At 46.5% G+C, this 144,179-nt stretch overlaps 1 long non-coding RNA gene across 1 annotated transcript; it reads right to left on the reverse strand.

The window, feature by feature from the left end:
- Positions 1 to 45,740: 45,740 nt before the first annotated feature.
- Positions 45,741 to 96,822, reverse strand: LOC146865605 (uncharacterized). The gene is made up of 3 exons (XR_014976658.1): positions 96,328 to 96,822; positions 47,378 to 47,522; positions 45,741 to 45,900 (listed from the first exon to the last, which is right to left on the reverse strand). It is a non-coding gene; the product is annotated as an uncharacterized LOC146865605 (long non-coding RNA).
- Between the last annotated feature and the right edge of the window lie 47,357 nt (positions 96,823 to 144,179).

The raw sequence follows: 144,179 nt of genomic DNA on the forward strand, positions 1-144,179 counted from the left end.
CTACGCTCACTATCACTATGGGTCTGCACGCGTATGCGTACCCGTAGTGGTACGGACCGTACAAACGCATCTACGCTCACTATCACTATGGGTCTGCACGCGTATGCGTACCCGTAGTGGTACGGACCGTACACACGCATCTACGCTCACTATCACTATGGGTCTGCACGCGTATGCGTACCCGTAGTGGTACGGACCGTACAAATGCCTGTACGCTCGCCATCACGATGGGTACACATACGGCAGCACTCCCACAGTGATTTGGGAACATACACAGGCCCTCTTAGCAGCAGTACGGTGGTTTTTACACATCACAGTGGTGATAGGCGACACACAGGTAGGAATAGGGCGGACATACTTGTCCATGGATGGACATACTTGTCCATGGATGGACATACTTGTCCATGGATGGACATACTTGTCCAGGAATGGACATCAAGGCATCGTCTGTGCATTACTACATGTGTGGGGCACAGGTGTGACAGGCTGTGATGTGGAACATGCCTCCTGAGTGGAGAAGGCACCAGATGTATGATGAGATGTGTATAGGTGTACTGTGTGACGGTGCAATGTGTGCCAGGCATGCCCTTGACTCCTTTGACATGTGTGCATGTCGTACTGCGCACTTGGGGTGAGCGTCACTGGCATGGCACGGAGACCAACACACGGAAGTGTCCCATGATGCCCGGTACAGGGGTCATGACACATGACTTGTCACTACCCACAGTGCACAATGTGACTATGTCATTTATGTGTCCGGGATTTTCATCAGGTTGATGTTGTAGCACCCTCAAAAGCTGCAGCCGTTGCAGCAACCAACATGTGTCTGTGTGTAGATTGTCATTGCACACTGTTCCGCACACCATGCCACATGTGTTATCGGATGTGAGGTGCACATGTATGCATGGGACACGGAGTAGCGTGACAAGGCCATGTCAGCATCCTCACAAGGAATGTGTGGTGAGTCATGACATGTGCACCTTCATGGCAAGGTGTGTGGGCAGGCCTAGTGTAATGTCATGTGACCTGTGGCTCCGGTGTTCCGCTACCAGTCTCTGAAATCGGCATCCCACTTCTGCTGATGTGTGGGTGTATGTCACTCCTGTCTTGCGTCGGGCTGTTCACTTGCACTGGGACACAGCTATTCCCATGGCGTGGCATGGGGAGGTTCTCAATCTCCGTGTGTAGCTGGGTCTTGGAAGGAGTGTCACCTTGCATCCATACGTGTCCTGGGCATGTAGCACATACCTGACTCCCTATGTAGCATGTGTGTATTGCCAGATTTACATGTGCTCAGTAGACATGAGTTGTTGTCGTAGTGCACTCACTCTTCCGTGTCACTTCCAAATTACTGCAGAGCGCCGCCTCTTGCCCGAAGAATTCCAGACTTGGCTGCCATGCAGGAGAATGACAGGATCCGGCTCTACCGCTTCACCCAACCATTGATCCTGGAGCTGACGGCGAGACTGGCACCACACCTGCAACCGCAGCACAGGTATCCTACGGCACTGACACCCCAGCTGAAGGTAATGGCTGCCCTACATTTTCTTGCCACGGGTACCTTTCAAAATACCATAGCTCATGTTGGTGGCATGTCCCAGAGCATGTTCAGCGGTGTGCTGCATGATTTCTTGGAGGCCATGTTGATTCACCTGGATGACTTCATCAAGTTCCCAACCCCTGAACAGATGACTGAGGTCAAGCGTGGATTCTATGCCCTGGGAGGGATGCCCCATGTCATTGGGTCCATAGATGGGACACATGTAGCTTTGGTACCACCACACGCACGGGAGGTGGCGTACCGCAATCGGAAGCACTACCACTCCATCAATGCCCTTGTGGTGTGTCTGTCCAATATGGTGATTTCACATGTCTGTGCTCGTTTCCCAGGATCAGCACACGATGCCTACATCATGAGGCGTAGCGGGATGCCTGATATGATGATGCAGCTGCGCAACGAACGGGCATGTGTTGTTGGTGGGTACAGTCTGTCTGTCCTGTATTCTGTATAGCCGACCAGCACGACCGCTTCACCAGTTCTAACGATGTCCATGTGCTTCCCATGTAGGGGACGCTGGCTATCCCAACATGCCTTGGCTGCTGACACCTCTCCGCAACCCCATCACGCCGGCCCAGCTCCGCTATAACACCGCCCATGGCCGGACAAGGCGAGTGATAGAGAGGACGTTTGGCATGCTGAAGAGCCGATTCCGGTGCCTCCACAAGACCGGCGGTGCACTCCCTTATGCCCCGGCGAAGGTCTGCAAGATCTTCATGGTCTGCTGCATGCTGCACAACATGGCAGTTGAAAGAGCTGTGCCACTCATCCTGAATCAACATGACGAGGACCATCCACCCGTGGAGGACGAAGGGCTTGGCAATGGGGCTAGTGATGTGGAGGATGTGGAGCCGCAAGAGGACATCCGGACTCGGCTCATACGCGACTTCTTTGCTTAGTGGTGAGTACCAGTGTCTGAGTGTGCACGCATTGGTCCCCGTATGGCATGCGTTGTGATGTGTGTCTCCACCTGCATGTATGGCACGTGGGTCAGAGGTGTGTGTGGGTGTGTCACTGGAGTGATGGTGGCAGTGATGGTAGTATTTCCCCAGTCATAATTGTGACCTAGCATGTTGTCATCCATACATGTGTCGAGTAAATGCACATGCAAGTGGCTGTGCTTTTTGTGGCTGACTTCTTGTGTGTCTCTCTTCCCCAGGTACCTGCGCATGCCGTTTGCTGGTTGCATTGTTGTGGCACTGCTATTCCTCATGGACATGACATCGTGGGCTGACTCAGCGTTACAGACACGGACACGTTTGGAAGTCTCCATGGGGTAAGGGATGCATCTGGGGTGTATTGGGTGTGGCAGTTGTTCACGATGTGTGCACACTGCCCCTGTCGGGGTTTGGTTCCTCTGCAGCCATGTCGCATCCCCATGGGACACGACATGCAGCTGTGTACACCTGAATAGATGGTCTGCCTGGTTGACAGTCATCAGTGATGGGATAGTGGATTGTGATGATGGCATCAATGTGTGTGACACTGCCCTCGGACACATACGGTTAGCATTGGCTTGACATGGTGTGGGACTTCCACATCAGCGGATCTATGGTGTATGGCAGGCTCTCCGTGTGCAGCTGTGGGTATTTAGCTGTTAGCCGACGCTTGTGTGCCAGTACCATGGCTATCACGCATTTGTGCTGCAGAAGGGGGGTGCCAGTGTTGGACCCACATGTCACTCCACATGATGTGTTCATCTGTACTTCGAGTTGCCTCTGCAAACCCGAATACATGACTAATAAAGGTGTCCCTATGCCTCCAAGGTGCCTCTTCTCAGTCAATGCTGGTGTGTTGGCACGGTGCATCCTGCATGTCTGGCATGGTATTCCCTGATTGTGGCTATGTGTCAATGTGTCGAGTCGCAAGATGCAAGCTGTGTGTGTGGGCTGAGACTGTGTATTGGGCATGATGTCCATGACTGCGTGGGTATTGTGACATGTGCCATCCCCATGCATCCAACGTTGGCCAGGCCCCCATTCTCTGCATCCACCGGACTCAAGCTTGCAGGACATGGTTCTGCCACCTGTCTACACATACCTGGGTGCCACCCAGGACACTGGACTGGATCCCTGACCTCTGCGCATGACTGTTGGTGTACTCAATGTGTGTGTCAGCACGGTTGTTCGGCCACCCCCTCAGCTGGTTGTGCCCATCACGGGTGTGTATGGTGCTCCATGTCTGTCTTGCCTAATAAACTGTGACCCATGTGTCCTGTGCCAGACTCAGGTCCCAGGGTGTGGATGGTTGAAGAGAAAAGATGACTCAGGCATGTTTAGACTTTACAAGACACATGTTAGGTAATAATGCTACCAGCAGGCATCTACTCTTCATAGTGTGATTTATTATTGGGGGGGGGGGGGACAAAGTGAGGGGCTTTCCGGGATTAGGGAATCCAAAGTTCAGTAGGGGAGTTGGTGTCCTTGCCATTGGAAATCCTCAGAGTCCATGCCACAGTCTTTGTCAACATTGGTCAGCCAGTGACCAGCAGGGCCATGTGGCAGAGAATGTCTCTTGATGCTGTGATGCTGTTGCTCCAGTGGGCCAGGTGCCAGGCCAGGTGTCCTGGGAGATGGTGATGTAGCAGCCACCCTCACGGTCCTTTCCGTGGACGACCCAGCCTCCTGCGGGGAACCTCACCAGCAGGCCGTGACGACGTCTGGGATGCTCCGTCGGATGTTTCCTCCTCCTCCTCCTGATCCCTCCCTGTGGGTGGTGATGTTCTCCGCCTTCTGACACAGGGAGGGTCGGCCATGGTGTCGGCCATCCGACGGAGTGTAGCGTGAATCCCCTGGAATGCCGTCACTTGCTCAGCCTGTCTGTCCTCCATCCTCCGTTGGTGTACCAGTAGACAGGCAATTAGCTCCGCATGTTGCTGGGCCTGCTGGGCCTTGATCCCCTTGAGGACGGACACAACCTGGGCCATGCCCGTGGTGTCCTGCCGGTATGAGTCCAGGATGTTACGGACATGGGAAAATACCGGATCCCCAGCCAACTGGTCAGGCTCGCGCCTCCGCCGTCCTCCACTCCTACCACCCCTGCCCACTTGCGCCTGGCCTGCACTTGTGGGTACATGGGGTCTCCGGGACCCCTGAGGGGTGGCATTGGCGTTGTCGCCTGCCTCCTCCTGGGTGCCCGGGACACCGTGTCCCTCCTGGCGAGCCTGGCTGCATTGTGGTGTTGGGGCAGGGATCCTGGGTGTCTCCTGGGATGTGGCAGGAGTGGGGGTGGTGGTTGGCACAGTTGTACCTGACGCAGGTGCTGCAGGTGGTTGGACACCAGAGGGGCCAGGTCGGTCGGGGTCGTCCGCAGAGTGGTGAGAGTGGTCGCTGCCGGTGGGATCGGGCTCCTGCAGATCTGGGTCCTGTGAGTGTTCCCCCCCAGTGTTGGGGGGTGCACCACGACGTTGACCTGTGTGTGAGAGAGACAATGTTAATTTTGGTCCATGCAACATCCATGTTTCATCGGTTTCAAAGTTGGCACATTTCCTCTTGGAATTAGGATCTGTCTTGCATTCCACTCACAGTGCACTTGTGCATGGGTGTGTCCCTTGGCCACCACTTTGGCCCCTTTAACTATGTGTGGCACAGTCTTACTTGCTGCGTCAAGTGTGACTGCAGTCAGCAGTGGAGTGGGCAGGTGTGGCGAGCCATGCATTGGCGCCTTCCGTGTAGCACTGTACATGCGCACATGGAGTGGATCCACACACTTATATGATCCAGGTAGCTGTCCTTGTGCTCGTGTACAGGTTGTGACATGGCCCTGTGTTTTGCCATGGTGAAGAGGGGGGGTTCTGGCACTGGCCACCCTTGTCTACATGCACGCAGTCTACCTGCTGACGAGCAGACATTCACACACGCAACATGGCTGATTAGCTCTCCCTGTGTCTCGCTCCCTCTGTGTCCCCCTCTCCCTCCCTCCGTGTGTCAGCCTCCTCCCTCTGTCCGTCGCCCTCCCTCTCTGTCCCCCTCTCCCTCCATCTCTGTCCCCCTCTCCCTCCCTCTCTGTCGCCTTCTCCCTCCCTCTGTGTCCCCCTCTCCCTCCCTCCGTGTGTCAGCCTCCTCCCTCTGTCCGTCGCCCTCCCTCTCTGTCCCCCTCTCCCTCCATCTCTGTCCCCCTCTCCCTCCCTCTCTGTCGCCTTCTCCCTCCCTCTGTGTCCCCCTCTCCCTCCCTCCGTGTGTCAGCCTCCTCCCTCTGTCCGTCGCCCTCCCTCTCTGTCCCCCTCTCCCTCCATCTCTGTCCCCCTCTCCTCCCTCTCTGTCGCCTTCTCCCTCCCTCTGTGTCCCCCTCTCCCTCCCTCCGTGTGTCAGCCTCCTCCCTCTGTCCGTCTCCCTCCCTCTCTGTCCCCCTCTCCCTCCCTCTCTGTCCCCCTCTCCCTCCCTCTCTGTCCCCCTCTCCCTCCATCTCTGTCCCCCTCTACCTCCCTCTCTGTCCCCCTCTCCCTCCCTCTGTGTCCCCCTCTCCCTCCCTCCGTGTGTCAGCCTCCACCCTCTGTCCGTCTCCCTCCCTCTCTGTCCCCCTCTGCCTCCCTCTCTGTCCCCCTCTCCCTCCATCTCTGTCCCCCTCTACCTCCCTCTCTGTCCCCCTCTCCCTCCCTCTGTGTCCCCCTCTCCCTCCCTCCGTGTGTCAGCCTCCTCCCTCTGTCCGTCTCCCTCCCTCTCTGTCCCCCTCTCCCTCCCTCTGTCCCCCTCTCCCTCCCTCTCTGTCCCCCTCTCCCTCCCTCTCTGTCCCCCTCTCCCTCCCTCCGTGTGTCACCCTCTGTCACCTCGGCCCAGCTTCCTGGGCACACACTGTTAGCAGATCTTTGAGTGGCCCTTGGCTTGTTGATGTGAGTCTGTTTCTGATCTCCAGGCACCCATTGGGTGTGATGTGTGTCTGTGCGCTGCTGCTGTGGTGGTGTGTGCTGCCACTCTTTCACAATGTTGGCTGTTCATTAGCTGCTGTCATGTGCAAAACAGTGCCTTCACCCCCATGTGTTGATGCAAGGCGTCCGCCATTTGCTGGCAAGTCATTCCTGTGTTGGGACACACTGTTTGTCTGGCTGTGACCTAGGCCATATGGGTAGAGTGAATTGTTGTCTGCTTCTGAGTTGCACTATGTGCTTTTTTGGGCCCAGCCTCCCGCCATCCGGGTTACCGTGTCATGTGTTGTTGTCTTCTGTGGCCTGTGACTTGACATTGTCCAGCTGGGTGCATGGGGCATGGTGGCAGCAGTGGCATGTGCGTGCTCATGGAGTGTGGTTGAGTCATGCGATGGCTTGTGGTGGTTGCGTGCCTGTTAGTGATGTTGGTTGTGGATGCCGTTCCCCCCATGTGAGGTGCGTTGTTTGTGTACTCACCCGGGTCTCGGAGTCCTTCTAATCCTTCGACTGCCTCCACCGGCAGTATGGCCATCACCCTCTCCTCCCAGGGATGGTAGTGTACGGGTCTGCGGGAGGGCCCTCCTCCGGTGGCGTTGGCCTGGTCGTGTTCATCCTGCCTCTTGGCTCGGACCCTCCTCTGCAGATCGTACCACCTGTTCTGGCATTCCTGCCTGGTCCGTCTGGTGTCCGCAACAGCATTCACAGCATCGACGATGGTCTGCCACATGGCTGTTTTTGCTGCCTGGCTGGTGTTTCTGACCAATGTTCCAAAGATCTGTGGCTCGACTCTGAGGATTTGATCAACAAGAACCTCCAACTCTCGGTTACTGAACTTTGGATTCTTGGTAGTGGGCATGATGAGGGGTGTGGATGTTGGGGGGGGTGTGGATGGTGGGGGTGGTGTGTGGATGGTTGTGGGTGTGTGGGTGTGGTTGTGCAGGTGCGTGTGTGTGTGAATGTGATGAGGGTGTGTTTGTGAAGGTGGTTGTGTGAAGGTGTGCAAGTGTAAGGTGTAGTAAAGGTTGAGGTCTGGTGCTGTGGGTTGTCTGTGGGGTCTGGCAGCAGTGGGTCTGTTGCAAAGGCTCATGGTTTGTGTGTGTGGGCCCTTTTTATTGGTCCATTGGTGGGTGTGGCTGTGTTTGAATTGTGGGTGGGTTGGTTATAAGGAGTGGTGGTGTATTGGGCCTCTGTTTGTTTTTGGCAGTTGCAGGTCAGTGAAGGTGTTGTTTTGGTGTTTTTTGGCCATGTTTAGTGGCTTTGTGCCATTCGAATGGTGTATTGTTGTGTTGTTTTGTTTTGTCCTGGTTGTGTCCGTGCGTTTTGAGCGTGTGTACGGTGTGTACATGGGCCATTTGGTTGTACGGTGCTGTCCTTGTGTGTGGCTTGGTACGACTCGTACATGCGGTTGTGATGTTGGGGCCTGGGGTGCGCTCCGTAGTTAGGAGGTTGTGTAATGTTGGGGGTAGGACTAGAACGTACTGGGATGTACATACACGGTGGTTCGACACGTACAGGGGTGGGGGTAGGACTCGAACGTACTGTGTACACGTGGTATGACACGTACAGGGGTGGGGGTAGGACTCGAACGTACTGGGGTGGGGGTACACGGTGGTAGGACACGTACAGGGGTGGGGGTACGACTGGAACGTACTGGGGTGGGGGTACACGGTGGGACGACACGTACAGGGGTGGGGGTAGGACTCGAACGTACTGGGGTGGGGGTACACGGTGGGACGACACGTACAGGGGTGGGGGTACGACTGGAACGTACTGGGGTGGGGGTACACGGGGGTAGGACACGTACAGGGGTGGGGGTACGACTGGAACGTACTGGGGTGGGGGTACACGGGGGTAGGACACGTACAGGGGTGGGGGTAGGACTCGAACGTACTGGGGTGTACATGGACGGTGGTATGACACGTACAGGGGTGGGGGTAGGACTCAAACGTACTGGGGTGGGGGTACACGGTGGGACGACACGTACAGGGGTGGGGGTACGACTCGAACGTACTGGGGTGGGGGTACACGGTGGTACGACACGTACTGGGGTGGGGGTACGACTGGAACGTACTGGGGTGTAGGTACACGGGGGGTATGACACGTACTGGGGTGGGGGTGGGGCTCGAACATACTGGGGTGTAGGTACACGGTGGTACGACACGTACTGGGGTGGGGGTACGACTGGAACGTACTGGGGTGTAGGTACACGGGGGGTATGACACGTACTGGGGTGGGGGTGGGGCTCGAACGTACTGGGGTGTACATAGAGGGTGGTACGACACGTACTGGGGTGGGGGTACGACTGGAATGTACTGGGATGTAGGTACACGGGGGTATGACACGTACTGGGGTGGGGGTGGGGCTCGAACATACTGGGGTGTAGGTACACGGTGGTACGACACGTACTGGGGTGGGGGTACGACTGGAACGTACTGGGGTGTAGGTACACGGGGGGTATGACACGTACTGGGGTGGGGGTGGGGCTCGAACGTACTGGGGTGTAGGTACACGGGGGGTATGACACGTACTGGGGTGGGGGTGGGGCTTGAACGTACTGGGGTGTACATAGAGGGTGGTACGACACGTACTGGGGTGGGGGTACGACTGGAACGTACTGGGATGTAGGTACACGGGGGTATGACACGTACTGGGGTGGGGGTGGGGCTCGAACGTACTGGGGTGTAGGTACACGGTGGTACGACACGTACTGGGGTGGGGGTATGACTGGAAAGTACTGGGGTGTAGGTACACGGGGGGTATGACACGTACTGGGGTGGGGGTGGGGCTCGAACGTACTGGGGTGTAGGTACACGGTGGTACGACACGTACTGGGGTGGGGGTACGACTGGAACGTACTGGGGTGTAGGTACACGGGGGGTATGACACGTACTGGGGTGGGGGTGGGGCTCGAACGTACTGGGGTGTAGGTACACGGGGGTATGACACGTACTGGGGTGGGGGTGGGGCTCAAACGTACTGGGGTGTACATAGAGGGTGGTACGACACGTACTGGGGTGGGGGTACGACTGGAACGTACTGGGATGTAGGTACACGGGGGGTATGACACGTACTGGGGTGGGGGTGGGGCTCGAACGTACTGGGGTGTTGGTACACGGTGGTACGACACGTACTGGGGTGGGGGTATGACTGGAACGTACTGGGGTGTAGGTACACGGGGGGTATGACATGTACTGGGGTGGGGGTGGGGCTCGAACGTACTGGGGTGTAGGTACACGGTGGTACGACACGTACTGGGGTGGGGGTACGACTGGAACGTACTGGGGTGTAGGTACACGGGGGTATGACACGTACTGGGGTGGGGGTGGGGCTCGAACGTACTGGGGTGTACATAGACGGTGGTACGACACGTACTGGGGTGGGGGTACGACTTGAACGTACTGGGGTGTACCTAGACGGGTGGGGGTATACATACACGGGGGGTACGTGTCGGACGTACGGGGGCTGGGGGGAATGTTGGGCGCGTATGCAGGCACATGTCTCCATGGTTGCTATAGGAGTTCGGTGCGGACGGTGTTTTTTCCATACGGTTGTACGCTCGGACGCACGGGATGGATCGTGATTCCTCGGTCGGACTTGGCTTTTCACGTTTGTAAGGTAAATCGTCCGAGGACGTGTCGGACACATTTTCCGACCCGAGGACGTGTGGGGAATGATTCCCAGTGCGGTTCGTATGGACTTTTTACCATGCGAATCGTGATTACCAGTTCGTACGGCACTTGTACGATTCGTGCGGTAAAAAGACCCGATACGAGTCGTACGGGGACATTTTTTACCGGATCGTGATCGGCACCTCAGTCTTAGCCTGGTACTGGAACACCCTGCGCCTAGCTCTCATTTCTCGAGCCAGGGGGTTCCGGGAGCCGGGACATCGTCCGCAGGGCTCGGGGGATTGCTGCGGTGAGGTCGAGCTGCGATGAGGTCAGCAGGGCTCCGATGGTTTACTTCTGCGAGGTTGAGCCGCGACGAGGTCAGCAGGGCTCCGATGGTATACTTCTGCGAGGTCGAGCCGCGACGAGGTCAGCAGGGCTCCGATGTTCCGTGAGGGTCTTCTTCTCAGCAAGGGGGGGAGCCGCGACGTAGTCAGCAGGGCTCAGTGTTCCCAGTTCCAAGTAAGGAGTCTTTTCTCCGTAGGGTCAGCCGCGATCCGATCAGCAGGGCTCTTGACTCCAGGATACAACTGCTGTCCTGGTTTCCGGCTGCCCCAGATATAGGTCTGGACCCCTTTGATGTCCGGACCCTTGCGCCTGGGGGCGGAGGGGCCGGGATGGGAGAGGCCAGACACTCAGCGGGAGAGGCACCAGCGCCCAGGAAGGCCGGAGGGCGATCGAAACCAGGCGTTGGGGGCCGGTTGGGGGTCCCATCGAAACTCCCCTCCTCTGGGATCGGTTGAGTGGCCACTTGGCGCCCCCTGGCCGGATCTTGGTGCCTCGATGTCGGGGCTTCGCTGGGGACGAGGCCGGGGCGAGCCGTGTCGCGTAGGCTGGTGCGGGTAGCCAGGTACAATCCGGAGGGACCCCGAAGGGTGGGGGCTGCCCCTGTCGGGTCGGGTAAGAGGGTTCGGGACCACGCCATGAGGCCGGGTCCAACAATTATCTATGGCAATATCGCTTCCGGTGTGTCCAACGACGTGCTGGTGCGAGTTCCAACTCTGGGGTGCCTCACTCAGGGTGGCACAGCAGGTCTCCGGTCGGGGACAGTGTCTTGATACCACGATGGAAGGCGTCAGAATGCCCAGGGCCTCATCATGGGCTGAGCATCCGCCACTAACCCAGTGTCTTAAAAGGGAGAAATAATATAATGCTGGAAATGTCTTGAGGTAAATGAAGGTTTATTTTAAGGTTAATAGAGAACACCAGTTCCTTCTTGAAGTATGATCTACCAACTGTTAGTGGTAATCGTGGTTCAAAGAGGAGTTGGAGTGCACGAGAATACATAAGGTTAAATAATAATATGTTATGCCAACGTTCACATACAAAGGAACAGAGCACATGCTAGAAGCATAACGTGTGCGTGCAATGCAGTAGCTCAAGCCTGTGTGCATGTACACTTAGTAATCAGCTCACTACAGTGCCTCAAAAGCCAACGCCACGTGTCTGTAGGACAGCGCGGCCTGCTGGCTCAGGCCTACAGTACGGTCCAGCAGGTCCTTAAAATGAGACGGAGATGTGACTGAATGAGGTCAGAGATCACATCATTACGCACGGCAACATCGCTTGTTCGCACCTGCACACCCAGGCTGATACACCCCACCCCTCCTGCCGCACCACACTCAATTGCAGCCCCTGTGCACCAAGGCCCCACTGCTCACTTGCTGTCATTGGTGTGTGTCCAAACATGACGGCCAGCATGGCTCACAATTCAGATCTCGTTTTGATTGCCAGGGTGGTGTACACCTCATGGACCCCTTTTTTTTAATTGCGCATTGTGATATTTGAGGTGGATGCGGACATATCACCTGAGGCAGTGTGGAAGAACTGGGACATGTGGCGTCAACGTTATCCTATTTATACGTACGCAAAGTGGGCTGGGCTTGCATACGCCAGGCCAGCCTAGGGGTGTGAATAATTATTCTGGGGACCTGGGCATTGTTCAGTTTCTGGTTGGGCAGGAAGTGTACTTATGTGTGTGTCGCTGTTGCAGTTTTGACGTCACATAATCCGCATGTACCAGGAGGGCGGCAACTATCGCTAATGAGATGCTGTCCGAAAAGATTGAATGGACAACATCACATGTCATTGTGAAGCTTGTGGATATGTGCAGACACGCATCAATGGTTTGCGGTATTATTGAAAGTGTTGCTATCCCGAAGTGCACACATGTTAATGTGCTCGAATGTAGGGAGGTTCAGCAGTGAGGCTACATCATATACAGTGATAACGCTCATTACAGTCAAGCAATGCATGTGAAACATGAATCTGAAAGTCTCACATATGACACACTACTATTCTGGTAAAGCCTGACAACAGAGCATACTGCAACACAAATCTACACATTACTCTTTACTGTTTGTCACATGTGATCTAGGATGTGCACTCTGCCCGTGGCTGATGATACCCCTTCGAGCCACCAATACTTAGGCCGAAAGGCAGCACAATAATGTGCACACACACACACACCAGGGGCATCGTGTAACACACATTTGTTTTTTGATGTAATGTTTCAGATGCATGGCCATCACACGTGGAAGGCTGCTGTACAGAGCATGAATATTGATCAAGATGATCGTTGCATGCTGTGTGTAGTATAAGATATGTGTACACAGCAAAAAACTTTTCAAAAAAGCTCTCTAAGCAGAAGAGGTGCGTGTCATCAAACGTTGTAAAGAGAATGACTAAAATGGGTGGGGTCCTCCAACTGTTACAATGGGAACTGTTATGAACCAATCAAATTATTTTTTTAAGGTCACATAGCAATTGTGCACCGAGTGCGCAAGGTTGACGCACCTGACGCGATTTTGAAGTTTATTACAGTTAGAAATATATAAATGTTTAAAATATTTTAGATTATCGCTTGCTCTCATATACACTTGAAACTTATTTAGATATCGTTTTGAGACATTAAAAAAAATGAGGCAATGGCGTACCCGGCGCGACACCATACATCTATGACGTAACACAGGGCCTGGCAGAGTGAACTCGTTGCATACGGAATGCGCAGCCGGCGCAACCCCATACGTATATGACATGAGGCATGGTTTGGTACTGCGCACCCGTCAAATACCAAACTAGCAGCTGGCGCGACCTTATACGTATATGATGTTAGGGGGACGCGGTGCCACGAAGCCGTCGGATACGAAATGCGTGGTGATGGAGCTTGGTACACTACCAGTACGGGAGTCCAGTTTTCTAAAACAAAAAAAGATATACATACTTTTTTGAAGATATACAAAATTACATAATTTTTAAAATTAAAAAAAGGATAATAGAGTTCCAAAATATTACAAAAAAACCAGAAAAAATATAGGTTTTATAAATATTAAAATATGAAATTAACATTTAAAAAACCTTCAAAATTCACTGAAAAAACCATAGATTTTGCAGACATTATAGTTAGGAATTACCATTTAAAAAACCTTAGACATTCACTGAAAAAACCAAAGGTTTCAGGGACGTAATAGTTAGTTGGACATTTGACTCATAAAAGCAGGGAAATTCACCTGTTATAGTTAGTTGAGCTAACTATAACTCGCGCGTCCGCAATGCACTGGTGATGACGTCATATATTACATCATGATTAACCCTGGGCGTAGTTCGCGAAGTAGCACTTCGCGAAGCTCTGCAAAGTGCAGTTTGCACTACGCGAGCTACGCGTAGCACTTCTCGAACTGCGTAGTACCTTGTTCGCACTGTGCCAGATGTCGTTTTCAATGATTGCACAGTGCGGACAAGCAACCGGCACTGTGCAATCATTGAAAATGGCATCTTACACAGTGCGAGCTGTAGTTTTCTGCTGCTCGAGTAGATTTTTACTCGAGCAGCAGCTTTCTCAACGCGAACTGGTAGTTTCTCATCGCGAGCGGTCGCGAGCATACGCGACTACTCGCAATGAGAAACCTGACCTCCTCGCGTTGGGAATCTCGCCGGGAGGTTTATTTTCCATGCTCGCGATCGCCAACTTGATGTTGCTGATCACGAACAAGGAAAAAGTCTCGCCGGGATGTCATTTTGCTTGCTCACGGTTGCCAACTTGATGTTGAGGACAGCGAGCAAGCAAAAAATGACCGCAGCACTACGAAACACTACGCTACACGTGTTCGCACTGTGCTACGTGCAATTCGCGTAGTGCGAAGTAGCGCGAACTTCGCAAACTACGCGAGCGTAGCGTAGTGCTTTGCCCAGGCTTAATCATGATGACATCTCAAATGACATCACTGATTACATCTCAAATGACATCACTGATGACATCACCCACGTGATAATCTGATGCACATACTGATGCCCTAATAAAAACTTTGATACACACACTCTAAAATACAGACTACTATTTTTGAAACCACACAACAATGCCAGATACTACATACCACCCACTATTTCCTATGTCTACACACACATCAAGTCACTTATACATGCAGTTGCTCATCAATACAGTACTATAATATGCACTCATACACCTATACATATAGTCACTAAGCCTGGGCAAAGCACTACGCTACGCTCGCATAGTTTGCGAAGTTTGCGCTACTTTGAACTACGCGAATTGCACATAGCACAGTGCAAACACACGTAGCGTAGCGTTGCGTAGTGCAGCAGTAATTTTTTGCTTGCTCGCGGCCCTCAACGTCGAGTTGGCGACCGCGAGCAAGCAAAATGACATCCCGGGCGAGACTATTTCCTCGTTCGCGATCAGCAACATCAAGTTGGCGATCGCGAGCGTGGAAAATATTCCTCCCGGCGAAATTCTCAACGCGGGGAGGTCAGGTTTCTCATTTCGAGTGGTCACGTATGCTCGCGACTGATAGCGATGAGAAACTACCAGTCCGCGTTGAGAAAGCTGCCGCTCGAGTAAAAATCTACTCGAGCGGTAGAAAACTACAGCTCGCACTGTACAAGATGCCGTTTTCAATGATTGCACAGTGCCGGATGAATGTCCGCACTGTGCAATCATTGACAACGGCATCTTGCACAGTGTGAACAGGGTACTACGCAGTTAGAGAAGTGCTACGCGTAGCTCGCGTAGTGCGAAGTGCACTTTGCGTAGCTACGTGTAGCGCTACTTCGCGAACTATGCCCAGGATTAACACTCCGCCACTCATCCAAAGAGTTACTCACACACCTAGTCAGTCATGTAAAGAATCAATCACATACCCATTTACTCATGTATACAGTTATACACACCAACTCTGTTATTTATACACACGTCACATCACTTATTTATACAGATACTAACACATTCTTAGTCTTATACAATCACTGATACCCGCAGACACCCATTTATACACCCCCTTCAAATAACTTACTCTCACGTATAGTCATTTATATACTCCAAAACTCACATATCCTGCCTTAAAACATATGTAGTTACTCACCCATATACTACTGAGACATTCATTCACTCACCAACACACCCATACACACTCTAACTCAACCATACAGCCCTTCCCAGATGCACTTTTGAATCCATACAACCAGTGAATCACCCACTCAGACCTCTATGCACAGAGTCACACCCCCCCTCCCACCCACCCAAACAGACACTCAGGCACACATACAGACACTCAGATAACAAATCAATAACCCATATAGACACTCATGTAGCTACTCACCAACCCATGCAGCCGCTTATACACCAACTGAGACACTAATACAGACTTTCACACAGTTTAGTCACTAACCCATGCATTCAGAAACACATGTTCAATCACTCACTTATACAGTCAGTCACGCACCTAATAAATAATCCATTCAGGCACTTGTAAATCCACTTATTCTTCAATATACCTTGGCATAGATATATATGAAAAATATTTAAACTTTACAGAAACACACATTCACTGGATGATGTCATCAGTGATGCCATCAGTGATGTCATTTGAGATGTCAACAGTGATGTCATCAGTGATATCACTGACCATGTCATGAGTGATGTGATATGTGACGTCATCACCAGTGCATTGTGGGAGCGTGAGTTATAGTTAGCTCAACTAACTATAACGGGCGAATTTCTCTGGTTTTATATGAGTCAAATGTCCAACTAACTATAACGTCCCTGAAACCTACATTTTTTTCAGTGAATATATATATATACATATTTAGTATTTATATATATTTAGTATACTATGTATACATGTAAAAATGTCTGCGTCCGCCTGTTTGCCTCGGTGGCATGGAAAAAATGGGTGGAACTGACATCAGCACACCAACGAGGTCCTCTTATGGCTCCGATGACGTCATACGATGTCGCGAGCGGAACCATGCTATTATGACGTCCTCGTCGACATGGGAGAGCTAGGAAAGAATTTCTGTGGAATGCTGGCACAGGGGATATTCACCTAAGTGTTCAGGCTAGTCCGTTGGGAGCAACTGTTTATGTTGCCACTCCAGAAACTGAAACCAGTGATCCAAGGGCATAGGCTCTGCATATGGCACATGAGGTGGGGTGCCCAGTTGTGTGCACCGGTGGGGCAGCGAAGTGACAAGCACCACAACCCACAAAAAAGGTAACGAGGGCACTGAATAACACAGGATCTTCTCTTTGTATCTGGCCGGAACAACAAGGTTAAAATGCCCTAGTTCCAAAATGTAGAATTAGTCCTACAATGATCTTCAAGAGGACCTGCAATGCCGCTTCTGCCTCCAGTAACCTGGAGGCGCGACATGGGTAATGCAGTACGTTCATACTGCGGTGGGACGCACACTCATTGACCTCTCATGGCACTGCTCCACACTTCAGGGAGGACGCTTTCCCTTAGCTGTGTTTTCTGATAACATGTCACGCCGGCCCCGTCCAACAACAGAACTCCTTTAGATCCAAACAGACTCTTCCACTCTCTCACCGGAAGTGAAACCAGGCCACGCAGACACTTTCACAATACAACAGCCGGGAATGCACTTTTTGGTACAAAAACGACATTCATTCCTCCTAATTTATCAAATAAATGACTCACTGAAGAAAAGGGGCCTGCTTCAATCGGTAAACAGCTGTTACAATGACTTTTTTGCTCCGTGACACCATTACAACGCATGCTTTACCACACATGTGTTGTACATCGCGAAGTCATTACTACGCATTTTTTTAGAACGCATGCCTTTAACATGAATTGCGTTGTAAAGGTATGTATGGTAAATGACCATGCGTTCTTAAAAACATGTAAATGATCCACATCATTGTAAGGAAACAGAGGCTCTTTCGTTTCCTCACAAAAACGTGCACCGCCCCTCAGAGACCACGTGGAGAGAGGAACCACGAGGAGTGAGAGGTAAAGGGTATTGGGCATGGGGTGGGGGTTTCTTTTCTAGGGTTTAGGGTAGTGCAGTGGTGTTTGGGTAGTGTAGGGGTCATGCTGGAGGTAGTGTTTTAGGGTTTAGGGTAGTGCAGTGGTGTTTGGGTAGTATAGGGGGTCGTGCTGGGGTAGTGTTTTAGGGTTTAAGGTAGTGCAGTGGTGTATGGGTAGTGTAGGGGATCGTGCTGGGGTAGTGATTTAGGGTTTAGGGTAGTGCAGTGGTGTTTGGGTAGTGTAGGGGGTCATGCTGGGGGTAGTATTTTAGGGTTTAGGGTAGTACAGTGGTGTTTGTGTAGTGTAGGGGGTCGTGCTAGGGGTAGTGTTTTAGGGTTTAGGGTAGTGCAGTGGAGTTTGTGTAGTGTAGGGGGTCATGATGGGGTAGTGCTTTAGGGTATAGGTAGTGCAGTGGTGTTTGGGTAGTGTAGGGGGTCGTGCTGGGGTAGTGTTTTAGGGTTTAGTGTAGTGCAGTGGTGTTTGTGTACTGTAGGGGGTCTTGCCGGGGGTCGTGTTTTAGGGTTTAGGGGAGTGCAGTGGTGTTTGAGTAGTGTATGGGGTCATGCTGGGGGTAGTGTTTTAGGGTTTAGGGCAGAGCAGTGGTGTTTGTGTAGTGTAGGGGGTCGTGCTAGGGGTAGTGTTTTAGGGTTTAGGGTAGTGCAGTGGTGTTTGTGTAGTGTATGGGTCATGCTGGGGTAGTGTTTTAGGGTGTAGGGTAGTGCAGTGGTGTTTGGGTAGTGTAATGTGTCATGCTGGGGGAAGTGTATTAGGGTTTAGGGGAGCGCAGTAGTGTTCGGGTAGTGTAAGGGGTCGTGCTGTGGGTAGTGTTTTAGGGTTGAGGGTTGCGCAGTGGTTTTCGGGTAGTGTAAGTGGTCATGCTGAGGGTAGTGTTGTAGGGCTTAGGGTAGCGCGGTGGTGTTTGTGTAGTGTAGGGGTCATGTTGGGGGTAGATGTAGGGTTTAGGGTAGTGCAGTGGTGTTTGGGTAGTGTAGGGGGTTGTGCTGGTTGTAGACTTAGGGGTTAGGGTAGCACAGTGGTGTTTGTGTAGTGTAGGGGGTCGTGCTGAGGGTAGTGTTTAAGGGTTTCAGGTAGTGCAGTGGTGTGTGGGTAGTGCAGGCGATCGTGCTGGGGTAGTGTTTTAGGGTTTAGGATAGTGCAGTGGTGTTTGGGTAGTATAGGTGGTCATGCTGGGGGTAGTGTTTTAGGGTTTAGGGTAGCGCAGTGGTGCTTGGGTAGTATTGGGGTTAGTTCTAGGGGTAGTGTTTTAGGGTTTAGGGTAGTGCAGTGGTGTTTGGGTAGTGTAGGGGTAGTGCTGGGGGTAGTGTTTTAGGGTTTAGGGTAGTGCAGTGGTATTTGGGAAATGTAGGGGCCGTGCTGGGGGTAGTGTTTTAGGGTTTAGGGTAGTGCAGTGGTGTTTGTGAAGTGTAGGGGTCATGCTGGGGGTATTGTTGTTTTAAGGTTTAGGGTAGTGCAGTTGTGTTTGTGTGGTGTAGGGGGTCGTGCTGGGGTAAGTGTTTTAGGGTTTAGGGTAGTGGGGTGGTTTTTGTGTATTGTATGGGGTTGTGCTGGGGGTAGTGTTTTTGGGTTTAGGGCAGTGCAGTGGTGTTTGGGTAGTGTAGGAGGTCATGCTGGGGGTAGTGTTTTAGGGTTTGGGATAGTGCAGTGTTACTTGTGTAGTGTAGGGAGTTGTGCTGGGGTAGTGTTTTAGGGTTTAGGGTAGTACAGTGCTGTTTGTGTAGTGTAAGGGGTCGTGTTTTAGGGTTTAGGGTAGTGCAGTGGTGTTTGGGTAGTGCAGGGGGTTATGCTGGGGGTTGTCTTTTAGTGTTTAGGGTAGTGCAGTGTTGTTTGTGTAGTGTAGGGGGTCATGCTGGGGGTAGTGTATTAAGGTTTAGGGTAGGTAAGTGGTGTTGTAGTGTAGGGGGTCATGCTGGGGTAGATTTAGGGTTTAGGGTAGTGCAGTGGTGTTTTGGAAAGTATAGGGGTCGTGCTGGGCATAGCGTTTTTGGGTTTAGGGCAGTGAAGTGCAGTGGTGTTTGCGTAGTGTAGGGGGAGCGTGCTGGGGTAGTGTTTTAGGGTTTAGGGCAGTGCAGTGGTATTTGGGCAGTGTAGGGGGTCATGCTGGGGGTAGTGTTTTAGGGTTTACGGCAGTGCAGTGGTGTTTGTGTAGTGTAGGAGGTCATGCTGGTGGTAGTGTTTTAGTGTTTAGGGTAGTGCAGTGGTGTTTGTGCAGTGTAAGGGGTCATGTTTAGGGTAGTGCAGTGATGTTTGGGTAGTGTAGGGGGTCATGCTGGGTGTAGCGTTTTAGGGTTTAGGGTAGTGCAGTGGTGTTTGTGTAGTGTAGGGTGTCATGCTGGGGGCTGTGTTTTAGGGTTTAGGGTAGTGCAGTGGTGTTTGTGTAGTGTAGGGGTCATGGTTTAGGGTAGTGCAGTGGTGTTTGTGTAGTGTAGGGTGTCATGCTGGGGGTAGTGTTTTAGCGTTTAGGATAGTGCAATGGTGTTTATGTAGTGTAGGGGTCTTGGTTTAGGGTAGTGCAGTGGGGTTTGTGTAGTGTAGGGTGTCATGCTGCGGGTAGTGTTTTGGGTAGAGCAGTGGTGTTTGGGTAGTGTAGGGGGTCATGCTGGGGATAGTATTTTAGGGTGTAGGGTAGTGCAGTGGTGTTTGTGTAGTGTAGGGGGTCGTGCTGGGGTAGTGTTTTAGGGTTTAGTGTTATGTTATGTTATGTTATGTTATTAAAAAATGTCTAAAGCGCACTATCACCGATTGGTTGCTTGGCGCTAAGATCAGCAGTAACATGAACATAGAGGGGAGAGTGTTTATGAGAATGCTTGTCTGAAGAGCCAGGTCTTCAAGGCTTTCCGGAAGGATAGGAGGTCTTGAAAAATTCCGGGTCTCCACAGGGAGAGAATTCCACAAGCAGGAAGCGAGGGTGGCAAACCTCCGACCTCCTGCGCGCTTTAGTTTGAAGGAAGGCGTCTTCAGGAGGCTCTGGTGGAGTGAGCGTAGGTTGCGGGAGGCGGTGTATTTAGAAATCAGGTTGTTGATGAATGATGGACTTTTGCAGTATAGGGACTTGAAGATTATGCAGCCAGTCTTTAAGGCGCAGCGCTGGGCTACTGGAAGCCAGTGTAGTTTCCTTAAGAGGGGGGTGGCTGCCTGACGCCTTGGTTGGTTCAGGATTAGCCTTGCGGCATGGTTCTGTACCATCTGGAGTCGCTTAACCAGGTAGTTGGGAAGACCTAGGTAGATGGCATTTGCGTAGTCCAGATGGGATAGTACCGTAGAGATCACAACCTGGGTGATAGCCTCGGGTGTGAGCAGGCGACGTACCTTCCGGATTTTTTTTCAGTTGGAAGAAGCACTTGTGTAGTGCAGTGGTGTTTGTGTACTGTGGGGTGTCTTGCCGGGGGTCGTGTTTTAGGGTTTAGGGCAGAGCAGTGGTGTTTGTGTGGTGTAGGGGGTCGTGCTAGGGGTAGTGTTTTAGGGTTTAGGGTAGTGCAGTGGTGTTTGTGTAGTGTATGGGTCATGCTGGGGTAGTGTTTTAGGGTGTAGGGTAGTGCAGTGGTGTTTGGGTAGTGTAATGTGTCATGCTGGGGGAAGTGTATTAGGGTTTAGGGGAGCGCAGTGGTGTTCGGGTAGTGTAAGGGGTCGTGCTGTGGGTAGTGTTTTAGGGTTGAGGGTTGCGCAGTGGTGTTCGGGTAGTGTAAGTGGTCATGCTGAGGGTAGTGTTGTAGGGTTTAGGGTAGAGCGGTGGTGTTTGTGTAGTGTAGGGGTCATGTTGGGGGTAGATGTAGGGTTTAGGGTAGTGCAGTGGTGTGTGGGTAGTGTAGGGGGTTGTGCTGGTTGTAGACTTAGGGGTTAGGATAGCACAGTGGTGTTTGTGTAGTGTAGGGGGTCGTGCTGAGGGTAGTGTTTAAGGGTTTCAGGTAGTGCAGTGGTGTGTGGGTAGTGCAGGGGATCGTGCTGGGGTAGTGTTTTAGGGTTTAGGGTAGTGCAGTGGTGTTTGGGTAGTATAAGGGGTCATTCTGGGGGTAGTGTTTTAGGATTTAGGATAGTGCTGTGGTGTTTGTGTAGTGTAGGTGGTCATGCTGGGGGTAGTGTTTTAGGGTTTAGGGTAGCGCAGTGGTGCTTGGGTAGTATTGGGGTTAGTTCTGGGGGTAGTGTTTTAGGGATTAGGGTAGTGCAGTGGTGTTTGGGTAGTGTAGGGGTAGTGCTGGGGGTAGTGTTTTAGGGTTTAGGGTAGTGCAGTGGTATTTGGGAAATGTAGGGGGCCATGCTGGGGGTAGTGTTTTAGGGTTTAGGGTAGTGCAGTGGTGTTTGTGAAGTGTAGGGGTCATGCTGGGGGTATTGTTGTTTTAAGGTTTAGGGTAGTGCAGTCGTGTTTGTGTGGTGTAGGGGGTCGTACTGGGGTAAGTGTTTTAGGGTTTAGGGTAGTGGAGTGGTTTTTGTGTATTGTATGGGGTTGTGCTGGGGGTAGTGTTTTTGGGTTTAGGGCAGTGCAGTGGTGTTTGGGTAGTGTAGGCGGTCATGCTGGGGGTAGTGCTTTAGGGTTTGGGGTAGTGCAGTGTTATTTGTGTAGTGTAGGGAGTCATGCTGGGGTAGTGTTTTAGGGTTTAGGGTAGTGCAGTGCTGTTTGTGTAGTGTAGGGGGTCGTGTTTTACGGTTTAGGGTAGTGCAGTGGTGTTTGGGTAGTGTAGGGGTCATGCTGGGGGTAGATTTATGGTCTAGGTTGGTACAGTGGTGTTTGTGTAGTGTAGGGGGCCGTGTTTTATGGTTTAGGGTAGTGCTTTGGTGTTTGGGTAGTGCAGGGGGTTATGCTGGGGGTTGTCTTTTAGTGTTTAGGGTAGTGCAGTGTTGTTTGTGTAGTGTAGGGGGTCATGCTGGGGGTAGTGTATTAAGGTTTAGGGTAGGTAAGTGGTGTTGTAGTATAGGGGGTCATGCTGGGGTAGATTTAGGGTTTAGGGTACTGCAGTGGTGTGTGTGTAGTGTAGGGGGTCGTGCTGGGGGTAGATTTAGGGTTTAGGGTAGTGCAGTGGTGTTTTGGAAAGTATAGGGGTCGTGCTGGGCATAGTGTTTTTGGGTTTAGGGCAGTGAAGTGCAGTGGTGTTTGCGTAGTATAGGGGGAGCATGCTGGGGGTAGTGTTTTAGGGTTTAGGGCAGTGCAGTGGTATTTGGGCAGTGTAGGGGGTCATGCTGGGGGTAGTGTTTTAGGGTTTACGGCAGTGCAGTGGTGTTTGTGTAGTGTAGGAGGTCATGCTGGTGGTAGTGTTTTAGGGTTTAGGGTAGTGCAGTGGTGTTTGTGCAGTGTAAGGGGTCGTGTTTTAGGGTAGTGCAGTGATGTTTGGGTAGTGTAGGGGGTCATGCTGGGTGTAGTGTTTTAGGGTTTAGGGTAGTGCAGTGGTGTTTGTGTAGTGTAGGGTGTCATGCTGGGGGCTGTGTTTTAGGGTTTAGGGTAGTGCAGTGGTGTTTGTGTAGTGTAGGGGTCATGGTTTAGGGTAGTGCAGTGGTGTTTGTGTAGTGTAGGGTGTCGTGCTGGGGGTAGTGTTTTAGGGTTTAGGATAGTGCAATGGTGTTTATGTAGTGTAGGGGTCTTGGTTTAGGGTAGTACATTGGGGTTTGTGTAGTGTAGGGTGTCATGCTGCGGGTAGTGTTTTGGGTAGAGCAGTGGTGTTTGGGTAGTGTAGGGGGTCATGCTGGGGATAGTATTTTAGGGTGTAGGGTAGTTCAGTGGTGTTTGTGTAGTGTAGGGGGTCGTGCTGGGGTAGTGTTTTATGGTTTAGGTTTGTGCAGTGGTGTTTCGGTAGATCAACAACAATAGATCTCGCCAAGCGAGCAGCGCATGCGCTGCGTCACAGGCGAGACCTAAAATGATTGCACCCAGATGGCTGCCAACACTTCCTGGATTGAAGTGATGTCAGCCAATTAGAGCCAAGCTCGTGCTTGTGTAGTTAGGTCCTGCCCAGATATATAAACACATTTTTCCTTTAATATCTCAAAAACTATTGAACGGATTACACCAAAAAAAGGTCTCTTTCTGATCTAAGGGCTACCTTTTTGCCAAATGTGGTGTAATTCCATTCAGCAGTTTCAGCTGTAACTGTGTCTTAAGTTTCTTATGGGAAATTGATTTTCCGATGTCTATTTTTTGAATTTCTCAGGAACTACTGAATTGATTTACTCCATTAAAAAAAAGGTCTCTTTCTGAAACAAGTGCTACCTTTTTGCCAAATTTGGTGTAATTCCAGTTAGCAGTTCGAGCTGTAACCGTGTCTAAAGCTTCCTATGGGAATTAACATGGAGAAAACACTTTTTAGGCCCCCGTTTTTTCTTGACCCCCGCTTGGTGAATCACCCCAAACCTTTCAGGATAGGAGCTGACCGGAGCGCCCCACAAGTTTTGAAAATTTCGCGAAGATTCGTCATCTGGTGCCAAAGTTATTGGGAAAACAAAAAACTCTTTTCCTATGGAAACTAGGTCCTATAACTATAACTATCTACTGGCGACCGCCAGTAGATAATCTATATATATATATGTGTGTGTGTGTGTATATATTACCAACTGGCGGTTGCCAGTAGGTAGTTATAGTTAGGACCTATTATCCATAGGTAAATCGTAACATTCTATTCCCAATAACTTTGGCTCCGGTTGACGAATCTTCGCAAATTATCAAAACTAATGGCCTGTTCCAGTCAGCTCCTATCCTGAAAGTTTCGGGGTGAGTCATCAAGCAGGGGCCGAGAAAAACGGGGGGTCCCAAAATGTGTTTTCCCCATGTTATTTCCCACTGAACCATACAGACACTAAGACACTCATATTGATAATCAAAAAAACAACTAACAACCCATATAGACACCCATGTAGCTATTCAGCAACCCATGCAGCCACTTATACATAAAGTGAGAGACTGATACAGATATTTACATATTAACATTACTCACTAACCCATGTATTCACTAAGATACCCTTAATCAGTCCATTTAGACATTTATATACCCATTTATTCTTCCATCGACCTTGAGATGTACATATATAAAACATATTTATCTTTTAGAAAAACACATGAACAAGATAGGGACCAACAGATGCTGAATGTTAAAGTTCAAAAAGTGCTTTAATAGCTTCACGGCACATGGTCTAGTTCAGGCTAGTGCCTGCCACGACGCGTTTTGACCGTCAGAGCGCGGTCTTGATCACATGACACGCTGCCATATTACCCTCATTTAAATAGTGCAGAAAACAACCACCAAAGTGCAGACAAATGAGCAATGCTCGTAGACATAGAAATCAGACTATGGAGTTCATAATCAAAAAGAGAAAATAGAGATGCTAGAAAATTGCCGAGGTGTACATAATCAAGAACACAATACATGGCACTCAATTGTCTGGATTATACAATGAGTTATTCCGGTTATACATTTAAAGTAAAAGAATATATGAATCATCAGAGATCATAAATATTCCAATATAGCTAGCAGCGTGACATCCAACCAGATGATAAATGATACAGTACATTGATAAATTCTTAAAGTACAAGTGCTGAAATATCAAAGTGCTAGTGCTGAATTGTCCACTCATACTTGAATCAGTGTAAAAAATAGTACCTAAATGAGGGGAACACGTTGTCAAAATTGATAAAATACATAAAAACTCCGATATAGATGAAATGACAATAGTTATAGCTGAAAAACTTCATTTCAAAAGTATTCAAACAACAGTAAAAAAACCCTATCTTGAATAATCATAGAGCAAAGCTATAAAGTAGAAGTGCTAAACAGTAAAACGACCACAAAGTGCTATATATCATGGTGCTAAGGTGTTGTTCATAAAAATTTAACAACTACTAAAAACTTGAAGCTGCTCAGAAGCTAAAACAGGAAACTCAATATATGTAATAATTACTGGCGGTCGCCAGTAGGTAGTTATAGTTAGGACCAAGTTTCTATAGGAAGAGCATTTTCTCTTTTGCTTATAACTTTGGCATTGTTTGATGAATCTTCATGAAATTTTTCAAACTAGTTCTTGGTTCATATCAGCTCCTATATTGAAAGTTTAGAGGTGATTTGTAAAGGGGGGCCTGAGAAAAAAGGGGGTCCCAAAACGTGCTTTCTCCATGTTCATTTCCATAGGAATCTTTAGACTAGGCTACAGGTTGAACGGGTGAACGGAATTACCCCAAATTTGGCAGGGAGAAGGGTCTTGGTCTAGAAACTACGCTTTTGTTTATTTGGTATAACTCCGTTTAGTAATTTTTTAGAAATATCGAAATTTACAGATATTGATATTTGGAAATTCTGCCATCTGATTGGCTAAGGCATTTCGAGCACAAGCTTGCTGCTTATTGGCTGCAAGCTGTGCGAGCGGTTGCAACTAGGAAGTGTTGGCAGCCATTTTGTGATTCTGTCGAAGCGAGTAAGGGGAAAAAGGGTGAAAAAAGTAGTAAAGAGGGGGTTAGGAGCACTGTAACCTCTGTGGGGTGTTTAGGGTGTGCTATAGAGGGGGTGCGAAGCGAACTACTGATACCTACCTGTCTGAAAGTGCTGAGTACGGAAATTAAGTGAGGTATTTCGTAGTCTGAAGCTGCTAAGGTGAGCTGCTGCGGGAGTCGGGGATAGAAGCGTGAGCCTAAACTGTGTGTCTTATGGTATGAAGTCATGTGCCCTGGCCGCTGCAGCACACCTGTGGAAGTAGTGTCAGCATGTGTTTATACCTACTAGGACAAATTACTGACTCCTACTGGTTTGAAAGTCCTGGGGTACGGAAAATATGTGAGGTATTGTCTAGAGTCTCATGGTGCTAAGCTGAGTGATGCTGGAGTCGGGGATGAAAGCGTTAGTCGAAACTGTGTGTCATATGCTGTGAAGTCATGTGCTCTGGCCACTGTGCCACATCTGTCAAATAGTGTCAGCATGGAGTTATACCTACTCGGAGGAACTTTTGTTTCGAACATTGTAACTTGTGTATGGTGCTTAGGGGGTGTTATACAGGGAGTTTGAAGGTATATTTGTGCGTATCAAATTAATATGGTATTTGTAAAGCGCAAACTACTCACCCCTATGGGTCTAAAGGCCCTCGAGGCCGGTGTGGAAATTATGTGAGCTATTAAGTGAGCTATTGCCCAGAGTCACATGGTGCTGAGCTGAGGTGTCCAAAGGTGTCCTTCATAAGCATAACCAAACCTACCCCAGTCAATGTGCCTAGGTCATTTCCACCACAATGCACAATCATGAGGTCAGGGTGTGGAAGATGCAACGAGGTTTTAACCAAAGGTAGCAATTGGTGCCACTTCAATCTTCTCTGTGTAAACCATTTAATGTCTACATTTTGTAAACCTAGGTCTAAGTCAATACACCTGTGTTCTGCATACCTCTTGTTCCTCAAACATTTAGCTATGTCCCACTATCCACACTAGCATTTTGAAGGTATGGTTGGAAGGTATGGAAAGATGTCTGTGGCTCATGCAGTTCCTTGGTAGAATAAGAGATATGTTTAAAGATGGGGAAGTACTTTTTTTTGCCATACAAAATGATACGTGATTGGGAGATGAAAAGCATTTTTTTTTTAAAGTAGGGTGCACATTCGTTTTCTGGAAAAGCATCTTTGTGATTGGTTAAGAAAAAGCAGTTTCAACGTGGATTACATATCATAGGATAACATTTGCTCAACTGAACCACAGCTGCTACTTGTATTTGGAAGGCACTGTTCGAACTTAAAACAATCGTGAACTTTTAACCTGCACGTGCCGTTAAATGTTCGAGAAAATGTTGCAAAAAAAATCGTTACGTTTCAAAAAAATTGAAGAACTTTTAACCTGCAAGTGTTGTAGAATGTTCTAGAAAGTGTGTTGATAGAATACGTTGCACTTCTGACTTCTATGTGTTGTTGAATATTAAAAAAATGGTTTATATGGAAAATTAAAAAGAAACCTATAGAGAGAAGTTTTGAAACCTAAAAGAATCAAGGAACTATTCTAATTTGTTCTTTACATGTGTTTATGTGTGGAGCAACAGCACCAGGAAGAGGAAGAAGCAGGGAGTGGAGGGACGGGGGGAGATGGGCAGAATGGCACACATGCACAATTAAGTACAGCACAAGTATAGACAAACAATGGCCTAAATGAAGCACACCGACAATGAGCACAAGTCACACAACCCGCCAACATCACACCACTGAACGAGCATAGAAATAAAAACCACGCTGCATTCATACAGGATGTGTACAAAGGCCGGTCGTTGGTGTTGTGGGATGTCTGCGACTGTGGTTATCATGGATGAGATGCCCAGCACGTGGCACATGGGCGAGTTCACTGTGTGTTACGTTGCCAAACAGCTGCTTCTCCCTCCCATGAGCCCCCACACTTTTCTACGGGACGCTGTTGTATCTTGTGCACTCGTACAGCACACCATTGTAATGCCTATTTGTGCATTTCCTGCTACATTCAAACTGCACCATCACAGTGCCGTTTGGAGGTGGTGCATGACACTTTACAACATCGAGTGCTGCGGCCTTTATGGCAGGCCACACCAGAACACAGAGACACACTTACCGCACTTCCTGTCCACGGACATGTCCGAGACACCCGTTCCCATTTCTGGATAGGCACACCCCTGCGCTGACCTGTGTACTCTGGACCAGTACATGCCGTTTTTGCATGCAGGAGGATGCGTGCGTAGCTACATGTCCAGGCTCACTGCCAACGCTGAGGTGACAGCACACTGTGATGTTGCAGGGCTCGTGCCTATCATGCTAAGAAAATGACCACAGGAACACACTTGCCCAGATGCAGGTTTAGGGGGCGTCGGCGGTCCTGGAGTTGTTGCGATGAGTCTTGTGGCCCTCATGGGTATCCCTGTATCATGCTCATTGACTCTATGGCACCTGTGGGTGTTCTGGTGTGGCTCTTGGCTGTGTTCCCTTTCATGGTGCAGGTAGTCGTCCTGCTGAACACCAGCAGAAAGCAGGTGTAAAATCTCTGGTGCTAACGTGGCTTATCGCCTGAATTTGTTTCGCATTGCAGTTGGTGTGAAAGCTGTGTTCAGATCTTTTTTCGTGTGCAGAACAATATACGAACTGAGCAGTGTTCTATTCCCACTATTACCAAACAATATAAATATAATGAGATTTCTTAATTGATTTTGTGTGTACATTGTAAGTTCAGCCGCTACCTCAGTGCAATTCAATACAGGATTTTAGTATTCAGAATAAATCGTAAAGGTGCACCTCGTGTCTTTTTGTACGGGAACGACTAGTCTGCATTTCATTATCAGTCTTTTAATGGAAGTAAAGTTGAGATAAATCTAACACACTATTCAGAAGTTGGTGCTAACTGCAGACATCACCAGTATTCCCACGATGAGTGCCTCAAAATTTAAAACCATGGTGGACTCCATCAAATAACAGTAATAAGAACAAGAAAGAGTCACACAGCAATGAAGAGAACAACCAAAAACGTTATTAATTTATTTTTTATAAATATATATGTAAACGATAAATGAAAAACTATTTGCAAACTTTATTTTTTTATTAACATATATATAAATGATAAACTAATAAACAAAATTTAACAAAAATAATAGAAAACATGAAGGCGGAACACTCCTGTGGGGACCATGGATGTCGATGACAGAACCTGGAAAATAAAGCACTAAATAAGGACGTATGTAATGGGCATATCAAAGGAGAGAGGCACAGAGAAACGGAGAAGGAAAAAAAAGCCAGAGAGGGAAGGAAAGAAAGGGAGTGAGAAAGGGAGAAGGAAGAGAGAGAGTTAGAGAGATAGAAGGAAAAGAAGGAAGAGAGAGAGAGAGAGACAGACAGAGAGACGGAGAGAGAGAGAGAGAGAGAGAGAGAGAGAGAGAGAGAGACTGCCACCTCTGCGCATCCATGAGCAAAAAATTACCAGATGCCACCGGAGTGTGCAGCGGTGGGCACTCCACGTGCCCGTCAAAACTCCGCGCATCCCAGATATGTCGCTGAGTCCTGAGTCATGAATGGTGGAGACCAAATCATCTTCTCCACGTCCTGGCAGATCTCACACATGTCGCTGAGTCCGGAGTCATCAATGGCGGAGACCACATCAGCTTTTGGGGCCGCTAAGCCTGTGGAACTCAAGTGCGTGCATGTGGTGGTAGGCCCCTGATGGCCATATGAGTTTCGGGTGGTAGTAACCCTGTACATCTGAAGTCCGCGCCAAGGGGGTGGTAGGCCCCTGACGGCTATACAGATCAGGGTGCGACTAACCTTCTGCGCAACTTTTCAAAGACTCTTTATGGTTGAGACGCGTGGAGCGTCCGCCATCTAGTCAGCACCGGCAATAAAGGATGTGATGTTGTCGATCTATTATATTTGCGTGGTCACATGGCCTGTGACATATGTGCCGGATGGGTGTGGTATGTGTGCAAACCTGCCCTGAGGGAGTGGCCATGAGATGTTGAGAACTAGACTACTGACCTGCACACCAACAGCGAGTACGCCTGCGACAGGTAGCTATGTGGGGCCAACGTCGGAACGTAATCACAGTGGTGTGGCGTGACATGCGGTCGACGGAACAGGGCAGGGATAGCTACAATGACGCAGACGGCTCGTAGTACTGCATCTGTGAGTCGAGCGGACAGGCCGCAGCTGGCCCTCTGCGAGCCTGGGTGCGAACTGTTTAGAACTCACACTACATAAGCAATGAAAAACCCTCTTGCCACATTACCATCATACCCCCAACAACCTTCTTGGACCTGGAAGTGTCGCTGTGCGGTTGGACAAAGAAGAATCTTAGTCCTGCCATTCAGGACTCAGGACACAGTTACACATGTGGGATCGGCTTGTGTTAAAGAGGGTTACTGGGACTACGTGTCGCAGGCCTTGCATATCGAAATATGAATCACTCATCGAAGGGAGTGTGGTGCTGTGGTTAGTGGTGGAGGGTTACTGGCACCAGAAGTATTGAGACTGTATGAGCCTTTGGTGATGCTTGGTGTGGACGGGCAGCACTGGGAGCAATGTGACTTGGCTACTGGACTGCGTCATGTTAAATTAGGAATCTATCTGAATTGTGAGGCATGCTGACCATAGTGTAGGCCAGAGGTAGTGGTGAGCAAGGGTCCACAGCCACGTGTATACGTTGGTGGACCCACCGGCCTGCATAGTGGAGGTTCAGTGGCACCACGTGTCGTTGGCCTTCCATATGCAAATACCCCTCACTAATTGAAGGGAGTGTGGTGCTGTGGTCGCTGTTACGATGTTCGGGTCACTGACGTTCAGGACTCAGGACACAGTTACACATGTGGGATCGGTTTGTGTTGAACAGGGTTAGTGGCCCCACGTGCTGTTGTCCTTGCATATGGAAGTAAGACACACTGATGAGAGGGAGTCTGGTGCTGTGGTCACTGCCACAGACTTAGGGTGACTGCTATTCAGGACTCAGGACACAGTTACACATGTGGGATCGGCTTGTGTTAAAGGGGGTTAGTGGGACTACGTGTCGCCTGCCTTGCATATGAAAATATGTCTAACTGATCAAAGAGAGTATGGTACTCTGGTCGCTGCCACAGACTTGGGGTCACTGGCATTTAGGACTCCGGACACAGTTACACATGTGGGATCGGCTTGTGTTGGACAGTGTTAGTTGGCACCACGTGTCCAAAATTCAAATTGCAAGGTCTGCTGCCCGCAGCGTAGACTGCTGAGTGTTCGTTTGTACTTGAAAATGAATTTGGTCATTGTACTAAAGCTATAACTGATACACAAAAAAAATCTTGAAGCAAGGATACTAAAATGATAATATGTAGGGTGTAGGACTGTGATAGTTAGTTGCCTACTGGAGTCTGTAGTTAATGAATAAATAAATAATTTTCATTGTGAGCCCTACTGAGTGTAGTGTAGGCATATGATGAAAAGATGAAATAAGTATATAATTCATTGACGAAGTGTTGCATTTTCTGAGTATAATCTTGTTAGAAATTAGCATTTAAAATTGGAATTGCGAGCTGTACTGCCTGTAGGGTAGACTGCTATTCCATGTTAGTTTGCATTTGAAGATTAATTTGGTCATTGTAGTAAAGCTATAACCGATATAAAGAAAAAAAATCTTGAAGCGAGGATACTAAAAGGATAATATGTAGGGTGTAGAACTGTGAAAGGTAGTTGCCTACTGGAGTCTGTAGTTGCATATGGAAATTAGGCCTGGGCGGTAAATTTCGTTCCGCTCGCGGAATTTGCGATATTTTGACATTTTCGTGTTCCGCGGCGAGCGCAGAAATGTCAAAACTTTCGCAACATGCCGTGAAACGGAAGTATTTTTCCTGTTCGTGCTTTAAAAATGCATACTCGCGCGCGGTCACAACTTTCCGGGTCCCTCCATTCGCCGACGAGTTTTCCTATCCGTTCGCGTGCACCACAATATATTGGATTGTTGGTAGCCGATCACGCTATCCCGCGAGAGTTTGCGATCGCGAACACGTCATTGCGATTGCGAACAGGAAATAAGCATCGCGAGCAAGAAGGCCACGCCCATTAGCGACCGCATGGGCAAGTTGGAGATATATTTCCCCACGAGCACGCAAAAATACATAGCGAACGGGCGGGAAAAATAATCTCCACATCTTCGTGAAAGTTTCGCATGCTCGCGGAGATTTTGAGCAATTTGGCGATAATTTGCAAAAGTCAATTTCGCAAATTCCGCCCACCATTAATGGAAATACCCCTCACTGATCAAAGGGAGTGTGGTGCTGTGGATGCTGCCACGGACTTGGGGTGACTGCTATTCAGGACTCAGGACACAGTTACACATATGGGATCGGCTTGTGTTAAAGAGGGTTAGTGGGACTACGTGTTGCAGGCCTTGCATATCGAAATATGCCTCACTGATCGATGGGAGTCTGGTGCTGTGGTTGTCTCACGGAGTTGGGGTCAGTACCATTCAGGACTTAGGACACAGTTCCACATGTGGGATCGGCTTGTGTTGAACAGAATTTTAGCACCATGTGTCGCCACCATTGCATATGGAAATATGCCTCACTGATCGATGGGAGTCTGGTGCTGTGGTTGTGTCATGGAGTTGGGTCACTGCCATTCAGGACTCAGGACACAGTTCCACATGTGTGATTGTTCGTCTTGTGTTGAACAGGGTTAGTGGCACCACGTATCGCCGCCGTTGCATATGGGAATATGACTCACTGATCGAAGGGAGTCTGGTGCTGTGGTTGTCTCACGGAGTTGGGGTCAGTACCATTCAGGACTTAGGACACAGTTCCACATGTGTGATTGGCTTGTGTTGAAGACGGTTAGTTGCACCATTTGTCGCCGGTTTTCCACAGTGTAGGCCAGAGGTAGTGGTGAGCAAGGGCCCACAGCCACGTGCATACGTTGGTGGGCCCACCAGCCTGCGTAGTGCAGGTTCAGTGGCACCATGTGTTGCCGGCCTTCCATATGGAAATAACCCTCACTAATCGAAGGGAGTCTGGTGCTGTTGTCGCTGCCATTCAGGACTCAGGACAGAGTTACACATGTGGGATCGGCTTTTGTTGAACAGGGTTAGTTGGCACCACGTGTCACCGATCTTCCACAGTGAAGGCCGGAGGCAGCGGTCAGCAAAGGCCCACAGGCAGGTGATGTTGACTTGAGCTGCACAGATTGGGAGCATTTGGTCTTCTTAACCAATTATAGTGTCTTACACAATTTGCGTCGCTACTAATCTTGAATTGTGAACCGTGTAACCTCAGTGTAGGGCGGAGGCAGCGGTCAGGATGGGCACTCAGCTACATGGCGATGATTTATGGTGCAGTGAGTTAGTAGCACCTGAAGCACACAGCGTGTACGCACCATGTGATGATGCGTGGTCTGGGCGGGCCGCACTGGGAGCAACGTGTCTTGCGAACTGGACTGCGACTTCTGCAATCGCCACTGCATCTGAATTGTGAGCGCTGCTGTCCACAGTGTAGATCGAAGGCAGTAGTTGGTACAGACATAAGTCTGCGGTGCTGTGCCGCTGGGTTCACAGGGGACCTGTGTTGAGGAGGCCCGCGGTTATGGCAGCAGCCACGTGCCAGGGTGAGGGCTGCCGCTGTGACAGACTCATTGGTCTTCCCTCAAGTGAACCACGCCTAGGGCCTAGACTATTTATTCATAGTCCTACTCTGGAGTGGCGTACGTTGGAGCAGCCCACTCCGCTTCCGCTTCCAGGGGGGGACAACACAGCTACATGACCGAGATCTTCCCCACTGCCTGAGGTAACATGGTTGCGTCCACTGTGCACTACACTGCAAGTATCAACAGTATATCTCCACATGGAGAGGTTTGTGCTTTGTATAGTGAGGTCTGTGCAGCACATTGTGTGCTTTATTGTTGATGGGTGAAATGCCTCCTTCATATATAGTTGGTTGCCACATCTCCCAACATTCAGCTACTGTGTGGCTGAGGGGCATGGCGTTTTGGGAAGGTCCGTTATCCTGTTTTGCGCTGCCTCAGTGGTAGTAGGGGAGTGGTGCGGGGGGAGGTTCTGGTGGTGGTGGCGCTGGGTGTTGTGGTGTTGTTGCTTGTCGACCCTGCATGATCAGTAGCTTGATCAAGTGTTGGTCTTTAGATGTGGCTGCGAGTTGGGTCCAATTCCCAGAGAAGATAGTCGACCTCCTTCCACCAGTTAAAGGTTGATGTTAATTTGTTACTGCTAACTCGGCTTATCGCCCGCTTTTTGGATCGCATTGCAGATTTGGCTGGTCGTTGAAAATGTGGGGAAGTGGTGTTTTTGTGGTTTTGTTTGCACGGGAACGCCTACTTTGCATTTCATTAGCATAAGTTGTGGCTCTCGTTTGTGGCGATTTTTTTGGCTTAAGATATCGATGGAAGAGGGGTGAGATTTGCGGTTTTCACCAAGTTGAGAATGGGCTGATAATTAAAAAACACAGAAAAAAAGATAGGTTTAATGAACATTATAATTAGACATTAGCATTTAAAAAACCTTTGAAATTCACTGAAAAACCATAGGTTTCAGGCACGTTATAGTTGGAAATTAGCATTTAAAAAACCTTAGAAATTCACAGAAAAAAACATAGGTTTCAGGCACGTTATATTTAGAATTTAGCATTTAAAAAACCTTAGAAATTCACAGCCAAAACCATAGGTTTCAGGGATGTTATAGTTAGTTGGACATTTCACTCATAGAAAACCATAGAAATTCCCCTGTTATAGTTAGTTGAGCTAACTATAACTCGCGCCCCCGCAATGCACTGCTGATGACGTCACATATTACATCATTCATGACATGGTCAGTGACATCACTGATGACATCACTGATGACATCTCAAATGACATCACTGATGACATCACTGTTGACATGATCCAGGTCAACATCTAATGCACCTTATCAGACCCTAATATAACACTTGATACACCCACTCTAAAATACAGACTATAATTTTTGAAACCGTGAACACACCAATACCAGTTAGTACATATCCACTCACTAATTCCTAGGTCTACACACACATCCATTCATTCACCCATACAGTCACTCATACATACAGTCAGCCATCAATACAGCATTATCATATCCAGTCACATATCTATACAGACACTCACACACTGCCTCTCATTCACAGAGTTATTCACACACCTAGTCAGTAATGGAAATAATCAATCACACTTTCATTTACTCACCTGTACAGTTATACACATACCACGTCACTTATTTAAACATATACTAACACATACTTACACCCTAATACAATAACTAATACAAGCACACACTGATCCATACAGGCACTCTCACAATCACGCACTCTCACATTTAGTCATTTATACAGTCCAACACTCCCTTTCACATATGGAGTTATTCACACATGCACAACTGAGGCATCTATTCACTCACTAAGACACTCATACACACACTCCCCAAGCCATACAGCCCTTCACAGATACAGACTTGAACACATATACCCAGTGAATTATCCACTCACACACTCGCACAGAGTCACACCCCCACCCACCTACACAGACACTAAGGCAACCATACAGGTACTCAGACAAGCAATCAATAGCTCATATAGATCCTCATTTAGTTGCTAACCAAACCATGGAACTGCTTACACACCAACTGACAACCTAAACTGTGTGAATGTCTGTATGAGTCGCTAACATAAAGCAAGACACAATTAATCACTCACTTATACAGTCAGTCACACACCTACTTAATCATCCATCCTGACTCTTATACACCCATTCATTCTTCAATACACCTTGGCATATATATAGAAAACATATTTATATTTTATAGAAATACACATTCACTCGATGATGTCATCAGTGATGTCATCAGTGATGTATTTTGAGATGTCATCAGTGATGTCACTGACCATGTCATGCATGATGCAATATGTGACATCATCAGCAATGCATTGCGGGCGCGCGAGTCATAGTTAGCAGAACTAACTATAATGGAGGAATTTCTATGGTTTTGTACGAGTGGAATGGCAAGCTAACTATAACGTCGTTGAAACCTATTTTTTTTTCTGTGAATATATATATATATATATATATATATATATATATATATATATATAGATATATTCACTGAAAAAACCATAGGTTTCAGGGACGTTATTGTTAGTTGGGGGCCGATTCACAAAATTAACTTAAGACAAAATCCTAAACTTACTACTTTTGGTATTCACAGAATGCACTTACTACTTTTGGTATTCACAGAATGCACTTACTGCTTTTGGTATTCACAGAATGGATTTACGACTACGAACTTTACGTCCGCACTCGGGCTGGAAATTCCGGCCCGGAGGTGGAGCTTCCGGCCCGGGGGTGGAGCTTCCTGTCCGGAGGCAGAGCTTCTGGACCGGAGGGGGAGCTTCCGGACTGGAGGTGGGGGTTCCGGCCGTCGGTGGAGATTTAACCATTGCAGAAATCTCCACCTCTGGGCTGGAAGCTCCGCCTCTGGGACGGAAGCTCCGCCTCCAGGCCAGAAGCTCCGCCCCCGTGCCGGAATTTCCGGCCCGAGTGCAGACGTAAAGTTAGTAGTCGTAAATCCATTCTGTGAATACCAAAAGTAGTGAGTGCATTCTGTGAATACTAGAAGTAGTAAGTTTAGGATTTTATCTTAAGTTAATTTTGTGAATCAGGCCCTTGGACATTTGACTCATAGAAAACCAGAGAAATGTGCCCGTTATAGTTAGTTGAGTTAACTATAACTCGTGCGCCTGCAATGCACTGGTGATGACGTCATATATTACATCACTCATGACATGGTCAGCGACATCACTGATGACATCACTGATGACATCTCAAATGACATCACTGATGGCATCACTGATGACATAATCCAGTGAATGTGTGTTTCTGTAAAGTTTAAATATTTTTCATATATATCTATGCCAAGGTGTATTGAAGAAAGAGTGAATTTACAAGTCCCTGAATGGATTATTTAGGAGGTACGTGACTGACTGTATAAGTGAGTGATTGAACATGTGTTACTGAATGTATGGGTTAATAACTAAACTGCGTGAAAATCTGTATTAGTGACTCAGTTGGTGTATAAGCAGCTGCATGGGTTGGTGAGTAGCTACATAAGTGTCTATATGGGTTATTGATTTATTGTTTGAGTATCGGTATGAGTGCCTGAGTGTCTGTGTGGGTAGGTGGGGGGTGTGACTCTGTGCATACATGTCTAAGTAGGTGATTCACTGGTTGTATGGATTCAAAACTGCATCTGGGAAGGGTTGTATGGGTGAGTTAGTGTGTATATGGGTGTGTTGGTGAATGAATGAATGTCTCACTGGTATATGTGTGAGTAACTACCTATGTTTTAAGGCAGTATATGTGACTGTTAGAGAATATAAATGACTATACGTGAGGGTAAGTTTTTTGAAGGAGTGGGTGTTTAAAAGAGTGTCTGCTTGAATCAGTGATTGTATAAGACAGTAAGTATGTGTTAGTATCTGCATAAATAAGTGATGTGTTGTGTGTATAAATAACGCAGTTGGTGTGTATAACTGTATCCAACTGTATCCATGAGTAAATGGGTATGTGATTGATTCTTTGCATGACAGACTAGGTGTGTGAGTAACTCTATGGATGAGTGGCGGACTGTGACTGTATGTATAGGTATATGAGTGCATATTATAGTACTGTATTGATGAGTAACTGCATGTATAAGTGAGTGGATGTGAGTGTAGAGCTAGGAAATAGTGGGTGGTATGTAGTATATGGCATTTTTTTGTGTATGGTTTCAAAAATAGTAGTCTGTATTTTAGAGTGCGTGTATCAAAGTTTATATTAGGCCATCAGTATGTGCATCATATTATCAGGTGGATGATGTTATCAGTGATGTCATGAGTGATGTCACTGACCATGCCATGAGCAATGTAATATGTGACATCATCACCAGTGCATTGTGGGCGAGCGCGCTATAGTTAGCTGAACTACCTATAACGGGCAAATTTCTCAGGTTTTATTTGAGTCAAATGTCCAACTAACTATAACATCCCTGAAACCTATGTTTTTTTCAGTGAATTTTTAAGGTTTTTTGAATGCTAATTCCTAACTATAACATCTGTAAAACCTATGGTATTTTCATAGACTTTCAAAGATTTTTAAAATGTTAATTTCATATTTTAATATTTATAAAACCTATATTTTTTCTATTTTTATGTAATATTTTGGAACTATATTATCCTTTTTTTTTATTTAAAAAATATGTAATGTTTTATATCTTCAAAAAAAAGTATGTATATAGTTTTTTTTTTTTTTTAGAAAACTGAAGTCCCGTACCGGTAGTGTACCAAGCTCCATCAGCACGCAAATCCTATCCGCCATATTGCTAAACTCGTAAAGGATGCGCATTTAGTATCCGACGGGTTTGTGGCACTGCGTCCTACGTAACATCATATACATACATGGTCACGCCAGCTGCTACTTTGGTATGCGACGGGTGCGCAGTACCAAGCCGCGTCTTACCTCATGTACCTGATCATTAGAAGACCTGTGAATTTAGAGTATCTAGCTGGATGTACAGATTAGTTGGGATCAACAAACTAACGGGGGGTGAATTGTTCGCAACCTCATGCTCATACCTGCACTTTAAAAAACGCTTATTTGCACATTCGAAAGGGCTTTCCTTTCCATCTTTTTTTAAAATTGAACTTTTTACTTTTGTGTTGTTTTTATAATTGTGTTGTTGCTCGCTGTAATAGTATTTAGGGTGTGCTGTAATCCTCACCTGTCTACTCTCACGTTACCATATCGCGCTGACTTGCCTGTTTCCAGCGCCATTTTTGAAAGTTAGCGCTCTAGCCTTTTCGCGCCTCTGTCTATTTCTTGGATGGAGACGCAAGTGCGCAGCGCGCTGGCGCAGCGGGCGTGCCGATGGCGCGCCAGTGGCAAGCCCGTCTGCGCCCGTCCATGACCAGCTCGCGACTAGCGCTAGCCATGCTGTTCAATCTGTATCGAGTGGGGGAATCGCCTGGACGAGAGAGGAACTGCCCCATGCGCCACAATTTGAATGTTGGGACTGGAAAAAAGAGGAAAGGTAAAGTCGGGGAAGAGATATGCAAGGTTTGCAATTTCGCTATTATGCCTTTGTTGAAGCCGTCTGAGTCAGCCGTACCCTTTCAACAGCTGGAACAGAGAGGCGGGGACAGTATTAAGGCGGGCTATATCAATTGTAGGTCCCTTCCCAAGCATGCTGACGACATATGGTTAAGTTTAAAATGTGAAGCCTGGGATATAGTCTTTCTGACGGAAACTTGGCTGAGAGAAAGTTCTCAGCCGGATATTGCGTTGGCTGTCCCCTTTGGATACAGACTAGTGGCTGCAAATCGAGCTATGGACCGAGTGGGAGGCGGGGTAGCGATCATTGTACGGGATAAGTGGGACGTCTCCTTCAAGAAGTTGGAGGAGTTTGGTCCCATTGAGGCCTTATCCTTTAATGTCTCCTGCCCTTCCTACCCCATAATGGCTGGCCTACTGATATATAGGCCACCCTCATCTCCTGTTAGGTATCTAACTGGTTTGTACGAGTGGATTAGTAGCTCAGTTTTAAATTTCCCCTCATTCACGGTCTTAGGGGACTTTAATCTCCATGTGGATGATAGTGAAAGTGTGGATGCCAGTAAACTTATTGGTACGCGTCAGGGGTTTAATCTTGTACAGAAGGTGCAGAGTGCTACTCACAGAGGAGGTCATATGTTGGACCTGGTGTTTACAAATGACCTGACCCTGGTAATGAGTTCTCCTCAAGAAGTTACCTGGTCTGACCATTATTTTGTTCCTTTTTCTTTTAAAAGAAACTATAAACCCAAGACAGGCCCTCACGCTATGATTGAGACTAGAGATTGGCGGAAGGTTTTGCCAACTACCTTTACTTAAAACTGGGGAATGTCTCCTTCCCACCTTACGGGGGACGTCAATCAGGATGTTATAGCCTTTAAGAAGCAAGTAATCCAAAATCTAGATAACATTGCTCCGAGGGTGTTGAGGAATACTGTTCGTAATCGTCCTTCCGCCCCATGGTTTACGGATGATCTTAAAGCTAGAAAGAGTGCCTGTAAGAAGCTGGAAAGAGTCTGGCCTTAGAAAGCACGCCAACTCCCACAATCAGATTAACATTCACACAGCTTTCTAACGGCAGTTATCTGGTTCTTAATAACATGGACTGCTACGCAATGTGAACTGGCATACCGTATGTCCTTACTGTTTCAAACCGGATAACTTCCTCTGGCAATCTCTATTCCCACCCACACAAAGTAACTCCCAAAGTTCAACTTGGCCTTCAATACCTACTTTGAAAACAGATTTTATTAAACGGAGCAAACTGAAAGTGCTTTTGTTTCAAACAGAAGTGTCCCTGACTTCTCCAAAAGTAATTTATCAACTGCAGATAGCACAAACTTCAAGTAAAATACACTCCCTTTTAAATACGAACCTCCCATTACACTTTGTGAATTTTCAACACATCTGACATTTAAGGTCTGGCACACTTTTTTAACATTGTTTCCTTAGGCCTTCTCACAGGCTTTCAAACTGTTTTTAGTCTAATACCAGACTTCATTCATTCGATCATCTCTGGAATAACAGCAACAGTGCCCATAATTCTCGCTCTGTTTGCGGCCATCCTACTACTATTTTAGCTAGTTAAAAATGGCTACAATCACTGTGGTAACAAGCATGTCCGACAGAATATGCCTCTACACAAAGCTACATCAATACCGTGATAAAATGGAACAACTTTTCGGCTGCCTACCTCTATCCATTATCGGAGCCAGCGACAACATGACATTTATTTATACATTTCCAACCTGCGTGCAACCATCTTTTTTATTGCAAAACTTGCCCAATCAACTGGCGAATGGATCTATGCCTTGCCAATATCCCAGCAAACGCTCCCGATATCCAGCAGGTTAAGGAGTATCTTGAAAACCATGAACTTGATTGTTCGGGCAGTGGAGCAATGGCAGATGCAATGCAAAAAAGTATCCTGGCGGAATGGGATTTCTGCGCAGCCGCGAAAGATCTCCTGCAATGTGCGACCTTGGACAACATCGCAGGTTGCCTGCCAATTCAAATTGCCGCTCCAACATTCGAGGAACATTACTGTCCCTTCGAGGATATGAATTGGGTCGCTTTGCTTTTCTCACACTATGGCAACAATCGCCTCTTGGAACATTACGCATCTCAAGCCGCTGAAGAACTTCCGGACTGCAATCTCCAAGACTTGCAAGAAATTAACTTTATTCTTGGATTGATTTTTTTCCAAGTTTTTTTACTTTTTCCTATTACATTTTTAATACACTTCAATTGAACTATTTTCATATAATAACTTTCTAAGTATGCTTAGGCATTTGAACTCTGTTTTCATTATTGGCCCTTATGTCTCCACACTAACCAGGGATGGATGATGTATGGCCAATGCAAATACACTATTTACTTGCTAAATTAGCCTAAACCCGACTTCCTTTTTGAAACCATATCTATTCTTTGTGCACAGGTCTCTCTGCCTGCCTCTTATCCACAAAGCCCTTTCACACAAATTAGCTCATCCTCAGCCTCTGCTCACGAACTGGCGTTCAAGATAAAAAAACATGGCATTGTTTAGGAACTAGTTGGTACAGTATGGTAATCGTATCCTACCTTTATTTTCATTCTACAATTTACAGTCATTCATGTCTAATAGGTATTGTTTATGTCACATGGAACTATAACATGTAATGTGGAAATGACTGATGCAGAAGCTCAGGTTTGAATACAGCAAAAGCGGTTGGAGTTTGCCTCAGCTGGATGCCTTAGCTCTTGCACCAGTGGGTCCATTTATGGCACTTAAATAAAGACACTTTTTATGTAACTTGCAGACTCCATCGCTTTATCCCACACAGCCACTTTCTTAAACACACCTGATTTCACCATTTGTCTTCTGTGGCATTGCAACATTCTGCATTAAATTCTTCACGATTAATTCTTTATTCCTGCTTGCTAAAACACTCCATTCGAGTCTTCAGACTGGTAGGGGTGAGTAGTTTGCTTCCCACTCCCGCTGTAGTCTAAACCCATACTAACACCACTTGCACAGCTATGCTACAGCGGCCAGTATGCTACAGCGCCCAGAGCACATCAGTTTACAGCAATCAGCTCACGGTTTCATCCCCGAGTTTACTGGCACCTCATCTCAGCACCATCTCACTCTGGTCAAAACAGCACTTTCACACCGCTAGGAGTGAATACTTCACTTCACACTCCCTGTATAGCACACCCTTACCACCCCACAGAGCTCACAGCGCTATAGTCTAAACCATACTAATACCACTTGCACAGCTATGCTACAGCGGCCAGTATCCTACAGCTCCCAGAGCAATCAGTTTACAGCAATCAGCTCACGGTTTCATCCCAGAGTGTACCGGCACCTCACCTCAGCACCATGTCACTCTGAGCAAAACAGCACTTTCACACTGATAGGGGTGAATACATCGCTTCACACTCCCTGTGTAGCACACCCTAACCACCCCACAGAGCTCCTACCCTCCTCTTTCCTACTCTTTTTGCCCTTTTTTCCCCTTACTCACTTCAACGGAATCACAAAATGGCTGCCAACACTTCCTAGTTGCAACCGCTTGCACCGCTCGCAGCCAGTATGCAGCAAGCTTGTGCTCGTAATGCTTCAGCCAATCACAAGGCAGAATTCCCAAATATCGATATCTGTAAATTTCAATATTTCTCCAAAACTACTGAACGGATTTACACCAAATAAACAAAAGCGTTCTTTCTAGATCGAGACCCTTCTCCCTGCCAAATTTGGGGTAATTCTGTTCACCCGTTCGACCTCTAGCCTGGTCTAAAGTTTCCTATGGAAATTAACATGGAGAAAACACGTTTTGGGACCCCCCATTTTTCTCAGCCCCGCCCCTTGACGAGTCACCCCCAAACTTTCAACCTAGGAGCTGATATGAACAAAGATTTTTTTTTTTTCCTAACTTTAACGTTCCTGTAACCTCTGTTTTCTTCACTGAATATATATAAATATATTCACTGAAAAAAACGAAGGTTACAGGTACGTTATAGTTAGGAAATGTAATTTAAAAAACCTTTGAAGTTCACTGAAAAAAACAGAGATTACAGGGACGTTATAGTTAGGCTCAGATTTCACATGCACAATTCCAGAGAAATTCAGATTTATAGTTAGCGCAGCTAACTATAACTTGCGCCCCCACAATGCACTGCTTATGACCTCACATATTACATCACTCATGACATGGTCATGGACATCAATGATAACATCACTGATGACTTCTCAAATGACATCACTCATGACATCATCCAGTGACTATGAGAGTGTTTAAAATGGTTATGAGTGTTAAAGATACATAACAAGGTGTATTGATCAATCAGTGGCTGAGTGAGTATCTGAATGAATGATTCAGTGGCTGTGTGACTGACTGTATAAGTGAGTGATTAGGTGTCTCAGTGAATGTGTGGGTGAGTAACATGTGTGAAAGTCTGAATCTTTCTGTCAGTTGGAGTCTAAGTGGTTGTGTAGGTGTGTGAGTGGGTACGTGAGTTTCTGTATGGGTGAGTGATTGGTTGTCTTAATACATGTATGGGTGTCTCAACGTTTGTGTGTGTAGGTGGCTGAAGGGATGTGTAACTGCCTGTATGGATGAGTACATGGGTGAGTCAGTGGCAGTATGGGTCAGTGAGTGTGTGTGGGTGAAGGGCTGTATGGGTGGGTGATTGTGTTTATGAGTATATCAGTGAGTGATTAGCTATGTCAGTGGCATATGGGTGAGTAACTGCACATGTGAAAGGCTGTATTGGTGAGTGTTGAAGTATATGAGTGAATGTATGTGAGACTGATTGATTGTGATAGTGGTCATATGGGTGAGTGTGAGCTTGTGTCAGTGACTGTATAGGTGAGTGAGTATGGGTTAGTATCTGTAATAATAAATGAGTGGGTGTGTGTATAACTGTATAGGTGATTAAAGGGATGTGTTTTTGACTGTATAGGTGAGTGAGTAGGTATGTGAGTAGCTCTATGAGTGACTGACTGTGTTAGTGACTATGGATGTATGAGTAGATATATCAGTGGCTATATTAGGGAATGAGTTGATGTATGAGAGGTTGTATGGGTAACTAAGTGGATGCATGTGTAGACCTATGAATCAGTGAGTGGGTATGTAAGTACTGGTATGGGTGTGTCAATGGTTTTGCTAATGCTAGTGTAGTAGTTGGAGTGGGTGTATGAAAGGTTATTTTGGGCTGTGAGTGGGTATATTAGTGATTCTGTGATATATCATCATTGATGTCATCAGTCATATCACTGACCATGTCATGAGTGATGTAATATGTGAGGTAATAAGCAGTACACTGCGGGGGGTGAGTTATAGTTAGTTCAACTAAGTATAACTGCTGAATGTTCTGGTTTTGTACAGGTAAAATCTGAGCCTTACTATAATGTCCCTGTCACCATTGTTTTTTTCATGAATTTCTAAAGTTTTTTTAATTCTATTTCCTAATGATAACAGCTGTGTAACCTTTGTTTTTTTTTTAAGTAGCAATGTTGTATGCAGAGTGTTGGTGAAAGGGGGTAGGGCCTCCAACTAGCTCTCAGGAATCCTGCTGTAAAGGACTTACAGAAAGTACCAGGGGGGCTTCTTGGTCCCCAAGGTCCCTTAGCTTTTAAGAGAACTTCATTCCACAACCAGGTCTTTTGCTATCAGAGCACTTTACATGAGCACCAGTTTCATTGCAGAAGGACACATTCATTTTTTGGTAGACTCTGGGAGATTAAATAATTTGCCAGGAACCACAGGGAGTTGAGCGTTGTTGCCAAGACTGTAACCTGGTTCCCCAGCTTCAAGGTCAACCGCTCTAGCCATAAGGCTATATCCTCTCCCCAGTAGTGTGCCAGGAGACACATTTGCAGAGTGGTGCAGAAAGGGGATGTGGCCTCCGAAGACCTCTTAGCAAACTGACTGTGTGGAATTGCTGGAGGTAACAGGAGGGGTAATTATCCCCCAACAACCCCCAATAGCCAAGGGGACTTCATGTACCAACTTGTACAGGGCCAGGAGGCACATTTGCAGAGTGGTGGAGAAAGTATGTCATTAATGATTGCACAGTTAGTGCCAGTATAATTCTATGAGTGCCATTGCCAAGGACACACTGCAAATACCAGGTGTTTTTGACAAAGTGTAAAACACATATATAGACACATTTTACATAAAGTTACAGTGTAGCTACTTAGTAAGATACTAATTGAACTTTCCCAATGTATACGTTTTTCGAAATAACTACATCAAAGATGCATTTTCCTTCTTCACAGCAACACTGAAGTTCGCAATGACATCAGTAGTCACAAAACCAAATGACAAAATGTGAAACAGATATTCATACATGTTTTGAGTCTAGCTGTTTAGTAACATAATTGTTCAACTTTATTTTAAAAATACATTTTACAAAAACAACAATTTCGAAAAATAACTTTCAACAACTGAAATCACAAATAGAACATAACTACAAAACACACCTAAAACTACCCATTCTTACCCAAACTCAACAGGAATCAAAAACTTCTCCAAAACTTGTACAATACACACTCTGTGAAAAGATCTACTCTAGAGGGACGAATACAATCTATTCATGTGGGATGACGTCCATGGTCTATCATCTTAAAAACTAACATAGAAAACATCTCTAACTGGCAATCAAGTAGAGGGAAGCTGGGGGACCATCTACATCAGCGGCACCAGCAACAATTGTCACATGACATTGTCAAGGGGTACAAATAAAAACAATTTTTGTGGGACAACGTCCATGCTTTAACATCTAGAAACATACCAAAGCAAAAGTGTAATAGCAGCAAGAAGGCAACGCAAGGCTGAAGGACTCTGAATTTCAATAGCAGCCACAACAACACTGGAACAGAGAGTCCCTTCAGCGGTCCAATCTCAGCTTCCAGATTTAGCTCCCCAGTTTTCCGAATGGCATCATACTGCATGGATTGTGGAGTTGTATTGAGTGCTGGAGAGCAGTCCATAAAAGCCCTTCACAATGCTGCAAAGAATCATCAATGTAAACATTTTTTGGGGCCCTAAACATGTTTTTTCACGTTAGCAGGCATTTTATTATCATACCAAATGGGTATCTTATAGCTATGTGATGTTAATTTTTTATCTTCTAATTTATTTTAGCACTAGTTACATGTAACTTGCCGTATGGACAAGTCAAAGCATTCTTCTACAAAGAAATACACAGCTACCTTTGTCCAATTATCATTATTTACTTTTTCACTTTTTAAATACAGTTTGTGTGTAAATCTTCTAATGAGTGCATCGACTACATATACAAACCTATTCTGGTTTTTAAGACCACACTGTGACAAATTTTGTAATCTCTTCTTCAAAATTATCAAATGTAATATCTGTGTCCTGTTCTACAACTCCTCCTCTTAACAACTCTTCATTTTCCTTTGAATCCTGATGAGGACAAAATAAATGAAACTGCAAATCATCGCAAACCTTTTCTACATCTGTTACAGTAGCTTACAAGCTTACAAAAGTGCTCTATTCATTTCCCCTAAACATAAAGCAGGTGTTTTTACATAGTAAAGCCTCCTGACTAAAGTTTGCATTATTGAGTGGTGTACAACTAACATCCTGAAATGATGAAAAGTGCTTCAGCGCACTTTGTTTGATAAACAAGCTAGTGAGTGTTCCTGCAAATTTTTATGCTTTCTAATCTTGCAAGGATCCAATCCTTGTAAAGTATTTATTTTCTGTTTTAAGCTTCACCTTGGAAAGAAATGTAGTCATTTCCTTAATATATCAATGAATTGCTATCAAATACTACAAACACTACTACAATTCCATTATTCCATTTCTTCACAGGTGCCTGACTCCACCGTCTTTGTACCTGTTCTCCAATAACTTCTTCTACATTTGTAGGTAAAATCACCTTTTTCACTATAGGAATACCATTCTTCATTTCATAACATTGTCCTCTGTAATTAATAGCATGAACTAATCTATTATCCTGGAGATAGCTTTCTTCATTAAAGAAAGTTTCTGTACTAGAAGTATGTATGTATTCTCCACTAAAATCTATACAAAAGTTAATTCTATTCACTAATCTTTTTTTCTGGTTTTGTGTCCTCTAGTACAACACCATTTTGATAAGAGTCTTCATTCTATTTATAATCAAAATAGAAACCTTCATCTACAAAGCAAATGACTTATCAACTACTCTCTCAACTCTTTCTCTCTGTTTCATTGCATGTCTCCTTCTTCTATACTTCTTGATATTTCTCAGTAGATTTATAACTACTCTACTGTGAAACATCCTTGCTCTGATTTCTTTCACTGCTTTTATCTCCTGTTTAAGGTGTATACATCTTTGTTACATTCTTTCCTGTTCCTACTATATAGATTGTGTCCATTGGTATTCTTTCTCATGCTATGAATTTTATTTTCATTATCTGATAATCTTTGGAAATGTCCACATATATTTTTTAAAAATTAATTTGTCCTCTTACCAATAGCTTTTTTTTTGTTCACCCCTTTTTCTTCATTTACCACTTTTGGGTCTCAGTTCTGCATAGATACTGTACTTGTACATGTACTTTACTTTTCCCTCTGAACTTCTGTATGCAATCTGTCTGTAATTATGCAGATATTGTTCTGTAAAAAGAAATATATGTATAAAAAAAAAAATTCTAGCCAGTGTACGAGCTACTTTACTAATGGCTTACATAATACAAAAACGCTTTTTTATGTTATGTTGCAGTTTTAAATGTACAAAGCAACCTACCTGCAAAACTTAATTTATTACTTACCTTATAGTATTAAAGCACGTTCTCCTACAACACAGCTGCACCATATCTCAGTTCTCACGTATACACTATAAAAGCCCACTTTATCCCTTATGTACTTAATTTTTAAATAAACATCCATCAAAATGTAAAAGTACATACAGTTTTGAACTTTAATTTTTTAGGAGTTAAGGTAATGGAGAGCTTGAATTGGAAAGACCAGCTTAGGAAAAGCACGTTACTACTCGAGCATAGAGCAAATGCTATCGGCAGGTTGCATAGACAAACAAGCTCTTGTGCTGTCTCGCAGGCCATAGAAGTTTATCGCGGCAAGGCACAAGGGGCTGCTCTATATGGAGCTGAGTTATGGGGACATGCTGATGTCTCCTTACTCACTGCTGCAGAAAATACATTTGTGAGACGGTTGGTCTCTGTCCCTAGCAACACACCACCAACTTCCCTGTTCTTTGATTTAGGACTTAAAAGAATAGCAGATCTAGTCGCTCTTAGACCACTTGTCTAATGGCTTCAAATATGGCTCACCCCCGAGCTAAGGGAATTTAGAGATTGTCTCACTGAAGTGCTCTCTACTAGAGGAGCCAAGTCGATATCCTGGGTCGAACACTTTTCCAACTGGTTAAATAAGCTGGGACTAACAAGATTATAAACTAACCCGGACAAATATTTTTTGCAAAATTGATGTTAACATCATGAAATCAAGCTACAGGGTTTACATCCAAGATAGTTATTCTAATAACCAGCAAGTAGGTACATTGACAAACAGATTTTTAGACATTTAACCATTTTCTCGTTTTGAGCAATTCTTAGATTTTTTATCCGCTCCTTTAGCTAAAAGTCTTTATTTTCGCTTACGATTTGGTACTTTACCCTTGCAATTTCTAACTAACAAATGGCATAAGGTCCCAAACCACAGTATTTTCCCAGTGTGTGGCTTGGAAGACGAGGATAAGGTGCATATATTATTTTTCTGTCTAAGCTATCTTGACCCACGCCGGAAATGGATTATCCCCTTATGTCATAACCTGAAGGTGATTAAATATTTAGTGGCTTTTAGAACTTCAAAAAGTGACACCACTCCTGTTATTGTCAATGCTGTGAGAAAATTCCTACAGGTAGTCTGCACCAACATAGAAGGCTTCTGAATTGGATTCCTAGTGTTTAGATAAATTCTTCTTTTAATCATTGTCTGCTTTTAATCAAGCCAATTTTTTATAATAAGTAGAAAGATACATTTTACATGTTAGTCTTTGCTTGAATTGCATATAGCCTTGCCTGATCTCAGCTTTTGTTTTACATGCTAGTAATAATGGAAGGGAAGGAAATCTGAATAGTATCTCTTTAAAAAAAAGGAAAATTAACTTTGTTGAAAGATATTTTAAAATGTACCTTGATGTATTTATTGCAACGTTTTGTGTTTGTATACTTTGATGGTACTTGGCTACTGAATAGAGTTTATCACTGCTACTCTTACAGTGTCTCAATACTGTAAATCCCAAAACACAACATAGGATCTATTTCTGTGCCACTCTACAACTGTGCCACCAGTACATTTAGGTGCCGATCACGATCCGGTAAAAAAATTCCCCGTACGACTCGTATCCGGTCTTTTTACCGTACGAATCGTACAAGTGCCGTACAAACTGGCAATCATGATTCGCATGGGAAAAAGTCCATACAAATCGCATTGGGAATCATTCCCCACACGTCCTCGGGTCGGAAAATGTGTCCGACACGTCCCCGGACGATTTACCATACAAATGTGAAAAGTGAAGTCCGACCGCGGAATTACGATCCATCCCGTGCGTCCGATGTTACAACCGTATGGAAAAAACACCGTCCGCACCGAACTCCCATAGCAACCATGGAGACATGTGCCCGCATACGCGCCAAACACCCCCCAGCCCTCCTATGTACGAGTCGAATCCCCACCCGTGTATGTACACCCGTGTATGTACGAGACGTACCCCCATCCGTGAATGTATGGAGCATACCCCCACCCCAACCGTGAATGTACGACCCGTACCCCCACCCGCGTATGCATGGAGTGTACCCCCACCCCAACCGTGTATGTACGGACCGTACCCCCACCCCAACCGTGTATGTACGACACGTACCCCCACCCGCGTATGCATGGAGCGTACCCCCACCCCAACCGTGTATGTACGGACTGTACCCTCACCCGTGTACGTATGGAGCGTACCCCCACCCCAACAGTGTATGTACGACCCGTACCCCCACCCGCGTATGCATGGAGCGTACCCCCACCCCAACCGTGTATGTACGACCCGTACCCTCACCCGCGTACGTATGGAGCGCACCCCCACCCCAACAGTGTATGTACGACACGTACCCCCACCCGCGTATGCATGGAGCGTACCCCCACCCCAACCGTGTATGTACGGACCGTACACCCACCCCAACCGTGTATGTACGACCCGTACCCTCACCCGCGTACATATGGAGCGCACCCCCACCCCAACAGTGTATGTATGACACGTACCCCCACCCACGTATGCATGGAGCGTACCCCCACCCCAACAGTGTATGTACGACCCATACCCCCACCCGCGTATGCATGGAGCGCACCCCCACCCCAACCGTGTATGTACGGACCGTACCCCCACCCCAACCATGTATGTACGACCCGTACCCTCACCCGCATACGTATGGAGCGTACCCCCACCCCAACAGTGTATGTACGACCTGTACCCTCACCCGCGTACGTATGGAGCGTACCCCCACCCCAACAGTGTATGTACGACCCGTACCCTCACCCGCGTACATATGGAGCGTACCCCCACCCCAACAGTGTATGTACGACCCGTACCCCCACCCGCATATGCATGGAGCGTACCCCCACCCCAACCGTGTATGTACAGACCGTACCCCTACCCCAACCGTGAATGTATGACCCGTACCCTCACCCGCGTACGTATGGAGCGTACCCCAACCCCAACAGTGTATGTACGACCCGTACCCTCACCCGCGTACGTATGGAGCGTACCCCCACCCCAACAGTGTATGTACAACCCGTACCCTCACCCGCGTACGCATGGAGCGTACCCCCACCCCAACAGTGTATGTACGACCCGTACCCCCACCCGCATATGCATGGAGCATACCCCCCCCAACCGTGTATGTATGGACCGTACCCCCACCCCAACCGTGTATGTATGACCCGTACCCTCACCCGCGTACGTATGGAGCGTACCCCCACCCCAACAGTGTATGTACGACCTGTACCCTCACCCGCATACGTATGGAGCGTACCCCCACCCCAACAGTGTATGTACGACCCGTACCCTCACCCGCGTACATATGGAGCGTACCCCCACCCCAACAGTGTATGTACGACCCGTACCCCCACCCGCATATGCATGGAGCGTACCCCCACCCCAACCGTGTATGTACAGACCGTACCCCCACCCCAACCGTGTATGTACGACCCGTACCCTCACCCGCGTACGTATGGAGCGTACCCCCACCCCAACAGTGTATGTACGACCCGTACCCTCACCCGCGCACGTATGGAGCGTACCCCCACCCCAACAGTGTATGTACGACCCGTACCCTCACCCGCGTATGCATGGAGCGTACCCCCACCCCAACAGTGTATGTACGACCCGTACCCCCACCCGCGTATGCATGGAGCGTACCCCCCCAACCGTGTATGTACAGACCGTACCCCCACCCCAACCGTGTATGTATGACCCGTACCCTCACCCGCGTACGTATGGAGCGTACCCCCACCCCAACAGTGTATGTACGACCCGTACCCCCACCCGCGTATGCATGGAGCGCACCCCCACCCCAACCGTGTATGTACGGACCGTACCCACACCCCAACCATGTATGTACGACTCGTACCCTCACCCACGTACGTATGGAGCGTACCCCCACCCCAACATTGTAAGTACGGAGCGCACCCCAGGCCCCAACACCAGCACCTTCACACAACATCGCGCATGTACGAGTCGTACCAAGCCAGACACAAGGACAGCACTGTACAACAAAATTCCCGAAGTACACACCGTACACACGCTAAAAATGCACGTACACAACCAGGACAAAGCAAAACAACACAAGAATACACCATTCGAATGGCACAAAGCCACAAAACATGTCCAACAAGCACAAAAACAACACATTCACTGACCTGCAACTGCCAAAATCCAAAACAGAGGCCCAAAACACGACCACTCCTTATAACACACCCACCCAAACTTCAAACACAGCCACACCCACCAATCGACCAATAAAAAGGGCCCACACACACAAACCATGAGCCTTTGCAACAGACTCACTGCTGCCAGACCCCACAGACAACCTACAGCACCATACTTGAACCTTTACTACACCTTACACTTGCACACCTTCACACACACACCTCCACAAAAACCCCCTCATCACATTCACACACACACCTGCACAACCACACACACACCCCCACAACCATCCACACCCCCCCCTCCACACCCACACCCCTCACCATGCCCACTAACAAGAATCCAAAGTTCACTAGTCGAGAGTTGGAGGTCCTTGTCGACAAAATCCTCAGAGTCGAGCCACACCTCTTTGGAACATTGGTCAGACAGACCTGCATGACCGAAAAAACAGCCATGTGGCAGAGGATTGCTGATGCTGTGAATGCTGTTGCGGCCACCAGAAGGACCAGGCATGAATGCCAAGCCAGGTGGTACGATCTGCGGAGGAGGGTCCGAGCCAAAATTGACCGGCAACCACAACCAGGCCAACGTCACTGGAGGAGGGCCGCCCCGCAGAACCGTACACTACCATCCCTGAGAGGAGAGGGTGATGGCCATACTGCCGGTGGTGTCAGTGGACGGATTAGACGGACTCCGAGACCCGGGTGAGTACACAAACAACTCACCTCACATGGGGGGAACGTCATCCACAACCAAACTCACAAACAGGCATGCAACCACCCCAAGCTATTGCATGACTCAACCACACTCCATGAACACGCACATGCCACTGGCGCCACCATGCCCCATGCACCCAGCTGGACAATGCAAAGTCACAGGCCACAGAAAACACCAACACAAGACACGGTAAGCCGGATGGCGGGAGTGTGGGCCACAAAAATCACATAGTGCAACTCAGAAGCAGACAACACTGCCCCCTGCCCATATGGCCTAGGTCACAGCCAGACAAACAGTGTGTCCCCACACAGGAAAGACTTGCCAGCAAATGGCAGACGCCTTGCATTAACACATGGGAGTGACGGCACGTTTTTGCACATGACAGCAGCTAATGAACAGCCAACACTGTGAAAGAGTGGCAGCACACACCACCACAGCAGCAGCGCAGACACAGACCCTACACCCAATGGGTGCCTGCTGATCAGAAACAAACTCACATCAACAAGCCAAGGGCCAGTCAAAGATCTGCAAAAAGTGTGTGCTTAGGAAGCTGGGCTGAGGTGACAGAGGGTGACACACAGAGGGAGGGAGAGGGGGAGAGATAGGGAGGGAGACACAGGGAGACGGACAGAGGGAGGAGGCTGACACACAGAGGGAGGGAGAGGGGGACAGAGAGGGAGTGAGAAAGGGACACACAGGGAGACCAATTCAGCCGTGGGGGGTGTGGTAATGTCTGCTCGTCAGCAGGTGGACTGCGTGCATGTAGACAAGGGTGGCCAGTGCCTGAATCCCCCCTCTTCTCCATGGCAAAACACTGGGCCATGTGTCAACCTGTGCACGAGCACAACGCCAGCTACCTGCATTATCTAAGTGTGTGGAACAACTCCATGTGCCCAAGTACAGTACAACACGGAAGGCGCCAATGCATGGCTCGCCACACCTGCTCATTCCACTGCTGACTGCAGTCACAATTGACGCAGCAAGTAAGATTGTGCCACACATAGGTAAAGTCGCAAAAGCTGTGGCCAAGGGACATACCCATGCACAAGTGCACTGTGAGTGGAATGCAAGACATATCCAAATTCCCAGAGGAAATGTGCCAACTTAGAAACGAATGAAACATGGATGTTGCATGGAACAAAATTAACATGGTCTCTCTCACACACAGGTCAACGTCATGGATCACCCCCCAACACTGGGGGGGGAAGACTCACAGGACCCGGCTCGGCGGGATGACGGACCCACCGGCAGCGACGACTCTCACCACTCTGTGGACGAACCCGACCCCGACCAACCTGGCCCCTCTGGTGTCCAACCACCTGCAGCACCTGCGTCAGGTACAACTGGGCCAACCACCACCCCCACTCCTGCCACATCCCAGGAGACACCCAGGATCCCTGCCCCACCACCACAATGCAGCCAGGCTGGCCAGGAGGGACACGGTGTACCGGGCACCCAGGAGGAGGCAGGCGACAACGCCAATGCCACCCCTCAGGGGTCCCAGAGACCCGATGTGCCCACAAGGGCAGGCCAGGTGCAAGTGGGCAGGGGTGGTGGGAGTGGAGGACGGAGGAGGCGCGAGCCTGACCTTTTGGCTGGGGAACCGGTATATTCCCATGTCCGAAACATCCTGGACACATACTGGCAGGACACCATGGGCATGGCCCAGGTTGTGTCCGTCCTCGAGGAGATCAAGACCCAGCAGGCCCAGCAACATGCGGAGCAACATGCCTGTCTACTGCGACACCAAGGGCGGATGGAGGACAGACAGGCTGAGCTCGTTACGGTGTTCAGGGGAATTCACAGTACACTCCGCCGGATAGCCGACAACATAGGCAACCCTCCCTGTGCCATCAGGCGTAGAACATCACCACCCACAGGGAGGGATCAGGAGGAGGAGGAGGAGACATCCGACGGAGCATCCCAAACATCGTCACGGCCTGCTTCTGAGGGTCCCCGCAGGAGGGCGGGTCGTCCACGGAAAAGACCGTGAGGGTCAGCGCAACAGCACCATCTCCCAGGGCACCTGGCCCACTGGACCAACAGCAGCACAGCAGCAAAAGACATTCTCTGCCACATGGACTTGCTGGTCACTGTCTGACCAATGTTGACAAAGACTGTGGCATGGACTCTGAGGATTTCAAATGGCAAGGACACCAACTCCCCTAGTGAACCTTGGATTCCACACACCCGGAAAGCCCCTCATGTCATACCCCCCCCTTACCCCAACCAAAATAAAAAGTTACACCATAAAGAGAAGATGCCTACATATTGCATTATTACCTTACATGTGTCTTGTAAAGTCTAACCATGCCTGAGTTCTCATTTGACTTCAACCATCCATACCCTGGGGCCTGAGTCTGGCACAGGACACACATGGGTCACATTGTATTAGGCAAGACAGACATGGAGCACCATACACACCCGTGATGGGCCCAACCAGCTGAGGGGGTGGCCGCACAACCGTGCCGACAGACATATTGAGTACAGCGACAGCCATGCGCAGAGGTCAGGGATCATGTGGAGTGTCCTGTGGGGCACCCAGGTATGTGTGGACAGGTGGCAGAACCATGTCCTGCAAGCTTGAGTCAGGTGGATGCAGAGAATGGTGGGCTGGCCAACGTTGGATGCATGGGGATGGCACATGTCACAATACCCACACAGTCATGGACATCATGCACAATACACAGTCTAATCCCACACAAACAGCTTGCATCTTGCTACTCTACACATAGACACATAGCCACTATCACGGAAAACCATGCCAGACATGCCGGATGCACTGTGGCAACACACCAGCATTGACTGAGAAGAGGCACCTTTGATGCATAGGGACACCTTTATTAGTCATGTATTCGGGATTGCAGAGGCAACTCGGAGTACACATGAACGGGTCATGTGGAGTAACATGTGGGTCCAACACTGGAACCCCCCTTCTGCAGCACAAATGTGTGATAGCCATGGAACTGGCACACAAGTGTCGGCTAACAGCTAAACACCCCCTGCTGCTCACGGAGAGGCTGCCATACACCATTGATCCACTGATGTGGAAGTCCCACACCATGTCAAGCCAATGCAAACCGTATGTGTCCGAGGGCAGTGTAACACACATTGATGCCATCATCACAATCCACAATCCCATCACTGATGACTGTCAACAAGTCTGACCATCTATTCAGGTGTACCCAGCTGCATGTCATGTGTCCCATGGTGATGCGACATGTCTGCAGAGGAACCAAACATCGACAGGGGCAGTGTGCACACATCGTAAACAACTGCCACACCCAATACACCCCTGATGCATCCCTTACCCTAAGGAGACTTCCAAACTTGTCCGTGCGTGTAACGCTGAGTCAGCACACGATGACGTGTCCATGAGGAATAGCAGTGCCACAACAATGCAACCAGCAGACGGCATGCGCAAGTACCTGGGGATGAGAGACACACAAGAAGTCAGCCACAAAAAGCACAGCCACTTGCATGTGCATGTACTCGACACATGTAAGGATGACAACATGCTAGGTCACAATTATGACTGGGGAAATACACCCATCACTGGCACCATCACTCCAGTGACACATCCACACACACCTCTGACTCACGTGCCATACATGCAGATGGACACACACATGGCAACACATGCCACACGGGGACCAATGCGTGCACACACAGACACTGGTACTCACCACTAAGCAAAGAAGTCGCGTATGTGCCGACTCCGGATGTCCTCTTGCGGAACCACATCCTCCACATCACTAGCCCCATTGCCAAGACCTTGGTCCTCCACGGGTGGATGGTCCTGATCATCTTGATCCAGGATGAGTGGCACAGCTTTCTCAACTGCCATGTTGTGCAGCATGCAGCACACCATGAAGATTTTGCAGACCTTCGCCGGGGCAAATGGGAGGGCGCCGCCGGTCTTGTGAAGGCATCTGAATCGGCTCTTCAGGAGGCCAAATGTCCTCTCTATCACTCGCCTTGTCTGGCCATGGGCGGTGTTGTAGCGGAGCTGGGCCGGCGTGATGGGGTTGCGGAGAGGTGTGATCAGCCATGGCATGTTGGGATAGCCAGCGTCCCCTACATGGAAAGCACATGGACATAAGTAGGACAGGAGAAGCGGTCGTGCTGGAAGTCTACGCAAAATACAGGACAGACAGAGTGTACCCACCAACAACACATGCTCGTTCGTTGCGCAGCTGCGTCATCATCTCAGGCACCCTGCTACACCTCATGATGTAGGCATTGTGTGCTGATTCTGGAAAACGAGCACAGACATGTGAAATCACAATGTTGGACAGACACACCACAAGGGCATTGATGGAGTGGTAGTGCTTGCGATTCCTGTACGCTACCTCCTGTGCCTGTGGTAGTACCAAAGCCACATGTGTCCTATCTATGGACCCAATGACATGGGGCATCCCTCCCAGGGCATAGAATCCATGCTTGACCCCAGTCAACATTTCAGGGGTTGGGAAATGGATGAACTCATCCAGGTGAAGCAACATGGCCTCTAAGAAATCATGCAGCACACGGCAGAACATGCTCTGGGACATGCCACCAACATGAGCTATGGTATTTTGAAAGGTACCCGTGGCAAGAAAATGTAGGGCTGCCATTACCTTCAGCTTGGGTGTCAGTGCCGTAGGATACCTGTGCAGCGGTTGCAGGTGTGGTGCCAGCTTCACCGTCAACTCCTCAATCAACGGTTGGGGGAAGCGGTAGCACCGGATACAGTCATTCTCCCGCATGTCAGCCAAGTCTGGAATTGCTCGGGGAAGAGGCGGCGCTCTGCAGTAATTTGGAAGTGACAAGGAAGAGTGAGTGCACTACAACAACAATTTTTTGGTGCTGAGCACATGTTAATCTGTCAATACACATATGCGACATACGGAGTCAGGTATGTGCCACATGCCCTGGACACGTATGGCTGCCAGGTGACACTCCTACCAAGACCCAGCTACACACGGAGATGGTGAACCTCCACATGCCATGGCATGGGATTAGCTGTGTCCCAGTGTAAGTGAACAGCCAGACGCAACACAGGAGTGACATACATCAACACATCATCAGAAGTAGGCTGTCGATTTCAGAGACTGGTAGCGGAGCACTAGAGCCACAGGTCACATGACATGACACTAGGACAGCCCACACACCTTGCCAATAAGGTGTACATGTAATGACTCACCACACATTCATAGAGAGGATGCAGACATGTCCTTGTTATGCTACTCCGTGTCCCATGCACACATACGCACCTCACATCCGTTACCACATGTGGCCTGGTGTGCGTAACAGTGTGCCATGTCTATCTACACACTGACCCATGTTGGTTGCTGCAACAGCTGATGCTTTTGGGGGAGCACCAACATCAAGCTAATGGGGACACCCCACACATACATGACATAGTCACATCGTGCACCGTGGGTACTGACATGTCTGGTGTGGTAACCCCTGTAGCGGGTATCAGGGGACACTTGCGTGTGTTGTTGACTGTGCCATGCCAGTGACGCTCATCCCAAGTGTGCAGTACGACATGCACACACGTCAAAGGAGTTAAGGGCATGCCTGGCACACATTGCACCGTCACACATAACATCTGTACACATCTCATCATACATCTGTTGCCTTCTTGACTCAGGAGTAATGTGCCACATCACAGCCTTTCACACCTGTGCCCCACACATGTAGTACTGCCCAGACAATGCCTTGATGTCCATCCATGGACAAGTATGTCAGCCCTATTCCTTCCGGTGTGCTGCCTGTCACCACTGTGATGTGTGAAAGGCACCGTACATTCGCTCAGAGGGCTTGTGTACGTTCCCTATCACTATGGGAGTGCTGCCGTAGGTGTACCCATAGTGATAGTGAGCGTACACACGCGTGTACGGTCCGTACCACTATGAGTATGCATACGCGAGAACACCCATAGTGATAGTGAGCGTACAGGCGTGTGTACGGTCCGTATCACTATGGGTGTTCTCGCGTATGCGTACTCATAGTGATACGGACCGTACACACGCCTGTACGCTCACTTTCACTATGGGTGTTCTCGCGTATGTGTACCCATAGTGTTACGGACCGTACACGCGTGCGTACGCTCACTATCACTATGGGTGTGCTCGCGTATGCGTACCCATAGTGATAGTGAGCGTACGCACGCGTGTACGGTCCGTACCACTATGAGTACGCATACGCGAGAACACCCATAGTGAAAGTGAGCGTACAGGCGTGTGTACGGTCCGTACCACTATGGGTGTGCTCGCGTATGCGTATCAATAGTGATAGTGAGCGTACGCACGCGTGTACGGTCCGTACCACTATGAGTACACATATGCGAGAAAACCCATAGTGAAAGTGAGCGTACGCAAGCGTGTACGGTCCGTATCACTATGGGTACACATACGCGAGAACGCCCATAGTGAAAGTGAGCATACAGGCGTGTGTACGGTCCGTATCACTATGAGTACGCATACGCGGGAACACCCATAGTGATACGGACCGTACACACGCCTGTACGCTCACTTTCACTATGGGTGTTCTCGCGTATGAGTACTCATAGTGGTACGGACCGTACACACGCCTGTACGGGCCGTTGCTATGCATTTGTGGTGCCCTAGGGCCCCGGTACGCACTGTACCTGTGTGTGAAACTCCAAATTACATAGGGGACACATGAGGGACAAGTATAAAGGCCTACATGCATGCTGGTTGTCATGGAGACCAAGTTTAAAGTTTGAATTTTTTTCAGCAGGTGCAGAGCAGTAGTCAGTTTGAATGAATCTACTTTGTTGCAATGTGGTTCTGGAGTTGACATCATGCTCAAGAAAAAAACACAATAAGAACCCACTGACTGTGCTAGGTTTGAAGGGATTGGAGGAAACATAGGATGCAAATGTGAGTGACCAATCACTCTGTACTCCTGTGCATGAAACAGGCCAGCAAGGCAGATATAAGGCAGCCAGGTCCCATGAGGGAGCACTTGCCTGCACATCTTTGGATTCGACGACCCAGCTGCTGCTACTGATTCCCTGGAACCATGTCAAGGTCTGTGGAGAGGTCACAGCCTTTCACCCTGGAGGAGAACCTGGCTTTGCTGGATGTGATCCTCCCACAGTACCCCCTGCTGTATGGGCGACCAGGGTATCAGGTGAGTGCAGAGTCTACTAGCACAGGCTGTGTCCCTTGTTTGTGACTGTGACTTCTGGCATTGTGTCCAGGTGTGACACACATGCTATGTACTGTAGGGGGGGTTCCAGGGGGGGGATGCCTGATGTCTCCCAGCCAGTGCATGCTGTGGTGCATGTCTGCCGTCCTCACTTGCATTGTGTTTACTGTGACACTCACTGCATGGTGCATGCCACATTCTGCCTGTCTTGTCCTCCTGGGAATGTAGCCTCTACAGTCCTCAATTTATTATGTGGTCAGCCCAGTGTGACAGGTGACCGTACCCACAGATGTGTGTTAGTTCTGTGTACCTGTGCTGAGAGTGTCCACATGATGTGTTCGTACCCTGGACATCGGTGTGTGTGAAAGTCCCCTGTCATGTGGGTGGGTGCATATGTGGAGTGTGGCACCCGGGCTGCATGAGGGATGGATATACCCTGCCCATGTGATGTGAGCAGGGAGCAGTGCTGTGTGTCTGACGTGCAGAGCCAGCCCCACACCTGTGAGCCCCCCCCCCGTCTAGTGGCACATGTGCAGAGTGAGGTCTGTCGCTGCATTTGGCAATGGCAGGTGAATGTCCTGTGCCTGTGTGTGTCTGTGTACTCTGCTGCGGTAGCGTCCATGGCCTGTGGCATGTGACTGCTTAGAGGTACTGCACATTATCCTGGTGTACCTTCTGATGCACAGTGTGAGCCTGGATCATTGATTGTGTCGTTGCCCTCATTCCACCTGTGTACTTTCAATGGCACGTACTGCTTTTGCCCTTCCCCAGAGGATCATGTCCCTATGACAACGGTGCAATGCGTTGGATGCATACTATGCCTTGTTGTAAACAGCAAATTTGTTCTAATATGTCTCTCTGTGACATGTGCCTGGTGTATTGATGTAGTGTCACTTGTTCATCCTCACAGGTAGGCGCCTCTGCCAAGAAGCAGATATGGATGACCGCCGTCAGTGCCGTGAGGAGGGCGGAGGGTCGCAAGCGGCGCCTGGCCCAGGTGAGGAAACGCTGGCAGGATATCCGGTGCTGGATGCAGAGGATCGCACGGGTCCTGCTGGGGGACTCACCTGAGACCCATAAGAACCACGGGCGCCGCCGTCTGATCCACATCCACAAGCGTGTGCTGGCGGTGGTATTTCCAGACTTGGACAGGCGCTTACAGGAGAAGCAGCAGCAGGAAGGGGGTAGGTACATGTGTGTTTGTTGTGTGTCACCAGCATTTGTAAGTGCACAGTTGCATGAATACACTGCCAGGGTTTAACGGTGCTGTGCAGATCCAGTTACCCACAGTATAGCGGTGCTCTCCTGCCTCCCTTCCCCTCCTTGCAATGTGTTCCCTGGTCCGTGTGTAGTCACTCCTTCACAAGGTAATGTAGGCTGGCGCTTTCTCCATGTGAACTATGCCTGTAGCATCATGTGTGGGGGTGGTGTGTAACAGGTTTTGGGACCTTGCCTGTGCCCTGTCCAGTTCAGTACGTGTGGGTTCCATGTCAGTTGGCACTGATGCTGAGTCCAGACATGGGAGTTAGTCTCTCAAGTGTCATGCCTTACAGCACGCATGTCCTATGTTTTTGCCTGTGACATGATGTGCATGAGTGTGCGATACGCATAGTGCAGGGATGGTGGCGTGTGTTGCAGTCATTCCCATTCAGGACCATGGAGTTGTGTGGCCACTACTGTCCCCTGGGGCATATTTTCCTAGGTGTCATGTGTGTCATCACAAAACGTGGACACTCTCAGTGTCTACAGCATAGGTTGTGCTCTGTGCCATTGTCCCCTGGCACCCTGTATATTGACGTAATATGTAGTACAAGTGTCCACTATACAGCCTGACCTGATTTTCCTTGTTCATACTCACGGTGGCCAGTGCCTGTGTGTCTTGTTACAATCATCTGATGATGACCATTTGTACATGATTATTTGGACAGGCGCACCTTGGGTATTTGGCGTCCACTCTTGCATTTATGCAGCCCCTGTGTATTTCACCCAGACTAAGAGATGTAAGTGCTTCCTGTGTCTCAAAAAATTGTCTCATGTAGGGGGTGGTTGGTGCGGGCAAAGCCTACATGTCAAAACCTGAAATCTCCTTGCTAGGTCTGGCCAGTGTGTGATGTTTGTCTGGACATACACTCAAGGTGCAGTGAGCCAGTCATGTTGGGCATGTGTTCAGTATTACCTATGCAGCATGTGCCTCAAGTTCATGGATATGGTCCGTGCTCATCCCTATTTTCTGCAACGCTGTGTGGTGCAGATGCAGTGCTGGATTGTCCCCAGGGCCTGGCTCCTATGTCAAACTCCATTTCATGTCATTTGCTATTGTGTCATGCTCTCCATGTGTTGGACAGGCCACACGAAGGGCTTGCTCCCTCCCCGCACGACAGGGCCCAAGCCCCGGCCCGCCAGGCGTGACCCACAAGAATCACCCGCACCCCGTCCCCCGACGGAACTCCTGCCCCCAGACCTCCATGTATCACGGGACCGAGCCACCACCGGCTCCCCCGGCCGGCTCAAGCCGCCATCTTGGGCCCTGCACCACGAGGCCGCGTGGCCTCCACCCGACCCTACCCCTGGGCCTGGCCGGCCCCGACATCCTGGCACCACCATCCACCCAGGAGGTGAGCGGACCACTTGGCAGGTCAATGGGAGAACGAAGCGTCAAGGGCTCTCCCCCGCCAGGTGCCGATCGCCTCCAGCTCCCCCAGGCACTGGCTCCACCCCCTGCTGGGTGTCTGGACACCTTCATCCCGGGCCCTCCGACCTCCAAGTGCGAGGGTCCGGACATCAAAGGGCGCCAGACCTATAACTAGGGCAGCTCCGGAGCAGGACGACAGTTGTATCCTGGAGTCGAGAGACACCGAGAGAACTCAGCCTTGACGGACTACTGGCGCTGCCGTAGCCCTACCTTGTGAACTATCGCCCTGCCTGCTGGCGCTGCCGCGGCCTTCTGCAACATCCATCCTCGTCGGGACCTGCTGGCGCTGCCGCGGCCCGTTGTAACGACCATCTTCACCGGGACCTGCTGGCGCTGCCGCGGACCGTGTACCGACCATCTTCACCGGGACCTGCTGGCGCTGTCGCGGTCCGTCCCAGCTAGACCACCGAGCTCGAGGATTGTGAGCTAACCACCATACCACCTCAACTACCAGACTGGTAGCCAGACTGTCCCGCTACCCCCTTTCCCCACCTTGAGAGACTTGAATCGAGGGGACCCCTGAGTCCAGACCTCCTTGTACCATTTCATCGTACCGTAAGAAATTGCCTATAAAGAACGCTGAATCTTCTCCTTGTGTGGAGTCTGTCTGTGGGGGGGAAGTTATTTATCTGTACGATCGCTGGAGACGGCTCTCCCCGGAGACCTCTCCCATTGTCCTCGGCCGACCCTCCCGGTCCGTCTAACACCATGGATTTTCAGTGGCATGGTGGGTCAACCAACTGTGTGTTGCATGCCCTACATCTGTACCTTGTTTTGTAGTTGTTACTGATCTTTCTTTTCAGGCTATGCACTGTAACTTATGTAGATTGGACTCATGTGACATATGTATACAGGTGTGTGATTAATTCCTGTCTGTTCACCTTGCCCACAGCATCGACGGGGGACACGGAGGGAGACATGAGCACAGACGGAGCGGAGGGACCGAGCACCAGTGCCAGCGTTGACATCGTGGCTGGCACATTGAGTGGAACTGAGGCTGAAGAGAGTGAGGCCAAGGACCTGTCCACTGGCACGACAGAATATGAAGCTGACGGGTCCGAGGATGATCTCTCCGAGTGGGCAGAGGCTGCACCAGCAGCCGACAGCAGCACAACATCTCACCCCGCCCCCTCCATTGCCATCAGCCCCCTCCCACTTGCTTGTGTCCCTTCCCAGCGTGCCCGGTCACCACATGTCTCCTTCCTGCCAGGCACCGCACCCCCTGCCCCTGTCTCCACTGCTGCCGCCAATGCCGAGTCTGTGGACATCCAGCGGCAGTTGCAGGTTGGTCAGGCTGCGATGCTTAATGTCCTCCATGGCCACAGACAAGTGCTGAACAACATGGAGGCATACTTGGAGGGCATTTTTTCATCGCAGGCTGACCAACGCAACTTGCTGAGGTCCATTGACTCGACACTGACTGCAGCAGTGGGTCTCCTGCAGCGCTACGTCCAACCCCCTACCCCTGACCCATCCACACTTCCCACTCCCATGCCTGTCCCACGTACACCCAGACGTCAGCATGCACCCACCACAACAGACACAGGCACCACACCAGCAGGGAAGGTCATAAGCACACCTCCTGGCACGCACACACAGGGTGAAGTAGGCACACCCACTGGGTCGGGGGGCAAACATAAGTCACGCAGCCAGAGTGGGAGTCCGCATTCCACCAAATCCACTCCCTCCAAATCCCCTCCCCTCAGCTCTCCTGGCCACATATCCGGCAAAGACTCCTTCATGGCCGCTCTGTCCCTGAGCCCCACTGTGACACCACCCCGCAAGCGGTCAAGAGAATCCCCGGTCAGGGTGGTTGAGTCCCCCCCCTGTCCACACCCTCCCCCAGTGGCGCTGCGACCCATCCCTCCGCCCCCCCTCCTTGGGGCCTGTGGTTCCTTCGGGTGCAGGGGAGTCGCTGGAGGACCTTGCTAAGGTGTGCAGCGACATCCTGGCCTCTGCCTTTGGCCCTGCCCCACCCCCTGTGGTGGAGTCCTCCATCCCTGCACCCATGACGCCTACCCTTTGCCCTCATGTCCCTGCGGTGCCTGGTCCTTCCCCCCACATGATGCCCTCCCCGCTGTGGAAGACGAAGGAGTCTGACTGTGCAGGCAAGCTAGGGGACACGCGCCCCACTGTGTCCCCCACCTGGATTGGAACTTTGGATTGCCCTATGGGCATTGTACTTTTTGAACTGTCAAGGGACAAACATATTTTTGGATGCTGATTAAAGCAATTTATTTTTCCTTAGTACACTACTGTCTGTCTGGTATTGCTGTTGGTCGACCTGCCCCATTATTTTGGGTGGTGATTATGTGTTGGGTGTGTGGGAATTGTCGTCTTGTGCTGGTCATAGGGTGGATCCTGGTATCTGTGTGCCATCACAAGCTGTTGGCTACATAACTTTGTTCATGTAAGCAGTTACTGCATGGTGACATCGTCCGAAGGTGTGTTCCTTCCTCTGTGTAACCTGACTTCTTCCCTGCAGGGTATTTCCAATATGTGGTGCTGAGCTGTGTCTACATTGGCTGGGTGTGTGACGGACTTGTTAGACTTGGGCCATGCATGCTGAGCGATGTCTCCACCTGCATCATTCGTGGCGTCCTTGGTGGTCACTGTACTTTTGTATGTTGACTGTTGCCATGGCTTCATGTGTACATGTATTATTTTAGGCGCTATGCATATGTATACTTCCAGCCTCGCACACATGTGGTACATGTACTGCAGGATCTTTGTGCACCTGACTGACATTTGTGGGCGATGGATCTGTGGGTACTCCACCCTTTTCTTTGCAGGGGCACTGCTGTGAGTGTTAGGCACCCACCCCTCCTGTGTCTGTGCACTGCTGGGAGTGATAGGCACATACCCCTCCTGTGTCTGGGCACTGCTGGGAGGACTCTGCACCCACCCCTCCTGTCTCTGGGCACTGCTGGGAGGACTCTACACAAACCCCTCCTGTCTCTGGGCACTGCTGGGAGGGCTCCACACCCACCCTTCCTGTCTCTGGGCACTGCTGGGAGGACTCTGCACACACCCCTCCTGTCTCTGGGCACTGCTGGGAGGACTCTACACCCACCCCTCCTGTCTCTGGGCACTGCTGGGAGTACTCTGCACACACCCCTCCTGTCTCTGGGCACTGCTGGGAGGACTCTGCACCCACCCCTCCTGTCTCTGGGCACTGCTGGGAGGACTCTGCACCCACCCCTCCTGTCTCTGAGCACTGCTGGGAGGACTCTGCACACACCACTCTTGTGACTGGGCACTGCTGGGAGGACTCTACACCCACCCCTCCTGTCTCTGGGCACTGCTGGGAGGACTCTGCACACACCACTCTTGTGACTGGGCACTGATGGGAGGACTCTACACCCACCCCTCCTGTCTCTGGGCACTGCTGGGAGGACTTTACACCCACCCCTCCTGTCTCTGGGCACTGCTGGGAGGACTCTGCACACACCCCTCCTGTCTCTGGGCACTGCTGGGAGGACTCTACACCCACCCCTCCTGTCTCTGGGCACTGCTGGGAGGACTCTGCACACACCACTCTTGTGACTAGGCACTGCTAGGAGGACTCTACACCCACCCCTCCTGTCTCTGGGCACTGATGGGAGGACTCTGCACACACAACTCTTGTGACTGGGCACTGCTGGGAGGACTCTACACCCACCCCTCCTGTCTCTGGGCACTGCTGGGAGGACGCTGCACACACCACTCTTGTGTCTGGACACTGCTGGGAGTGATAGGCACCCACCCCTCCTGTGTCTGGGCACTGCTGGGAGGACTCTACACCCACCCCTCCTGTCTCTGGGCACTGCTGGGAGGACTCTGCTCACACCCCTCCTGTCTCTGGGCACTGCTGGGAGGACTCTACACCCATCCCTCCTGTCTCTGGGCACTGCTGGGAGGACTCTACACCCACCCCTTCTTTCTCTGGGCACTGCTGGGAGGACTCTGCACACACCCCTCCTGTCTCTGGGCACTGCTGGGAGTGATAGGCACCCACCCCTCCTGTGTCTGGCACTGCTGGGAGTGATAGGCACCCACCCCTCCTGTATCTGGGCACTGCTGGGAGTGATAGGCACCCACCCCTCCTGTGTCTGGGCACTGCTGGGAGGACTCTACACCCACCCCTCCTGTCTCTGGGCACTGCAGGGAGGACTCTGCACACACCCCTCCTGTCTCTGGGCACTGCTGGGAGGACTCTGCACACACCCCTCCTGTCTCTGGGCACTGCTGGGAGGACTCTACACCCACCCCTCCTGTCTCTGGGCACTGCTGGGAGGACTCTGCACACACCACTCTTGTGACTGGCACTGCTGGGAGTGATAGGCACCCACCCCTCCTGTGTCTTGGCACTGCTGGGAGGACTCTACACCCACCCCTCCTGTCTCAGGGCACTGCTGGGAGGACTCTGCACACACCCCTACTGTCTCTGGGCACTGCTGGGAGGACTCTACACCCACCCCTCCTGTCTCTGGGCACTGCTGGGAGGACTCTGCACACACCCCTTCTGTCTCTGGGCACTGCTGGGAGTGATAGGCACCCACCCCTCCTGTCTCTGGGCACTGCTGGGAGTGATAGGCACCCACCCCTCCTGTGTCTGGGCACTGCTGGGAGTGAGAGGCACCCACCCCTACTGTGTCTGGGCACTGCTGGGAGTGATAGTCACCCACCCCTCCTGTGTCTGGGCACTGCTGGGAGGACTCTACACCCACCCCTCCTGTCTCTGGGCACTGTTGGGAGGACTCTGCACACACCCCTCCTGTCTCTGGGCACTGCTGGGAGGACTCTACACCCACCCCTCCTGTCTCTGGGCACTGCTGGGAGGACTCTGCACACACCCCTCCTGTCTCTGGGCACTGCTGGGAGTGATAGGCACCCACCCCTCCTGTGTCTGGGCACTGCTGGGAGTGATAGGCACCCACCCCTCCTGTGTCTAGGCACTGCTGGGAGGACTCTACACCCACCCCTCCTATCTCTGGGCACTGCTGGGAGGACTCTGCACCCACCCCTCCTGTCTCTGGGCACTGCTGGGAGGACGCTGCACACACCCCTTCTGTCTCTGGGCACTGCTGGGAGGACTCTGCACACACCCCTCCTGTCTCTGGGCACTGCTGGGAGTGATAGGCACCCACCCCTCCTGTGTCTGGCACTGCTGGGAGTGATAGGCACCCACCCCTCCTGTATCTGGGCACTGCTGGGAGTGATAGGCACCCACCCCTCCTGTGTCTGGGCACTGCTGGGAGGACTCTACACCCACCCCTCCTGTCTCTGGGCACTGCTGGGAGGACGCTGCACACACCACTCTTGTGTCTGGGCACTGCTGGGAGTGATAGGCACCCACCCCTCCTGTGTCTGGGCACTGCTGGGAGTGATAGGCACCCACCCCTCCTGTGTCTGGGCACTGCTGGGAGGACTCTACACCCACCCCTCCTGTCTCTGGGCACTGCTGGGAGGACTCTGCACACACCCCTCCTGTCTCTGGGCACTGCTGGGAGGACTCTACACCCACCCCTCCTGTCTCTGGGCACTGCTGGGAGGACTCTACACCCACCCCTTCTTTCTCTGGGCACTGCTGGGAGGACTCTGCACACACCCCTCCTGTCTCTGGGCACTGCTGGGAGTGATAGGCACCCACCCTTCCTGTGTCTGGCACTGCTGGGAGTGATAGGCACCCACCCCTCCTGTATCTGGGCACTGCTGGGAGTGATAGTCACCCACCCCTCCTGTGTCTGGGCACTGCTGGGAGGACTCTACACCCACCCCTCCTGTCTCTGGGCACTGCTGGGAGTACCCTGCACACACCCCTCCTGTCTCTGGGCACTGCTGGGAGGACTCTGCACCCACCCCTCCTGTCTCTGGGCACTGCTGGGAGGACTCTGCACCCACCCCTCCTGTCTCTGAGCACTGCTGGGAGGACTCTGCACACACCACTCTTGTGACTGGGCACTGCTGGGAGGACTCTACACCCACCCCTCCTGTCTCTGGGCACTGCTGGGAGGACTCTGCACACACCACTCTTGTGACTGGGCACTGCTGGGAGGACTCTACACCCACCCCTCCTGTCTCTGGGCACTGCTGGGAGGACTCTGCACACACCACTCTTGTGACTGGGCACTGATGGGAGGACTCTACACCCACCCCTCCTGTCTCTGGGCACTGCTGGGAGGACTCTGCACACACCCCTCCTGTCTCTGGGCACTGCTGGGAGGACTCTACACCCACCCCTCCTGTCTCTGGGCACTGCTGGGAGGACTCTGCACACACCACTCTTGTGACTGGGCACTGCTGGGAGGACTCTACACCCACCCCTCCTGTCTCTGGGCACTGCTGGGAGGACTCTGCACACACCACTCTTGTGACTGGGCACTGCTGGGAGGACTCTACACCCACCCCTCCTGTCTCTGGGCACTGCTGGGAGGACTTTACACCCACCCCTCCTGTCTCTGGGCACTGCTGGGAGGACTCTGCACACACCCCTCCTGTCTCTGGGCACTGCTGGGAGGACTCTACACCCACCCCTCCTGTCTCTAGGCACTGCTGGGAGGACTCTGCACACACCACTCTTGTGACTAGGCACTGCTAGGAGGACTCTACACCCACCCCTCCTGTCTCTGGGCACTGCTGGGAGGACTCTGCACACACAACTCTTGTGACTGGGCACTGCTGGGAGGACTCTACACCCACCCCTCCTGTCTCTGGGCACTGCTGGGAGGACGCTGCACACACCACTCTTGTGTCTGGACACTGCTGGGAGTGATAGGCACCCACCCCTCCTGTGTCTGGGCACTGCTGGGAGGACTCTACACCCACCCCTCCTGACTCTGGGCACTGCTGGGAGGACTCTGCTCACACCCCTCCTGTCTCTGGGCACTGCTGGGAGGACTCTACACCCATCCCTCCTGTCTCTGGGCACTGCTGGGAGGACTCTACACCCACCCCTTCTGTCTCTGGGCACTGCTGGGAGGACTCTGCACACACCCCTCCTGTCTCTGGGCACTGCTGGGAGTGATAGGCACCCACCCCTCCTGTGTCTGGGCACTGCTGGGAGGACTCTACACCCACCCCTCCTGTCTCTGGGCACTGCTGGGAGGACTCTGCACACACCACTCTTGTGACTGGGCACTGCTGGGAGTGATAGGCACCCACCCCTCCTGTGTCTTGGCACTGCTGGGAGGACTCTACACCCACCCCTCCTGTCTCAGGGCACTGCTGGGAGGACTCTGCACACACCCCTCCTGTCTCTGGGCACTGCTGGGAGGACTCTACACCCACCCCTCCGGTCTCTGGGCACTGCTGGGAGGACTCTGCACACACCCCTTCTGTCTCTGGGCACTGCTGGGAGTGATAGGCACCCACCCCTCCTGTCTCTGGGCACTGCTGGGAGTGATAGGCACACACCCCTCCTGTATCTGGGCACTGCTGGGAGTGAGAGGCACCCACCCCTACTGTGTCTGGGCACTGCTGGGAGTGATAGTCACCCACCCCTCCTGTGTCTGGGCACTGCTGGGAGGACTCTACACCCACCCCTCCTGTGTCTGGGCACTGCTGGGAGGACTCTACACCCACCCCTCCTGTCTCTGGGCACTGCTGGGAGGACTCTGCACACACCCCTCCTGTCTCTGGGCACTGCTGGGAGGACTCTACACCCACCCCTCCTGTCTCTGGGCACTGCTGGGAGGACTCTACACCCACCCCTTCTGTCTCTGGGCACTGCTGGGAGGACTCTGCACACACCCCTCCTGTCTCTGGGCACTGCTGGGAGTGATAGGCACCCACCCCTCCTGTGTCTGGCACTGCTGGGAGGACTCTGCACACACCCCTTCTGTCTCTGGGCACTGCTGGGAGTGATAGGCACCCACCCCTCCTGTCTCTGGGCACTGCTGGGAGTGATAGGCACCCACCCCTCCTGTGTCTGGGCACTGCTGGGAGTGAGAGGCACCCACCCCTACTGTGTCTGGGCACTGCTGGGAGTGATAGTCACCCACCCCTCTTGTGTCTGGGCACTGCTGGGAGGACTCTACACCCACCCCTCCTGTCTCTGGGCACTGTTGGGAGGACTCTGCACACACCCCTCCTGGCTCTGGGCACTGCTGGGAGGACTCTACACCCACCCCTCCTGTCTCTGGGCACTGCTGGGAGGACTCTACACCCACCCCTCCTGTCTCTGGGCACTGCACGGAGGACTCTACACCCACCCCTCCTATCTCTGGGCACTGCTGGGAGGACTCTGCACCCACCCCTGGGCACTGCTGGGAGGACGCTGCACACACCCCTTCTGTCTCTGGGCACTGCTGGGAGGACTCTGCACACACCCCTCCTGTCTCTGGGCACTGCTGGGAGTGATAGGCACCCACCCCTCCTGTGTCTGGGCACTGCTGGGAGTGATAGGCACCCACCCCTCCTGTGTCTGGGCACTGCTGGGAGTGATAGGCACCCACCCCTCCTGTGTCTGGGCACTGCACGGAGGACTCTACACCCACCCCTCCTATCTCTGGGCACTGCTGGGAGGACTCTGCACCCACCCCTGGGCACTGCTGGGAGGACGCTGCACACACCCCTTCTGTCTCTGGGCACTGCTGGGAGGACTCTGCACACACCCCTCCTGTCTCTGGGCACTGCTGGGAGTGATAGGCACCCACCCCTCCTGTGTCTGGCACTGCTGGGAGTGATAGGCACCCACCCCTCCTGTATCTGGGCACTGCTGGGAGTGATAGGCACCCACCCCTCCTGTGTCTGGGCACTGCTGGGAGGACTCTACACCCACCCCTCCTGTCTCTGGGCACTGCTGGGAGGACGCTGCACACACCACTCTTGTGTCTGGGCACTGCTGGGAGTGATAGGCACCCACCCCTCCTGTGTCTGGGCACTGCTGGGAGTGATAGGCACCCACCCCTCCTGTGTCTGGGCACTGCTGGGAGGACTCTACACCCACCCCTCCTGTCTCTGGGCACTGCTGGGAGGACTCTGCACACACCCCTCCTGTCTCTGGGCACTGCTGGGAGGACTCTACACCCACCCCTCCTGTCTCTGGGCACTGCTGGGAGGACTCTACACCCACCCCTTCTGTCTCTGGGCACTGCTGGGAGGACTCTGCACACACCCCTCCTGTCTCTGGGCACTGCTGGGAGTGATAGGCACCCACCCCTCCTGTGTCTGGCACTGCTGGGAGTGATAGGCACCCACCCCTCCTGTATCTGGGCACTGCTGGGAGTGATAGGCACCCACCCCTCCTGTGTCTGGGCACTGCTGGGAGGACTCTACACCCACCCCTCCTGTCTCTGGGCACTGCTGGGAGTACCCTGCACACACCCCTCCTGTCTCTGGGCACTGCTGGGAGGACTCTGCACCCACCCCTCCTGTCTCTGGGCACTGCTGGGAGGACTCTGCACCCACCCCTCCTGTCTCTGAGCACTGCTGGGAGGACTCTGCACACACCACTCTTGTGACTGGGCACTGCTGGGAGGACTCTACACCCACCCCTCCTGTCTCTGGGCACTGCTGGGAGGACTCTGCACACACCACTCTTGTGACTGGGCACTGCTGGGAGGACTCTACACCCACCCCTCCTGTCTCTGGGCACTGCTGGGAGGACTTTACACCCACCCCTCCTGTCTCTGGGCACTGCTGGGAGGACTCTGCACACACCCCTCCTGTCTCTGGGCACTGCTGGGAGGACTCTACACCCACCCCTCCTGTCTCTAGGCACTGCTGGGAGGACTCTGCACACACCACTCTTGTGACTAGGCACTGCTAGGAGGACTCTACACCCACCCCTCCTGTCTCTGGGCACTGCTGGGAGGACTCTGCAGACACAACTCTTGTGACTGGGCACTGCTGGGAGGACTCTACACCCACCCCTCCTGTCTCTGGGCACTGCTGGGAGGACGCTGCACACACCACTCTTGTGTCTGGACACTGCTGGGAGTGATAGGCACCCACCCCTCCTGTGTCTGAGCACTGCTGGGAGGACTCTACACCCACCCCTCCTGTCTCTGGGCACTGCTGGGAGGACGCTGCTCACACCCCTCCTGTCTCTGGGCACTGCTGGGAGGACTCTACACCCATCCCTCCTGTCTCTGGGCACTGCTGGGAGGACTCTACACCCACCCCTTCTGTCTCTGGGCACTGCTGGGAGGACTCTGCACACACCCCTCCTGTCTCTGGGCACTGCTGGGAGTGATAGGCACCCACCCCTCCTGTGTCTGGCACTGCTGGGAGTGATAGGCACCCACCCCTCCTGTATCTGGGCACTGCTGGGAGTGATAGGCACCCACCCCTCCTGTGTCTGGGCACTGCTGGGAGGACTCTACACCCACCCCTCCTGTCTCTGGGCACTGCAGGGAGGACTCTGCACACACCCCTCCTGTCTCTGGGCACTGCTGGGAGGACTCTGCACACACCCCTCCTGTCTCTGGGCACTGCTGGGAGGACTCTGCACACACCCCTCCTGTCTCTGGGCACTGCTGGGAGGACTCTACACCCACCCCTCCTGTCTCTGGGCACTGCTGGGAGTACTCTGCACACACCCCTCCTGTCTCTGGGCACTGCTGGGAGGACTCTGCACCCACCCCTCCTGTCTCTGGGCACTGCTGGGAGGACTCTGCACCCACCCCTCCTGTCTCTGAGCACTGCTGGGAGGACTCTGCACACACCACTCTTGTGACTGGGCACTGCTGGGAGGACTCTACACCCACCCCTCCTGTCTCTGGGCACTGCTGGGAGGACTCTGCACACACCACTCTTGTGACTGGGCACTGCTGGGAGGACTCTACACCCACCCCTCCTGTCTCTGGGCACTGCTGGGAGGACTCTGCACACACCACTCTTGTGACTGGGCACTGATGGGAGGACTCTACACCCACCCCTCCTGTCTCTGGGCACTGCTGGGAGGACTCTACACCCACCCCTCCTGTCTCTGGGCACTGCTGGGAGGACTCTGCACACACCCCTCCTGTCTCTGGGCGCTGCTGGGAGGACTCTACACCCACCCCTCCTGTCTCTGGGCACTCCTGGGAGGACTCTGCACACACCACTCTTGTGACTGGGCACTGCTGGGAGGACTCTGCTCACACCCCTCCTGTCTCTGGGCACTGCTGGGAGGACTCTACACCCATCCCTCCTGTCTCTGGGCACTGCTGGGAGGACTCTACACCCACCCCTTCTGTCTCTGGGCACTGCTGGGAGGACTCTGCACACACCCCTCCTGTCTCTGGGCACTGCTGGGAGTGATAGGCACCCACCCCTCCTGTGTCTGGCACTGCTGGGAGTGATAGGCACCCACCCCTCCTGTATCTGGGCACTGCTGGGAGTGATAGGCACCCACCCCTCCTGTGTCTGGGCACTGCTGGGAGGACTCTACACCCACCCCTCCTGTCTCTGGGCACTGCAGGGAGGACTCTGCACACACCCCTCCTGTCTCTGGGCACTGCTGGGAGGACTCTGCACACACCCCTCCTGTCTCTGGGCACTGCTGGGAGGACTCTACACCCACCCCTCCTGTCTCTGGGCACTGCTGGGAGGACTCTGCACACACCACTCTTGTGACTGGGCACTGCTGGGAGGACTCTACACCCACCCCTCCTGTCTCTGGGCACTGCTGGGAGGACTCTGCACACACCACTCTTGTGACTGGGCACTGCTGGGAGTGATAGGCACCCACCCCTCCTGTGTCTTGGCACTGCTGGGAGGACTCTACACCCACCCCTCCTGTCTGTGGGCACTGCTGGGAGGGCTCTGCACACACCCCTCCTGTCTCTGGGCACTGCTGGGAGGACTCTACACCCACCCCTCCTGTCTCTGGGCACTGCTGGGAGGACTCTGCACACACCCCTTCTGTCTCTGGGCACTGCTGGGAGTGATAGGCACCCACCCCTCCTGTCTCTGGGCACTGCTGGGAGTGATAGGCACCCACCCCTCCTGTGTCTAAGCACTGCTGGGAGTGAGAGGCACCCACCCCTACTGTGTCTGGGCACTGCTGGGAGTGATAGTCACCCACCCCTCCTGTGTCTGGGCACTGCTGGGAGGACTCTACACCCACCCCTCCTGTCTCTGGGCACTGTTGGGAGGACTCTGCACACACCCCTCCTGTCTCTGGGCACTGCTGGGAGGACTCTACACCCACCCCTCCTGTCTCTGGGCACTGCTGGGAGGACTCTACACCCACCCCTCCTGTCTCTGGGTACTGCTGGGAGGACTCTGCACACACCACTCTTGTGTCTGGGCACTGCTGGGAGTGATAGGCACCCACCCCTCCTGTGTCTGGGCACTGCTGGGAGTTATAGGCACCCACCCCTCCTGTGTCTGGGCACTGCTGGGAGGACTCTACACCCACCCCTCCTGTCTCTGGGCACTGCTGGGAGGACTCTGCACACACCCCTCCTGTCTCTGGGCACTGCTGGGAGGACTCTACACCCACCCCTCCTGTCTCTGGGCACTGCTGGGAGGACTCTACACCCACCCCTTCTGTCTCTGGGCACTGCTGGGAGGACTCTGCACACACCCCTCCTGTCTCTGGGCACTGCTGGGAGTGATAGGCACCCACCCCTCCTGTGTCTGGCACTGCTGGGAGTGATAGGCACCCACCTCTCCTGTGTCTGGGCACTGCTGGGAGGACTCTACACCCACCCCTCCTGTCTCTGGGCACTGCTGGGAGGACTGTGCACACACCCCTCCTGTCTCTGGGCACTGCTGGGAGTGATAGGCACCCACCCCTCCTGTGTCTGGCACTGCTGGGAGTGATAGGCACCCACCCCTCCTGTTTCTGGGCACTGCTGGGAGTGAGAGGCACCCACCCCTCCTGTGTCTGGGCACTGCTGGGAGTGATAGTCACCCACCCCTCCTGTGTCTGGGCACTGCTGGGAGGACTCTACACCCACCCCTCCTGTCTCTGGGCACTGTTGGGAGGACTCTGCACACACCCCTCCTGTCTCTGGGCACTGCTGGGAGGACTCTGCACACACCCCTCCTGTCTCTGGGCACTGCTGGGAGTGATAGGCACCCACCCCTCCTGTGTCTGGGCACTGCTGGGAGTGATAGGCACCCACCCCTCCTGTGTCTGGGCACTGCTGGGAGGACTCTGCACACACCCCTCCTGTCTCTGGGCACTGCTGGGAGGACTCTACACCCACCCCTCCTGTCTCTGGGCACTGCTGGGAGGACTCTACACCCACCCCTCCTGTCTCTGGGCACTGCTGGGAGGACTCTGCACACACCCCTCCTGTCTCTGGGCACTGCTGGGAGTGATAGGCACCCACCCCTCCTGTGTCTGGGCACTGCTGGGAGCGATAGGCACCCACCCCTCCTGTGTCTGGGCACTGCTGGGAGGACTCTACACCCACCCCTCCTGTCTCTGGGCACTGCTGGGAGGACTCTGCACACACCCCTCCTGTCTCTGGGCACTGCTGGGAGGACTCTGCACACACCCCTCCTGTCTCTGGACACTGCTGGGAGGACTCTACACCCACCCCTCCTGTCTCTGGGCACTGCTGGGAGGACTCTGCACACACCACTCTTGTGACTGGGCACTGCTAGGAGGACTCTACACCCACCCCTCCTGTCTCTGGGCACTGCTGGGAGGACTCTACACACACCATTCTTGTGTCTGGGCACTGCTGGGAGTGATAGGCACCCACTCCTCCTGTGTCTGGGCACTGCTGGGAGTGATAGGCACCCACCCCTCCTGTGTCTGGGCACTGCTGGGAGGACTCTACACCCACCCCTCCTGTCTCTGGGCACTGCTGGGAGGACTCTACACCCACCCCTCCTGTCTCTGGGCACTGCTGGGAGGACTCTGCACACACCCCTCCTGTCTCTGGGCACTGCTGGGAGGACTCTACACCCACCCCTCCTGTCTCTGGGCACTGCTGGGAGGACTCTACACCCACCCCTCCTGTCTCTGGGCACTGCTGGGAGGACTCTGCACACACCCCGCCTATTTCAGGATATGTACGCTTACAACATACACGGGTGTGGGTTCGCTCCATGCATACGAGGTGTGGGTTGGGTCCGTACATACACGGTTGGGGTGGGGGTACGATCCATACGTACGCGGGTGAGGGTACGGGTCGTACTTACACTGTTGGGGTGGGGGGTACGCTCCATACGTATGCGGGTGAGTGTACGGGTCGTACTTACACTGTTGGGGTGGGGGGTACGCTCCATACGTACGCGGGTGAGGGTACGGGTTGTACTTGCACTGTTGGGGTGGGGGGTACACTCCATACGTACGCGGGTGAGGGTACGGGTCGTACTTACACTGTTGGGGTTGGGGGTACGCTCCATACGTACGCGGGTGTGGGTACGGGTTGTACTTACACTGTTGGGGTGGGGGTACGCTCCATACATACGCGGGTGAGGGTACGGGTCGTACTTACACTGTTGGGGTGGGGGTACACTCCATACGTACGCGGGTGAGGGTACGGGTCATACTTTCACGGTTGGGGTGGGGGTACGGTCCGTACATACACTGTTGGGGTGGGGGGTACGCTCCATACGTACGCGGGTGAGGGTACGGGTCGTACTTACACTGTTGGGGTGGGGGTACGCTCCATACGTACGCAGGTGAGGGTATGGGTCGTACTTACACTGTTGGGGTTGGGGGTACGCTCCATACGTACGCGGGTGTGGGTACGGGTCGTACTTACACTGTTGGGGTGGGGGTACGCTCCATACGTACGCGGGTGAGGGTACGGGTCATACGTACACTGTTTGGGTTGGGGGTACGCTCCATACGTACGCGGGTGTGGGTACGGGTCGTACTTACACTGTTGGGGTTGGGGGTACGCTCCATGCATACGGGGGTGGGGTTACGGTCCGTACATATCCGTCCCCACGCTATGTGATGCTTGTGCGGGCCGTACCCAGGCCTTTGCCACGTGGGTACAGCCGTCCCGCCATTGTTGGGATTACGTAGGCGTGGGCGTGGTACGACTCGTACCCACGCTCTTAAGGCGTGGGTACGGGACGTACCTGTATTGTTGTGTTGCCGGTTCGCGTCGTCAAGCACTTCCGTTGTGGCGGACGCTGGCTTTGCTGGACACGCCCCCACCCCCTCGTAGTGACCAGGGCCTGGGGGTCAGGTATGTCCAGGGCATGTGTGCTGTGTGACTTTGGTGGGGGTTTTGTTGCCTGCCCCTGGTCCTGCCCCCCCCTTTCCCCCCTCCCTTTGTTGTTCTGACCTTCTGCAGCGTCTGCGTCGTAACCTGTAGAGGAGGTCGACTGCTATGAGGGCCGGGATGACACGTAGGTTCGGGTCCATGTCTGTCCGTCGCGTGCAGATACTCCTTGTTCGCGTCGTCCTGATTTCCCGGCAGTTTTTGGCTGCCGGAAAATATTCACTGTGCGGGATGACGTCGGTGCGAATCGTAATTCCTGGTTCGTGAATGGCAGGCTGCGTGCATCCCGACGTCACGTCGGCGCTTTCCCGGATCACATTCGTATGGAGCATACCCCCCACCCCAACAGTGTAAGTATGATCCGTACCAACACCCGTGTACGTATGGAGCGTACCCCCAACCCCAACAGTGTAAGTACGACCGTACCCTCACCCGCGTACGTATGGAGCGTACCCCCAACCCCAACAGTGCAAGTACGACCCATACCCTCACCCGCGTACGTATGGAGCGTACCCCCCACCCCAACAGTGTATGTACGGAACGTACCCTCACCCGCGTACGTATGGAACATACCCCCACCCCAACAGTGTAAGTACGACCCGTACCCACACCCGCGTACGTATGGTATTTCCGTGCGAATCGTAATTCCATGTTTGTATATTTTTTCGACCGGGAACGCGTCGGACGGAGAATATGTTCCGTCCGACGGTTCGTACCCGGTTTTTACTGGATCGTGATCGGCACCTAAGTGTTACATTACTATTTTACTTAGATGTGTCAGATTTAAATTTTGGGAAACACTCCCTATACAAATCTACACAATAATGTGTATCACAGTAAATAGCTCACTAATTCTTCAGAGTACAGGCAAACAGTGTGTGACAGGTTACATATATAATTCACCAGATGGTTCCAAAATAATACATATTCCTCATTAAAACTTGTAAATACATGTGTTCCTGGTTGAATACAACAATACTGCCTGGATGATTGGATGAGCACATAGATAGTGCCACCTAATTCCCTCAGAAAATAGGTAGTGCCTGCATAATTGTCAGAGTATAAAGGAACTACATCAGTGGTTCCATATCTGCATAGTTAGTGCCTTTGTATTCACATAACTATATAGCTACTGTCTGGGTGATTGGATGAATGCATGGGTGTTGCCTGAGTAGTTCAATCAGTACATAATTAGTGCCTGTGTGATTGGAAGAGTGTATGTGTAGTACGTAAGTGATTGAAAAAGTCTCGATATCCCACTTGAACTATAATTGCATACATGGCTCTCTGAGAGTATACATTGCACTTTTACTCAGTGACCACATGTATCAATAAGTTTCTAAAACTGAAAACAACAATTCTCACCTTTTGAAAGCACAACATATTTACCTAATGGCATACCTACATCATTTAGCAAATATTTTGTGTGTCTTTAAAACATAGATTCAGAATTTCTCAAAGAAAAATTACATGCCAAGTTAAGCTAGCACATAAACTCTCAAAAAACATTCTTCACTATTACCCCTCCCCACATTTGCACAGAGCATGTTGAAAGAAATGCACCACCATCACTATATACATGAAATGTTCAACAGCCCTAAAGAACATAGATCGCCATATAAACATATATGTGAATTCATAAAAGATATACACCTTCAGCCCATCTTCCCAAAAATATAGAGTTCTCTGGATCTTTAAGTACACTCAACATTCTCATTGCACACAACTATCTACAACCAGAAAAGCCATATCTCACCATCTAAACATAGGCAAACCAATCATAAAAGTTAAAAACCACAATGGCAAACACTTCCTCATACATACCTAACACGTATTACTACTTCATAATTTATATACAGGCACAGCACATCTTCCTATGTTTCATTCATATGTGACTAAAACTACCACAAATCCCAGAACGCTAATAATACAGATGAATCTATTCTGCACATAATTCTTAGACATTTTAAATATTGTCATTGTTTAAGGCATCCCTCATGGTAATTTTCAACAGTACTAACATCTTAAACACATACCCTCTGCCAGATACAGTTCATCTGACATTTTTTTCACATCATTGTGATACTATTTTTAATCAAACTCCCATATACATCTTCATTGCTAGTATACCATCTTTATAAAAATGTAAAGTTATATACATACCAGTGAATTGAGTTCATGTATTATATTGTTTTTTTAGCTATTTATGGATAGTTTTGACACTGTTAAGATTAGTAAAAACCAAGCACAAGAACTGGCAGGACACCAAACTGACCTTAAAGGGCAGGCATGAGGGGTTGCAGCAGCACAATACATCACAAAGGGCAAGTGGGACAGCAGTGCAGCAAAATGGACTATGGAAAGCAATAGGGAGGGGGAACAGGGCCATGTACATGGACAACATAGAGCAGAGGAGAAAGAGTCAATGGCAGCAAGCTGACCACATCGGACAGACAGGAGAGACAGATGCAGCAAAATAGACCACAAAGGGCAGGGGAGCAACAGCGGACCAAACAAGGAAATAGAGAGGGGATTGGGGTCTGCACAATGGAAAACAGAGGGCAGGGAGCAAGGGGGCAGGGGGTAAGTGGGCAGAGCACTAGCAGCAAACTGACCATGGAGGGCAGTTGGGATGGTCACTGGAAGTGCAACACACCATTGAGGACAACAGTAAGACTATAATGCCATGCACAGAGACAACGGAGGGAAGGTGGGAGGGGTCAGGGGCAGCAGGCTACCACAAAGGGCACGTGGGAGGGGTTGGACAGTAAGGACAGTAAGCTAAGCACAGAGGCTAAGCATGAGGACAATGATGCTTCATAGAATTGGGGAACAGAGGGCAGGAGGAGTGGGTAGAGACTTCGAGGTAAATCGAAGGCAGTGGCAGCACATCGGACCATGCAGAGCAGGAGGGATGGGTTGGTGCATGGACTTGGACAACAGAGGGTAGAGAGGAGGTGAATGGGGCTGCAAACTACGGGGCAGATTTATGTTTGACTTGCGCCTCATTACGCCGCTGTTGCGTCACTTTTGTGACGCAGCAGCGGCGCAAATCCTGTGGAGATGCGTCACGTTGTAAAGCCCTGCACCACATGTAGGCGTTCCAGGGCAGGTGGGGGCGTTCCGGCGCAGGAACGCCTCCTAAAAGTGGCTGAGTTAAATCTACAAGATTTTACTTTTGAGCCCATGCTGCGTCAAAACCCTGCGCCTGCTTGAAGCAGGCGTAAGGATTGACGCAGCATTTTGCAGATAGGGCCCCCCAGAGCATTGCTGGAGCTGCGTCGTGCTTGCGACGCAACTCCAGCAATGCGCCACTTTTGCGGCACAGATGCGTCACGCATCTGTGCCGTTTTTGCCCCACCGTACATACACGGGTGGGGGTACGACTCGAACGTACACGGGTGTACATACACGGGGGGGTTTGACACGTACACGACCGTACATAAACGGGGGGGGTCAACACGTACACGGGCGTACATACACGGGGGGTCGACACATACACAACCGTACATACACGGGGGGTCGACACGTACACGACCGTACATACACGGGGAGGGTCGACACGTACTCACAGGGGCTGGGGGGGGTACGGCGCGTATGTGGGCACATGTCTCCATGGTTGCAATGGGAGTTCGGTGCGGACGGTGTTTTTTCCATACGGTTGTGACATCGGACGCACGGGATGGATCGTAATTGCGCGGTCGGACTTCACTTTTCACGTTTGTACAGTAAATCGTCCGGGGAGGTGTCGGACACATTTTCCGACCCGAGGACGTGTGGGGAAATTTTCCCGATGCGACTCGTATAGAGTTTTTCCCATGCGAATCGTAGTTGGCAGTTTGTACGGCACTTGTACGATTCGTACGGTAAAAAGACCGGATACGAGTCGTACGGGGAATTTTTTTACAGGATCGTGATCGGCACCCATATATTTAAAAAAGAAGAAGCAATATATATGTTTTGATTAAAAAAAATCACAAAAAAGAAAAACAAACTGTTGTGCTAAGATTGTATTTATGGGGAAATGTTGTTTTGAGCACTTGCCAATGTTGAAGTGAAATAGGTCAGATAACATGTTATTCCATATTTTTTTTTATTTTCCCCTCCTCTTAGACCTGAAAGTAACAAGGGGTTCCATTTTTAGGTCTCGACTTGCTATCGCGTAAGCGATCGCAAAGCGAGACTATTATGGGTTTTAAAAGTGCTCCCAAAAAGCGGATTGCAATGCTAGCACGCGCACAATCACGCGCATTGTGCCGCCATGCAATCTGCTTTTTGGGAGCACTTCAAAGGGTCCGCTCCCCCGTCCCCAAGCGCGCGCCACGCTCCGCCGGGCTTGTCTTGTTTTGCATGCCATCTTCTTTCCTTCCCAGCGTATTAACCAAGCATCTGACAACGCTGTTTTTAACAAATCATTCCCCCCCTTGTTTTAACCCACCATGTCCTCCTTCCTGATCGCTGTTGATAAATCCCTCCCCCCCCCACTTCAGCCACTTCCCGCACTATCACTCGAATCCCCGAAGGTATCGGAGTGCTTTATGAAAGCACCATTTACATTACAAAGACACTTTCAGTTTGAGTTTTTTTTTCTATTACACACACAGGCATTAAGTGATTTGCCCAGGATCATAGGATGTTGAGCCAACGCAGAGACTCGAACCCGCTTCCTTAGGTCGAAGGAGGAGGCACGAATGAGAACCATCCTAAAATGAAAGGGTCGGTCAGCTTTCTTTTAATACATTTTCCATGTGTATAATGTCCATTCCCGTCCCACATGCATGACGCTCACCACGCCTGCAAACACTACTCCACCCATTAATCATGTCTACTTGTCACTCAGGCCTGCAATAAAGCTTCCACTTTGAGATTGGTTGACAACGCTTTGCCAAGTACTTGCTATCTTTTACCAGCCCACTCCATGGTTAGTACTCTTATCGGGGTTGCAGACCATAAACAAATCGCCTGGAATGCGCTCCCCCCGACATGCGCGCACGCCGCGCACTGTCGGGCCAGTCTTGTTTTGCATGCCATGCCAAAATAAACAACATCACCAAATATTGGTCATAGCGTGCTGGCAATATTAGACTTTCGAAGGCATGGAAGGTCTATTGCTGCGTGAAATTTCTCAAAGGTACCCACCGCAGCACTCAAGAGGATACTCAACTTGCCGTCAGCCAGCGTTGCCTTTGACATGCATTGGTTGTGTTAACTCACCCTCCCAGCCCCCGCCATTGTTTTTAACAACTCCTCCTGCTTTTAAACCACCACCTCCTCCTCCCGCTCTCTGCTGATTAACCCACCCCACTTCTTCAGCCACCTCCTGCGCCCTCATTTGTGTCCCCGAATGTATTGGAGTGCTTCCTGCAAGCTATTTACTTCACGCACAAAAATTTGGGGTTTCCACAATTCACAGCTACTTTTCAGTATTAAGACACTAATCCCACTGCTGCGCCGGATAGTGCCCCGTCACCAGGCACCTTAATTCCACATGAAAACACACCTACAAACACAGGGCAAAATGCAAAGTACTGTGGTGGGGGAGGGAGGGGAGCACGCACAAGCCCAAAGACGTGTAAGCCCGCTCCATTCATCAGCTTTTGGATGTGTTAAAATCCACAGTAGTTTAATACACCATAACATAGCATAACATAACAAAACATAGCCTAGCCTAACATAAAATATTAGCATAACATAACAGAACATTGCCTAACATAACAAAACATACCATTACATAACATAATAAAACATAGCCTAGCGGTTGCATACCATTGCATAGCATACCATAACTTAACAAAACATAACAAAACATAACAAAACATACCAAAACATAGCCTAGCCTAACATAACATAACAAATCATAACATAGCATAACAAAACATAACATAGTATAACATAATATAGTATAGCATAACATAACATAGTATAGCATAACAAAATAAAGCATAGCATAACAAAACACAACAGAACATAGCATAGCATCACAAAACATAGCATAGCATAACAAAACAAAGCATAGCATAGCAAAACACAACAAAACATAGCATAGCATAACAAAACATAGTATAGCATAACAAAACACAACAAAAAATAGCATAGCAACAAAAAATATCAAAACAAAACATAGCATAGCATAACAAAGCATAGCATAACAAAACAAAACATAGCAGAGCATAACAAAACATAGCATAGCATAACAAAAGATAGCATAACAAAACTCAACACATAGCATAACAAAACATAGCCTAACAAAACAAAGCATAGCATAGCAAAACAAAGCATAACATAGCATAGCATAACAAAATAAAACATAGCATAGCATAAGAATACACAAAACATAGCAAAACAAAACATAGCATAGCATAACAAAACATAGCATACCAAAACACAACAAAGCATAGCATAACAAAACAAAACATAGCATAGCATAACAAAACACAACAAAACATAGCATAACAAAACAAAGCACAGCATAGCAAAACACAACAAAACAGCATAGCATAAGAAAACATAGCATAGCATAACAAAACACAACATAGCATAGCATAACAAAACATAGCATAGCATAACAAAACACAACAAAGCATAGCATAGCATAACAAAGCATAGCATAACAAAACACAACAAAACAAAACATCATAGCATAACATAACAAAACATAGCATAGCAAAACATAACAAAACATAGCAGATCATAACAAAACATAGCATAGCATAACAAAACACAACAAACATAGCATAGCATAACAAAACATAGCATAGCATAACAAAACAAAGCATAGCATAGCAAAACATAGCATAGCATAACAAAACGTAGCATAACATGACGAAACACAAAACATAGCATAGCATAACAAAACAAAGCATAGCATAACAAAACATAGTATAGCATAACTAAACAAAATATAGCATAGCATAACAAAACAAACATAGCATAACAAAGCATAGCATAGCATAACAAAACACAACAAAACAAAGCATAGCATAACATAACAAAACATAGCATAACAAAACAAAACATAGCATAGCAAAACACAACAAAACATAGCATAGCATAACAAAACAAAACATAGCATAGCATAACAAAACATAGCATAGCCTTTACAAAACAAAACCTAGCATAACAAAACATAGCATTGCATAGCATAACATAACATAACATAACATAAGAAAACATAGCATTAAGTTTGATAAACTCATAGTAGCGGGCTAGCTAGCTTTAACGGCCAGTGAGTGTAAGCAACTCCGTCAACCCAGAAGCAGTCACTCGGTCACCTTTGCTCTTGTATTGCAGTGGCTTAGTTTATTAACCCCTTCAGTGCCCCGCCCTTTCCCCCTCCTGTGCCGGGCGTTACATTAGCGGGCAGGGTTCATGACGAGATAGTCTCGTCATGGGCACAGCGCAACCGTGCTCCATGACGAGACTATCTCGTCATGGGCACAGAAGAGGTTAAACAGTGCCCATATTTATACTGTTAGCACTTTACTTGTGCAAATTTCAGGGCTCACAAAACTTTAATGGATCGAAATTCACAACTGAGGCTGTTAAGTTCGTGCTATATAAAACCCTAAGGATAAATAAAAAACATTGCCATTTACAATGTGAATAGCTCCAACAAACACAAGACCTTTTTCAAAGTACAAAACATTGCCATTTACAATACCAATAGCTCCAGCTCCAACAAATGCGAGACCTATTGCATTTCCAATGCTTGTTTATATATAGCTCCCGACCTGTTCCACCAACATACCCTTTGCTGCATGGACAAATAATTAAAAATACCAAAGTTAGTAAAAAAAAGATGCATCATGAGTCTTTCCATGACAGGAAACCTTAGTATTGCTGATGCATTGATGGCACACTCTACACCCCTGACTTCTATTTTTAGCAACTGCCATTTTCTTATTTACATTTACATGAGCCTGTGGTTTCTGTTCTCTATAGGTATGAAACAATTTGTTTCTAAGGTTCCTGTTTCTACGAAAAGCAATAAGGGGTCTCTGTATTTTATCTGATTGACCACTATTTAAAATATTCCAAATCTGTTTCGTAAAACTTTTCACCCTATTGCTAACTTCTGAATAACTTACTTACAAAAACTATTCTTTCGATGTTCTTCCTATTCCCAAACATGCTCTCTATTATAATAACTAGCATTTTGAAAAGAGTGCTTTATCAATGTTTTATGATAATCTCTTTCCTGCTAGATAATCACTGAGTGCTTAAAGTAATCATCTATAATGGTACAGTTTCTTTAAAGACAGAGAAACTGTTCATTGGGAATATTCTCCTTCTGACTCTTCGGTTGATAGAGAAGTGCAACAGAGTGTTCTTGTTTGTGGATTTTCTAAAAAAACTCAACTTCAAGGTCACCTTAAACTTCTTTAATTGAAATATCCTTTAAAAAGCAAACTTATTGTTACTTTAAGCAGCAGTAAATCTCAAATTACTATCCCCAAAGTGGAGGCACGTTATATATTCAGCTAGTTGTTTCACTCAGCCTCTCCATATAAAAAATATAATCTTAAAACCAGACCAATATTTTACATTTTCAAAAAAAGGAGCTACCTCGTGATATACCTGCTTCCTTTCAAATTCCTCTATATAGAGGCATGCCTAACTCGGAGCACATGTAGCTCCCATGCTTGTCACGTTCAGCTGTAAAAAGATGTCATCCTCAAATAAATAAATAAATACTATTTTCTTTAAAAATCACACTTCACATGAAACTTCCTGGTTGTTCCTCATTATATATATCAAATTCTAAACCCTCAACCTGGGGGATCATATGTGCTGAATGGTTATATAGGATTTTGGTAGGTCCACTAAATGTATCGAAATCAGTCTACATACTTACTGAGAGCTACAACAAAAATCTAAGACAAGACACGATTGGCCTACGTGGTGGGTCATTCACATTTTTATGGCTCTTAGGTAATTCATATATTGCTGGATTCATAGGGTCTTGTTCTTTCAAGAATATGTCCACCTAATCATAGATCCAGGCATTTTCTTTCACTTCATCCAAAAGTATCAACGCTTCCCCTTTTATTTTGCCTCGATGTCTTTGTTTAACTCTTCGATAATGTTCCTGAACCATTAATAATTTCCAAACCCGTGCTTCAGAGGTGTCAAACAAAGCCACCCGCCCCCTTAGCAGTGGGTTTGATGTTGATAGAAATATCCTCCCTCAAAGCTGTCAAGGCCATTTGGCGATCACTTGTGAAATTATTAAGGCTCCCACTTTGTATGATTTAAAGGGGCATATTGACAAACCCCTTTCGCCTCCTTGTGCCACAATTGCATCACGTTTTTGACGCAATGGCGGCGCAAACACTGCAGCCAATTCATGTGACAAATCTAGGGAGATGCGCCACGTTGTAAAGCTCTGTGTCACATTATACCTCCGCCAGGTATAATGTATGCAGGCCAGGCGTTCCCATGCAGAAAGCCATGTAGAACTGACACAGTGAAATTTACAACATTTCACTGCGTCACTCTACGCCTTCACTGCGTCAAACTCCCTATGCCTGCTCAGACCAGGCATAAGGAATGATGCATGGCTTTTTGTATGGGACTCACCTATCTGTTGTGGAACATTGCTGGAGTTGCGTCACTTTCATGAGCAGCTCTAGCAATGTGTCACTTTTGTGCCAACAGATACGGAGTATTTCTGTCGCATCTGTTAATCCCTGCACCATGGAGCACTGTATTGTGAATACAGCGTATCCTTGGTGGCGCTAGGACATTTTGCACTGGCGCAAGAAAACTGACGCATCTATGCAGATGCGTTAGTTCCTTGCAAATCTGCCCCAAAATCTTTTGTATCTCTGTCTCCACTACCATCTCGAAAATATCATCTTCATTCCCCACTTGGGGTAAAGAGGGTGCAGGTGTGGAGTTAGGCTGACATCCTGATCTATTAGGCACCATCCAAATGTGTTTTTATTGCTACTTCTTGCTGCGTAGAGTTAAGTAAGACCGGGAGTAGAGGGAGATTGTCACTACTTTTGCTCCAGCCATCTAAGGAATTTTTGTTCCTTAAAGAGAGCTTTAACCAAATGGAAACACGACGTGCAGGGGGTGTTTGTCTCGAGGTCTTCTTTTTGTACTTTTGAGGAGAACATTTCCGAAAAAGATTTCTTTAAGCATGCATTGTAATTAATTGTGAGAATAGTCAAAAGTTGATTGGCACACATATTAGGCAGATTATTAAATGTCCTACTTGCCAAAAAGTTGCAATACTTCAGTGTCAGAAAACATAACAGCTCCTTTCTTGATTGACGGAATGTTTTTCAATATGTGTAGGATAACTTGATTAGGGTCTGTAGATGGTCAGCCAATCCATGGACATTAGGACTTCGGTAGTCAATAAATCATCCTTGGAAATGATTAAGGGGGTTATTTATAGTTTTGGGGGATGTACCCCATTCCACCATGGTAGCGCAGACGTGTATCCCACTGACCTGGCAGACATACACTCCACCATATTATCTGCTTTCCTGGTGAAGATCTCACAGCAACCATAACAGTAGATCCGCTAAATACAGAAAATGTTTGCTGAATGAGAGTGATCTTAAAAGCACCTGCTTGCCAAATTATTTTGTTCTTCAAAACCAAACTCTTGATATGATAGTTTTTCTTTTTTTTTTAAAAAAAAACAACATAATAATGACTCTAACACTCTAGATATTTTCTTTGAGGGTGTGGGGTCATTTTCCTTTTTCTTTTGTACTAGACTGCCAAGCTTTTAATGGGGATCCTGAACAGAGAAAAAGTACATCAGGACATACACCTTAAAAGAACTTGACCGAAAGGTATTGGAGTGCTTTACATGACCACCAGTTACGTTACACGAGTACACATTCATTTTTGGTCAGCACTGGGAGATTAAGTGATTTGTCCAGAATCACAGGATGCTAAGCCAATGCAGAGGCTTGAACCTGGTTCCCCAGCTTCAAATCCGGCAGCTCTGGCAGGAAGGTCGAGTACCTGGCTTCAAGTCAATTAGGCCATCAATGTAAGGTTTCCAGTGGCAGAGACAACAGGGCCATTGCTGACAAAACCCAGGAGATGCATGTGACTCTGAATAGTGCTTTTGGATTCTCTGGGCATGGTTCACAAAGGTAAACGTACACTTTTGCGTAAGTTTACATTTGTTCTGGAATTCACAAAACTGTATTTTAACAGAAAGTTTATGTATGTGGAGACTCAACTCCACACATAAAAAGATAGGCATGTGTTTTGCTTCATGCATGGATTTCTCCGCCTGACTGTGGAGTCTCCACACTGGTCAACTAACTAATAAAATGCAGTTTTGTGAATTTTCAAAACAAACATAAACTTACACAGAAGTGGAAGTTTACCTTTGTGAATCAGGCCCTGAGCTTGGTAGACAAGGTACTCTATTATGTTTGTGCCTGAATATCCTGTCCTCCAAACTCTAAATGAGGATTTATTTCTTCTATAGCGATTTAAATGTGGGTGAGTTATGGCAATGTTGCAGAAGTTCACTTTGATAGGGCACAATATAACCAAATTAATCATTGTATTGTTAAACTGTAGACCTGGGTGAATATCACGGAGACCATTAAACTTTGTAGTGATAAGTGGAGTTTTGCAAGTGGCAGAGTGCTTAAGGTTGTGGCGTTCGCACTGATATTTAGCATCGGGTATTTGTCCTGTGCTGGAAAATCAGCATGAACGGCACCAAGTGCAGCACAAGAGGACGCTGCTTCTTGCTGCCACTTGAGTAGATGCTCTGCTCAAGCGGCAGCTTCATCAATGCCAAAGGTTTCTCATCGCGAGCGATAGCGGCCACCGCCTGTGTTGAGAAATCTCACCTTGACGCTGTCTGGAGTAACATTTTCCTTGCTCATGCTCACCAACGCAATGTTGGTGAGCATGAGCAAGAAAGAAACTCTGCTCTGTGTTTTTCAGAGCTCCGTCCACTAAGCGGAGAGGGGAAAACTCTGCAAACTCCGCACTGGCGAAATTTCACACCCAGGCAAATTAAACTCACCCCAAGTTGCCAAGGAAAATGATGCAATCAGAGATTGTAAGTTTATTTTTAACATTGTATACTTTTTTTTTTTTTTTTTTTTTTATTGAGCAGAGCAGAGCAACGGCATAGCATCCATATACAGAATACAATTTATATTGACAGGGTGTTACAATTACAAAAACACAATTGTTAAATAGCCTTCCCATCTATGTATCTTCCTCCTTCCTTTATGTTACTAAAAGTAATAATCAAAGATCTCAACCATGTTTAAGAAGGGACATAATATACTAGACAACGACAGTAAAGTACTGTAGGGAAAGATATGATATCTGTGATAGTGTGCGACAATTACAAAAGGAAAGTGCTAGTGCTTCTCAGGTATAGTCATTTGGAAAAAAAGTGCTAGTGCATCCATTACAAAATATTAAATAGCCTTCCCATCTATGTATCTTCCTCCTTCCTTTATGTTACTAAAAGTAATAATCAGAGATCTCATCCATGCTTAAGAAGGGACATAATATACTCAACAACAGCAGTAAAGTACTATAGGGAAAGGTATAATATCTGTAATAGTAGGCAGCAATTGCATAACGGAAAGTGCTAGTGCATCTCAAGTATGGTCATTTAGAATAAAGTGCTAGTGCATCCATTTACAGAGACTACTGCAATTTACAACAAGATATAATTCATTTTCCTATGCTTTACCCTTAAAATGCCACAACAATATTTTTAAATTCTGTTGAAAATGTGCAAAAAACACTAGATTGTAAAAGCTACTACAATTTTAACAACATAGCCAGACATTATTCAATTTCCTTTATCTTTTTCCAGATCTCTAAAATACTTCCAGTTTTTCTCAAATTTCTTGATAGCCCCCACCCGGCTTGCATATGCTTTTTCAAAATTACAAGTTCTTCTCATTTTAATCCACCACTTCAGGTGAGAAGGAGCATCGATGGACTTCCAATTCTGTAGGATTAAGGATCGGGCAACTGTTCAAGAAATAAAAACAAAGGTCTCTTCAGCCCTGCTGGATATTATTCTATTTTTAGAGATGCCAAACAAAGCCAATTCGGCCTCGGGCTGTATATTCTTGCCAATTGCCCTTCCCAAATCCTCAAAAATTGTGTTCCAGAATAATTCTAGTTTCGGGCAAGAAAAGAAAATATGGTACCAGCCACCCTGACCATTAGCAAGACATCTAAAACATTTATTTTCTACTTCCGGGTATCTTTTCCCCAGTGCCTCCGGAGTCAGATAAGCTAACCATCGTGATAAAAAGGCCATCCTTTTTAAGTTGGCCGCTCGCAAAGCTTTGTTACCTAAGCGACAAATCGTTTCCCAGTCCTTACAGAGAAGACTGCATTGTGTCATGTGGTCTATTTTTCTTAGGTGGCTTTCGACCAATGGCATTTGTTTCTGTCGATGTAGCAGCCTATACCAATTCCCTATGCCCATTACTTTGGCCCCGTATAGGGCTACTGCTAGTTCGGATGGAGAGTTAAAAATGCCAAGTATTTTCCTTATAAAATATACGATTTGTAAATATTCGAAAAAAGTAGGTCTATTCGGGCTATTTGCTCTAGTCATCACCTCCTGCCACGAGATCATTCTATTCAAAATAGAGAAGTGTCTTAATTCTTTTAGCCCACACTTTTCCCAATTAATTAGATGATGTTTGTTCAATTGGAGCCCGAGATCGAAACATTCCCTCAAACTCAGAAATTGCAAGCCGCAGGAGTCTGTTTTTTTTTAAAAACACTGAAGTCTGAAATAATATTCCCTTAGGGTCTTATATCGTTTTTTTTGGGATATTTGGAAGTCCTTAGGAACACTTGTAAATTGGAACCATTTTCCTGTAGCATTTTGTCCAGAAAGAAGCTATCTCGCTTATGTGTCGAACCCATCAGTCCCGCCACTATGTCTAAAAAGGCGGCCTCATAATATATTTTCACATCTGGTAGGGCCAAACCGCCCTGTGCAGTACATAGTTGTACTATTGGCAATTTAACCCTAGAAAATGTTCTCCCCCATACGAAACTTCTGAACATCGTTTCTATCTCTTTAAAAAAGGAGAACTTGATTTTAATAGGGATATTACTAAATAAAAATATGAGCAGCGGAAGTTTTGACATTTTGATTAGGGATACCCTGCCCACAATTGAAAGTGGTAATAGAAGCCATTGATCGAAAAGTTTCTTGATTTTATCTTTCATCCTGATGTAATTTAATTCAAACAGCTGATGATAATGGGAGTTAATGTAAATTCCTAAATACCTAATAGGATCTTTATTAGCTGCTTGTGTCCTTAAGTCAGATGGAAGATAATTTAGGTCCGTATTTAATGCGAGCATTTCTGTTTTATTAGAATTTATTTTATAACCACCAATTTGCTCAAATTCTCTAAATTCTCTTAACACACTGTCTATATTTTCTTTATTGGGCATCAAATATAAAATAATGTCGTCGGCGAACAATTTTATTTTGGACATTCGAAAAACTGGAGATCGAATAGCAGCATTATTTCTGGTCTTAATTACTAAAGGTTCAATAAAAAAAGTGAAAAGCAACGGTGAGAGGGGACAACCCTGCCTGGTCCCTCTATTAATTTTTATCGAGCCGGCTGTTTTCATATTAATAAAAACCTGGGCCGAGGCGCCTTGATAGATGTTACGTAGCATATCAACAATCTGGGCAGGGAATCCAAATTGCCCTAGGGTAAAAAACAGGGTACTCCAATTGACTAAGTCGAAAGCTTTTTCGGCATCTACCATAGCAATACATGCCGGAGTCGAGTTGGTATTAAAATAATCTAAAGCTTGTATTAGAAATTCGGTGTTTGCTGCCATGGATCTACCGGCTATGAATCCAGTCTGGTCGCTATTAATCACCTCTTGAGCCGCAAAAGTGAGACGTTTGGCCCAGATTTTCATAAAAATTTTATAGTCGGAGTTTAAAAGACTTATGGGCCGGTAAGAATTAATGTTTTCGGGATTTTTGTCTTTCTTTACGAATGACACGATTATCGCCTCTTTGAATGTTGCCGGTATGTGACCTCCCTCTTTGATGTTATTAAATAATTGTTTCATAGGAGTCAGCAATTCTTTTAGGAATAGTTTATAAAATTCGATGGGAAATCCATCTTGCCCACATGCTTTTCCCCCGGCTGTTTCTTTTACAGAAGATGATATTTCTGATGTTTCAATCTCTAATTCGAGTTGGGAAAACCGACTCTCAGAAATTTTACGAATTGCGACGTTAGAAAAATAATTTAAAATCATATCGTCGCCTGTTAAATACTCTGTTGAGTAAATACTGTGATAATGTTTAACAAAAATCTGTGAGATCCTATCCTTGTCAACTTCATCTCGACCGGACTGAGGGTCTTGTATCTTTAGAATGAATGCTGACTCCTGTTTTCTCCTTGTTGCATTTGCTAACAATTTACCTATTAGCTGGTTTTCTTCATAAGCCTTTTGCTGATACATTTTGGAACTACAGATCTCTTCCAAGATGAAAAAATCCCGCAAGATGGTTTTTGCCTGTTCAAATTCATTGGGACATTTCCGGTCCCGAAGAATATGTTCTTTTTCGACTGCAGCCTGGAGTTGGGCTATTTTAAGCAATCTTGCTTTTGCCTGGGCTGCCGTATAGGCGATAATCTGGCCACGGGCAGCAGCTTTGAACCCACCCCAAACCGAAAACACATCAGCGGTGTTTAAATTTAACTTGAAAAATTCCAATATCCATTCCCTGAAATCCTTTACCCAGTCCTGATTTTGGAGGAGAGTGCGGTCGAGCTGCCACCTCGGCCGCTCCCCTTTCCCATCATCTATTACAATCGTAAGTTCAACTTTGGCATGATCAGAAAAAGCATTGCATCCACTATCGATTTTTAAAATTTGAAGGGATCTTGATATAAGATAGAAATCGATTTGAGATGCAGTTGCAAAGCGATATGAATAACAAGTAAACTTTGTTTCTTCAGGATTCCTAAGTCGCCAAGGATCTACCAGTTGATATTCTTTTTTGAGGGCCTCCACAATCCTTAAAGTATTTGGTTTTAGTTGTTTTTTATTTTTGTTTGATGTATCTTTCTTCAGGTTTTGTATGAAATTAAAATCCCCTCCTACTATATTCTGTCCTGATGCTCCCCTCAAAAACTCATGAATTTTGGTCAGGCTTTCAGTCTCATCGGTAACCGGACAGTAATAATTGACAAGATTAAAGATTTTTCCCTGCAATTTAACCGTTACCCAAATCCATCTCCCCTGTGTATCTCTCTGAACTTGTAGGATTTCCCAAGGTATTTTTCTAGAAAGATAAATTGCGACTCCCCTCTGAGCCAAACCAGCTGATGCAAAGAAAGCGTGGGAGAAAAATCTGGGTAAATAAATTTTGGGAGAATTTGATTTTAAGTGAGTCTCTTGAAAATATACTATTTGGGGGTCGGATGAAATTAAGCATTTTATAAGAGCGCCATACTTTTGCTTATTTAACATACCATTGGCGTTGACTGATAAGATTTTGCAATTGCTAAAATTCATTTAGATTTCTCATTACAGATGACCTTAAGTTAGTAATGATACAATTTCTATGTCGTTTACTCCTGCTCCTTTTCTTTTTTGCTCCGATTTCCCCCCTGCCTCCCCACCCTCCCTTCCACCCCTTAGAATGTGGATACCCCAACCATGCCAACCACATTTCACCCTTCCCTTCTTTGATCATGGGTGTCATGGTGCTACACCCTGGTGACCCTACTACCCCTGTGGCCCCCCAACAAAGCCTCAAAACCATAAAAAGAAAAAACAAAGAATTACATATTTATACAATGCCGTTGTACCGTTGTTTGTAACCCTCTTTTCATACCCCCCCCATTACAGCCCCTTCCCTACTTTTCTTTATGATGAAAGGCTCTTCTTCAAATTATTAGCCCTGCGAAATCTCCTTTAGTAACGCCTGAGCCTCCTCCAGATCTGAAAAAATAAAAAATTTGCCCTTAACTAGCACTCTTAGTTTGGATTGCTGAGCTATTGAGGCTTGGGCTCCATGAGATTTAAATAGCTGGAGGAGTTTAACAAATTCCTTCCTTCTTCGCGCTGCTGAGGCAGTCATGTCTGCAAATATACGACATTTTGAAGTTTCGTTGATGGAAAACTGTCTCTGCTGAATAGCTTTCATCAATATTCTCTCCTTGATTCGAAAATCAGCAAAGTTCAGCAGGATTGTTCGCGGCATAGTAGAGTTCGGGAAGGGATGTGCAGGGACCCGATGTGCCCTAGTAATTGTGAGGTCCCCTTCAAATTCTGGAAGCACGGTCTTTTTAATGAATGTATTAAACCATTGTAGCGTCTGTGAGTCTTCAATGCCTTTCGGAACCCCTACTATTCTTAAATTAGATCTCCGTGAATGGCCCTCAATGTCCTCCAGTCTATTTTCCAGATATTTCCTCTTTTTAGTCGCTTCCTTCACTTCACACATAACCATATTGACTTGGTCCTCCAACACTGAAATCCGGACTTCTGCCTCCTGAAGTTTGACAGGGAATCCGGACATTACCTCCTCGATCTTCCCCAAACGTACATGTAAAGCTGCAATTTTCAGTTTCTGGGTCCTTTTAATTTCGCGCACTTCATCTAATATTAAATTCAGCATGTCCCTGACATCCAGTTGATGTGTACTAGCAGCGTCGATCGTCTGATCAGTCTGATCAGGATAGCTCTGTCTTTCAGCTGCAACGTTGGTTATCCCCCCAGTTATAGCTTCACCCTGGGGGTTAGGCAGGGTTGCGTTCTGTAGCTCTGACTCCGGGTCTAGAAGATCTACTGCTGCCGGTGATGTATTAGATTCATGGTTTTGATAGCTTGCCTGTCTATGATCTTGATCCTTTGCGGCTTCTGGGATAACTTGATGGACAGTATCCTTTTCGATTTGAGTTCTTCCTGCGTTTGGGGAAACTTGGGCTACTGAAGGAGGTACTGATTCGACTGGCCCAGTTTTAGATAAGTCTAGGATTGACTCTATCAAGGGCGATGGGGGGATAGCTTTTTTGAAAAATAATGGGAACTTTTTAGCCCCACTGGAGTTGGCCCTTGGACAGTCTGAAACCATATTGTCTGGATCGGTCCCTATCACCTCGGTTTCCGGAGATACAATAGAAGATTGTTCTTCTTCTGAGCTTTCCAGAGTGCTGTCAAGCCCTGGAGGGTTGATATTAATTTCTCTAATTCCTTTAGTGGCTAGTCGGGAATTTTCTTTTGCCAAAGCTCGGCGAGTTTTAGTTTTTGACCGTGCTGCCATATCTTGTTTTGTGGCCGTGCCTCCTTGTTTCAGTGGTTTTCCCATATCTAAAGCTCCCCTCTTTTATCTTCATTATTGATTGGCTTCGATTTTCTCTTCCCTCTGTTCTTCTTTACCCTTTCCCTCTCCCTTTCGGGAAAAAAAAAAAAAACTCCCCTGCTGCTTCTTTTTTTCCCTTTTTTTTTTTCCTTCCTCCCTCCCTCTCTGCTTCTCTGAGAAAAAGTGTCTTGACACAAAAGTTTACTCCTTTTTCTTCCCTTTTCTTTTTCCTTTCTCTTCCCCCTTCTTCTTCCTCTTCTTCCCCCTTTCTTCTTCTATTTTCTTTCCGTTACTTCAAACCGGTCAGACCATCACATTTTTTACCAATTTTTTCCTCCTTTTCTTTCCTTTTCTCCCCCCTTCTCCTTTTTTCTTCTCTTTTTTGCTTCCTTCCTTCCTTCCTTCCTTCCTTTCTTTCTTTTGTCCTCCTCCTCCTCGTTTATCCCCCCTTGACTCCTCCGTACCTTAAATCATGGGCCCCCTCATAATCTCTAGATTTCTCTGACTGCCGTTGGGAGCTCCGACAGGTCGCACTCCTCAACTTGTCCTTGTACGAACACTCCACTCTGACACCGGGAGATGCTGAGTTCCGGAATCTGCCAAAATCTGCCTCCAAAAAAACAACCACTCTGACAGCGTCACCAAGGCAAAGAAGCAAGTAGGCAGGCTCCGGAGGCAGACGGTCAGGGGAAAAAGCAGCCAGGAGAGCAGCGCAGATACGGCAGACTTCCAATCACGATGTCCATTTTAACAGAGAAAACCTGCCATAGACCAGACTGAAAAGCCAGTACTTCGTGGTTAAGATGCTTCATTCACGGCGTCCGACATTTGGTTTCACTCGGCATTGGTTTCACTGTCCGTTTTCGCTCGGCATTTTCGGAGGATTTTGCCACGGCTACTCGCAGCCCGCCAAGGTGAGGTTCTCCATTGCTGGGGGTGGGGCAGGCAGGGTCACCTGTGGCTACTCGGAGGCGTGGTTCTCCGTAGCCATCCCCTCAAAGCGTTTCTTGTGCAGCGTTTGGAATCCGTGCGTCATTAATTCAGGCCGCCATGGAAAGAATCAAGCTGACAATATTGTATTGATAACGAATTGTATACTTATTAGTGAATGCAGGTTTTACTACTAGAAGGTAGTAGATGGCATTTTATCTGAATGTGTGGTATTAGGAGAGGACGTTTCAGGGGCATACATTGAAATGAGGGATACCGATCACTGGTAGCAGTTTGTAGCTCAAATGCTTTACTGCTGTTCTTACACCATATTTGCCTTCACAACTGCATCGAAGTATGGAGTACTGCAGGGAAGATAGGAATGCTATAATGCTGAGTGATTTATGATTGAATCAGGTTTTAGTCTTAACTAGGATATCTAGATCAAACTAACAAAGGCATAATAAATGTGGTGTGAACTTGGAGTAACTCATAACATTCATTAGAGTTTGCATTGGGATCAGGTCAAGTTAGATAATTGCCCTAGCTCTCCAACCTCCCCAAAAATTGACTCAATTTGCCACCCTCTGTTTTATGGAGAAAAAATCTCAAAAGTCAAGGTGATCAAACTATACAACCTCACCATCATCTCACAAATAGGAGAGGAACGAAAAATATCCTTCTGGTTTCTGAATCACATGACAAAAACCTGACGTCTATATATTCTGAAACCTACCCTGCTGTGTTCAGTGCAGACGTCACCATGACTGCATAACAAATAAAGAAAAAATTAAAAGCGCAAAACACAGCAGGATGTTTTAATGGTCAGCACTTGAAGAGGGTTAACATATTATCGCTCTACTGACTCCCTACGGACCAGAATCATCTTTAGGTTTCTTTCCTTAACACAGAATTACTTGGCGATCCTGCAAAAACATAACTGCTGGCATCCACCTCTACTACATTTACTAACACTACCCATGCATTTTCTGTGCTCCTACCTGTTCCCAGAAGAAAAGGCAAGCTCAGAGAAGATAGATGCTGCAATGTTTGGCTAACATGCTTTTGAGCAGGCCCTGCATAAACACCCACAATTCCGAAAACCTTTTGGGTCTTAACATTTGTTCTAAACCTCCTAGCTAACCCATCCACACTGTCAAATGAATAGCATTTATAGGTTACTTTGATAAATACAATTTGCAACCTCCCTCATACAGGAGCCATGATGCTTCCTTCCGACCTGAGTTTATAGTTGCAATTGCCAGTATTACATTCCTTATCTTCATTACTCCTCCCACGTGGAAAGGAAATGGCTATGTACCCATGATCGCCTGTGATGTGCTTTTGAGGTGATGCCACTGAGCATCAGCTCAAAATCAGTAACACAGAACATTTGCATCTTGCAACATGCATTACAAAAATAAAGGAAGCTTAACCATACCTGTTAACTTACGGATCTCTTCATTATGCACCATGAAATGATACGACACAAGAGGCAGAGGGTTGGGTTACCTGAAGATTGAACTGCATCACATTTACTCAGAGATGAATCGCCTGGGATTTTAAGAAAAAACACACATATTCTCTTAAAAACTATTCCTTTTCTTCATTATACATGTGACAACCATGCAAAAATTAAGGTTTAAGGCTGCCAAACAATATATACACATTGAGGTGTAAATATCGTTATATTATCCAATCTTAATATTTTGAATCTTTGTGTATTGACAGATTGCCTCTAACACAGCACATCGTTCAGTGATCAAATCGGAAACATAAATGAGGTGCCCATTGCAATTATATTAACGGGCACAAGTTCATATGATCAAGTCTGTTCTCTAGCGTTACATGAAATAAGAATTTTTCTAAGCTAGGACAATTATAAGATTCACTTTATGAACAACAAAGGTGAGCACGCAATCTCATAAATCTATTTAACATTTTGAATTTATGTTTCATATGATAATATGCTTAAAAAGTAATGAAGCAACTAGAAGCACAAAAGATGCATACAACACAAGCAGCTTCCCCGCCAAAAGAATCTTTAAGATGCACAAATCCGTCTTTCCAGCAGAATCATAAACTTTACCTCTAGCAGCCAGCCTCCTTGACAAGTCTGTTCACGGCCTGGTCATTTTTAAACTAGTTATGTTAGTCTATGTTTGCGAATTTGGGAATAGAATAATGATCTAAATTCATTGGCGCCTATATTCATAGATAAATATACGTGTTTATTTGCTTGTGTAGATTTTCAACTACAACTAGGTGCTACACTCCACTTTTTTGCTCTTCATTTACACCTAAGTGTAGACTTATGTGTCTCCACCTTCTAAAATTTGGCATAGAGTCTCCTAAAACAGGATTTGTGAGTGTAAACTTACTGCTAGTAACTAGTAGTAGAAATTTGCACTAATGGAAAGTATAGAGAAAGACTGGAGTTTATTATTCTTTAAAACACATAAACATTTTTTGATGTATAACAGAAGTGCAAATTAATTTAAAACATGTATTGTTAATAAGGAACTAAAATACTGAAAATAAAATATGACAGTGCATAAACTCATTTAACGAAACGTGTATTACATAATTAACTAATGTAAATATATGATTTTTTTCATAAGTCATTTTTAAACAAAATACGACATAATCTCAACATCAAAAACTGTTTTACTTTTATATGAATGGTAGTTAAATTGGTTAAAAGTTGTGGGCTGAAAATTCAAAGATAGATAGATAGATAGATAGATAGATAGATAGATAGATAGATAGATAGATAGATAGATAGATAGATAGATAGATAGATAGATAGATAGATTAGGACCTACGACCCTCGGTCTAGGTCTAGGTCCACTCTCTCCCCACAGCTTTGCTTTGATGTCTCTTACCTTCAGACCCCGACCTCCTCCTTGTGAGGTTCAAGGCTGCTGTCCGCTCCTGCTGCCTGCTCTAACTGGGACCAGAATGCCTGCAACCACCGTAACCATTCTCAGTCGTTTTGTTTCTTAATTCTTCCCTGTTATGCCACTGTTATTGTGCCCATCTATGTCTTGCTCTAATTCCACCACTGTATTTGTTTTCTCGTGCCTGCCTGTTCCTTTCGCCTTTTGCCGCTGCTGCCCCTGATGGAGCAAGGTTTCACATCTAAAGAAACTTGCTCGTATGCAATCCTCTCGAATAACCTGTAATACTATAACCAACCTGTCCATGAGTACTAAAATCGCATCACATTCAATATTATTGTATCTAAGGGACGCTTTCCTATGTGATTCTCTTAATGAATAACCCGAGTGTGTTAAAATGGCCGCTAAAATGCGGGAAATCTTCTGCGCATGCGTCTACCACATCACTTGGTGTGACGTTCTTCTGTCGCTTGGGGGGAAATCTTTGCATCTGCGCAATAGCTTCCTATATGGCCGCTTCAAAGCAACATACTAATGCGCATGCCGAGCTGAAACTAACCCATGCAATTTAAGTAAATGGGGTTAGAGTAGAAGTAAGTGATATACAGTGAATTCATTTAAATTTGTATTCTAACATGTTTCTCTCTGACTTTATCAATAGTTCGCATTTGGGCCTTGGAGGGTGACTGATGTCCTCATCCTTTATGGCAGCTATGCATGCGCCTTAGAGTTCTGCTCTCAAGTCAATGAAGTCACTTGACGGACTGCCAAAACCCAAACTCAGCAAGGACATGAGAAAGTGAACTCCCGACCTTACTAAAGGAAGACCCAGCAACATTGTACCTTAAAATTATCGATCTTAATATGAAATGCTTGTGGAAATAAAGCTTGTGGGTATTCAAATTAAAGGGCGGGGAATTACACAATAGACGTAAGAAAAATATTGCACTTGGTATGGTGTGATGTCCTCAACCCACTGCTTGGTCCAATCAAATTGCGGGTGAACATAGAATTGAAACATTTGGGGGTGGATCATACACTTGAATTTGGTATAACAGAGGTAAATTCTAGATAGTTAGACACACATGATGCGGAAATGCTGATGCTGCGCTGAGATGCTACCCGATTTTACTGCAACCTGATTGAAGAATCCTACACTAGGGAAATTCGCGGAACAACCGTGGAGGCAACTCCAGGGAAGGGTCCGGACGCACCTGAACCGGACAGAGTACCACCAGAGAGGGGTGTAACGCTGAAGTTAAGCTAGAAGAGGTCACTTTTCCTGTCCTGAAACTCTGACATTCTGATGTCGGGTTCCTCACACCATTCTAGGTAAATATAATTGTAGGGTAAATGCTCCGTACTTGCTTTCTGTCCTTTCTCTCCTCAGGTGCTGTCATTGCAAAGAGTAATTGATGCAAACTGATTATAAGCTAAATGTACTTTTTTCCTGATGGAGAATTCTGGTCTATTCATGTGTATCTTGATTTGACTCACAAAATTATTAATTCAGATAAACATTTAAAACTTTCCCTGAGTCTGTGGTTCTTTAAATTGAAGTTAAATGCATTATTGTCTTTCCTCCCTCTTCAAATCTACTACTAGATCTTATCGCACGTACATTTATTCAGGAGACAGGAATGGTAAGAATACTAGTGTAAAGGTTTCCTAGGGTAAAATAAAATTGATGACCTGTGGATATTTGCCAGCTCATGAATGTATATGGACCCAAATGTGTGTTGTGTGTATGAATGAGTAGCGCTGGTAAACTCCGCTGCATCAGTTTTACTTGGGAGCAGAGGCATGGTTAGTAAAGTTAGTTAGGTGAGGATTATGTTTAAACTTTTGAATTATTGTTTTATGTTTAACCAAAACCCGTTATGTATTGTTTTTCGTTGTCTGGAAATTCCCGGGAATATTGAGTAGCGGGTGGTAAACGGAAGCCACATTGCCGTGAGGTTATTGGTCTGGATCGATAAAGTGCAGAAAGTTACGCAGGACTAGAAGCACTAAGTTAGGGAAAAATTTCTTGTATACTAGTGAGAATAATTGGTAGGGACGAGTTCGCTGGTGAAAGTTTGGTATTATATCACCTAGAAAGGGTAATACTGACGGAGTAGCAGGTTCTCTGATGCTTATGTGAAGAGTAAGCGGAAAGGTTTTACTCGTAGTGTGTGAAGAGTAAGTGGGAGGGTTTTACTCGCAGTGAAATAAATCTTACTATTCTTTGAATTAGTGGGTCAGACACAATAGCGAATGTTTATACGTTGTTGATTAACGAAAAATTGTATTAAAAGTTCGTGAAAAAATAAGTTTTCGCACTACCTTTCAAAGGAGGGTTCAGTTGCGGGTGCTGCACTGATGTCACTGAGAGCCGCGCTGGGATTGGTTGGAACAGCGGGCGTACTGTTGATGCGAAATTGTAAAGGAGGGGTCAGTTGTAAGGAGTTATACTGACATCACAGAAAAGCCGCGCAAACATTGGCTAAGCGAGCGGGCAGAGTAAAAGTTGATTGGTCAGCAGACTAGAAAAACGCGCTGGTATTGGAGAATATGTAGAATTAAAGAAAGCGTTTGATTGGTCATCAAAATAGAGATCTCAAGAATAATAATAGACAGTGGAGATTGTATGTATGATCCAACTATAACAGGGACTCGACCAGATAGAAGGTTTGTAGGGTTTGCTTACGAGCAGTACCTTAACCAGCATAAGCACGCAATGTACGGAGAAAAGAGAAAAATGCCTTTCATGCAAAAAGTTAAGAATTATTTCAAAAAGGACAAACCCATTAAGAGTTGAGAGGGGATTCTCATTCCTCCTCCAAATACGCCTGCATCATACATGATGGTGGAAAGAGGCTATCATACTTGTGTGTGGTTAGAGAATTGAGTAGAATATACAAAAGATGATGGTATATTAGCATTTCCTGAGAAAGGAAGTTTCAATGGAAGAGTACTGTACAATTTAAGAACACGAATGAATGAGCTAGAACCCAGACCTAGACTGACTCAATATGAGGCTTTAGAAGAATGGGAAATGGAAGCTTTTGTACGTGACAGGCCCAGAAGTAACAGACATTTAAGCAAATATTACCCAAAATGTCCCCAAGAGATTAGAGATAGTCAAATGAAACAATGGAGACAGGCCATGGTGGCAGAAGGGTTATATCCTGTGATAACATCAGAAGAGCAAACGGGAGGTAAATGTACAGAGAAGGCTAAGCACTTGACCATGATAGATAGTGGAGAAACGGAAGAAGGGTATTTAGAGGACGTATTGATGAAAAGTCCTCCACCTTATACTGAAGGATTTAATAGAATGACCCCTAGTGCCCCGATGATAGGAACACCCCTAGTTCCACAGATAATACATGATACCGCAGGCAGGGTAGTTCAACAGAAAGAGAAGGAAGCTATAAACAAAAACAGATGAATTGATCCGAAGGATAGCTCAGCTAAATGCACTTCCTGAAGCATTGACCATACCTGTTAAAATAGGTCCGGTAGTTCCATTATATGTAGAAAAATCAAATTGTCCTAAAGTTCCTTTAATGCCTACTCCAAGCATAGAACCTAGAAAAGAAAAGGTAATCATAGATGATCAAGCTTGTGAATGTGAATCAGTAATATCATTGATGGATTTGCCAGTAAGAGAGCCAATAATGGAAACCCCGAAAAGAAATCTGCCCAGTTGTTCAAAGGAAGTTAGATTAGAAACATCATCGGGAACCAGAAGTGCCACAATAGTAACTCCAGAAGATATAGAGAGATGGTCTCAAGAAATAGAGAAGCCAAAGTCACAGCTAAAAATATTAGATATATTCAAATTGAGGGTAGAATTGGAAGAAATGGTTGCTGGAAATTATGGGTCTGGACAGGTTAAACACATACAATGAGGAGGAATTATTGTTTATTTGTAGAAGCATCACACGAAATACAAAGGTATTCCATGAAAAGCTGACAAATTTGGCATCGGAAATGGGAATTGACATAGATAAATCAAAAGGTTTGCAGAAACCCTATAGAGCGGAATTTTTTGATAAGGATTTGGAAAACATGAATGTGTTGGGAAGAAAGTTGTAAATCAGAGAGTTGTTATTTTTGTTACAAAAATGGGCAGATCTTCAAAGATGGAGAATTAGATGGGTAAAGAAAAAGGAAGAAGCACAGGTAAATCCATTGTTTTGAAAATTTTAGTTTCTATTTTTGAATGTGTGTATCAAAGGTTATATTAGGGGGAGAGGAGGTCTGCCACTATCACAAGGATGATATCATCAGTGATGTAATTTGAGATGTCATCAGTGATGCCATGAGTGATGTCACTGACAATGTCATGAATGATGTAATATGTGACGTCATCAGCAGTGCATTGCGGGCGCGCAAGTTATAGTTAGCTGAACTAACGATAACGGGGGAATTTCAATGGTTTTGTACGAGTGAAAAGTCCAGCTAACTATAACGCCCCTGAAAGCTATGGTTTTTTCAGTGAATTTCTAAGGTTTTTTAAATGCTAATTCCTAACTATAACGTGCCTGAAACCTATGGTTTTTTCAGTGAATTTCAAAGGTTTTTTAAATGCTAATTTCTAACTATGCCTACAGAGATAGGACATGTGAAGAAAGAAGAAAAAACGCACAGAAAGAAAAAAAAGAAATGCAGAAAGAAGCAACAGAACTCCTCAAAGATGAAGAAAAGTGCAGGAATAAGGATAACGTGCAGAAAGAACAAACAGAAGAGCAGAAAGAAGCCTTGTTGCAAAATCATCCTGTATCCTCAACTTTTTCAGACGGATACTGGTGGTAACTGACTCTGACTAACCAGTCCTAGAGCCAGTGCTATGTTAAAAGACACTCAGAATACAGTGAAAACACCTACATACACTAGGGAACACTATGCGTTGGGGTCCCCCTGTGATTAGCATGACCTCCTCTGTAAGCCCCTAGTATATAATAGGGCAGGGGATTAAAACTACCTCTTAAAACACGCCACAGGGCGTGATTGCACACGTCACCTCAGGCCCCGTCCCCTCCCTTCCCCACTGTGTAAACACGCCCTGTGGCCATTTTATGTTGGGAGATTAAGTCCCCTTGAATCCTGAGGGTCCCTAGGGTCCAAGTAGACCACTAGGTACCTCCAGTAAGCACCACAGAGCTGCGTTGCAGAGAGATGTAAAAAGGAGCACGGCCTAGACCACCTCTCTGCAACAAATATGCAACGTTACACTCCCCAGCACATATTTTATATTTCAGCTTTAGAGACTAGTTAGGTTACACAACACTGCCCTGTGCATATTACACTCCAAGGCGCATATTGCATAGCACGCGCCAGTGCCTGTGCTATCTCGCGCTCTCCAATGAATCTGTCATTGCGCACAATGTATTGCATATTATATTTCACGCCCCGGTTCATCTTATATCACACTTTTTGGTGCATAGTTTATACCATATACTATATCTAGTTTTCATTTTCAATCGTGCTCTCAGGACTATGTTCTAAATAACACTGCGTCCACCTACCCATTTCACGGGCATTACATTTTGCGATGGGGGTGGCGGGTCAGGAGGTGTTTCTGCCAAGTGAGCCAGGAGTCACAGTCACAAACGTCCTCTTCTTCCTGAATAAAAGTGAGATTATGCTGCATACTTGTTCATATTTTAAGTAGTTCGTACAGACACACATTTTAAAAACAATAAAGTTCCTAATACCCACCTTCTCTGAACAGTTAGCTTGCTGCCCCATCCACCTCCTCCCTATCCTCTGTTGTCTGAATCCATGGACTAGCCTCCTCCCTCCTGCCATGCATGGTCTGATGTGCTGCCACTGCCCTCCATTTAGCATGATGTACAAGTCCACTCCTCCTGACCTCCATTGCCCAATTCTATGGCCCATCATTGACCTCCTGCTTAGCCTCTGTGCTTAGCTTGCTGCCCCTGTTCTCCTTCCCCCTGCCCTCCGATGTCTTTGTGCATGCCCCTGCTCCATCCTTTTTGCCCACCATGTTCCATGGACCTGCCACTCCTGTCTACTCTGAGTGTTCTTTTGAGCTGCAACTCCCCTCACACCTGCCTAGCATTGTCAGATGACTGTAACCTGTCCCTGCCACCTCCACCCTGCCTGTCCACATGCCATGCCCCTATCCCCTTCCTCCTGTCCTCCATGGTCCATTTTACTGCCACACCCTTCTGCCCTCCCTGGTCTGTTGAGCTGCAACTGCTCCTCCTGCCTGCCCCACGCGGTCTGTTGTGAGGCCCCTTCCACTGAACTCTCTTGTCGGTGCCCAGGTCCTGACCCTCCCTTCTATCCTCCATGGTCCTTTGTGCATGCCCCTGCACCCTCCTTCTTGCCCATCATAGCCATTGTGCTGCCACTAACCCTCCCACTTGCCATGCATGGTCTTATGTGCTGCCATGGCCCCTCCCACCTTCCCTGTGTGGTCAGCTAGCTGCCCCTGACCCCCTCCCACCTTCCCTCCATGGTCTGTGTGTATGCCATCATAGTCTCATTGTTGCTCTCCATGGTGTGTCTTGTTTCTAGTGCCCATCCTGCCTGACCTCCATGGTCATCTTGCTGCTCCTGCCCCCTTGCCCCCAGCCCTCTGTTTCCATGTGCAGACCCCTATTCCCTCCCTCCTGGCTTGTCTGTTCCATTGTAATGCCCCTGGTCCATCCCTCCTGCCCTTTATGGTCTTGTAACGTCCTGGCTTTCTCGGGGTTGGGACAAACAGACGATGGACCAGAGAAATGGAGGTTTAAGGATGATTTAATAAACAGATAAACAACTACAGACAACAAAGAATACCGGTACTGGAATCACCAGTTAAAGTACGATACCCATTCACAGCTCGTCTAACCGTCCTCTGCATGCACACCGGACCCGGTATGCTCCAACGGAGGGCACAGTGCTAAGCAGTGGCCGACAATGCCACTCGACCGCTGTGAAGGGTAATTCTAAGGTTGTGGAATCTACGGGGGGCACGTGGGAGTCACCCGGCCGGGCTCTCTACCACCTGGGAACAGCCTCTCTACCAGTATCCCCCAGAGTACTGCCACAACACAAAGACGCTGGGAACACCTCCTAGTGTGCATCTCTTGTATCCGGGTTTAAGTGATGATACCCAGGGTGGCGCAAAGAATGGATGGGAGCAGCCGCTCTACCTATCCCAGTTCTCCTACGAGTGTCGATGGCTAAGACGCGGAAACACCTCCGGGATAGCGTCTTAGCTCTAAGCGTGGGTTTACCCAAGGAACGAGGGTTGGGAGCTTCGGCTCGCACCAACCTCGTTTTCTCCAAATTGTCAGGCCGTTGGGAGCTTCGGCTCTACCAACGGGACTTGTGCCCAATGACGTTGAATACGGTTCTCAGAACGGGACAGGACACGGGCAGGAAGCACACGCCAGCACCTCTCCTCCGCTCCTTAGAATGTTCCTTCCGCCGCTCAACTCACCAACGGGTCCGTGTACCTCAACCAGGTACTCCGGCAAAGATCAGAATATCCGACGCCGAGTCCCAGTGATCTTCTCCTTAAGTAGTACTCTCGGCGTTGTATAACCATGACTCTTGAGATGCATAACATGAAAACTAGGCGTTACCCTTGGTGTCATGTAACCAGAACTCTTGAGTTGCATAACATGAAAACTAGGCGTTCCCCTTGGTGTTATGCAACCAGAACTCTTGAGCTGCATAACATGAAAACTAGGCGTTACCCTTGGTGTTATGTAACCAGAACTCTTGAGTTGCATAAGGCAATTGTTGCCGGAGGGCATTCTGGGAGTTGTTGTCCGCTCTCCTCCAAGCGCACCAGGTTCACGGAAGTGGCATCGTGGGAGGGAATCCATGTGCGGGAGGGGATTCCTGACAGGTCTGTTATGCTGCAGCTTTCTCTCCTGTCTGTCCATTATGGTCAGCTAGCTACCATTGCCTCTTCCCCTCTGTTCTCTGTTGTCCATGTGCATGGTCATGTCCCCTCCATATTGCTTTCTATGGATTGTTGTGCTGCACTCCCGTCCTGCATGTCCTATATGGTGTATTGTGCTGCTGCAAACCCTGATGCCTGCCCTGTAGGGTCAGTTTGGTGCACCTCTCCATGTCCCTCCTGTCCTCTGTTATCCGAGTCCATGTCCCTACCACAATTCCTCCTGCCTACCATGATCCAATGTACCATACTTGCGAACATTTTGAACTTGGTAAGAGGGAGATTTTGAAAAAAAACTGGGGTATTGATTTTCCCCTTTGCGTTACATTGAAAAAGCGGAGATTGTAGACAGGAGACAGATCAAATAAAGCCCATTTGAACTTAAAAACATTGGACGTTTCCTGGCTGAAACGGGTCTGTTGGCATGTATGGTTGTACTACCACTGCCTCTTCCTTCTGCCCACAATGGTCTATTATATTGCCACAGCCTCTCTTGCCAGTCCTGTATTGTTGGTTTGTTGGCCCTGCCCCCCTTACCACTGCCCTCCATAGTCTGTTGTGTTGCCACTGCCCTTCCTGCCTGCCCAGTGTGGTCAAATTATTGCCTCTGCACTCTCCTACCTGCCTTCAATTTTCAGAGTCCGTGCCCCTGGCCTCTGCCTCTCAATAGTATCCTAATGAACAACTAGATTGCTAACATTCTATATTTATTACAAATGTGTGGAACGCCTGACCTCATCTTGATGTAATCAAAACTGTAATACCTAGAGCATTTCCTTTAGAAATTACATATATGAGAGGGTCTTATTTGCATCAAAATTATGGTTAGTGCTCTAAAAAACTAAAATGAGGACATATTTTCTGAGTTTTCAAACAGCGACAAAGAACTTTTAAATTATTTGTAATCTTTGTTTTTTTATCCAGTTGACCACTTGATTACATGTTGCACCTAGGGGAGAGGATGTGGTGTTACTTCCAGAGCTGCAGACTTTGCAACTGGGGAACCAGGTTGGAGTTTCTGCTTCAGCTCAACCTTCTGTGATTCTGGTCAAATCACTTAATCTCCCCATGTCTACAACCAAAATGAATTTGATCTTGTGTGATGTAACCAATGCTCATGTAAAGCACTCCAATACCTGACAAGTCTGCACTATATAAAAAAGCAAATACACAACAAATAAGTGTTTTGCACACTTCTGTCATTGGGCTACATGTGGGCTACATCTAGGGAGATTTATTTGTTATGAAGTTTCCTAATTTCCTCATTTACTGAAGTCTCCTCAGTAGGAAATACTTTCAGTATTTTACTTTGGTTCCATCAAGAAGGCATTCAGATGTGTCACACATTTGCGATACATTCTGAATGTTAGCACTCTAGTTGCTCATTAGATAACTGTAGTAAAGCTCACCAGGGAAGTCTGCTGCTGGTATTCAAAGTGCATGTTTCAGTCTGCATGTCAGAATTTTTTAATGAAATAGAAGAGGATTTGAGAAGTCAAAATGTGCCCTAATTTTTCTTTCTACAGCACTAATCATAATTTCTATGGCAAAATGAACCCCCTCATTTTGTTCCTTTGTAAATTAAATGTTTTAACTGTTACCACTTTATTCCAATCAAGATGGCTTCAGGTGTGCCATACTTTTGTCATAAGTAAGACTGTTAGCACTCTAGTTGTTCGTTAGAACACTCTGGGACATTCTGTCATTGGGCTATACTTGGGCTACATCTGGGTGTTATTTGGGCTACATTTCGGCTCTTTTGTCTCTGGTGGCCATTTTGGGAGACTTATTTGTTATGAAGTTTCCTAATTTCCTCATTTACTACAGTCTTCTCAGTAGGAAATACTTTGTTTTTTACTTTGATTCCATCAAGAAGGCATTCAGATGTGTCACACATTTGCCATGAATTCAGAATGTTAGAACTTTGGTTGCTTATTAGATCACTGTAGTAAAGCTAATGCTCACCAGGGAAGTCTGCTGCTGGTATTGAAAGTGCATGTATCAGTCTGCATGTCAGAATTTTTTAATGGAATAGAAGAGGATTTGAGAAGTCACTCAAAATGTGCCCTAATTTTTCTTTCTGCAGCACTAATCATACTTTCTATGGCAAAATGAACCCCCTCATTTTGTTCCATTTTAAATTAAATGTTTTAAGAGTTACAACTTTATTCCAATCAAGATGGCTTCAGGTGTGCAATACGTTTGTCATAAGTAGGACTGTTAGAGCTCTAGTTGTTCTTTAGAACACTCTGGGAAGCTGCAGTAGAACACAAAGGAATCAACTTTCAGTCTCTGCCCTTGTTGGATGTACATGTTTTACTGAGAATGTCAGACTTCATTCTCACATGACTGAGAAAGATAATGTGAATTTACAGAAAATATGCTCTCAGTTTAGCTTATAGATCACCTTCCAAACCTCTGTGGGAAAGCATGAGAAAATAGTTTTCTCTCACACATGATTCGTGATATCACAGCAGAAGGCTTTTTCACATGGTAAAATCCCCTTAGAACACACCACAATTCCTAAAATGAGTATGGTACATCAATAAATGATTTATAATGTAATTAAAGTCTTAAAACCTTCTATTAACTGCAATGCTTTTTAATGAGGTGCTGGCCAAAAAGTTTGGAAAATTTCGCGAAGATTCGTCAATCGGCGCCAACGTTATTCCATATAGAATGTTGCACACTTCCTATGGAAAATATTTCCTAACTATAACTACCTACTGGCGACTGCCAGTAGGTAATATATATATATATATATTCACTGAAAAAACCATAGGTTTCACAAACGTTATAGTTAGGAATTAGCATTTAAAAAACCTTGCAAACTCACTGAAAAAACCATAGGTTTCACACACGTTATAGTTAGCTGGAAATTTCACTTGCACAAAACCATTGAAATGCCACCGTTATAGTTAGTTCAGCTAACTATAACTCGCGCGCCCGCAATCCACTGCTGATGACGTCACATATTACATCACTCATGACATGGTCAGTTACATCACTGATGACATCTCAAATGACATCACTGATGACATCACTGATGACGTCATCCTTTGACTATGTGTTTCTGAACAGTTTTAATCTGTTTAATATTTTTAGGGAAAGGCCTGTTGAAGAATAAGTGGGTGTAAAAGTGGGTGAATGGATGATTTTGTAGGTGCGCAACTGACTCTATAAGTGAGTCATTAAATGTATCTTACTGCATACTAGTGACTAAACTGTGTGAATCTCTGTATGTGTCTTGGTGTATAAGTGGCTGCATGGTTTTGTAAATAGCTATATGAGTGTCTATATGGGTTAATTATTGGTTGTCTAAGTATCTGTATGGGTGCCTGAGTGTATTAGTGGGTGAGGTGTGTGTAACTCTGTGCATAGATGTATGAGTGGGTGATTCTATGGGTACATGGTTTTAAAAGTGCAACTGTGATCGACTGTATGGTTGGCTGAGTGTATGTAAGGGTGTGTTAGTGATTGAATGTATATCTCAGTTGTACATGTGACAGTAACTACATATATGAAACACAGTGAATATGTGTATAAGAGTATATAACTATCTATATCTGAGTGTGTGTGATTGCGGGACTGGCTGTATGGATGAGTCTGACCTTGTACTAGAAATTGAATAAGAGTGTCAAAATGTTTTAGTATTTTTATGAGTAAGTGAACTTGAGTGTGTGTAACTGTATAGGTGAGTTAATTGGACTGTGTTTATTTATTCGCACAACTGACTAGGTGTGTCAGTACCTCAATGGATGATTGTTAGTGTGTGAGTGTCTACATATCTGTATAAATGCATATGATAGTCTTGTACGGAGTGACTGTAAGTATAAGTGACTGTACAGTTGAGTGAGTGGAGGTGCATGTAGATCTAAGAGTCAATGAGTGGGTATGTAGTTATTGGTATTGGAGTAGCTATGGTTTTCAAAATAGCCGTCTGAAATTTTGAGTTGGTATATCAAAATGTATATTAGGGTGGGAGAAGGTGTACTAATTCATCACATATATGACGTAATCAGTGATGTCATGAGTGATGTCATTTGAGATGTCATCAGTGATGTCATGAGTGATGTCACTGACCATGTCATGAGTGATGTAGTATGTGACGTCATCAGCCGTGGATTGCGGGCGCGCGAGTTATAGTTAGCTGAACTAACTATAACGGTGGAATTTCAATGGTTTTGTACTAGTGAAATTTCCAGCTAAATATAACGTGTGTGAAACCTATGGTTTTTTCAGTGAATTTGCAAGGTTTTTTAAATGCTAATTCCTAACTATAACGTTTGTGAAACCTATGGTTTTTTCAGTGAATTTCAAAGGTTTTTTTAATGCTATTTTATGAATGTTTTATTATATTTTTTATATATTTCTTTTACAAAAAGTTACCTATGTAAATAGTTATAGATTACCTGTATCCTTTAATTTGGAATGGCTCAGCTTTTTAAAAAAAAAATTTGGATAAAGTTGAACAGCATAGTTAATATCTTCTATTAACTTATAAACACTTTAATTCCTTCTTTTTTTTTTTAAAGGGTTTTTACCGTGCGCGCTCGGTGTGCGCACGGTGCTTGCTATGTCATCTTACGCGCTCGGTGCTGTGCGCGTACGTACATTCTCCACGTACGCATGCATACGTCGTGCGTGCTCTGCGCGCTACGTTTGCGCATCCGCGCATGCTACGAGGGCTAACTTCGCGCATGCGCGTGTGCTTCGTACGTGCTCGGTGCGCGCACTACGTACGCATGCGTACGTTCTTTGTGTGCGCATGCGTACATTCTTCACGTACGCATGCGTATGTCGTGCGTGCTCCGCGCGCTACGTTCGCGCATGCGCGCGTGCTACGCGCGCTGCGCGCGCTACGTTCGCGCATGCGCACTACGTTCGTGAGCTAAGTTTGCGCATGCGCGCATGCTACGCGCGCTAAGTTCGCGCATGTTCGCATGCTATGTTCGCGCATGCGCGCGTACTCCACGCATGTGCCGTGCACGCACGGAGCGCGCACGGCATGTCATGTGATTAAGAAAGAACACTTTTCATTGGTTCATAGTACTTTCACTTCCAGATTCTTCCAACACCACACCCAGGCAAGTCATGTGATTAAGAAACACTTTTCATTGGTTCATAGTACTTTCACTTCCAGATTCTGCCAACACCACACCCAGGCAAGTCATGTGATTAGGAAACAACACTTTTCATTGGCTCATAGTAGTGTCAGTTCCAGATTCTTCCAATACCACACCCACTCCCCTCATTATTACTTCTGATTCCCTGGGAGAAGGAGCTGATCTGTTTTTGTGATACAATGGCAGAGCAGCAGCCATCTTCTAGTAGTGATCAGGAGACTCTTGTGCCACAGAGGCAGAGGAAGCAGAAAGACTCTTTCATATGGCAGTTTTTCACTTTTCCTGAGGGGCAGAAGAAGGTAAATGCTCCCAAAGTCACCTGCATTATTTGTAAGCGGACCTTATCACGTGGAAATGCTAATAAGAAATACTCTTAGTATTCACACGATGTTAAGGCACGTTGAAGGAGTACATCCTGTGGCTTTTGCTCGAGCTGCTAGTGAAAACTCTCCAGCAGCTCAGCCGAACACATCCGCAGCAGCTCAGCCAAGCACATCATTGGCAGCTCAGCCGAGCACTTCATCTGCGGTGGCGCCTTCACCTACTTCTTTACCTCTGGATATACGCCCTGCTTTTCGGAGGCTGTATACACGGTGCATTGCCTGTCATGCTCTTATTTCTCCTGGTGAAACCAGTATTGATCTCATTGAGAGGAAGATAGAGCAGCACTTATGCACCCGGCCATAGTTTTTTTCATTTTTTCGTTTTTCTGTTCCTCTGTCCCTACATTAACACAAGGGCTCTTTTTAGAGCCACCTAAAATCTAAACACAAAAACTTGTTTTTTAAATCTATTTTTAGTTTTTTTTACCGTGCGCGCACGTTTTTTTATTTTTTTTAAAAAATAATCGTTTTTTTCACCCTTTGTGATCCTTCAGGGACTCCCTGACAAAGACTAGGGGGTCAGAAAGTCTCTACACTGCCCCCTTTCCATGTTCTCCACCTTTGTTTTAAATTGAAACACATTTCTATTGCTTGCAAATTTCAACCCTTTCCAAATGATTCCTACTTCTAACATGACTTCTACCTGCTAGCATAGCAACAGATCATGGAATACTGGTATGACCAGAGAGGTCAGAACTTCAGCACACAATGGGGCAGATTTACAAGCCCCTTGAGCCACTTTTGCGTCACTTTTAACATGGCTCAAGGGGCTTGTAAATCTGCCCCAATGTTTCTAATCCAAAGAGCAAGAGTGCTTAACTTTTCAAAACTATCAGCAAATCCAAAGTAATGTTCAGTACCCTAAAACTCTCAAAAAAGATAACGGTTCGTTTTAAGGCCAAACACCATCAAAACACTTAAATTTGATATTTAATTTTTTTTTTTTTAGGGCATGAGGATTAGAAAAGGGGGTAAGGGAAAGTGAGAAATGGAGAGTGAGATGGAGGGATTTAGGAAACTGGAGTGACAGAAAGGGAGCCAGGATGTCAATGAGCAAAGCAGAGTGAGGGAGATTGAAGGAAAGAATGCAAAAAGGAGAAGGGGTGTGAGATACAGACAGGAGGAAGTGAAGTAGGAGAATAGGAGTGACTATGAGTAAAGGATAGTGACAGTTACGGAAGGTGAGGGAAGGAGAACGACAGAGAAGGATAAAAAATTAACATAGATGGAAAATGAGTGATGGAGAGAGGAAGAGTGGTAGAAACAGAGGGGCAGATTTATAACAATCTAACGCAGCACGGTGCAGCAAGTAATTTTGCTGCGCAGTGCTGCGTTAGTTTCAAATCACAGAGATGCAAAATATTTACAAGAATTTGTCGCATCTCTATGCTTCCCTTGCGCAGGTGCACAAACTGCAGCCATGCGCCGACGCAAGCTCCCTTACACCATGGTACAAGGATGCCTGCTTGGTGGGGAGATTGTTCTTGTGCAGGAAGGGACACCTTCCTGCACAAAAACAATCACAAGAGGCTTTTTCCTGTTTCAATGCGTGCTGCAGCATGCAGCACGCACTGAAAGAGGAAAAAATGAAGAGAAATTAAAACATTTCTCCTTATTGTGCCTCGCTACGCCACCTCTAGGGTGGCGTAGCATTCACACACGTCTTCAGACTTATGATTTTTCGTAAATCAGAAGAAGTGTGTAGTTCTATGAGTGTTGCGTGGGTACACAAACAACAACACCCATAGAATACCCCTTCAACGCACAGTGCTGCGTGTGAAGTGGCTGTATTTATGAGGAGAGGAAACGTCATGCAGGGTGGCTTTTCCTCTCCTTGTGAATATGGAGGAGCCCCTTGCGCCACCAGTACATCATGAAAAGTAACGTAGTGATGGCGCAGGGGGCTTGTAAAACTGCCCCAGAGATGTTAATGAAATTAAGGGTAAGACAGACAAAGGGAGAGAGACAGAAACAGAGAGTGAGAGCAAGGAACTGAGAAGGAGTAAGGCAGTTAGAATGACTGAGACATATGGAGACAGGTTGAGAAACATGGTTGAAAAAATAGTGATGGAGGCAGTAAACCTAGGGGAGTAGTAGAGAAGGAGTGAGGGAGTTACGAAAGAGTAGTAAAGCAAGAAGAGAGAGGGAAGAGGAATGAGAAAAGCAGAGTGAGCAGAGGTGAAGAAAAGGGAGCATGAAAGGGAAGGTGTGAGAAATACAGATATTTTAAACTTACCTGACCAACAAAATAACTTAATTAGAAATAAATGGGTTTTATTAATTGCAAGTAAATTGGATTACATTTCCCAAATTTTCTTTCAAGATCTGAAAAAAAGAAAAAAAGTATTAATATTCAACAATTTTCTTAAACAGTACATGTTTTTTCATATTTAACAAAGCAATTTTTTGCCCTTTTTTTGCTGTTTTCAAAATGTATTGAATTTAACTGAAAATAGTGATATCAATTGTATTAATCATTTAACAGCGGGTAAAAAAACAAACAATCTGAAAGATTGTTTAAAAAAGCCCTGAATGTATCCTCACTAAAACAGACCTTGATAGAAATGTCACAAATATATTAAAAATACCTTCTAAGAACAATAACTATTTGCAATAAATAACGTCTGTAAATCTTGCTGCTTAAGCATGTACACCAAAATAATATCTGTCAAAGAAGTCCACAATTGTTACCTTTACCTTTCCATAAGGCCAAATGGTAATTTTAAAATCCTTTTTAAGTGAAACATCCAATGTTAATCCTATAAAATGGAAATAATGGTTTCTTCAGATGCTGGAATTTGTTTCTAAAATTTTGGTTTTAGAAAAAATAAGTAACAATTTGGTAAATCATAAGGCAAACGTTGCTTGAAAATCAATTGAGAATCATTACACAGTGTCCATCCTTTTTCACATTTAAGATAAACTGTGTAATGACCAGAAGTTATAGAAGGTCCATCATGAAAAATTATTGCAACTGCAACAAAAGTTTTACCTGATATTGATAATTGATTTCCTACAAACTTCTTTAGTAAAGTTTCCAATTTAGTTCCATCTGCTCTACAACGTTGTATCATTAAAATTACATACTGTCCATATTTCTTAAAAAATAACGTTGATAACATGTCTGATTTACATTGAGAACATTCCATGTTGTGATTAGCATCTTTAACTAATTTACTAAAAGTCACTGATTTACTCTCTGGTAATGTTAAATATATGAACCTTTCAGAATCAACATTACTGCTGCATGTGTTCATACAGTTTTCACAACAATGTTCCCATTTATATGAGACACCAAATATATTTTCTATTTCTACCCCTTCATCTTCCAGTACCATAAGCATATACATTAAAAATTCCTGTACATCTTGCTGGACATCTTGTGTAAACTGTGTACATCCAGAACATACATCTAAAAGATTTCTAACATCAGAAGCACTTTCTATTTTAGTTTTATAATTACTCAGCTTCTCATAAAGGAGACTCAGCAGAGAACAGAATATTTTTCCATGATTTAGTATTATCTGCTCTTGCAAAATTTCAAGATAAAATACAACATTCAGCACTACATTTGCGTAGCAGTTGACACCAGAGCTATTTTCAAAATGACAACCAACAACCTCTTCAACACTGTCCTTTTTCTTTTTGCTTGCAGTCACATCACTCTCTTTTTGTTTTCTCTTCTGTACATCCTCATTACAGATATTCTCAAATCTCCTTTTCCGACAAACAACACGTTTTTCAAACACAGGATACTGACCTAAATGAGGAGCATAGCTTCTTCTTAATCTATTATACTCCTTTACACAGTTTGCATCAGCACTAACTTTTGAGTCATCAAAGTCTATCATGAATAAACCAGATATTTTTTTCACGCGTGACAAAGCAACATATACCATACCTTCTTTAAACACACTAGATCCAATGTTTACAAAAGCACTATCTACAGTTAATCCTTGAGATTTGTGAATAGTTACAGCATATGCTAGAGAAAACGGAAACTGCTTCCTACGTACATATAAGTCTTTCACAAGCAAGAAACGAACTGAACAACGACAAATGTCTTTAACCTCTTCAATCTGATCAAATTTTATTTTTAAAAATTCAATTCCATCTTTTTTCTGGTACTTTACAAAACCCACAACTTTACCCATAGCTCCGTTCACTAAACCTTTTTCTACATCCAAATTACGTCTCAAAATTACTCGACAGTTCATACATACATAAAGATTATTTTCCAAACCAGCTGTTTGATATGTTTTTCTCTAGAGAATCCAATTTAGTTGTCAATTTGCTTGTCAATATAATAGTTAGTCCTTCATGCTGTATTTTATCCACAGCTTCCAGTTTTATAATCTCTTCATTTTCCAATTTCAAAAGTTCTTGATTGAATATAAAGCATTTATGTAGTGTTGGCATTAAGCAGATTACAGTATTTTTTTCAGCAATTTTCTTGTATATTTTCTCTGGAACTATTTGTTCTGTTGGAAACACATTACATAGCAATCGACTCTGTAAAGCTTTTCTGCCATGTTCTGTGAGTAGTCCAATTCTGATATCTTTGAGAATACTTGCATAATCCTCATCATTGGCTTGCCTCATATTGGTAATGAGTTCTTTATACTCAAAGTATGTCCAAATATTCACATTACCTATACTTCCTAACGACTTTTTCGTGTCTTCATGTGTAAGTGTATGGAATACTGGTTGTCCTTTAACTGGAGTGAGCTGCAAAAGATCCCCAAAAACTATGACGTGTTTTCCTCTAAATAAGACGTCATAGTCTGTCTTTAGAATTTGCTGCATTCTTAAATGCACAAAGGCAAGCATTAAGTTTGATACCATCCTTACCTCATCAATAATGAGTACTTTCATTTTCTTCAATACTCTTGAAACTTCAAAACATGCTTCTCCTGTTAGCTTGTGGTATTGTATTTTGTTCTCATGCTCTACTAGTAACATTAGCAAACGATGTAAGGTAACTCCTTTTATGTTATACGCTGCTAACCCAGTTGGAGCAGTAACAACACAAGCCAAAGTTGAATCCATTTTGTTCTGTAGGTAGCTTCTAATTACTTTAATTAAGAAACTTTTTCTAGTTCCTGCTTGTCCACTCACATACATTCTGCACTCTTTATTTTCATGTAGTAATCCGTGATCAAGTTTTTTTTCTGACTTCCTCATAAATTTGTTGTTGATCATTCAGTTGTTGTTCCATATTTGGTAAGTTTATTAAATCTTCCTGAGCTTGATTCATAGCTGTTTCCACTTCAGTCATGGCTATTGCAACTTCATTTTCTGCGATTGGTTGTCCTAGAGGATCTTGACTGAACGTCCCAGAACTTTGACTGTCTTGAGAACTGTCTCTAGCTACTTCAGCTGCAATTGTTGCTTCTTGTTCAATTTCTTCATTTAATATTTGAACATAAGTTGTGAAAGTACTGCATTCTATGCTATCTTTGCAAGCATTAAAGGAATCTTCATAGCTCTGAAAATCTCCAAGTAGTTCGTCCTCTGAACGCCATGGTTTAAACAGCTGTAAAAGTGCCAAGTAGTAAAATTCTTTTTTGTCAGTAGTGTCGCAACACAGCTTCCGGTGATTAATCAAACTTCCTTTTGTTTGCTTCAGCAAACATCCTTCCTCACCAGTGACTTTATATTTTCCATTGTTGATGTCTTCTGTGGCATTCCGTTTAAAAATGTAGTTCTGCAGTACTTCATAGAGACACATGTTCTCAAGATGATGACTTCTTTGTGGGTAATATGTGTCCAACATGTTTGTTCTTAAAATGTCTGTACTTTCTGGTTCGTACTCAGCTAAATATTCAATTTCTCGAATAGATTTCAGTACCCGATTTCGCATTCCTGCAAGGCCTAAACTTACCCAAATTATTCTTCTGGATTTGGAGTACAGACTTGCAGATGATAACCTATCTGAACATTCGTATGATCCAATTTCTCGATGCGATAACATCTTTAAACTGAAACTGTATAGCTTTTTACTGACAGTCTTCTCGTGAGAAATCTCTTCCCACATTTCTTTCAATTCCATTTTCTCAGATTTTGTGATGTAAGATGTGACATACCGAGCAACAGCAATAGAATTGTCAGCTACATATTTAATATCCATGTTAGCATTCCACATGGATAAAATGACTGGTTTGTAGTCATTTATGGATTTCGACTCTTCTTTTCTTCTTAGGTTGTAAGTATTTTTCGGTGATTCTTGTAATAGTATGTCGCACAGCTGACATAAAACTGTTTACTCTTCCTTTTGAAAGAACAGGTCGTGGAAATCCAAATTGACATTTTGTGTAGAATTTATCTTTACTTTTGTACTTTCGTCGACAGTATTTTCCACACCGATGACTTTGGAAACGTAAAACTTGCTCTTTTAAGTTTTTTTCTTCTGTGCTTTTAGGTATAGCAAATGTTGCATATTCTTCAATGAAAGATAAAACTGCTTCATCAGCATCTGTTCCAAATTTGGGTGCATCCTTGATCCACAACAGCATATGAATATGTGGCGCACCTCTTGCTTGGTACTCTTTTCTCCAAAAGAAATCCACAACTTCTCCAAGAGCTGGTTCTTTTTTTATTGCAGATGAAGGACATCATAGCCTCAAATCTATGATTGAAATATCTGCAAACATTAACCGGATCCAATGAGCACAATTCTCCTGCTGTCTTGTATTGGATGTTTTCAATATTTGAATTTGCCTCTCGAAGAAAATCCAGTAAATCATCCCAAGCGTACTCAGCACAGCTTAGGGTAAGGAACCATGTAGGAGTTCCTAAATTCCGTAACATACATTTCAATTCTCCATGGCATCGGTACCAATATTCATTAGTTCCACGCTGACAAGCCATCAAATGAATCAATTGAGATTCCAAATGATCATCTCGCTGTTGCACTTTGTTCATAAAATCCTTTGCAGACACATTATGTAGATGTACTCCAGTTTTCAAAATGTGATTTACTGCATAAGATAGTGCAGACAAGTCACTTTCAAATAAAAGATGGAACAAATAAGGAATACTTTGACGAAATCTTGGATCTTCTGCATATAATCTGGTAGTCCGATACTCAGAAGCAGGAATCTGTACTGGACGTTCATCATATCGTCCACCTTTTCCTGTAGGAAACAGCTGGTGAAAACAACGAGCTTCCAAGCTCTCCTCCCATACACTCACGGGAGTTCCTTGTGCTTTTTTCATATGAAACAGATCAATAGTGTTTCCCATAACTTCTTTAGAATGAAGAGGATGTATGCTGAAATGTTCATAAATTTCTTCTTCTTTTGACTTATCCACTTTTTCAATTTGCCCAGGTGGTATTCTTGTGTCTGCTAGTAATTCTTCTTCATCTTCATCCATATAAATTGTTTCATACCATTTATTATTTCTTTTCAAATATAAATTTGCTCTTTGTACTTTTCGTACATCTACCAGCTCCTGCCAAATTTTCTTATTCTTTGTAGGTACGCCATTAACCAGAATATCTAATGGTTCAGTTTCCAAACTATCTGCATCAATTGTTTCCATATTTTTTTTCAAATCCAATGGCAAAAAGACAACTCTTCCTTTTAAACCTCTTTGTAAATCCGAAGGAGGTCATTTACCTGTTTTGGGCTCCATACACACTATGGTCTGAAACGGATGGACACATTGAATGAGTATAGACTCATACGTATTTAAATCAGAAAGTTCTGCAGGAATATCAACCAATTCTAAATTATTATGTGCAGCTCTAGCTGGCATTCTATTTTCTTCTAACTTGTTATAACAGTATTTGCAAATACGCTGATCTTCACCCAAATCAAAACAATTTTCCAGAAATATATATGTTGCAAAATCCTTCCACTTATAATTATCTTCATTTTCACTTTTTTTATAGAGATCAACATTCCTTGTTTTAATTTTATAATGGCTTCTCCGGCAACAAATACAAGTAATGTTTGGTCTTTCATTAGAGATGATAGTAAATTTTGTCATTTCATCTTCAAAATTTTTACTAACAGTGAGTTCTACATTCTCTTCCACATTTTCCTCAATAACTGTCATTTCCTGCACTTTCTTGCTCTGGACCAAAGTAACAAAACTGAATATCAGTAACCTTCACTACATCTGATACAGATCCACGGAACAGAGCATTATTCAACTCATTTAACTTTAGTGCTGGACTTTTAGCAAAATACAATGTTCTCACAAACTTTCTCATTTCAGTATGATGTACAGCCAGCATCCTAAAAGGGTGAAAAACACTTTGACAAACTTTCCTAGATAGACAAGCCAGAGAATGTCATTGCAAACCAGTATTCTCTCTCACTCTGCATGGATCTAGTCTTTATAGCACCTCAATCTTCTGTTTAACACTCTTTTTACTATATTCTCTTACTTACTATTACTTATAGTCACGTAATTTATTAATAGATTCCTGCCGCACAGTGCAAATACTACTACAATTCCAAGTGTACACTGGGGCTTTAGGACGTCTCCCCATAACCTCATCAGCTAACACTTCTTCCTCATTTCTTGGAACCATTTTCTCCTTTTCCACTACACAACCATCTTTCACTTCATAAGCTCGACCATTGGTGTCAACTGCATGCAACAAACTATTACTTTGAAGATAACTCTCTTCATTAAAAAATGGTTCAGTACTTGAACTATGCTTCCATTCTCCTAAGAACACTTTACAAAAGTTATTTTATTCACTACTCTTTTCCTTTTGCTTTGTGACTTCATTGCTTTGACTAATTTTTCTAATCTACGCATCCGGTTCAAAATTAAAATGAATAGTTTTCTTTTTATTTCCAAAGCCTTTGCAACAATTGTTTCAATATATTTCTTTTTCTTACAAAATTTGGTTTTCTTCTTATATTTTTTCACATCCTTTAGCAAATTTAACATCACTCTTCTCTGAAACATTTTTCAACGAATGTTTTTAAAATCTATTTTTCGTGTTAAGTCACTCTTTCTTACTTCTGATTCTACATTAGCTTTTAGTATTTTCTGTCGACTCTGTTGTTGTTTTGTACTTGAAACACTATTTGCAGTGGATATATTTTTAACATCTTTTCTTTGTTTGAAGATATTTTTTAAAACAAATCCTTAGTTTGCTTACCATAAGACTTTTTCTTTTTTCCAACATGAGGTTCTTCAACTAATTTTTTTTGTCCAGTTGTCTTCAAATATATATGTTGTTGCTGTTCTTTTCTCTTTCTTGACTTTATAGGCATCTTTAATTAATTTCACTGTTGTTCAGCAATACCTGAAAGAAACTAAAAAAAAAAATACCTTTATGTAATTTTAATACATTACGATTTTTTATTTGAGCTTTTCAAATCCTATCATATGAGCTGTCCCTTTCCTACAACTGCAAGTCTGACAGAACGATACCAACACGTATTAAATCTCTAACATCAATTCCTGTGTGCAAACAGACTCATGGTGTGATTCTAGGCACAAAACGATTTTTGTTTGGCAATTTCAAAGCACATTTACTACTGTGGTAGAGTAAGTGATAATTACTCTGGCAGCCTGACACATTATCCTTATATTTTAGAGAGGCAGAAAAGAGCACATGTCCTAACAGCTACTTGAGACCATCAGCATGTGTTACAGGGTGAGTGATTAGAGTAGAGCAAAGGAAATGAGCCTTGGTGACGTTGAATGTGTTAGCATTACACACTGCTATCTAAAATACCACACAGTGCTGAATACTTAGCATGGGAGTGCAGGAGAAGCACCTGCCTGTGTGCTAAGAGTGTGCTTCTGGAGACTGTGTATTGTCAGGTGCAAGAGAGATCTGCATGGATGCTTGCACAACTGCATGAAGACTGCAAAGATGTATGTAAAAGTACATGTGTGGTAAAGGTTAATTGGAGTTTTGAACATGTAAACTACCTCACCCATTGCGGGAGTGGAAGGAAAATCTACCATGTTGATTTCAAATGTGTTAGCATTTGCCTCTCATTTGTGAGATAGTGATTTCTACTGAATGCTATCCATCACAGTTGAAGAAAACAAGCTGCCCCTTTCCTGCGAGTGCAAATCTTACAGAACAACAGCAACACAAAATAAATCACTGACAATTCCTGTGTGCAGACAGACTCATGGTGTGATTTTAGGCACAAAACAGTATTCCTGGGTGATACCAGTACACCTTAACTTATGGTGAAGACATACTCCATAATATATTACAGGTTCAAGGCAGTTAAATATCTTCCTTAACATAAAATGTAAAACACAACTTTAAAAGTGGAAGGACAATGTACCATGCTAATTTCAAATGTGTTAGCATTTGCCTCTCATTTGTGAGATAGTGATTTCTGCTGAATGCTAACCATCACATTTCAAGAAAACAAGCTGCCCCTTTCCCGCGAGTGCAAGTCTAACAGAGCAAGAGCAACACAAATTAAATCTCTGAGAAGAATTCCTGTGTGCAGACAGGCTCATGGTGTGATTCTAGGCACAAAATAGTATTGCTGAGTGATACCAGAACACGCCAATGAGTTATTTTCATTAAAAAAAAGTATGTATGCCTCCATGTTACAACTATCTTTCATTTCATATTGCCATTCTACTGAAAGACACCTTCTGAGTGCATCCAGATCTCCTTGGAAGGTGTTCACAGTGTGGATTATCGGTCACAGCTATGTCTTCTATGTCTTGTTGCTGTTCTTTTCTCTTTCTTGACTTTATAGGCATCTTTAATTAATTTCACTGTTGTTCAGCAATACCTGAAAGAAACTAAAAAAAAAAATACCTTTATGTAATTTTAATACATTACGATTTTTTATTTGAGCTTTTCAAATCCTATCATATGAGCTGTCCCTTTCCTACAACTGCAAGTCTGACAGAACGATACCAACACGTATTAAATCTCTAACATCAATTCCTGTGTGCAAACAGACTCATGGTGTGATTCTAGGCACAAAACGATTTTTGTTTGGCAATTTCAAAGCCCATTTACTACTGTGGTAGAGTAAGTGATAATTACTCTGGCAGCCTGACACATTATCCTTATATTTTAGAGAGGCAGAAAAGAGCACATGTCCTAACAGCTACTTGAGACCATCAGCATGTGTTACAGGGTGAGTGATTAGAGTAGAGCAAAGGAAATGAGCCTTGGTGACGTTGAATGTGTTAGCATTACACACTGCTATCTAAAATACCACACAGTGCTGAATACTTAGCATGGGAGTGCAGGAGAAGCACCTGCCTGTGTGCTAAGAGTGTGCTTCTGGAGACTGTGTATTGTCAGGTGCAAGAGAGATCTGCATGGATGCTTGCACAACTGCATGAAGACTGCAAAGATGTATGTAAAAGTACATGTGTGGTAAAGGTTAATTGGAGTTTTGAACATGTAAACTACCTCACCCATTGCGGGAGTGGAAGGAAAATCTACCATGTTGATTTCAAATGTGTTAGCATTTGCCTCTCATTTGTGAGATAGTGATTTCTACTGAATGCTATCCATCACAGTTGAAGAAAACAAGCTGCCCCTTTCCTGCGAGTGCAAATCTTACAGAACAACAGCAACACAAAATAAATCACTGACAATTCCTGTGTGCAGACAGACTCATGGTGTGATTTTAGGCACAAAACAGTATTCCTGGGTGATACCAGTACACCTTAACTTATGGTGAAGACATACTCCATAATATATTACAGGTTCAAGGCAGTTAAATATCTTCCTTAACATAAAATGTAAAACACAACTTTAAAAGTGGAAGGACAATGTACCATGCTAATTTCAAATGTGTTAGCATTTGCCTCTCATTTGTGAGATAGTGATTTCTGCTGAATGCTAACCATCACATTTCAAGAAAACAAGCTGCCCCTTTCCCGCGAGTGCAAGTCTAACAGAGCAAGAGCAACACAAATTAAATCTCTGAGAAGAATTCCTGTGTGCAGACAGGCTCATGGTGTGATTCTAGGCACAAAATAGTATTGCTGAGTGATACCAGAACACGCCAATGAGTTATTTTCATTAAAAAAAAGTATGTATGCCTCCATGTTACAACTATCTTTCATTTCATATTGCCATTCTACTGAAAGACACCTTCTGAGTGCATCCAGATCTCCTTGGAAGGTGTTCACAGTGTGGATTATCGGTCACAGCTATGTCTTCTGGAGTGAAAAGTTTGCAGAAAAAAAAGGTATTGTGAAAGACATTGCTTTGCCAAATGCAGACATTAAATGGATTGGTCAGAGAGGGTTAAAGTGGCACCAATTAATGCCTTTGGTGAAAACCTTTCTACACCTCCCACATCCTAACCTTATTATTGTGCAATGTGGTGGAAATGACCTAGGCACTTTAACTGGGGTAGGTCTGGAAATGCTTATTAAGGACACCTTTGTGCAATTGATGTCACTTTTTCCACAAACTGCCTTTGTATATTCTAATATATGCCAAAGGCAAAAGTGGAACTGGTCCAACCAACATTGTTCCTCAGAGACTATGGTATGGGTTCTATATACCACAACAACTTGCGTTACAACATGCAAGGCATTTATAGAGGAGACGGTGTACATTTCAATGATGAAGGGAACAGAGTCTTCCTCTTGAACTTTAGCCTCTGCATCGGTACTTACTTTTAGGTACCAAAAAACACTCAATAAACAACGGCTCTTTTTAGAGCCACCTAATATTTAAACACTTAGGTGCCGATTCTGATCCTGGAGAAATTTTCCCCGTACGAATCGTATCTGGATTTTTTTCCGTACGAATCATACAAGTACCGTACAAACTGGCAAGTACGATTCGTATGGGAAAAAATGCATACGAATCGCATTGGGAAAATTCCCCGACACGTCCTCGGGTCGGGAAAAGTGTCCAACACGTCCCCGGACGATTTTCCGTACGAATCGTAAAACTGAAGTCCGAGCGCGCAAGTACGATCCGTCCCGTGCGTCCGATTGTACAACCGTATGGAAAAAACACCGTACGGAGCGAACTTCTATAGCAACCATGAAGACATGTGCCCGCATACGGGCCGTCCCCCCCCAGCCCCCGTATGTACGCACCGTCCCCCCACCCGTGTATGTACACCTGTGAATGTACACCCGTGTATGTACACCCGTGTATGTACGAGACGTACCCCCTACATACATGGGTGTACATACACGGGTGTACATTCACAGGTGGGGGTACGTCCCGTACATACATGGGCGTACATTCACGGGTGTACATTCACGGGTGGGGGTACGTCTCGTACATACACGGGTGTACATTCATGGGTGGGGGTACGTCTCGTACATACATGGGGGTTAGGGGGGATGGCGCATTCATACGGGGGCTGGGGGGGCGGCGTGTACAGGGCCCCCTATACCGCTCGCATCGCGGCGTTCTCACCTTTTCCGGCACTTTTTGGGTGCCGTAAAAATATTGCCGTCCGGACTGCTGTCGGTACGAATCGTACTTGCTGGTACGTAAAAACATGCCTAACTCCTCCGGAGGTCACGTCCGCGGTGCCCCGGATCACATTCGTATGTATTTAACTGTCGGTCGGTGTTTTGTCCGACTTGTACGGAAATGGTGTTTCCGTACGAATCGTACTTACAAGTTTGTAGGGTTTTTTTCCCGGGTACGAGTCGGACGAAGAAAACGCGCCGACCGACGGTTCGTACCCGGTTTTTCCAGGATCGGAATCGGCACCTTAATCTTCTTTTTTAAATCTTTCTTTTAAAAAATAAATTTCCGTGCGCGCACGGTGCGTGCACCCCGCGAGTTTCTAAGAAAAAATTTTAAAAAAATTTGGGCTCTTCGGGGTCCCACTGACCCCCTGTCAAAGGCTAGGGGGTCAGGAACTCCCTACCCTGCCCCCTGTTCACTTTCTCCACCTTTCCTTTTCACTGTGACAGACAAAATGACGGCCGACACTTCCTGATTTCGACCGATTCGAATGTTTACCGACATCTAACAACCAATCAGAATTTCGCACGTGCACGGCACCGTGCGCGCACGGTGCACGCACGGTACGCGCTTATAGATATTTATATGCTTTTAAATGCTATTTTCTCAGGAACTACTGAACAGATTGACACCAGACCTGCAAAAGGCACTTCCCTGACCTGAGGACTACCTCTCTGCCAAATTTCAAGTAATTCTGTTCAGCCGCTCGGGCTGTACCTTCGACTAAAGGTCCTATGGAAAAATGCATGGGGAAAACGCGTTTTGGGACCCTCCTTTTTTCTCGGCCCCCACTTGACGAATCACCCCGAGACTTTCAGGGTAGGAGCTGAGCGGAGCGCCCCATTAGTTTTGAAAATTTTGCGAGGATTCGTCAACCGGCGCCAAAGTTATTCAAAATCGAATTTTGAGATTTCCTATGGAAACTCGGTCCTAACTATAACTATCTACTGGCGACCGCCAGTAGATAATATATATATATATAAATTCACTGAAAAAACCATAGGTTTCACACATGTTATAGTTAGCTGTACATTTCACTCGTAAAAAACCAATGAAATTCCCGCGTTATAGTTAGTGCAGGCAACTATAACTCACGCGACCGCAATCCTCTGCTGATGCTAATACTGTATTTAGACACTTATTTGCCCATGTTTTCTTCCATTAAATTTTAGCTATACATATATTACAAATATTTTTTTTTCATAAAGACACATATGTCATCAGCAGAGGATTGCGGTCGCGTGAGTTATAGTTGCCTGCACTAACTATAACGGGGGAATTTCATTGGTTTTTTACGAGTGAAATGTACAGCTAACTATAACATGTGTGAAACCTATGGTTTTTTCAGTGAATTTGCAAGGTTTTTTTAATGCTAATTCCTAACTATAACGTGTGTGAAACCTATGGTTTTTTCAGTGAATTTGTACGGTTTTTTAAATGCTAAGTTACTTTACGCCATTCGTGGCGTGCGCGCCCAGTTAACGCAGTTCATTCCGTGCGCGCACGGTGCGCTTCGCGCACCGTGCGCACACAGTGAGCACGCGGTGCGCTTTGCGCACCGTGCGCCCACTTTACACAGTTAGTGCCGTGCACGCACGGTGGTCACGCCGTGCGCTGCGCGCACCGCGTGCCCACGTTAAGCGGGATGGGCCATGTACGCACGATGCGCTTCGCGCACCGTGCGCACATGGGGGACATATTATGCGCATCTTTGTGAAATGTATTCTTTGTTAAATTCATAGCTGTAATATGCCATGCACAAATGGTGCCCTTCGGGCACCATTTGCACACGGGGTGGGGAGAATGTGAATAATTTTTTTTTTATAAATTATTACCGTACGCGTACGGTAAGCGTAATCGGCGATTTTCCGAAAAAGAAAAAACATTTTTTTTTTGGGCTTGGGGGTGGTTTGGGGACCCCTGTATCAATGCTGGGTGGTTAGGATCTCATGAAACTGCCTCTACACATTTTTGGGGTTCGTTTTTGCTGCCCAACTCAGGGAGCGAGAGAGAAAATGGCGGCCGCCGCTTCCTGGTTTCTACCGATTCGAATGTTTACTAAGAGCTAAGAGCCAATCAAAATAGCGCTCGCGCACGCCACCGTACGCGTACGGTAAGCGCACCGTAAGCGCACCGTAAGCTGGCTCAGATATATATATTGATTTAAAGGCTATTTTCTCAGAACCTACTGAACAGATTTACACCAAACCTACAAAAGGCACTTCCTTGACCTGAGGACTACCTCTCTGCCAAATTTCAAGTAATTCTGTTCAGCCGTTCGGGCTGTAGCTGTGTCTAAAGGTCCTATGGAAAAATGCATGGGAAAAGCGCGTTTTGGGACCCCCCTTTTATCTCAGCCCCCGCTTCACGAATCCCCCCCGAGACTTTCAGGGTAGGAGCGGAGCGTAGCGCCCCACCTATTTTGAAAAATTCGCAAGGATTCGTTGACCGGCGCCAAAGTTATTCAAAATAGAATGTTGCGGATTTCCTATGGAAACGTGGTCCTAACTATAACTACCTACTGGCGACCGCCAGTAGGTAATATAGATATACATACATATATATATATATATATATATATGTATATATATATATATATATATATATATATGTGTGTGTGTGTGTGTGTGTGTGTGTGTATATATAAACACCACATCTGATTCCTTCCAACATGAAAGGAGATTATGGGGCAGATTTATGAGGGACTTGCGCCCCATTTACGCCGCCGTTGCGTCAATTTTGTGACGCAGCGGCGGCGTAAACCCTGCGCCATGTTGCGCCCCATTTACATCATGACGCATCTATGGAGATGCGTCACGGTGTAAAGCCCTGCGCCACATGAAACCTGCGTCAGGTTTCATGTGGGCGTTTCTACTCAGAGGGGCGTTCCGTCGCAGGAACGCCCCTGAAAAGTGACTCAGTGAAATCTATAAGATTTCACTGAGTCACTTTCCCAACGCTGATGCGTCAAAACCCTGCGCCTGCTTGAAACAGGCGTAAGGCTTGACACACCATGTTAGGGATAGATTAGGTTGGAACAGTGCTGGAGTTGCGTCGCGCTTGCGATGCAACTTTAGCACTGCGCCAACCTTACGCCGACAGATGCGTCACGTATCTGCTTGTCCTTGCACCACAATGCACCGCATTGTAAATGCGGCGCATCTGCGGTGGCGCAAGGGCAAACTTGCGTGACGCATCTTCCCTGGTGCATCCATGCTGATTTGCAGGGATGCGCCAGGGAACATAAATCTGCCCCAAAGTTCTTTATTCCATAATTATGCTATATATATATGTATATGTGAAGCAAGACGTCAATCCACGACAGATAAAAAAGATGTAGAATGTCAAATAGATGCACAGTACTTTACTGTGCACAAAGGACACATTTGGCTGACCTAGCATTTGTCAACTTACGCAATATGCTCCAATCACCATAGAAAACATTTCAACAATCCATACATAACGAAAACATGTAAATTAATAATAATGGTCATATATTTGTTTTCTCGATTTACAATAGGAATATTTGTTTCAATTATAAATTACTTACCAGAAAAGTCTCCAACTGCATACAGCGTGCAAATACCCTGTGTCCTATTCAGTCATGGACATAGAAAAAATATGTCATTCTTAAACAGATGCATTAACAACAAAAGATTGAAGCCAGAATGTCAAAGGCTATGAACAAAAATCACTCATGTTTTTTAAAAGGGTCCTCACTCACCAACCTAGTTGGTGACATGCTTCATCATTGGACCCCCACCAGAGAATCCGAATGCCTCCCCGGTGTGCTTCGACCCCTGATTACAGCGGAGCAGGATTTTTGAGTGTTGAGTGCAAGTGATGGTGCAGAAGGTGATGTTAAAATAGTCTTTACTACTCCTTAAAAAAAAATTTCATGGTAGGGTACTAAGACTAGGTTAAAAACGTGTATGGTGGACATTGTGACTGATTAGATTGATCAGCCACATCCAAAATTAAAACATTAGGTCGACATGTTTCAGCCTCAGTGTGCCAATTGCGAGGCTTTCCTCAGGACCAGGGACCATGGCGGTATGCACTCTCTAAGGTGCACCCTAACCTATGGCCAATTAGAGAACATGAGTGATTTTTGTTCATAGCCCTTGACATTCTGGCTTCACTCTTTTGTTGTTTATGCGTATATCTCTGGGGATTAAGAGTGGAGATAAAGAGGTTCCCTCTCTCTCTGTTTTGATATCCTTAAATAGATGCAACAGCATTCTGTATAATATATGGAACATCTATGTTAAATGCTAGCTGTCCTATTCAAAATAAGATATGTTACAAATGTCCTTGCATATTTTCAAAATTGCACGCCCATTGCTATACAAGGAATTGATGAAACAAAAAATAAATAAACATGGAGGACATAAGTTCTTTGTACTTGTCAAATAGGTCAACCTGATGTAGAATCATATTTCAAATTAACATTTGTGCATACTGCAGACTGCTAAATATTTAGCAGAATAATGGAAAATTGAAAGAAAGTTTCTTAAGCACAATTGCCTATGTTGTCCATCTTCCAAATGTGAATTTAAGTGAAATGTGCAGGTGTGGGATTAAATGACACAGGTTATTGTCTACTTTATTCTACGGTATCATTTTGGTATAATAATTTGCATGGACCTCAAGATTAATTCCAATACCAATCATTCTACTTTATCGGGTCTCAATAAAATCAATCAAAAACAAATGACAAAATTAAATAGAAAGTAAAATCAAATGCCAAAATTTGGGATATTCTGTACATTATATCAGGATTTTAAGGGCAAGTGCCCAGGGCCCTTCATGATGGAGCCAATCAATCCCCATCCCACTGCTCCTTTGCCAAGTATGGCCCTTTCAAGCCTAACAAAAGTCACATAATGCACTGAATCACAGTCATATGTCCATATAACAATCGATCCACATATACATGTGGTATCATTTTACATTTGAATTGATAACATTGAGTCAAAGGGCAAGTGCCCATAGTTTCATCAATGACTTCACGTTAAAAATTAATCACAGAAAACCATCATCGCAAGCAGTCAAAAATCAAAGTGACACAACACGTTTCTAATCCCTGAAACATATTAACATAAAAAATCATGTCCATTGCGATTTCTTTGGAGAAAATTTACTAAGAGACCTACAGTGTTTACAAAAAACAATGCGTCAACGAAATGGTGTTGTGATCTAAAAGAGAAGCAAAATCGAATGAGAAACTGTATTCATAATAAATTATAATGTTAAAATAAGGACATGGTGAATGGAAATTAAAAATTATATTTGAGGTCTATCCAAATAAGAATTCTATATTCCAATATGTGTTCGCAATTCTTTATCACTGTTCAAACTAGTAGGCATTTTCGTGTTCAGATCAATTATGTAGCATGATTGCAGAATGTGCAGTTGTTTTTCTCTGTCACTTCCTCTGATGTGTTTCTTGATTGGGTCAATGCCAAACAAAACTCATTTGTTCATTGTTCCGATTATGCTTTATATGAAAATGCCTTTTTGCAAGATAACTGAAATCTCTGTATTTTATGGCACGTACATGTTCTTTTTCAGGGCTAGCCTGGTGCCACAAGCGCACTCAAGGACAAAAATCTCAAAATCCATAGTACATGTGATACATTCATCAATTTGTTTGGTTTTCCTATTCCAGATAGTGCACTCCTGTAGACCACAACTGTTCTTACAAGCTTCACATGAGCTGCACTTGAAAAATCCCCCCGTTTACCCAACAATGGGCTGGAGGTGGTAGACTCTTGGAAACTGTGCACTAGCATATCCTTAGTAGACCTAAATCTTCTATATGTGTTGGAAAGGAAACAGATCACAGTTGTTCCTATTTCAAGATCCACTTTAATTAGGCCTCCATATTGTTTGAGAATAACCTTCAATGTGTAAGACTTTTTGCAACTTAGGTGTTTCACTGATATGTTCATTCCTTGTCAGATTATCCTTACACAGAACATTTTCCTGCTTCATACCCTTCATCTTTCTTTTTGCTTCTGATGATACTCTACATGAGTATCCTCGTTCTCTAAATCTGTTTGACATTTTGTCTTGTTCCCTGGTAAAATCCTATCAGCAGTGAAATACCGGTAATATTATGGCCTTATAGCCCGCCGTAGTGGGCTATACCAGCTAATAAAGGCCTGCTGCATCGTTAAAGGCCGAGCCGAAGGCGAGGGACTTTGACAAAGCAGCGGACTTTAAAAGCCGGTATAGCCCAGCTACGAAGGGCTATAAGGATATTAGAACATTCTGCCACTAGAGGGCAGAATGTTCTAACAAATAAAACAAAGACTTTAGGGAGCGCGAGGGGATTCAAATCCCCTTAGGCTCCCTAAAGCAAGCCTTTGTTCACAGCCAGAGCTGTGAACAAAGAAACATTGGAATGTTGGAGCTCCGGGCTTATACCAGTCATTATAAGCCCGGAGCACTCCATTGTTTTCAATGGAACTTCCAACATTCCAAGGTTCTAATAAAAGTTAAAGTAACTTTATAGCTAGGTGCGATAAAAAGATCTGCTTTGTATGAAAAAACTTTCAAACGTTACTGACAAAACTAGAGGTTAAAGTGACGTTATATGTTATAATTAAGTGAAAATGTCAGTGAAAACATAAACGTTTTAAACTAAAAAACTACCGAAATTCACTAGTTATAGTTAGTAGACTGCTTATGACCTCACATATTACATAATCAATGACATGATCTATCACATCATTTATGACATTACCGATGACATCTCAAGTGGCATCATTAATGAGATCACTGATGAAATCATTCAATGAGTGTCTTAGTTTGTTTTCTAGCTTACATAGTGGCAGATAAGTACCATATAACTTCTCTACCTAATTTTGTGTAGTCTGTGTCCAGCTAATGAGTGTAAGTGTTTGAGAAGTCATCAGTGATGTAATCAATGATATCATGTGAGATGTGTGAGAAAATCATTATTTTCGTATTGATCACCCCTATTTTCTGACTGATACTGGTGGTTACTGACTCTAAGTGTGTCCTGGGCCATGCTAGCTAGACCCAGTGCCAATTCTCGGTTTAAAAGGTATATGGTAGATAGGTGTAATTACAATTGGCATGACAGCCTACCTGTAAATCCCTAGTATATGGTGAGGCTGGTATGTTTAGAGGCCCAGCAGATTTAATGCACTTAGGTGTGCACAACTGTGGTGCCTTCTGTCATTTCAAAAGCCAGCCTTGCCTTATTTAAATGTACTTCCAAAGCCTCGAGCTATATTATTTTTACATATAGGTCACGCTTAAGGTCTCACCTAAGTGCCCCAGGGGTAGGGTGCCTTGTAGTCATAAGCACAGACATTTTAAACAATGTCATACATGCCCTTGTGAGGGACAAACTGCCAATTTTGATTTCACCATTGTAGTTCAATGGCTCTATAGGCTAACAAGGGAAAACCTTAATAAGGTATACCTGCTGAAAGAAAGGAGCTAATCATATACTTAATGGTATCAAAATGATAGTTAGAATAAATCTCAAACCTTTCCACTGTTATATTTATTATAACTATCACAGAAAGGAAGTTATAGAACTTGCTTTTCTGAGGAGCCAAAAGCAAGCCTTCCACCAGCCATTCTCTGATTGACAAGCCTCTGCCAGACTAAGTCTTAGTGAGGTGCGAAGTGACCTGACTAGAGAAAAATGATTTCCTCTGTGCAGAGAACTACAAGCTGCAGAGTGAAAGGCAGGATGGGTGTGGAGTAGCCAAATTGGTCTTCAAATTAGGAATGACATTTTAGGGCAGCAGCGACTCCTCACACATCCTGCACTCCCCAGCCAGACAGGGGCCCCTGTAATTCGATTACTATAGGGGATGAAAGGGGAAGTTGGGGAAACGTAGCTATGCTAGTGAGATGGTGTAGCCAAATCTTAACCTCCAGGAGAGTTTCTCCATTTTGGATTTTGGAAGAATAGTGCCTTCTGGGTCAAGAATATTACACACATTGGAGAAGTGTTCATACCGGAGGGTGTCATCCTGCACCCCATTAGTCAGGGTTGCCCCCTTGCTTGTCACTCAGGTACTGTGAATAAATATGTGAGTGTTGCCCAGCAACTCAGATCACTGTCTGACACAACAAGGAGAAGAAGGACTGCCTTGCTGGAACCCTGATTTACACAATAAAATACAGTTTCTTCCCATTTGCTCATCCCACTCCACATGAGCGGCAATATTTTTAAATGAATAGGTGCACATACTAACTGATTGCCACCACCTACATAGTATTGAATTGATTCTAATACAATTTATAGGCTTAATCTAAGCATCAGATCAATGAATATGTGACTCCTAACATTATTGAATGAGCAATAGAGACTAACTACATGTATTTGTGGTCATCAAACTGGACCTTCTAAGATGGCCGCCATTGATATTAGTGATACACAGCAGTATTCCTGAGTGGTAGGTTGGGGATTGAACCACTCTAAGTGACACACGAGTTGCAGTTTGGTTAAAATCTCATGAACAATCATGCTTCATCATTTCTAGTGTTGGTATAAACAAGCTGAGTCTAATTTGGATTTGAAACCAACACTGTTAAATATCTGAGGCAATAGACCTGATCATTAGAAAACACAGTCTAAGATGGCCGCCAGATTTTTGATGATGGCGTTCACGCCCTCTGGTATGAACCCGGAAGCAATTAACCTGATCATTTGGCAGGAAATGGAGCATATATAACTAGGATGCTCAGACCACAAATGATCTTTGTCAGAAAAACTTGCATTCGAGGACACTTAGGGGCATATTCTCAAGGACATATCGCCGAGTTATCGGCACTTTATCGCAGCCAATGTCGCGATAAATGTATCGCCCCATTCACAAGGTGGTGCTAACAGCCCATATCACCAGTTTACCCGCGATAGCAGCCGCAAAAAACATTGCCACAGATGACCCCGGCAACTATCGCTAATGAGATGCAGAGTAGGCGTGCCCGTGCAAAAAGCAGCAAAAACACCAAACCGCAACATTCTCAACGACAAGCCAGATTGGCGATAAGTTCCCAAAACAGGCGATAAGGCGCGTTAGCAGCAGGAAATTAACACCTGCTCTGACCTGATGTAAAGTCGGACGACAAACTGCACCAGAAATGGAAGTGCAGCCCAGAGCCACACCTGAAGATCAACAGATGCCATGCAGCTACTGATCATGCAGCTTGGAGCCCCAACCGGGCCACAACTCCAACTGCAAGCACACCCAGGCCAGCCACCCCCCCCGGATTCCCCCGCCCCCCACCCCGGACCACCACAGAGGCAGTGCAGACATAGACCTTCAGGAAATGCACCAGCCTCACTCACAGACTTGCCCACTACAGACTCAAAAGGACAACCATCCTCCGCATCCTGAACATCATTGCCCACAGGCTGACGGTACCAACACAGCAGACAACCAACATCCCTCCGCAGACAAAGCTGCTGGCTGTGCTGCACCTGTTGGCCTCAGGGACATTCCAACCGACAACCGCCAGAGTCGGAGGAGTCTCACAGCCAGCCCTATCCAAGTTCCTCACACCTGTCCTGTATGCCATCATCAGCTTGGTACCCCAGTACCTATACTTCCCCCACACTGCGCAGGAACAGCTAAAGACCAAACAAGGCTTCTACGCCATAGCTGGATTTCCGCAAGTGTTGGGGGCAATTGACTGCACACATGTCCTGCTTGTGCCGCCTGCTGACACTACACACAATTACCGCAACAAAAAGCACACGCATTCCATCAATGTGCAGGCAATAGTGGACCACCGGGGACTCTTCACCAATGTCGTTGCCAACTACCCAGGCAGTGTGCATGACTCATATATCTTTTGATAGTCCATCATCAACCATTGCTTCCAGCATGGCACCTACGGAAATACAGTGCTATTTGGTAAGTACGAAATGAACACACCACACACCTCAACTCGACAATCATGCAACTCACAACTCTGGGAATGCACACGTCACAAACTCACATACAACATGCCAACCAACATGCCCACCCACCATACACAACAGCACAACGTACTGTGGTAATCTGGGCCAGCCACACAATAGCAGAATGTGGGTAGAGGTGGGAACCAGGCATGTGCGAAGGAGGCAAGTGACACATGAATGAGAATGCACTCAATGCCAAGTGTGGAGTGGATGTGCTGGACAGACTGCAGTATGCAGACCACAGACATATCCATGTTGACATATACTGCTGGTGGTGGTAGTGTTGTGGACAGTGGACGCAACCATGTCACCCCAGCCAGCGGGGAAGATCTCAGAAATGTAGCTTGTTATGTACCCCCGTAAGCATGTGCAGAGTGGGGTGGCCCGGCGTACGCCAGGCTAGAGTAGGGGTGTGAATAAAAAGCACATAGCCCTGGGCGTGGTTCTCTTCCGGAATGGCCAACGTGCTTGCCAGGGCGTCGCCTCTCAACCCTCCACGAGGCCGATGCAGTGAGTGGTGTTGCCTGCGTTCCTGTACACCTGCTGCACCCCAGGCCCCTGGTCTCCAGACCTTGTCTTGCCCTCCCCTGCACATCCAGGCCTCACTGCTCACCTGCTGACACCGGCGTGTCTCCAAGAGGGCCCACCATTTGCCAGTGAAAGCTCCAAGCTTGACCCCCATGACCTTTGCAGCCTCCTCAGACCATCTCGGCCTCCGTGACACAGGTCCGCAGTACTCCTTTTCTCGTTGACGTACTCCACCATCATACACAGTGGACAAGTAGGTCACACATTTGGAACTGAGTCTTGATTACACAATGGCAGAGTACATATTTTATGGCTGAGTTTATGTCACTATACTCCCTTCGATGTGGTGCCACCAACTCTGTGCATAGCATTCCGACCGCACTTGTCTGTGGGCCCTTGCTGACCGCTGCCTCCAGCCTACACTGCGGTCGAGTAGGTCACACATTTGCAAATGAGTCTTGATTCCTGTATTGCAGAGTTCATATCATTGTACTCAAGGAGGGGAGTAAGAGGAAGACGTGGTTCAGTCCTGAGGAAAAAAGGATCCTCGTTACGGACGTGATCAAACACTACCAACAACTGTTCTGGTGCCACTAACTCTGTGCATCGCAAGCCAACAACACATGGCTGTGGGCCCATGCTGACCACTGCCACCGGCCCACATTGCAGTCCTGTAGGCCACACATTCGGAACTGAGCCTTCATTTATTTATGGCAGAGTTGATATCATTGTACAGGCCTCATCGCAGACTGTATCCCCTTCCAGCTCTGGTGCCACTGACTCTGTAAAACCAAAGGGCATGATGGATGGAGTGTTGAACATTGCAAACACTCACCCCCAGTCAACTGATCTGGGTTTAATCCATCACCGTTCTTTAGCCCACTCTGCCACCCCAGTTCAGACATGGCCATATGCAAATCAGTCTGACCCTGTGCCTCATGGGTGTGAGTGTTTGATTGGTTCTGATGCTCCGTCCATCACCACCCCCTTTTGTACTGCTTTGTTCGCCATAAGTTGGCAGGGTATGCTCAGACGTGAGTCCCTTGCTCACTGGGCTAAAGAACCCATCATCTTTATAATGAGCACCTAAATGTTTTCTGATGGAGGAAATTGCAATCAATGGGGGTCGAATGGAAAAACAGACTGTATATATTTTCATACATCATGTCAAATAATTATCATTTAATGCGAGTTCCGCCCACTTCTTGATCCCATTCGCCAAAACGGAGTTGATTTTTGGTATGAGAATTTCTTGGAATATTGGTGTTATTCCAAAAAGCAGAAAACGTCCTTCAGGTTTGTTCATCCTTACACATAAATGGGAAACAATCTCTCATTTTTGTAAACGTCTACAAACAAATGAACATTCTGTTAAAACATGATGCTTTGATTCACATCTTCCATTTACCTGGCAAATGAAATCACTGCTTTTTATAAAGTGGAATCACAGCTGGTACAGCCCAAACAGCACAGACACTTGTTTTGTATTAGAAGTGGCTTGTCCATCAGTCTGAACTTTGAAAGCGAAAATAATACAAACATTTAGCAGGTATCTTCAGGCTTGTTGGCTGACCCACTCAACCCCACGGTGTTTTTATTCACCCATACTTTCCTATCATTTATTCTCTAGTCTTTACTCTAAAACATTTTTTCGAAAACCAAAGAGGAGAACGGGACAGAAAAGGTCAGTCTTCATAAAGAAATGGCTGTGCACTCCATACATGCACTTTGTATTTCAGTGCCATGTTTATTGAATAATGATGCCTTGGGGTACCCTAATGATTGTAATAGAGCATGCTGTGATCACTTCAAGGCAAAGAGAATTCCTTTCGAAAGAAAGGCCAGTGATTACATTTCAACAATATCTAAGTACTAAAAAAATCATCCACCAGTTCTGCCAGCTAAAATGTAAATTATTATAATGTATTTTCTCAAACTAGCACCTCTCTTGTCTTCAGAACAATTCTCGTGGTGGCTATTCTTTTATAAACAGCCCCCGGTACAGGTCTGCAGCATGAAACGGCATCTCATTGAGGACTAATTAAAATAGGAACATGATTTCTTTCTGATGGCTGCTGCTTTGCTTGGCAAGGTTGATCCGCTGAGGGACTCACCTTGCTGTCGCAACACACACTTTTCTTTGATTGTGCTGTTTCAAAAGCCGCAACACAAGAGAATGTTTACTTTTCCAGGAGGGAAATGTTTCTAAATGTAATGGCTGCTTTACGCTGCTCACCTCTTTATCCAAATTAAATGGCGAATTGCTGGAGGCAGAGATCTGTGTACGCTGATTGACTGGTGTGTGGGCGTCTGTAGGTAAATTGTGATAATGGAAATAGGTCTCAATGGAGAACGAAATTGAGAACATATAGCTACTGTTAGGCAATGCGTCCTAGTATTTTCTTCGTTTTAATATTCCTTAAAAGCTTTACTGCAGCTTTCCATCTGTCAGTGCACTCTTGCTTCTACCTTAAGTAACATTGATGTCTTCATGTGGTTGTTGCTGTGGTTATTTCATACCTTCCCAATCGTTTCAACACACCCGCACCTGGGTCCCACTCCCTTCATCATTACCTTAAAATACCCCGTCCGTTGTAAAATATGTACTTTTATAATCTATATTTGCTTGAAAATGAGTAATAATGTAAGTACTACATTGCAGTTGGTTGTTTTGTATCATTTGGATAGTGTTTTCTGCCTGCTCACATTTGCATGGGGTTCCTAGCCCCTCCTCTGATTGCATGGCTCAGAGGTCGTTGCATGTGGTCTATCTATGTGTGTTGAGGTCTGTGAGGTTCGAAGATGCCCTTCAAACATGGGGCCTTATTTGTGGCCAAGTCATGCAGTGCAGCGCAGCAAGTCACCTTGCTGAGCTGCACTGCATGACAGGGAAAGGGGAGGAATGTGCCATATTTAAGTCAATATGGCACATTCCTGTCTTTGCCTCTGCACTGGCACCTTTTTGGCTGCCTATCGCCAATGCAGTGCACAAAAACAACCCCCTGACTTTTTTTCTCTTGCTATGAATGCTGCAGAATGCTGTACTCCTAGAAAGAGGAAAAAAAGAGGAGAACCACATTTCTCCTTGTTACGCCTCAAATGGGGAGGCATAATATTGTAGCACATTCCCAGGTCTACTGCTTCTGGTAAATTTGTGAATGAGTCATAATCCATGGATACCCATGAAAATGCTCCCCTGGTGCAGAAATAGATATGGCAGATAATGACAGAGTGTACACTGTCATGCACACTTCACATTTTTTGGTGGTCAGGATCATTGAATTTGCGTGGCTAAGAACAGCCAGGTTTCTAGTGCTTATCCAAAATTCTAGTTGTTTTTAAATTATTATTCTTGCAGAAAGTGAGTTCCCAGGTCAGGCCTCTGAACACAAATTAATTCAGTTGCTTTTTAACTTTCCGGAGGAAGGTATATCCATAAGAAGTATCAGACTAGAGAGGATCAGTCGTTTGGTGAAAGGTGCAAAGCCTATTGGTGAAGGAAGAATTGCTCAATACCTTTGATTGCTTGATGTGTAATGTACTTAGCTTTAAAGGTGGTACATCTAAATATTTGCACCCAGTGCAGGGTTTAGAGGGCTAGAATGAGGTCAGTCCGAATGGATAGAAACGACTCAATAGTTTTCCAGTTGAGCATTCCAGGTTGTAATTGTGAGACAAGGGGGCCTGTTACGAAATATTTTCAAACTGATAACGAGGTAAAACTTTGTGAGTATATTAGCACAGTTAACCAAAAATTGAACTATGTCCTGAAATACCCATCTGGTAAAGCATTTGTTAGACACATATCAAGATGCATGAAAGTGAGATTAAATTGACATAAATGGACAATTATAATAAGGATATGAAACCAACAGTGCCTAGGCCCTAAGTGGGATGTGTATGCCAAGACTTGGGTGTCATGCAGTCTTTGTCACTGGAACCAATCTGTATCTGGCCATAACAAGGGCAAAACTGCATCTGGCTTGCTTGTGCTTTCAAGTAGAACCTGGCCTGGCAGTTCAGGCTGCACTGTTCACACTGGAGCATGGTCAAGACTGATTTGCATATAGCTGGGTCCAAACTGAGGTTGCACGGTGTGCAAAATTACACTAGACTGGGATGCAGCCTGGATTAATAACCAGTGGCTGATAGCCATACAATCATTTAATCCATTAGTTTTTGTACACTTTAGTAGGCATTTTGTGAAAGCACCACATACTATTACCCAGCTCAGAGATCATACTTCTCAAGTATTACACATATCAAATGGGCCACAGAGATGGGTCCCTTATCATCTTGAGATTTCTACAGTCCTGAGGATGGTCTCATTGATTTGTTAACGATAGGGACCAAAACATCAAAATACATTCAAACTTCCTTTGTATTCAATGTTAAATATGCCATTTAAAGTCTAGCATACTCTTTGACAGACTTAACCCATGTATATAGGATGTGGTTGTTTTGACACATTGCTGTATGGCATATTAAGCTAGGTATGATTATGTAATGACCAATGTCAATGTGTTATAAGATTTATTTTTGAGAACCCCTGTTATTGTATATAAGAAGATTTTTCTTTTTCATTATAAGGACAATTTTTGTACATATACACCTGCTCTTTGAATTTTGTTTTTTGTATTATTTGAAGATAATCTTCAATTAAGTTTTAATGTCAAGTTTTGACATATTGAAATGTTCAGAAACTTACATATTAGTGTTAGAATAATTCCCTTGTTTGACATCCTTACCTGTCATATTACTTCTGGAAAATGGTCATTTTCTTGTTTAACCATCCTGTGCCTCTGCCTGCCTATGGATTCAACATCTGGTTTGGAATCACAGGGGCCTGTTTGTGCATTCACTCGAGACAGTCACACAAAATTAGTTGAGGTGTGCCCTGCATATCCCGATGGCCGATCACCAGGCTGATGGGACTTTCTGAGCTACAGTGGTGTGAAGAATTGTCGCCTACACCTGAATAGGGCTGTTCCTGCCCTCTCGCAACACTGTCTCCACCCTCCTGGTTTGCGTCCCGAGCCAAAACCAGGCAGGACTAGAACTTGTGAACTACAAAAACAATTCTTTGGAGAATGCCTATTTCAAAGGCCAAAAGAGGTATTAGTGTTTGACCTAAAAGCCCTGACTGTTAATACACTTCTGGAACAAGGGGCAAGAGCTGAATAGCTGTAAGGAGGGGTACTGCCCCTTTGCTGTGTGCTGCTTTGCTTTGGAGAGGAAAAGGACTGGGATTTGCTGTGTATCTGCTTGTGAAGTTTTTGCAGGAGCTTTTGTGTGCTTTCCTCCTGTTAAGAAGTCTCTGGGCCTTCAAAGACTTTATCAGCAGCTTCCCTGAGTTCCACTACTGGGAACTCTAACCTGCCAAGTGGTGCCTATTCTAGTTCCCTTGGAGGTGTTTCCTGCTACAAAAGCTGCAAAAGCCTGCAACATCGACCCTTCACCCTTCCAGCTTGTTTCTCTTGCTCACTGTGCCACTGGATTCAAGCTAGCCTGGCTGAAGAAGGGTGACATACCCTGAAACCGGTCCCAGGATGCTTGTTTTCGGTCCAGGGAGAACCTGGCCTGGCAGTTCGGTCTGGACTGTTCTCATGGGGCACAGGGTCAAGACTGATTTGCATATGGCTGGGTCCAAACTGGGGTGGCGAAGTGGGCAAAAGAATGATGGATTTAACTCAGATCTTTTGACTGGGGGAGAATGTTCACATTCCCAGCATTCCGTCCATCATTTGTTTGCTGTAACACTTTTCGCCCTAAGTGGGATCGGTATGCCCAGACGTGGGTCCCTTGCTCACTGTGCTACTGGATTCAAGCTAGCCTGGCTGAAGAAGGGTGACATACCCTGAAACCGGTCCCAGGATGCTTGTTTCCGGTCCAGGGAGGACCTGGCCTGGCAGTTCGGTCTGGACTGTTCCCATGGAACACAGGGTCAAGACTGATTTGCATATGGCTGGGTCCAAACTGGGGTGGCTTAGTGGGCAAAAGAATGATGGATTTAACTCAGATCTTTTGACTGGGGGAGAATGTTCACATTGCCAGCATTCCGTCCATCATTTGTTTGCTGTAACACTTTTCGCCCTAAGTGGGATCGGTATGCCCAGACGTGGGTCCCTTGCTCACTGTGCTACTGGATTCAAGCTAGCCTGGCTGAAGAAGGGTGACATACCCTGAAACCGGTCCCAGGATGCTTGTTTTCGGTCCAGGGAGAACCTGGCCTGGCAGTTCGGCCTGGACTGTTCTCATGGGGCACAGGGTCAAGACTGATTTGCATATGGCTGGGTCCAAACTGGGGTGGCGTAGTGGGCAAAAGAACTATGGATTTAACCCAGATCTTTTGACTGGGGGAGAATGTTTGCATTTTCAGCATTCCGTCCATCATTTGTTTGCTGTAACACATGTTTTTCTGATGCAGCGCTGCCATGTGGGAGAAATTTCTATTCACCACCACTTTGCGTCTAAAGAAATTGACACAGCAACTCTCTGCAGCCCGAAGTACTGCTGCAGCACGAGTTCAGTGCACCAGTCTTCAATGTCTGAGATCACCACACTGACTCAGAGGCAGGCCCTGCAGAGTGGGATAGAAGTTTGCCACATCCTTGGACCATGGCTTAATGGAAATGACACAGCGCCTGGTTCACCGCCACCACATCGACTCCAGCATGGCCAGATTTCCATCAGGACTGGGCGGAGTTCCCCGAAGTAAAAAAAAACTCCATGGAGTTCCGCAAGTGGGGAGTGCACCTCAAACTGCCGTTCGCACTGATCTTCCTGCTACTCGGGTAGAAATTCTATCCAAGAGGCAGCTCTCGCTCGCCAACTTACCATTGGCGAGCGCGAGCGGGGATAAAGTTCTGGTCTGCTGTGTGGAGTTTTCTGCACTTCACGAGCTTCACAGAGCGCGGTGTGCAGAAAACTCTGAAATCTTCGAAAACAGAGCGGAGTTCACCGGCCAAGCCTAATTTCCATGCATCGCATCTGTGCGCCAAGTATACATCGACTCAAGGCAAGTGCCCAGAGAATCAATAGATCACCCCTCCATGCAGTGAGAAACTGATGCATCACCTCCTCTCACAGTAGAAAACCATTGCATCACCTCCTCTCCTGTAAGGAACCGACACATTGCTTAACCTGCGTAGAAGTA

Source organism: Triturus cristatus, chromosome 2_1 (assembly GCF_964204655.1).
Source record: "Triturus cristatus chromosome 2_1, aTriCri1.1, whole genome shotgun sequence".
NCBI classification, from domain to species: Eukaryota; Metazoa; Chordata; class Amphibia; order Caudata; family Salamandridae; genus Triturus; species Triturus cristatus.